The sequence below is a fragment of the Pomacea canaliculata genome, linkage group LG13 (genome assembly GCF_003073045.1).
Source record: "Pomacea canaliculata isolate SZHN2017 linkage group LG13, ASM307304v1, whole genome shotgun sequence".
NCBI classification, from domain to species: domain Eukaryota; kingdom Metazoa; phylum Mollusca; class Gastropoda; order Architaenioglossa; family Ampullariidae; genus Pomacea; species Pomacea canaliculata.
Genome location: NC_037602.1, coordinates 626,742 through 746,771, shown reverse-complemented (window position 1 = coordinate 746,771; position 120,030 = coordinate 626,742). Strand labels below are relative to the sequence as shown.

General features: G+C 43.5%; 8 protein-coding genes, 1 long non-coding RNA gene, 5 other non-coding genes and 1 pseudogene across 16 annotated transcripts; 8 read left to right on the top strand and 7 right to left on the bottom strand.

Annotated features, from left to right (window-relative positions):
• The first annotated feature begins 4,427 nt into the window (after positions 1–4,427).
• On the top strand, positions 4,428–5,510 carry LOC112554330 (FMRFamide receptor-like). The gene has a single exon (XM_025222067.1). The coding sequence runs from the start codon at positions 4,428–4,430 to the stop codon at positions 5,508–5,510; it is 1,083 nt and encodes a 360-aa protein (XP_025077852.1).
• A 19,849-nt stretch (positions 5,511–25,359) lies between these two features.
• On the bottom strand, positions 25,360–27,221 carry LOC112554329 (tachykinin-like peptides receptor 99D). The gene is made up of 3 exons (XM_025222066.1): positions 26,948–27,221; positions 26,412–26,658; positions 25,360–25,914 (listed from the first exon to the last, which is right to left on the bottom strand). Exons 1-3 carry the CDS (start codon positions 27,219–27,221, stop codon positions 25,371–25,373), a joined length of 1,065 nt encoding a protein of 354 aa, XP_025077851.1. The 3' UTR covers positions 25,360–25,370.
• Positions 27,222–32,354: 5,133 nt separating this feature from the next.
• Positions 32,355–36,080, bottom strand: LOC112554327 (G-protein coupled receptor daf-37-like). The gene is made up of 4 exons (XM_025222065.1): positions 34,915–36,080; positions 33,795–34,047; positions 33,267–33,513; positions 32,355–32,901 (listed from the first exon to the last, which is right to left on the bottom strand). The coding sequence occupies exons 1-4, from the start codon at positions 35,026–35,028 to the stop codon at positions 32,355–32,357; spliced, it is 1,161 nt and encodes a 386-aa protein (XP_025077850.1). The 5' UTR covers positions 35,029–36,080.
• Positions 36,081–39,451: 3,371 nt separating this feature from the next.
• Positions 39,452–42,878, bottom strand: LOC112554710 (G-protein coupled receptor daf-37-like). Its single transcript, XM_025222682.1, has 4 exons — positions 42,034–42,878; positions 41,026–41,278; positions 40,275–40,521; positions 39,452–40,110 (listed from the first exon to the last, which is right to left on the bottom strand). The coding sequence occupies exons 1-4, from the start codon at positions 42,163–42,165 to the stop codon at positions 39,564–39,566; spliced, it is 1,179 nt and encodes a 392-aa protein (XP_025078467.1). The 5' UTR covers positions 42,166–42,878; the 3' UTR covers positions 39,452–39,563.
• Positions 42,879–43,625: 747 nt separating this feature from the next.
• On the top strand, positions 43,626–55,905 carry LOC112554326 (beta-1,3-galactosyl-O-glycosyl-glycoprotein beta-1,6-N-acetylglucosaminyltransferase-like). Its single transcript, XM_025222064.1, has 6 exons — positions 43,626–43,710; positions 48,523–48,590; positions 48,969–49,148; positions 50,954–51,111; positions 51,333–51,559; positions 52,776–55,905. The coding sequence occupies exons 1-6, from the start codon at positions 43,626–43,628 to the stop codon at positions 53,111–53,113; spliced, it is 1,056 nt and encodes a 351-aa protein (XP_025077849.1). The 3' UTR covers positions 53,114–55,905.
• A 603-nt stretch (positions 55,906–56,508) lies between these two features.
• On the top strand, positions 56,509–69,633 carry LOC112553679 (annotated as a pseudogene).
• Positions 69,634–76,684: 7,051 nt separating this feature from the next.
• On the top strand, positions 76,685–82,288 carry LOC112553680 (cartilage matrix protein-like). Its single transcript, XM_025221063.1, has 7 exons — positions 76,685–77,589; positions 77,897–77,924; positions 78,379–78,459; positions 78,788–79,053; positions 79,252–79,555; positions 79,795–80,397; positions 80,649–82,288. The coding sequence occupies exons 1-7, from the start codon at positions 77,530–77,532 to the stop codon at positions 80,654–80,656; spliced, it is 1,350 nt and encodes a 449-aa protein (XP_025076848.1). The 5' UTR covers positions 76,685–77,529; the 3' UTR covers positions 80,657–82,288.
• A 1,419-nt stretch (positions 82,289–83,707) lies between these two features.
• Positions 83,708–89,309, bottom strand: LOC112553692. Its single transcript, XR_003097096.1, has 2 exons — positions 86,857–89,309; positions 83,708–86,329 (listed from the first exon to the last, which is right to left on the bottom strand). It is a non-coding gene; the product is annotated as an uncharacterized LOC112553692 (long non-coding RNA).
• On the bottom strand, positions 88,857–89,020 carry LOC112554741. The gene has a single exon (XR_003097306.1). It is a non-coding gene; the product is annotated as a U1 spliceosomal RNA (small nuclear RNA).
• A 169-nt stretch (positions 89,310–89,478) lies between the features above and the next one.
• On the top strand, positions 89,479–105,350 carry LOC112553677 (collagen alpha-5(VI) chain-like). 2 transcript variants are annotated; one of them, XM_025221059.1, is made up of 12 exons: positions 89,479–89,941; positions 92,641–92,690; positions 92,963–93,240; positions 93,696–93,852; positions 94,215–94,307; positions 96,010–96,126; positions 97,396–97,548; positions 101,441–101,512; positions 101,944–102,209; positions 102,434–102,737; positions 102,977–103,567; positions 103,819–105,350. In XM_025221059.1, exons 1-12 carry the CDS (start codon positions 89,868–89,870, stop codon positions 103,824–103,826), a joined length of 2,163 nt encoding a protein of 720 aa, XP_025076844.1. In that variant the 5' UTR covers positions 89,479–89,867; the 3' UTR covers positions 103,827–105,350. The 2 variants fall into 2 exon arrangements, with proteins under 2 accessions (XP_025076844.1, XP_025076845.1); XM_025221060.1 differs by lacking the exon at positions 94,215–94,307.
• A 1,304-nt stretch (positions 105,351–106,654) lies between these two features.
• Positions 106,655–113,548, top strand: LOC112553686. Of its 2 annotated transcripts, none has more exons than XM_025221070.1 (5): positions 106,655–107,879; positions 109,998–110,202; positions 111,397–111,517; positions 111,674–111,749; positions 112,997–113,548. In XM_025221070.1, the coding sequence occupies exons 2-5, from the start codon at positions 110,000–110,002 to the stop codon at positions 113,419–113,421; spliced, it is 825 nt and encodes a 274-aa protein (XP_025076855.1). In that variant the 5' UTR covers positions 106,655–107,879; positions 109,998–109,999; the 3' UTR covers positions 113,422–113,548. The 2 variants fall into 2 exon arrangements, with proteins under 2 accessions (XP_025076855.1, XP_025076854.1); XM_025221069.1 differs by having other exon boundaries at positions 109,982–110,202.
• A 1,251-nt stretch (positions 113,549–114,799) lies between these two features.
• Positions 114,800–114,918, top strand: LOC112554746. Its single transcript, XR_003097310.1, has one exon. It is a non-coding gene; the product is annotated as a 5S ribosomal RNA (ribosomal RNA).
• A 641-nt stretch (positions 114,919–115,559) lies between these two features.
• Positions 115,560–115,752, bottom strand: LOC112554743. Its single transcript, XR_003097308.1, has one exon. It is a non-coding gene; the product is annotated as a U2 spliceosomal RNA (small nuclear RNA).
• Positions 115,753–118,387: 2,635 nt separating this feature from the next.
• Positions 118,388–118,550, bottom strand: LOC112554739. Its single transcript, XR_003097304.1, has one exon. It is a non-coding gene; the product is annotated as a U1 spliceosomal RNA (small nuclear RNA).
• A 903-nt stretch (positions 118,551–119,453) lies between these two features.
• On the top strand, positions 119,454–119,575 carry LOC112554748. The gene has a single exon (XR_003097312.1). It is a non-coding gene; the product is annotated as a 5S ribosomal RNA (ribosomal RNA).
• The last annotated feature ends 455 nt before the right edge of the window (positions 119,576–120,030 follow it).

Here is a 120,030-nt window from a genome sequence, read left to right as displayed (position 1 = left end):
ATGCGGAAGACTCAAGTATTCTTCTTTGATATTTCAATTTTTTCTGGGGATAGGAAGGAAGATAGGGTGAGATTGTTAACAGACGTTTCGCCATATGACATTATGAATTCCTCTTCCATTTTCTTTCTTTCCCTCCGGAGCAGGGCCGTGCTTAGGGGCAGGCGGACGAGGCATCTGCCTAGGGCCCCGCGCTTCAAGGGGCCCCGCTCAACTCAACCTCAACTACGACTGCAGACTGTACGGTTCCCTTCGTTGTAACCTATTGACGAACGTTACAAATAAATTAATCGTAGGCTTATGTTGTAATGTGTATGCAGCGTGCTGTCAATGATAAAAGACGAGATATCCCTGAGGAAAAAAGTGACTTTAGATCCCAACTAAAACCGTGTGATCGTGGCGTGAGGGCCCCGCACATGCCCTTTGCCTCGGGCCCCGCGGGGGCTAAGAACGGGCCTGCTCCGGAGGGTAGCCCTCTTCCTTATTCTCGGTGATCTGATCAAAACCGAGGAAGTAAAAACAAGTACAACTTACTGCTGACACTCTGCCAGATTTCAAATGACTATCCTTAAACTTGTCCCCCAAAGAAGAGGTTTCTTTGTACTTTCACGTCTGTTATTAATGAGATTCGACAAGAAAAACATTTAATCTGAACGTATTTCTGAACTGAAGATGTAAGTTATTATTGAAAGAAGTGTTTTCTGTCGGGTACAGTTTATAGTAGTGAGTCACGTGATTATATTAAGGTGCGATACGTAAGACAGAATCTTAACTAGCCCAGGCAGAGATTAAGAGTCCTAATTATACTTAAATAAAATTCGTCTAATTGTAAATAATCGATTAAAGAAACACGTGCTTTAAACACTTATTTAGAAATAACGTGTGATTCAAATTTAGTTTATAGTTTTGATTTACGGCATGAATATAAATCGTATCGTTTGTTAATTGGTATAATAAATAGAACACAATATAAATTATTATTAAACTTCACTTACTTATAATAGATATAATACGTAGGAAAGCATAAGTTTTATAAGTTTTGCTAGCTATTTGGAATAATAAACAAAGCACTTGAACATATAATTAAATACCCCACCAGTTGTTGATATTTGATTTCTTCTTTGCGATTTCTGTATTTGGTTTTAGTCTTTTACAGCTCATATGTTATTTGTTTGTTTTCCTGTCTCTTATATGTCGTCCATGCTTCGTTCTTGTTCCTAGGAGCTAAGAGCATACTCCTTGGGATGCGCTTTACAAATTTTCATAATTATTATTATTATGTTGCAGCTTCAGACAGTTACCCTGACAACAACGACAGAGAACGCGCTATGGCGTCTATGCAATGCTTCACTCGTTACCGTCAGGTCCGACAACTGCGTGAGGCGGCCACTGCCCGAGTTCATTCCCCGCGTCAGTCCAGGGGACGTAATTACTGAATCTACGAGACAGACGACAAGTGAGTCTACACGGCGCCATCTTGTGGCTTTGGTGTTGTTTCAACTATAATGGTGTTTCTGTTTCAACAATAACATCAACAACATTAGCAACAACAACAACAGCAACAACAACAACAGCGAGTTTGAAGCCTTTCAAGCAAGAAGTCCTGTGAGTGTAGCAGACTGAACTTTACACTCTGACCGTCACACGAGGACGAGATTGTCACTGTGTGTCACTGTGTGTCACTGTGTGTCACTGTGTGTCAGTGAGAGGTCGGGAACTTACCGTCTGCTTCCTGCCTTCTCCAACTGCCATTCCCTCAACATCTGAGACACAGACGTCGTCGTTCTTGTTGTCAGTCGTCATCTGACAGCGACAGGGAGCCCGGTGGACACCTTACACAGATGATGGAAACGAGTGACATCAGTGAGATGTGAGCTTCTGTCACATGATACGATGTCTGAGGAAAATGTTATCTTGTAAAATACCTTCCTTTAGAAAAATGACGATGAAAAATCTAGAATGGAGCTGAAATAACATAATTAATTGGTTGCCGTTGAATGAGCGAAAAGCTTAATCACGAGATTTTAATTACTTAAACTGTTACACTAACTTGTCCACTGTAAAAAAAAAAAATAGAGCTTAAAAAAAAAAAAAAATACCGAGTGAGTTTTAAAAGTAAGATTCCTCTCAAAATTTATTTCTTCTTCGTTTAGCATATACGAAAAATCATTATTCATCAGGACTTTCATTACAGACAAGCCTACTACAAAGGTTCTAACGATATCTGATGTCGCCTTGCACAAATGCAAAGAAAACACAAAAATGAAATTTTAGATACTAAAGCCACATCCATGTACATCTTTCACAAAGGTCGCGGACTTTTTCCGATAATGACGATGACTTACACAAGAGTAATTCTGACAAGTGTGCACAAGTAGTAACGAGTTCAAGTTTACAATACAAGTAGAAAAAAAAAAATTCCGGTACGGCGCATTGAAAGAATTTAAAATTCTTTTACTAACTTTTGTTACAACGACGGATATTTTTAAGTTTCTTTGATTTGATTTCCCTAGTTTTAAAGAAAAGTCTAATATTACTTTTTTCAGGAAAGATTGGAATAATTAATGATAGGATGTAGGTATATAAAGGACTTAAACTTCCATTAGGGTCAATAAATTTTATTTCTCCAGCATAAAGTTTTTTCCTCTTTTCTTTCTTTTACCCTGGAAGAAAGCGATTTTCATTTTCTCGGCGATCTTGTGAAAAAACAAACAACAACAAAAAAAAAAAAACCTCTGCAGGCGAGAAGAGACATGACTTAGTGCTGATGTTACAAGGCCAACAACCTGTCCGACCAAAGAGAGGTATGTTTGAAATTTCACATCTGTTGTCATAGCCTTTGCTATGGAAGTAAAGAACAGGTTCCAGGCACCAGGAGACCAACAAGAGATGACCTTAGACGACTTCAATCGAGTCTTACAGGAAACAGGAGAGAAAATACTGGGCTTCCAACGGAAGAAGAAAGAACAATGGTTCAGAGAAGAGACATGGAAGAAGATAGAAGAGAGAAAGTCAGGCAAACAAAAAATCAACAGCACCAGATCTGAACGCCTGAAGGAACAACTCAGACAAAGATATGCAAAACTGAACAAAGAGGTAAAGAGGATGACAAAACCCGACAAAATAGACTACATAGAGAAACTGGCAGATGAAGCTGAAATAGCAGCAAGAAAAAATAACCTGAAGACACTGTACAAGATAAACAAACAGCTAAACAACGGGTTTAAGAACAGTGATGTGCCAGTGAAAGACGTGAATGGTAATGTCATCGAGGGAGAGGCAGGAAAACTACAGCGCTGGAGGGAGCATTTTGAGTCAGTTCTGAACAGACCAGATCCCCCTCAGCTTGCAGACATCCAGCCAGCAGCTACAGACCTTGACATCTGCACAGACCCGCCAAGCCTGGAAGAAGTGACAGCAGCAGTCAAGACAATGAAGAGCGGCAAAGCACCAGGGGCAGATGGAATAACAGCAGAGATGCTGAAAGCAGATATGAATGTGACAGCTCCCATGTTCTTCAGGCAAGAATAGGAATCAGCATAGCTCCCTGATGCGTGGAAGACAGGGCTCATCTTCAAGTTACCCAAGAATGAGAGTGAACGCCAGAGTCCAAGACAGCATCAAACTAAATGGAGAAGAGATTGAGGCAGTTGACAGGTTCACCTATCTTGGGTCCAAAATGTCAAACACCGGGGATGCGGAGGTGGAGATTCGAGCCCGACTGGCGAAAGCCAACCAGGCCTTCGCCTCACTCAGGAGCACATGGAAGGCAACAAACATCAGCCAGAAGATCAAGCTGAGAATCTTCCAGTCAAATGTGATCAGCACCATCCTTTACGGATCAGAATGATGGAAGATGACCAAAACCATCAGAAACAAGCTTGACGTCTTCCTCAGGCGCATACTTAACATCTTTTGGCCAAACACCATCACCAACGAAGAACTCCAACGAAGAACTGACACCGAGTCCATCACCACGCAGGTTCAACGAAGGCGCTGGCGATGTATTGGACATGTGCTCCGCCAGCAGACAGCAGACCTCTCCACAGTCGCCCTACGATGGACTCCAGACGGCCGAAGAAAACGAGGCCGCCCAAAGGAAACTTGGAGAAGGACAGTGGAAAGGGAGATGAAAGGAAAGGGCTGGACATGGGGTCACCTAGAGACATGGGGTCACCTAGAGCGGGTTTCAGCAGATCGACATCGGTGGCGGACTGTGGTTGAGGCGTTGTGTGCAACCTGATGCACGAAGAGGAATAGATAGATAATTGACTTCTTCAAAGCTTTTTGCTATCTTTTTTAAATGTACTTTGTCAAAAATAATCTACGCGTGGTTTCACATGTAGATTGTACATAATACTTACTCTAAGTATACTCCATTTCAAGAGTAGCAGTAACTGTAACCTTCTATTTCATTGCAGACAGTTACCATGACAGCGACCACACATTACCTGCCCAGCAATACTTCGTTTGTATTCTCCAGGTCCGACAACTGTCTAAGGCTGCCCCTGCCTGAGTCCTTTCCGTGCGCTAGTCCCGAGGACTTAATTACTCAGTCAACGAGAGAGACAGTTGCAAGTATAATATACGTGGTAGTTCTTCCACTGTTGTTTGTTATTGGTATTATCACCAATGTCCTCAACTGCGCTGTCTTTTATAGACAAGGTTTACAGGGTCGAGTCAACACGCTGCTGTTTATGTTGTCTCTGCTCGATCTTCTGTTTATAATAGCGCTTTATGCCCGATACTTTAATTACACACTGGGACAACTGTTTGGGAAAGAAGCTAGAGTGCGCGTAAACATTGTGCTTATTCGCCTCCGCCTTGTGTGCATTCCGGATATCTTAAATGTCATCTCCAACCTTGTCTCCACGCTCATCTCAGTAGACAGATGTGTGCACATCGCCCTCCCTCTACAGGTGCAGAGTCTGGTGTCCAGGCGAGGCTTTTGGGTCATATTTGGGGTCGCGAGTCTCGCTCTGGCCTGCAGCGGTCAGATCATTGTCTTCAGCTACGACACAGCCTGTGCCTATTATTCCGACTCTCAGGTAGAGCCCACGTGGCTCGTCATCCCCTCCACCTTCTACCTGGAGAACAAGGCCTTTCTTGACATCCTGGATTCCGTGGTAATGTTTTCTGTTGTTCCTTTTCTTTCCCTTGCTGTAACGGCCGTAACCACCACGGTCACAGTAGTTAAGTTAAATTACTCCATGAAATGGAGAAATAGATGTTCGAGCTCTTCTAAGCTGAGTGGAGAAGAGATCGGTCTGACTAGAATGCTTGTCGTCATTTCCGGTATCTACATCGCGTGCGTCAGTCCACGTGTCTTGACGTCCTTGACCCGACTCCTAGTACCGGATTATCGCCCCTGGACACGTCTGTGTAATTTAGTGGTTGTCATGGAAACCTTAATGAACGTTCTTGTGGCCATCAACTCTGTCATCAATTTCTTCGTGTACATTAGCCTGGGATCAAAGTTCAAGCAAACGCTGCGAAGTCTTGTGTTGTGTTAGGACACGTGTACAGATGGCGGTGAACTGTAGACAAAGGGTTAGCTGTGGTCTATCAGTTGTAAGGAGAACATGAAACACCATCTGTTTCCATATTAACTTTATTCTTCATTTGTTTTCCTCATTTATGTGTGTGTTTTGGTCACATGTTCTCAATCACTCTCGAACACACGCGCGCGGCAAGCACACACACACAGAACTTTGCTATTTTGCTGAGTTTTCTTCAGCGTTGTCACCAAGTGTACCTTGAAGACCCTATAGAGATGTGGATGCCGTTAAATGTTCTCTTCCAAAGACGTCTCTTTCATCTTCGAAGAAGACAAGCAAATGTTTACTTTCATGTGTCGTGAACTCCGGGGAATGAGCACGCGAAGATGGTCAGAGGTTGCGATTGCCACTGCCTCGACCTGATCACGGTCTCGACACCTCTTCCAACTCACGCCGACATTTACTGTACGCGTACACTGTTGAGCACTCTGTGGTAGAGTGGGTCTTACACACTTCCTGAGTAAGTTGTGCTGGAGCAGTCACGATTCCAAGACAGCTCCCAGCGGAGAGTCTGAACAGCCTTGAACAGACTCTGTTACAACTTTGCTCCTCGAGAACCCAGTGCGAAGACAACGATTACTCCACGGACGCCATGTTAAATTCGCGTCTCTGGCGATCTTCAACTCTCGCGATTGACTGACACAACATACACACACTCTCTGTCATTCCGTGACTAGCTACGGCCCATCACACCCTAGCCAGTACGTGACAGACAGGTGGTCACTGACTTCCTACACACCCAGTCTGTAAACTACAACCAATCGCGCATAAATGCTAGAAAGACAACTATGACCACCCAAGTTCTAAAAGACCTTCTTTACCCTAGATTCACTTACTTGTGGTGCCCACCATTTCTGAAGATTGGTCACGTCGTTAACTTGTCACCCATTTAACTTCTACTGATACATGCGCATTGAGCCGGTTACTGCTCCTCGATTATCTGGCATCAATCACTCTCCTATTTCCACCATCTCTACCTGGGTACCTGAGGCGGGTGACCCGACTGACCTGTCCTATTCGGCAATGTTTTATGACCCGGGCTGACTCGGCCTACAGCCCATCGCCGCTGTCCTTCCATGAGCAGTCCGACACCAGCCGTCCTTGTCTTCCGATGGACCTAAAGATGGGCCGCCAGCTCTCTGACCTACCCTCCGCATGTCCATCCACCTGCGTGTCTGCTCGACTTGCGGGAAAGCAAGTGTGCGACACCAACACTATAGCCCTATACTAGTTATCACGTGACACTAAGGTAGTCCTTTATGTTTACAGGAAACAAAGTTTATTTACCTCACAGGTTTATTATTCCCCTCGTCGTATTACGCGACTTGTTTAAGCGTGAATTCCGTTTGTGCTTCCTGGTGTAACAATCTCGATAGTGTCCATCGTTTTGCTATCCTCTACCCACTTGAGAACAATCTAGTGTCGTCTTGATGTGCAACACCGTTGATAAGAAATGTCACCAGCTAAAGTACATGCCTAAACAAGAGACTGAGGCAAGAACAGGCAGCCGTTCGGCAGGGCAAATCATGCACAGACCAAATCGGTACTCTACGAAATATTATCGAACAGTCCATCGAATGGCAGTCGCCACTATACATAACTTTTGTGGATTTTGAGAAGGCTTTTGACAGGGAAACCATCTTGAAACTGATACAGCACTACGGATTTCCACCGAAGTTCATTGCCATCATCCAGCAGCTGTATGAGGACTTGACATGTCAGGTGATACACAACGGAAAGCTGACTGACCCCTTCGCAGTGAGGACTGGAGTGAGGTAAGGTTGTATGCTCTCACCGACAATCTTCCTGATTGTCATAGACTGGATCATGAGAAGAACAACCTCTAAGAGCAGTACAGGCGTTCCATGGACCTTCGCCAGGCAACTTGAGGATGTCAACTTTGCGGATGACATCAGCCTGTTGTCCCACAAGCAGCAAGATGCACAGACAAAGCTCACTCGGCTCGCAGAAGAAGCAGCAATGACTGGCCTGACCATCAACATCAAGAAGACGGAGGTAATGCGGGTCAACAACAAGCAAGAAGCCCCACTCCAACTACATGGAGAATGTATTACAGAGTCTGACCGCTTCACCTACCTTGGCAGCTTAGTCAGCAGCAAAGACGGAGGTACATTTGAAGATGTCAGAAGCCGAATAAACAAAGCCAGGCTTGCATTCCACACCCTAAGACCTATATGGAACTCCAAGGCTTTATCTTTACACACCAAGATCCGCATCTTTAATACCAATGTAAAGTCAGTCCTCCTATATGCATCTGAGACATGGCGTTTGACAAACACCATCACCAACAAGATTCAGACATTCGTCAACAGAGGTCTGCGCCGCATCCTCAACATCAGATGGCCCGAGAAGATGTCCAATCCAGACCCGTGGGAGAGAGCCAACCAAAAACCTGCAAACCAAGACATCAAGAAGCAGAAGTGGGTCTGGATTGGCCACACTCTACGAAAGCCAGCCGATAATTTAACAAGACAAGCTCTGGTCTGGAACCCACAGGGGAAGCGCAAGGTTGGGAGACCCAGACAGACGTGGAGGAGGTCAGTCTACAGAGAGGAAGCGACAGCTGGCATGACATGGTCCCAACTAGAAAGGGATGCCCAGGACCGGGTCCGATGGCGGGGTGGGGTTGCGGCCCTATGCTCCACTGGGGGCGAATAGGAACGAAGAAGAAGGCAGATGCGCAAGTTACTTGCTAGTGAGAGTCGGACTGAAGCGTGTATTGTACTAGGTCGACCTTGTGTTTTTATCGAGGCTGTTACATTTTTTCTCAGGTTTTACTAAACATTGGCTACGCTATGTCGTTACTGTTGTATACATTTTCAATTCTACGTCCGGTGAAAAAGTTTAGAAACATTTTCGAGGATATGCACGCGGACAATCAAGAACTTTCATTTACTGCAAGTGCTCGCGTCACAATATTAATGGAAACCCGTTAATTATGAATTAAATGTAAAGAGCGGATGTGCAGAAAAGGCGCGTTAACAGGCGAACAACTAATTAATCGGCATGACATGCCAGTCAGTTTGTAAGCTTAAAGACATCCATTTGGATATTAGTGATAACTCTGTTGATGTCGTTAGGTCTACTGTCTTCCATAGAGTGTCAAGCTATTCTGAAAATTGTATTTTGAATCACACGAAGATTAATGCGCCATTATATCGGCCGTTCAGTCTTTCGGAGAAATAAAAGTACTTTCCCGAAATAATGTTTACACGCTTACGTGTCTTATAAATATATGTTTATGTTAAAATAAAAGGGTAAAAAATACCAGTACAATTTTCTAATTAACTATTAAATAAATACAAGATTAACTTTTTTTTAAAAACTGCTTTTCTGTTAGTAAGGGATTCAGAAAGAAAAAGAAAGTAAAAGTGTCTTTGTGGACTATATTGACTAATTTGTGAACAAGACAGGAGAATTATTTTTGCATTACCGCATCTGTCATGGCACTCATAGGCCACCGAGTGGTACTGGTTGACTGATTGACTGATTGCATGTTTATCTCTCTCTCAGGTAATATTTAGAAACACACCTTATTTTTTTTATTTTGATGGACTATATAACAGTTAAAACATAGAATGAGTGCAAAAGCAAATAGGTTTTGTACAATAAAAGGCGTTGTCTTTGCTCGACATATTTGCCAAAACTTATTTACTTAAGAAATATTAACTATTGTTGCAAGTTATTCTATTGTGTAAAAACTACAGTAATCAGGGCTTCTGCTAAGGCTAAATTCTTTGGGGTCCCAGGGACCCCTTCTTCAGATTTTTAAGGGGTCCCTGTTCTTCGTCCAGCTTTGAATGGGACCCCATCGACGAAAATTGAAGGGGTCCTCCGAACTTTTAATGCGTACTGTACGCAATTTTTGCGTAAGCAGAAGCCCTGCAGTAATCATATTGGAGTTTCATTGAACTAGAAGTAGTTTATAACATTTAAGAAATGCAATATAAAAATAAGGCGCATAACCCAAAATGTACACAATGTCACAAAATGTAATGCTGTGTTGATTAGTGTGTGTTAAAGGTGTAGTAAAGGCAAAATAAAATGTTTATAGTCTTATAAAGAGTATGATCTTTTTGAATGTCATCTATTTTTGTGTCTGTTCATGAAGCTTCATGCAAATTGTTGAAGCTTATTATCTCATTACATTTTCTCTCTCAATACAACACTCTACTCTGGCTGAACATGAATACATATATGTATTTACACATACAAGTTTCACTCTCAGCTCCACACTTGTGCTTGTTCTCTCAATGGTCCCCTCCAGGTCCTAGTCCCTGTATCCCGGGCTTTCCCGCCTCCCTTAATACATCCCCACTCAGACAGGGTCAAGGTCTACACTCTCTATAAATAGTAATTTCTCTGAGATAAGACATCCCTCCTTTTCTTTACAAATTTGAGTTACTAACAAACTTAATAGTGACACCAATTTGTACTTATATTATCTGCCTGAAATTGTTTCCATCTGCTGATTCTAGAACAATCTAGCCTACTATCAAACAAGAATTAGGCAAACAATATATGAATATCTCTAGCACTTAAAAGATTAAACTTCACTGGTCTTCTTCCCACTTCTTACTCATAAATCTAAGTGCAACCTATTAGTGTAATAAATTAAGACCTTGTACCTACATAAAGGAAAATATTTAGTCACCCTTCTCCTTGTGAATTACTCACACACACACACATATATGTATACACCAGCGGTTCTCAACCTTTTACTTGTGACGCCCCCCCTGACGAACACCGGTACGTCCGCGACCCCCCTTAGCCAGCTAGGTCGGTGGAAGAGCGGGGGAGCCTTAGCTAACCTCGAACGCCGCGTGAGGAAATCAACAACGGAAGAAACAAAGTTCGTATCTGCAAGAAGTTAACTGTTAATTTTACTAAAGCAAATTCTGTGGTGCTAATAAATATTATTTTATTAGTTTATTAGACACTCACTTTGATTAATGAGAAGGTTGAGCCTGCTTGCTGTTGCATAGAGAAGCGAACCTGTGTGCGATGTTCGTACCCACTGCTATTCGCAGCTCAGCCTCTGCGTCCACACGATTTCTGTATTTCGACTTCAGTGCTGCCAATGCGAAAATCCTTGCTCACACATATACGAAGTTGAAAATGGCAGAAGAACTTCATTGCTGGAAGGGAGAGGGAGTCCGCGATGAGAGATTGGGAGAGAAGGGCAAAAGGCGAGAAGAGGGAGATTGAAGCTTAATGTTGAGAGGGTTGTTTTGAGTTTTGAAGTGAGAAGTCACTGCATTGCAGACAGTGTACTTGAATAGGAGAAGAGATTTGGTGTTTGATCGCCCTCACCACTCGTTACACAATGTAAACTAATTTCACTAATACCGTATAAGAAACTTTAAAAGAGGACCACCTTCGCGACCCCCTTGTAGGCACGTCGCGACCCCCCAGGGGGTCGCGCCCCACAGGTTGAGAACCGCTGGTATACACCCTTCACAACATAATTCACCACAATTTTCTGATTACTTAACACATAGTCATCCAGTCTTTTAGGAATTGTTTTTGTTGTGGTTGATCACCTAGTTCTCTCACCGGATATGTTTGTCAAGTCCTTTGTCTAGCCTGGTGCCGTAACTGGCGTTTCTTGTTCTACACTGCACTCTGTATTCTTCTCTTCTCCTCTTTCGTCTGTGGGATGAAATTTCTTTATAAGCGAAGAGTTTCTTGTGTACGCTGCACCTTGTGGCGATTTCAGTCACTTTACTTCCAGTCTTTGCAATAAGTGAGTACGGTTCTGGAAAGTCGAGAGCATCAAGATTCTTACTCTGTCTCTGTTTAGTAACACTTGATCTCCTGGAATTGTCAGAATATCTGCCTTGTCTTTTCTAGTCTGCATACAGTTTTAATAGTCACTTCTTTTCTGCAACTCCATCATGAGCTTCCTGATCAAATACTTGTGAAGTCAACTGTGGAATGTTTGTACAAATGTTCCTACCAAACAATAGCTCGGCTGGACTACGTCCTGTACACGGATGTATGTTGACAAGAAAAACTGCAACGTATGTCAGAATTTCATGTATTGCCATTTCTTACCTTCAGATGGAACTATTCTGTCTTTCTTTTTAGTAACGATTGATTTTATCTCTCCACTTCTCCGTTGGCTCCCGGCCATCTTGCAGTTGTTTTTCTATGCTTCCTCCTACATTTGTCATACAGTCAGCTAATGTCTCTGAAATGAATTGTTCCGTGTATATCCTTTGAGGTATTCCATGTCTAGCGAAAACCCCTTTGAGAGTCTCTTCAGCTGTAGTTGTCCTCATCATTTCGTGGTACCTTCTGTTATGACAGACCACAATCCTTCAATCACTGAGCTTTGTAAGAAGAAACACAACTTGACTTGATGGCTGCCACTGCTACACAAATACCAACCACACTCACGTCCACACTCGCAAACTCCATTCGCTTTAATATTTATACACCCCAAATTATTTCTTTCTTCACTCCCACACCCACCCCAACACCCACACCCACACACTATTTCTATTTCTTGCTTGCTCTCTCTCCATCTCACTCGCTTTCTTTCACATACACTACACACTACACACTATACACTATTAACACATTTCAGTCACCATAGATACCAAAACACATATATAAGCAGGCACAGATATCCGCACCCAGATCGTCACTGCGACAACGGTGACTGCCAGGCTGGACAAGGTCTGGCGGAGCAGCACCGTCAGCATTTGTTTACAAGTTTACATGTTTACAGGTTTACAAGCTGTACGAGTCCGGCTTAGTTCTCATCGTGCTGCACGAATGCGAGACGTGGGAAACGAATAAAGGCATGAGAGAACAAAGAACGCTACGTCACTCCTACAGGGACTATATACAGTCACAGGTCACAAAGGTCAGGTCAGGCTATGTGACCCACACGACACTAAGACTATACTGTAGGTGTGCTTGGAGCTTGTACACACATCTTTTATCAATGAGATTCGACGAGAAAAAGATTTAATCTGAACGTATTTCTGAACTGAAGATGTAAGTCATTATTGAAAGAAGTGTTTTCTGTCGGGTACAGTTTATAGTAGTGGGTCACGTGATTATATAAAAGTTCGATATGTAAGACGGAAACTTAACTAGCACATTAAACACTTACTTAAAAATAACGTGTGATGCCAATTTAGTTTATAGTTTTCATTTACGGCATGAATATAAATCGCAATCGTTTGTTAATTGATATAATAAATAGGACACAATAAAAAAATTATTATTAAACTTCACTTAGTTAATGAAATAATAAATAGGGAAACGTGAATACATTAAGTTTTGCTAGGGTTTTGGAATAATAAACAAAACACTTAAACACCAGTTTTTGTTTTTAGTTACTTGGTTTATTTTTGCGATTTTGTAATTGATTTTATTCTTTTGTAGCTCGTATGTTATTTGTTTTCCCTTCCTTTGTATGCTGTCCATGTTTTTGTTTTGTTTTTGTTTTTTGTTTTGTTTTTTTTTGTTCTCAGGCGCTTAGAGCATGCTCCTTGGAGATAAGGATGCGCTTTACAAATTTTGCTTATTATTATGTTGCAGCTTTAGACAGTTACCCTGACCAACAACGACAGAGAACTTCAGGTCCGACAACTGCGTGAGGCGGCCACTGCCCGAGTTCATTCCCCGCGTCAGTCCAGGGGACGTAATTACTGAATCTACGAGACAGACGACAAGTGACGTACGCAGAGTCTACACGGCGCCATCTTGTGGCTTTGGTGTTGTTATCTCACGTTACCGTACTGCTGCTTCAACAATAGCGTCAACAACAACAACAACAACAACAACAACATTAGCAACAACGACAACAACAGCAACAGCGAGTTTGAAGCCTTTCAAGCAAGAAGTCTTGTGAGTGTAGCAGACTGTGAACTTTACACTCTGACCGTCACACGAGGACGAGACTGTCACTGTGTGTCACTGTGTGTCACTGTGTGTCAGTGAGAGGTCGGGAACTTACCGTCTGCTCCCTGCCTTCCCCAACTGCCATTCCTCAACATCTGAGACACAGACGACGTCGTCGTTCTTGTTGTCAGTCGTCATCTGACAGCGACAGGGAGCCTGGTGGACACCTTACACAGATGATGGAAACGAGTGACATCAGTGAGATGTGAGCTTCTGTCACACGATACGATGTCTGAGGAAAATGTTATCTTGTCAAATACCTTCCTTTAGAAAAATGAGGATTAAAATCTAGAATGGAGCTGAAATAACATAATTTGTTTCCGGTTGATGGAGCAAAACGTTAAATCACGAGATTTTAATTACTTAAACTGTCACACTAGCTTGTCCACTGTTAAAGAATAGAGCTAAAAAAATACCGAAGAAGCTTTAAAAATAAGATTCCCCTCAAAGTTATTATTTTCTTTTTCTTTATGCGCATTTACCAAAAATTCTTTTTTCGCCAGGACTTCCATTATTGACAAACCTACTGCAGAGGTTCTAAAGACATGTGTCGGCTTGTATAGCTGCGATAAAACACAATTAAATATCAATTTCGCTATAGATACTAAGCCACATCTATGTTCTTCTTTGATAAAGGTCGCGGACGTTTTCCGATAATGGCGATGACTTACACAGGAGTAATTCTGACAAGTGTGCACAAGTACTAACGAGTTCAAGTTTACAATACAAGTAGAGACAAAAATAAAAATAATTCCGATACGGTGCATTGAAGGAATTTAAAATTCCTTTATTAACTTTTGTTACACCGACGAACATTTTTAAGTTCTCTGATTTGATTTCCCTAGTTTTAAAGAAAAGTCTAATATTACTTTTTTCAGGAAAGATTGGAATAATTAATGATAGGATGCAGGTATATAAGGACTTAAACTTCCATTAGGGTCAATAGATTTCATTTCTCCAGCATAAAGTCGTTTCTTCTTTACTTTCTTTTACCCTGGAAGAAAGCGATTTTCATTTTCTCGGCGATCTTGTAAGAAAAAAAAAAAAAAAACCCAGCAGGCGAGAAGAGACATGACTTAGTGCTGATGTCACAAGGCCAACAACCTGTTCGGCGAAAGTAAGGTAAGTTTGAAATTTCACATCTGTTGTCAAGGATAGTGACTGATCAAGATGCGAACTTTAGAACACGAGACAAAATGTCTGAGTAAAACTTGGTCCCTTTGTTAACAAAATTTACGATAAAAAATAAAGTCTCATGAAATTGAAAAGTAAAAAAAGTAGAAAATATAATTACTGAAAGTAAAAGCTATAAGTAATAAAATAAAAAGGTTCCAGTTGATGGAAAAAAAAGTTTAATAGCGAAATTTTGATTTCTTATCTCCTTGCACCACTCAGTGGATCAACAGTAAAAAAAAAAGAGGAGAGTAAAGAAGAAAATAGAACTGATACAAAAAGCTTGATTTTAAGCAGATTTAAAAATAAAAGTAAAATATTCTTGTCTTCATATATTAACGAAAAGTACTTTTTGTTGTCAAGACTTCAATTATTGACAAACCTACTACCTACCTTCTAAAGACATGTGAGGTCTGCTGAATAAAAAGAAATTAAAATTCTTATACACATTGTTAAGACGATGGATTTTTTTCGCGTTTGTCTGATGTTAATTCTCTTTCTCTTAAATAAATCCAACTTTATTATTTGCAGGAAGGACTCGATTAATTAAATCAATGGTAATTAATGCAGGTACATACCACACGTGAAATTTCTATTAGCTTATATAGTTTTTTACCTAAGCATAAATTCTTTCTTTTTCTCTCTTGCACACTAGCGAGAAGCTATTTTCTTTTTATCGACGATCTATTCCTAAGCATTCATGAAATAAGGGATAACTTGGTTCTATATTTCTGTCAGATGTTTCATGACCAACAAATTTGCGCAAAAGGAGAAGTATCTCTGCATTTTCACAGCTGTTGTCAAGGAGATTCAATGAGGATGACACCGCTTGTCGACTCTAGTTTCAAACTGTCAGTGTTTGACCGAGTTAAATTAAACATTAAATAGATATGTAAATGCAGTTTAGAGAAGGAGGTCAAGTAATTCCATAAAACAACCTTTTGAAATACCTCGTCACACGGGCTAGTATGTAACACAGGCGACTCTTGAATTTTAATAATAATCGCCCAAGAGATTAGAATTAGAGATTAAGGAATCAAGTACTTACAAAATACAGGAAAATAGCGATTTAGTTCATCAGCAAAAACACAAATATATTTTAAGTTATCCTTAGGTATCCTTACATATAGACGCGTAGTGCAGTGAAAAGCTGTTTCCTATTGTAAGTATTGTTAGTCAATAGATAAACAACCCCCTGCAAACATTGCATGCTATAGGCAAACTTTCCTGTTGATCATACGTGACTTTTTATTTTTTTTAAAGCGTTTTGTTATCTTTTTTCAAATGTATGTTGTAAAAAATAATCTACTCCAATAATATACTTCATTTCAATAGAAGCAGTAACTGTAACCTTCTAACTCTTTCATTGCAGTTACCATGACAGCGACCACACATTACCTGCCCAGCAATACTTCGCTTGTATTCTCCAGGTCCGACAACTGTTTAAGGTTGCCCCTGCCTGAGTCCTTTCCGTGCGCTAGTCCCGAGGACTTAATTACTCAATCATCGAGAGAGACAGTTGCAAGTATAATATACGTGGTAGTTCTTCCACTGTTGTTTGTTGTTGGTATTATCACCAATGTCCTCAACTGCGCTGTCTTTTATAGACAAGGTTTACAGGGTCGAGTCAACACACTGCTGTTTATGTTGTCTCTGCTCGACCTTCTGTTTATAATAGCGCTTTATGCCCGATACTTTAATTACACACTGGGACAACTGTTTGGAAAAGGAGTTAGAGTACGCGTAAACATTGTGCTTATTCGCCTTCGCCTTGTGTCCATCCCGATATCATCGCCATCATCGCCAACCTTGTGTCCACGCTCATCTCAGTAGACAGATGTGTGCACATCGCCCTCCCTCTACAGGTGCAGAGTCTGGTGTCCAGGCGAGGGTTTTGGGTCATATTTGGGGTCGCGAGTCTCGCTCTGGCCTGCAGCGGTCAGATCATTGTCTTCAGCTACGACACAGCCTGTGCCTATTATTCCGACTCTCAGGTAGAGCCCACGTGGCTCGTCATCCCCTCCACGTTCTACCTGGACAACAAGGCCTTTCTTGACATCCTGGACACCGTGGTAATGAATTCTGTTGTTCCTATTCTTTCCCTTGCTGTAACGGCCGTAACCACCACGATCACAGTAGTTAAATTAAACCATGCCATGAAATGGAGAAATAGATGTTCGAGCTCTTCTAAGCTGAGTAGGGAAGAGATCGGTCTGACTAGAATGCTTGTCGTCATTTCCGGTATCTACATCGCGTGCGTCAGTCCACGTGTCTTGACGTCCTTGACCCGACTCCTAGTACCGGATTATCGCCCCTGGACACGTCTGTGTAATTTAGTGGTTGTCATGGAAACCTTTGTGAACGCACTTGTGGCCATCAACTCTGTCATCAATTTCTTTGTGTACATTAGCCTGGGATCAAAGTTCAAGCAAACGCTGCGAAGTCTTGTGTTGTGTTAGGACACGTGTACAGATGGCGGTGAACTGTAGACAAAGGGTTAGCTGTGGTCTATCATTTGTTCACCTCGTTGATATGTATGTTATGGCCACATGCACTCACTCTCACGCGCACGCGCGTGCATACACACACCTCTGATTTTGTGATGAGTGTTTTTCAGCGTTGTCACCAAGTGTAACTGGAAGACGGCGATAGAGATGCGGATGTCATTTACATCTTCGAAGGAGACAAGAAAATGTTTACTTCTAAGCTGGTCCTTTATTTATGTTTACAGGAAACAAAGTCATTTACCTCATAGGTTTATTATTCCACTCGTCGTATTACTCGATTTGTCCAACCGTGAATGCCGTTAGTGCTTCCTGGTGTAACAATCTCGATGGTGTCTGTCGTTTGCTATCCTCTACCCGCTTGAGAACAATCTAGTGTTGTCACCTTATTTATGGAAAGCTTTTGTTTCTTATGAATTAAACTTAAAGGACGGATGTACAGAAAAGGATTGTTTACAGGCGAACAAACTAATCAATCAGCATGGCCTTCCAGTCAGTTTGTAAACTGAGAAACATACATCTGGGTTACAACTCTGTTCATATCTTTAGGTCTGTTGTCTTTTATAGATTGTCAAGCTATTCTAAAAATTTTATTTTGAATCACACGAAGAATAATGTGCCATTATATTGGCCGTTCAGTCTTTCGGCGAACTAAAAGTACTTTCCCGAAAACTGCTTTTCCTTTAGGAATGGATTCAGGAATTCAGGAAGAAAAAGAAAGTAAAAGTGTCTTTGTGGACTATATTGACAAATGTGTGAATAAGACAGGGTAACTATTTTTTACATCCGTCATGGCGCTCATAGGCCACCGAGTGGTACTGATTGACTGATTGACTGATTGACCCATGCGTGTTCGTCTCTCTCTCCCTCTTCCCGGTAATATTTAGACATACACCTTATTTTTTATCTTGATCGACTATATAACAGTTAAAACATAGAATGAGTGCAAAAGCAAAGACTTTTTGTACGATAAAGGGCGTTGTCTATGGTCGTTCTATTTGCCAAAACGTATTTACCTAAGAAATAATCAGTTTATTGAAATAGAAGTAGTTTAAACACCGTTTTATAAAATGCAATAAAATAAGTTTCGAACCAAAACACGTATACAAAGTCTGTGGATTGTTGTCTGTTAAAGCTATAGTGAAGGAAAATAAAACTAGTTAGAATCTCATAAAGAGTGTGATCATTTTGAATGTCATCAACGTTGATGTCTGTTCATATTCAAAAAGTTGAAGTTAATTATATTTATTGTTATATTTTTGTATAAATTTTCCCACTAAACAAAGTTCTGCTGGACTACGTCCTGTACACAGATGTCTGTTGGCCCAATATGCTACAATGTTAAAGCTTCATCTTGCCAGTCTTTGCCTTAAGCTTGAGCTATTCTCATTCCTTTCAGGAACGATTGATTTTGTCTCTTCACTTTTCCGTTTTCTTGGTGCCATCTTGCAGTTGTTATTATCTGCTTGGCTCCTACATTTGTCACACACTCAGCAAATGTCTCTGAAATGAACTGAGGACCGTTGTAGGTGTGTGTTCTTTGAGGTATTCGTGTCTTGCGGAAATCACTTGAAGCACTTTGATGGTCTCTTCAGCTGTAGTTGTCCTCATCACCTGTTTCGTGGTACCTTCTGTAGTAGTCAATGACAACAAGTACTGATTGTCCTGAAGGAAGGGGACCCAGAAAATATCCTCCCACGCTCCTTGGGGTAGCTGTGTATTGTACACGGGCTATGGACGGTTTGCTGGGCTCACTCTTTAACAACCTTGGCATGTTTGCAGTATTTCTCTGCCTCTTTCTCCATGTGCGGCTATCATACTTTATACGTAGATTCTGTTTTGTCCCCACCACACCTTAATGTCCTTTGTGTGCTAGTGTCCCACACGATGTCTCAGCTTCCTCGTGATGACAGTCGAAACCTCTCAGCATCTACTTGCCTACAGCACGTATCTCAGGGTGTATGGCAGCATATCGCTTGTCAACGGTTTGCCAGTTTCCGGAATGTAGACACTGGCGTATTTCTTGTTGTTCCTCACCCTTTTCTGCTGCTTCTTCACTGTAAATAAAAGTAAGAATGTGAAGACTCAGCTACTCGACTACAAAGCTTTGGGAGCCGAGAGACTGGGACACCTTGTGCTCCAAGTAAACTGTTCGTACTTCTGTACGAGCGAACTGCGGCTTGTGTTTTATGTCTCAGTCTCTCTGGAATACAGTTCTTACACTTTTTCGGCATCATGAAGTTTTCTAAAAAGGAAAGGATGCCTCTGATATGACAGACGATATCTAATCTAACGATTGCAGCATTAACAGGTCAGTGACACAGTGCTACTGCTGCTACTTAATATTGTCAACAGTCTGTACCACATGTAAAACCAACTTTTTTTCAGAAAGTCAGATGACACCCACAGGAAAAAGATTGGAAAAACTCAACACTTAAAGAAGACAGGTAAATAGACTGGTACTAAGGTGTATTGTTCTTCAAGTACCTGCTTTCCCCTGTGTATTAGTGTCATGTTTGAGTAATGAGGCAGTGTGTCTATTGTCTCATTATTAACTATTGATAAATACAGAAACACATGCATCTCAAAGTGTTCACTTCTTGGGCGTTTATTGTAATCCATGGAGGTGAAAAGAATTATGAAATTATGGGAAAATGTTAGTGTCCGTTAAATACATGTTGTCGTCCTATCTTTGTCTTTCGACTGCTTTTTGGGTTCCAAAGATTTCGATGTCCCAATGTCAACTGGTGAGTAAGGTACGAATTGATAAGGCTGGATGTAGTTTATAGATATCTTATTTATTGACATCACCGACGTTCAAAGGTGGACTGTTGCCTGTCTGCCGAGACCAAGGTTGGTTCTGCGCTGCTAGTCTCGGCGAGTAAAACAATGAATGTGACTAAACCGGAAGCTTTGTACACACCTGACACGTTTTAGTAGTTAACTTGAAAAAGTCGTCTGCCAGCAGTGCAGTCATACAAGTTCATGTTGTGTTGAAATGTTGGCAGTGACCAACCACTTCCTGTCCCTGGACTACGTCATACACAAGTTCGTGTGCAAACCGTCCCGGGAGGATATCGCGGTAACTTGGCGGATGGACACAACGGACGATTTTACCGGAATTCTTCGATTTTTATTCACATCGGTAACCGACGTAGTGCTATTAAGTGGTAATACAATCAGAAAAGAATCATTTATTTCTTCTGTATTGCTCTCGCGCGCTGCAGTCGTAGCTAAATATAATTTTGATAAGTCGCCACAACACACAACCGATGAAAACTGTCAAGTTCCCCCATCCAGGTGAAGGATATAAAGCAGCCACAAGAATTCCTCTTTTCTTTCTTAGCACTAATGTTCACATCGTTTGTTAAAACGAGATAAGAAATAGTCGGCTAATCTAACTAAAATATACCTCATTGGGCACAATAAAATCTGATATACTCACATTTTAAAATCAGAGAATGTGTTTGATATTGCAAATAATATATAGATATTTCCTGTAAGCATTTTATCTGCATTGGTCATTTTATATATTGTTTTCAGAGAAAGTGACAGCAAATAAAGTATATTACTTGCTACGATCGTGAAGGTGTGTGAATGAAGTGTCTTATTTACTCCTGTCCGTCTTGAGTGGCAGTTAATTGTTTCCTGTGTTCTATGATCCTGCATGTGTTACTTCTTTGGAAAAGTGATTCACAGGATGAACGGGGCACAACGGCTGTCACTGGACACGTGAGCAGGTTGCACTACACATCACAAAGATCACGTGAGCAGGTTGCACTACATACCACAGTGAACACGTGAGCAGGTTGCACTACACATCACAAAGATCACGTGAGCAGGTTGCTCTACACATCACAAAGATCACGTGATTAGGTTGCTCTACACATCACAAAGATCACGTGAGCAGACTACACAACTTGTCGGGAGGTCACCTGACACTGTCAGCAGGTACATGTCATTGTAAATGGGGGACAGAAAGCACGACAGTGTTGGAGGTGTCCCTGGCCACGGTCGGGCTACTGGTCAGTGCAGTGGTTAGTCTCATCAGAGGGTCTACATGCTGTTGATTCTATTTCTGTAAAACGTGCATCATCATCTTACAACAACAACAACAACAACAACAACAACAACAACAACAACAACAAGGGAAATCACTCGGACAACACTTGCTACCCTTGCTGGTATATATATAGATGTAAAGTAATGCCTTGATATGATTTTGTAATTTGTTCACGCAAATAACATTGTTTTGGGCTCACACAAGCCCTACATCTCGCCATGTAATGCTGAGAGGAATACGTTAAGAAAGTAAGTTTTATTTTCTGCTGACCTCATACAGATGTGAGGGACCATTAGTACAGTGACCTCATACAGATGTCAGGAACTATTAGTACATTGACCTAACACAGATGTAAGGGACCATTAGCACATTGACCTCATACAGATGTAAGGGACCATTAGTACAGTGACCTCATACAAAGAGGCTGGACTGTTTTGGCAAGTAAAGAAGTGAAATGAAATGTACTTTATGGACAAAACATTAAGTGCCAAGAAACGTCCATATTACAAACAGCAGTAGCAATACACACTTTGTTGTCAAACCAATAAAGGACCCTTGACACGATGACTAGTATTTGTAGAAGAAATAAATGCCGCTTCACGATGTACCTAGAGTAAGGAAGAGAATGTCTGTCAGCTGTACTTGTTTCCTCCAAACTCCTGCAAACTCTCATGGGAGTACAAGACAGTATATCTGAAGCAAGCAAGCTCTGGGTATGAACTATCAAAGCTGTGTGACCTTTGGTCAGTGTCTACTCACCACTGATCAGATTGGACATCGAATACTGGGACTGTGGCCTCGTGGAACACAGTACAAGGAGCAGTAGTACAGTATGTGAAGTATGTGGCATTATTGACATAGAAAGTCCTGTTGCTTCTGCTGCTTCTATTTATACTTTTAACTGCCATACGTTAAAATTGGAAAATAGTTTTGTCTGTCATAGCAACTGAACAGCAAGGTCTGATCTCAGTTAGTACAAAATGAATGTTAGAAGGAAGATTGTAAACTTCTGTTGTTCTGAACATCATTACAAACGTTCCTCTACTCAAATTTTTGAAAATCACAAGTAGCGTCTCATATAAATATTTTTGTGGTAGCCTTTAAAATATATTTTACATATTCGCATTAATCTTACCTTTCTTTTTTAATTAAGGAAGAACAAATGTCAAATGACATCGTGATTAAGCACAGAGAATGAGAAACCTGAGGTTCTTACAAATGGAAGTTAGCACCACCTAGCCACACCAATTAACAAAATGTAGAGCTAGCAATTGTCGGCCAGATGTCAGAGACACCCTGAACATGCCAGGAATTACTAGGAAAATATCACAGCAAACATTGCTACAGTGTTTGGGGAAGCGCAGGACGGATCATGAAAACTTCTGTTACTGATGACAATGACTGTCAACAAAGAGTGGAGCACCCCGCATTGACATTATTTCAGACAATAAAGTCATTAATACAAACTATTAATGTATTATTATTTATATTATTGCTGTCTGTCTTCATTTTTAAATTAAAAAAAACAAACTATCCATAAGCGAAACCTTGGACTTATAAACACACTCTCTCTCTGTATATATAAATAGATATAAAACAATAATATATAGATATCAAACAATACGGTCTGTTTGTTTACTAAACTGAACCAAGATGCAATGTGACATCTGAGTTTTGGTCCATACAGCATCCATAAAGACGATTGCTTTTTGGACGGTCCTGAAGTACACTTAGTCAAAATAAATACTGGCCTACAGGAAAGGGTCGACAGTTTACAAAGGTGACACAAATACTTACAGAGAGAGAGAGAGAATGTCCATTGGCCGAACTGGCCTGAGGGTCACTGCTCTCCTCCACTGTTCATATTCGTCCGTTGATTTTCGTGACGTGTTGTCTCTAATGTTCATCGATTCATCTGTTACCGTTTTTGCTACTTTCTTGGATGGATTTCTCTGTCCTGCAGCACTTTTCATCTTTTTGTGCCATTTCATCTCTACTGTCACATCTCCGCCATCTTGTCATCACTTTCATTAGGTCTGCGCATGTGCAGTGGCGACTTTAAACTATGATTTCCTTCATACAGCTGCTTCAGAAAGTTTTGATGTAGAGCTGTCACAGCAATACAGGTAAGTCTGACATGATGACATCAGGTAAGTCTGACGTGACTGACATCATGTAAGTCTGACATGACTGACACCAGGCCAGTCTGACATGACTGACATCATGTAAGTCTGACATGACAGACATCAGGTAAGTCTGATATGACCGACACCAGGCCAGTCTGACATGACTGACATCAGGAAAGTCTGACCTCATAAGTTCAGTTTACAATGACCGTTAGTGTGTTGCTGTCACAAGACTTGTGTTGGTGGAAGGATATTTCTATCTGCAGAGTTGAGCCAATGTACCGAAGGCTGCGAGATGAGCCTCCACACAAATGTCATAGTAACTGTCAGATATTTTCCGAGGCAGAACTTGATCGAAGATTCGAAGACTTATCGAAGATTCCGTGTAATGGCAGGACTTCCCACCGCGTGTGTCAGTGCCACTAGTTGTATCCCACCTTCCATTATCTTCCTGTCATCATTTCTGGTCACTACAGAGTGCGACCCACCTGGGCCGTGATGCTGCGCGTTATGTCCACAAATTATTTGCTTTCTGCCTCAGCAAAAACACAAAATGGACAGAAACTGAAGACAGATGGCACGGACACGCAGTCTGCCTAGTGACACCTGCTAGTGGCTCAGTAGACTCGTGTGTTCATTCCTAAACTGTCATCTCCACGCAGGCTCTCTTCTGTGTGCCATCGCTGTCCTAGTCCTAGCTAACATACCCGGCTCTACCCACATGCCTATTGCACACTTAACCATTCATACACTCTCTCACTCCTGTTCTTCCTTGCGTGCGCGCGCACTCCCCCGCCCCCTCACACATGCTGCAAGTACTTATAAACCTAATGTCACGTGATTGTCTTTGGCTTCCTGTAGAGCTTGCAGTCGCTACGCAATAATAATAATAAAAAATCAGAATGAACGCGTATTACTATGGACAACAGCGGGACAACCCTCACGTGGCCAGCGAGCGCTGACGTCATGCTTACCTCCCTTTTCACTCTTCACGAGGTCGATATCAGCGATGATAACAAAAATAACCCTGAGAAAGATGCTCTTCACTTCTTTGTCGGCTGTAATGATACCGCCCACCTGTCTCTTAGTGACGACTGAAGACACCAACATATGTTCACTAATAGTTCAATATTTTTAATCACAGGAATGTAAGGTTGGTTGTTTTTGGGGGGTAGGGTGGGGGAGACTATTATTTTTATGTTCCGACTCTAAATTATTGCTTGTACGAGTGAGTACATCGTGTTGGAATATCTCGGGTTTAAGTGTCAAAGCAAACGACCCCCAACCGATGAGGCTCGAAACTTCAACTGAACAGTTCACATAAGAACAGAGGACTGCTTAGTTCGTGTTCTGACTGAAGATTGGAGTCCGAATGAATGGGGACTCAGACCTCACTTCAAGCAGTCATCGACTAACAACGAAAAGACTTACAAAGAAAATCACGTTCAGATGACTTACCAGCAGTTAAAGCTCCTACTGATAAGTTCTTGTGTTCACCGACATGTTTGGGTGTGGCCAGCATCCAGCATGATGACAGCAACCATAATCACAACCCAACTCGGACAGACTGGTCGCCGCGCATGTAATAATACCTGATGTCTCAAGATAAGTAAACAAGACTATGAAACTGGATGGTAACAACAGAAATTTTAAAAAATAGATAAAAAATCTGAACAAAAACCTGGCAAGTACAGGTAACAGAACAATATTTTACTATTTTGAGTGCGCGTCATCAAGAAGATATTAGACAGTTTTATCATGTGTGTGTTATTATACTCGATATTTTTATTTTTTACGAAATCGTGTATTTTTATTATTACTGAATTCTGTTATTGCTGTTTTGTAAGCATTACACTGAATGAACCATTACAAGTCAATCTCTTATTAATGAATTGGCCTCTAGCGGTCATCTATTTGATGGTTGTTGTTGTTGTTGTTGTTATTATTATTATTATTATTATTGTTATTATTATTATTATTATTATTATTATTATTATTATTATTATTATTAATGTAGCGTGCAAACTGCATTTTTATTCCGAGTTTTTGTTAAAGTTTTGTTAAAGTTCATATCTTTTGGGGTATACCAACACCACATTAAACTAGCCAAGCTCTCTCTGAACTTTGAACTCATGATGCAGTAGATGAGGAAGTTGAATGAGGAGTTGATGGTCCTAAACATGCCAATCAAAGCCCAGGTGAGCTGGTAGAAGGTGTAGTACTTGCCGGTGAGGCTGAGGTCCGGCACAGCAAAGTAGGCGACCTGTCCGGCGCAGCACGGGATGGCGCACACGATGAAGAGAAGCGATGACGCGATCAACATCCGGGTCAGCGCCGCCTCCTTGGACACCATCCGGGCCTTGGAGGTGGCGGCGTCCTGCCTCCCACCTTCTACCGTCGTCAAGGAGCGTCGCCAAGCTAAGGCTGAGCGAAGTTTCATGTCGGTGATGATTGTTGTGACGACAATAATAACGAGAAAGGTTGTCGGCAGGAAGGTGGCGTACACAAAGATGTCAAAGATGTCGATCACTGTTCGATTGTCCAGATAATACCTGCAACAGAAAGTGGGTAACACAGATGGTGGCCGGTGTCCTTGTAGGTCTTGATGAAAACCGAACAACGATAGTGAAAGCGAAACATTATCAGTGACTACAAATTGATAATACTGACAATGAAGGTGACTAGGAACAACAACTCTACTTTAATGACATCAAAATAATGTTAATTACAACAAAGTGACACTTCTGACAGTAAAATAATACTAGTGATAAAAAAATTATTAGAGAAGGCATTTGGAACAGAGTCGCTGATTGTGACAGGGCAGTTGTTGCATCCAGCATTTTTTTCTTTGAATAATTATCGTGCTGTCCAGAGACTGCCATTCTGACATGCATATCTCAGCTTCATAAACGCTGCCCTGTATGCCCTGTAGGTCGACTATGTCCTGTATGTCTGTATGTCGAGCATGTCCCGTATGTCCTGTATGTCCTGTATGTCTGTATATCCAGTATTGTAAGACCGTGGGACTCAAGAAGCATCAAGTTCATACTGTGTGACGTAGAAAAATGTTTTCGTTGTGTTGGTGATGGTGTCATAAGATGTGGCAGTGGTGAATCTTCCACCCACAACGGCACAAAACCCTCCGATGAGTAAAAAGGAGCAGACGACTATGATGGCGGCCATGGTGGACGTCTTGAGCAGCCTCTTGGCGTGGAAGGGACTGACGACACAGAAACACCGCTCACTGGCGATCACAGCCGACAGGAACTGCGAGGCCCACAGGAACCCGATTAAAACTGGAGAGTTGGACAGATAGCTGAAATTATGAGGTTCACATGGCATAGGTCTTAACAATCTATGAGACTGTTATAGCGCAGAGGTTTATCATCGTTCAGAACTTTATGATGAGGCAAGAATTATCACGGGTTTGTGGTTTCTAAAAAAATATGCTGTCTCGTGGACATGGACAGGACATATATAAAGGTGAGTATCTGTTATCTTCTGTGAATGTGAAGGTGTGTATGAGTTGTGAAGGTGAATGCAATGTGAAGTCATGCAAGTACACAGGACAGGCGCGGTACTTACTGACGAAGTTGGTCAAGACGAACCAGGAATCAGGAAGGACCAGTTGCCTGATCTCCTCCTCAGTTGTCAAGAGAAAATAATACAGGGCCACCACCAGGTCCGCCAGGGCGAGAGAGAAGAGACAGAGGTTGATTCTCTCCCTTAGGCCCTGTCGGTAGAAGACAATGGCGCTGAGCACGTTGCCAGGGATACCGAGGACAAGCAGGAGTACGGTCAACAGGAAGTCGATCCCCAGCCGAATCCACCCCACAGTCTGAGTATGTACAAGATACATATTAGTGAGCGCTCGCAGCTGATGAGTAACAAGTTAGTGAGTGATTATAGCTCGTGAGTAGCAAGTTAGTGAGTGATTATAGCTGATGAGTAAAGTGTTTTAGCATGGTGTATTCAATATGACATGACCCAGTTGTGAGTCAGTGAGTACACGTGGGGTCAGGTGGAATCGCAGAGTATGCATACGAATATGCTACATAAGGTACAAAAGTAAATAGGTAGAGATAAACATGGGACACTGGATAGCAGCATGTCACGCTGAAAGACCACAGGACACTGGCACTGGACAGGTCGTGAGACCAGTGGACACTCAATGTGACAAATCTTAAGGCCACACACTGACAGGGGGAGACAAGATCACTTCATGAAGACAACTCTGACCTAGATGACCGAAGTGACCTAGTGTGAGCAGCCGACACTTGGTGTGACCCTGAGGGTGACAAGCGACAGACCACGTGACACACGTGATTTTCACCTCCAAGGAAATGACGTCATCGCCTGTCCATGGAACCGCGACCACGGAGCAGCCCCTGCAGGGTGTGGTGGGGCCAGTCCACCTCTGGTCCCCAGTCAGACTTGCTTCCGTCACCATTGACTGCGTGCTGACCATGGTCATCTGCTGATAACACCGGAAATTACATTTTAGGGGAGGAAACTGAGGATAGTTGAACTACTGACACGAAAGTAGAATGTCGACGTTGCTAGGTGACGCTGCAGGCCACACTCCAGTGACTAAGGGTACAATGAAGGAACTGGTGCTGTGGGCGTCCTTAAACTTCATGCTATGTTCTCTGGCAGACAATAAACTGTCTTGTCTACATATTGTGACAGACAATAAACTGTCTTGTGGCCACCTGTCTATCTAAGTGTGACAGACAATAAACTGTCTTGTATTCTTCTGGCTACATCTTGTGACAGACAACAAAGTCTTGGTATGTCTCCTGTCTATGTCACGTGACAGACAACAAAGTGTTGGTATGCTCCTGTCTATGATGTATTGTTGCTAGTAGAGTAGCTCCACTACAAGTTGATCATTTTACTGCAGTGTGTAGCCCTACCTGTCTGTCATCACCGAGTGGACTACTTCTACAACTACTACCACTGCAAGGTGTGGGTGTAGTGACATCACTAGTCCTCCAATGGTTACTGGTGACGATGCTGATATTTCTTTGTCAATTTATTCTCTTACTCTTCCTCCTCTTACTGATTATCTCCGTCTGTTGGATTCAGTCTACTCCTGTTGAACTGCTGTTAATGCCAATTGCTAACTTACCTTCTGAGATGCTTACTGAACAATCGAACGAGCGGTCGACTGACCCACCGAGCCACTCACCGACTGAGTGAGGTCAAAGTGGACTCAGAGTGGACCCCAACATGTTTGCTCTATTTGTGACACTATAGCAAGGCTGCAAGGAATATTTTTCACACACTGATGTCTGATGGGAGAAGCAGCCACCTTTATTCAGTGGGCTGCAAATCAATTAAAACAATCATGTACTTAAAATTTGGGATTTATTTACTCCGAGAAAACTGAAGTATACTTGTATTTCCAATTTTATCAGGTAATGACACACTACGTTTCTCGACAGTTCATCAAATAAAAATTAAATAAAATTTATGAAACCTTTATGTAGATAGTTTCTTAGACAAAAATCCCTCTCCCCATAGAAAACTTAAAATGTAGCGCAGCAATTTAAATACTACACTTTCAAAGGGCAGAATAATTTAAAAATACAAATTCCCCGCACCCACACATGTAATACAAACTGACAGCCCCTCCACCCTGTATTTAAACGGTTTCTTGAATCTGGATCGTTGAAGCAGTGAGTGCAAAGATTGATTGGCACTACACGGTGTCATTTGAACATTTGTCCTCCACGTGCTCCTCTTGAGGTTTGTTTGTACAGGGTAGCCACAGGGGCAGCGGGGATCCCGTGCACCACCCAAGTGCCAAGTGCTGTTACTTGTGTGCTGGTAGTTACTTGCTGAGCTCTGTGCTCGTTGGCTGCAAGTCCTGTGAAAAACTGAGTAAATAAACTTTTGAATCTCATTGTAGATACCTGCCAGTTGTCGTCTGTTTGTTTGTGACAGTGTTTCACCAGCTCGGGGAGCAGAGTATGGAGCAGACGACGTGCAGTGTCGTTGTGGGACACGAGATGTGGACATCGGGGGTCGTCTGGGCTGTGGTGGACACAGTGGTGGCTTTGTTTGTCGACAAAATGCTGTAGGTGCCTTTGTCAAGCGGACATCAACGCTAATATATGGATGTACTCTCCCCTTGATGGCTTTACCTGTCTTCTTCTGCTTAGAATGTGCACGCGAATGTGTAGGAAGCGCGACCTCGTACGAAAACGAATCCCTATTACTTCACTTTATTATGAAAAATTAATTTGTGATCTGTTTATCTCTTTCTCTCTCTCCCTTCACTCTCTCTTCCTCCCTCTACCCCTTTTTTTCGTCGGAGAGCCTACTTAAATTCTGTTATCGCCGTTCATTGTATGATTGTCGGTCCGCTAACACTCTTGTGACACTCAGCCAGTCTAAGAGGTGTAACTCCAGCAGCTGCAAACACTTTCTATTGAGAGCTTGTTGAATTGCAGCCTTCAGATTTATTTATGTATTTATTTATCTATTTATTTATTTGCTGTCGCAAGACGTATGACATCAAGCTGGTGCTCTAGAATCCGTCTGCCACAACAAAGTGGGCAATAGCCGTGTAGAGGTGGTGTTGTAGCCTTGGTGTTGTAGTGGTGGTGTTGTAGTGGTGGTGTTGTAGCCCTCTCCCCCCATAGTGCGAAATCGCCGCTAGGTGGAAGCACTTTCCTACTAAATAAACCAACCAACCAACCTAGCGGTGGTGTTGTATCAGTAGTGTTGTATCAGTGGTGTTGTATCAGTGGTGTTGTAGCGTGTGGCTGTAAGTATTAGAGTCGTTATTAGTTGACAGGCGCTCACAACGTTTCCGGTTCTAATGATGACCTCGTGACCTATTTTCCCTATCGCCATGGTGACCGAGATACGGCACAGCACGCGCTGAAACGCATTCCCTAGTTGCACTGAACATCAAGGCATAGAGATCCATTTATGGCTGTCTCAACTTCTTGCCATTTACAGCGGCTGAGCAATGTCCTATTCGATGAAACTAATGAAGGTGAGTGATCCCTATTAAGGAATTGATTATAGTCGTCTGCTGTATACTTAATATCTTCTGCCGTTTGAATTAGCGCAATGTTATGAACAAATACACGACTACAAGAAAAAGTTCTCCAAGACACTTTATTGATGTGCATACATAGTGATCACTCAACAGTCACAAGCTCAACCCTAGGAGCGTCACATTGGGATAAGACTGCAATACACCTCACAGCATGTCACACTATGTCACACTATGTCACAACATCTAACATCTCACAGTCTAGGGCGACATGGTTAACGCCTGTCACCAATACAATGAAGGTTGGCTGCCCTGAGTTCATTTCTCGTCTCGAGCACGCTGTTCTTTCTCTGCACGTGACATCTGTTTACAGGGCTGACTGCTTTGCCGTGCTATGCACCAATCCTCCCCCTCCCCCAACACACACACACACATATTATTAACTAAAGTCACTGATCGTACACACCGGTCCATGGTAACATCTTGCTTTACACATTTTGTGTTACATTACTACTCTGTATGTAGACCTTACAACAGCAAACTACACATCTACACAAGAAGAACGCGTTCCTTAATGTATTTAAAGAAATGACAATAATTAGTCCGTCTACCTCATGCTCTCCTGAGTTTTGGTTTATTTAGCATTACTTGTTGTTTACACAATGCATGATTAGTGCGATTATCGCCTTCAAATAAAAATTAGTTTGTACCTTACACCGTAAAGCTATTTGTGCCAACAGTCGTCTTTTGCTGGAATGTTTATTAATGTTTACTTGTGGGACAAGAGTTCCTTAGAAAGTAATGCTGACTGTGCCGCCAGTAGCCAGTAGGACTGACCACTCTACATGGCGAAGCTAATTAGTTTTAGAACAAAATATCTGGGACACAGCTTGTAATTTGTTGGAATATCGAGTAACTGGAAAAGTCGTGAATGTTGTAATGACACTTGTCCTGGCCTCATCAGTAACCAGCACAAGAGTCAAAGCCAACTCAAGTCTACTGTCCGATTCTTGTAATCATTCTGAGGTCTTCAGACAGACCTCTCGCAACATGTCTCGTGTCCACGCACCTCACTGTCAGGTAGTCACGTGATTAGTAACCAGTGTTCACCACATTCTGGTGACAAGGGAATGAACTGACCTCACCAGTCGCAGTCCGGGACAAGGGGTACTGGCTGTCACTGTCATTCTGTAGAAGACTTCCAAAGCCTTTTGTTGTGTAAAGGTGGGCTTGACAAACAGGCATCAAAAAATAAAAACATAAAAGTTTTAACAACGTTGATAGCTGTATAGGCTCCCCACAAGCGGAGGACACAACTTTAAACCACGTAAGGCTCCCACCTATACAGGGCAAAGGTCAATAGCTGCTGACGGTTTGTGGACAAGAGACGGAGGTCCATGGACAGTTTTTGTGCTGCATTTCATACATTGTATATGACAGTGTTGCCATTGTGTAGAAACAGAAGGACACCTTGAGAGACAATGTCTTTTTTTTTTCGTTTTCTTTCCTGTTTCAACAAAAGACTGGCCCATCACACAGAAATTATTGTCAGACTATATTTTCTATCAAATAAGAGATAATGGTTCGGTGAACTGACTTTCAGTGGACTGTAGACAACTTTCGTAATTTAGTTGACAGGTGAAATATTTGTGACTGGAATAAGGTTCCCAATCATCGAATATTAATGTTTGGGGCAAGGTTACTCATCCCTTGCTAATCCGCCAAAAACTTTACCAATGAGTCAAACCATAAAGGTTATATCACAGTTGTTGTGATGATTAGAGGACTGGCTTGTCACTCGCATGTTACGACTAAATAAATTATTGCAGAGACTGAATGAACAGAGAATTAATACATTTCACTTGCAGACGTCACACCGCTAGACAATTATTAATTAACCTTTGCTTTATCTCCGAAATATTTCCATAACGAAACACGAGGGTTAATAAGGCTGCGAGCGCCAGCTTGTATGACAACGCCCTATGCAAGGGACTTGACATTGTGTGAGGACTTACTATCACAGCTAACGTCTGCACGAGACTTGTGACCTTTGCACCAGCAGCCCAGTGACGTGTACAGCGTCTCTCTGAACTTTGAACTCATGACGTAATAGACGACGAAGTTTAGAGACGAGTTTATCGACCGAAATAGCCCTATGACCGCCCACATGAGAGAATGTAGGTTATAATACCGTCCTGTGTAGCTGAGGTCTGGCACTATGAAAGTGGCCAGCTGACCGCCCAGGTTAGGAATGGCGCACGCGATAAAGACGAGTGACGTGCCTATCAACATCCGGGTCACCGCCACTTCTTTACTCGACAGCCTCGCTTTGGATGTGGACACGTCCTTTGAGACCTGCGTTGTCTCCGATGTGGCTACAGAGTTCCTCCACGCCAGAGCGGACTGAAGTTTGACGGCGACGACGACTGTCGTGACGACGATGATGACGAAAAAGATGGACGGCAATGCAGTGGCGTAGACGAAGACGTCGACAGCTTCAATCACTTTCTGGTTATCCAGATAATACCTAGGGAAGTAAGAACGATATCTCTTATTCACCATTTATGTTTTCTTGTGATCGATGGCCTCTTGCCACTTTGTCTACACTCTGATGCATCTGAAAGATGTTTGCTTATTTGTTGTTTGTGTACCTGCTGTGGATTGAAATGTGTGATGTTCTCATGTGACCTACAGGTAACTATTAATACAGAGATTAATAATAAAAGCCTGAAAATGGGGGATCAGTTAGTGTTACAACATCATCATCATCATCATCCGTCAAATCAAACTATGTGATGTCACTAAATATGCCAGTTTTTGTAACATATTTTGCAAATTCGATGGTACTTACGAGGTTCGCATTCAACATTTCGTCTTCATCAACAGTCATACCTCGTGACGTAGAACTTTGTCTTGGTGGTGTTGGTGACAGGGTCCAGGACGCTGGCGGCCGAGAACCTGCCTATCACAATGGAGCAGAATCCGCCAATAAGGAAACCACAGCAGACGACGATGATGGCGGCCATGGTGGACGTCTTGAGCAGCCTCTTGGCGTGGAAGGGACTGACGACACAGAAACACCGCTCACTGGCGATCACAGCCGACAGGAACTGCGAGGCCCACAGGAACCCGACGAAAGCTAGGACATTTGACATTATACTTTTACTTCACTGTAAAAGGTCTGCAAGTATATATATATATTTAAAAAAAAAACTTATCAAGTCGACTACCTTTGTCCTAAACTTTTACGTTCATTGAATATAATCCACAGAACTGACCTTTGTTCTGCACTAGCCTACATTTCATCCCCTTGCCCTGCACTCCTACAAAGTGATCTTCACCTCCTCCCTACTCACTGAGTTAACCCTCCTGTAGTGCACTCGTCTACAAAGCTGACCCTCACCCTTGCTGTCCACTCACCTACAAAATGGATTTTCACCAACCAAGCGTCGAGGAGGAACAGTTCGCGCAGCTGCTCCTCCATGGTGAGGAGGGCGTAGTACAGGCTGACCACGAGGTCAGTGAGTGCCAGGGCAAAGAGACACAGGTTGATCCTCTCTCTCAGACCCTGTCTGTAGAACACCAGGGCGCTGAGCACGTTGCCAGGGATACCCAGCAGCAGCTGCAGAACCGTGATAAGAAAGGCGATGACCAGTCTTATCAAGCGGACCTCCTGGGCACATGGAAACAATAGCTTGGTCACCCATGAAAAAGTCATATTTGCATAGAGTAAGGAGAGGACACAAATGACAGCGGTGCCCAACTTTTTGTCCACCCGAAGGCCGCACTGGACATGATATAAAGTCTTGCGGGCCAGAACATGGCGGCTTTGCCAGGACCATGAGACCAAACATGAAATTATGTTGTGCCTTGTTAAAATGAGCGGGCCGGATGAGGCCCTCGGGCCGTAGGTTGGGCGCCCCTGGACGAGCTGGTCACGATATATTCACTTATCGAGGGACAACCAGTCTCTGTCACCAGCAATTCAATTACACTTTCTCGCAAACACTCTTTGTATGCTATAGAGAAAAATGGCTGAGACTCCCTAGAAATAGCAAAAACTGGGTTAGCTTGAAATCTGTCTTTAATGGCTGTGGATGAACCGACATGACAAAGTGAAAAGTCAAGCGTGAACAGTATAAGGGGACAGAACTCTTGCAGACGCTAACGCCATGCTACAGGTACTGGTTGTCTCCCGTGAACTGCGTGTGAAGCTGGGTCTACACCTCGACATGCTCACGACCTGTGCACACCCTACAAACTAAAGCGATGCAAGTAAGATGAGGCCTCACGTGTCACGGGACAAAGCAGGCAATGTCAGATATCTTTTCGATTTTGGTTTTTTGGTGTGTTTTTGTGAGAGGAACAGTACTAGAGCCGCTGTCATGAGTTTCACTTTTTATGAGCTGTTTTCACCCCATGTGCTTGTTTCTTGCTCGACATTTCTTTACATTTGAATGCCCGCTTAGAAATTGTGCTCATTTCACTGTACGCACGTGTGTGTGCGTTCGTGCGTGCGTGCACATGTGTATTCTCTTACCTCCCACGATATGAGGTCAGAGGGTACCGAAGTCGTTGTCATAACGACAAATTCTCCTTTTTTGCCACTGATCAGCTCCACTTGGGTGAGATGGGTGGTCATCAGGCCTGCCATTACACCGGAAGCCCTGTGTGTCCTGAAGGTCCCGACGTGGTGACATACAAATTGTGATCTCACTAATTAGTCTGATCATGTGATCTGAAGTCTGTCCACACGGCTGTACAGACAAAGTGTTCGACAAGTTACATCCTCAGCAGTTTAAGGCTATCTTATTGGAGAATAATTCTGTATTAAAGACTATATCTGCGGAATGTGAAGTTACATTCTGTAACAGCTTTAGAAAAATATGTAGCTTGGAATTTTTGAAGACCAGATTATCAGATGTGAAACACGATTGTTCTCAGACAGTCGAAAAAATACGCTTCAGGCATTTTACTCTCCTCTCGTTTGTTTCGCAAGATAGAAATAAAATGGAACAAAATATTGTTTTCTTTTGTCTTGCGCATGCACACAACACTTACTTTGTACACAAAAAACGGCCTGACTGAGGTCGTAGAAGTGTCCTAGAAAGTCTGTCTTAGAAATGATGAAGCTTGTGGCTGAGGACCTGTTATATAGACACCTACAACAACCACAGCAGAACTGAAGAGGTTGTCTTGTCTCATCCCCATAATGGTCTTTCCAAATACTTTCGTCAATTTAGCCAAAGGCATCATCACCACTTCTCTTTTTATTTTCCTGCTTTTGAGATTTTCAGAATACAATAGAGAAAAGCATACTTTGAATTAACAGCCGAATAAACAATGTCTACATTAGAACCTAGGCGGCACACCCCTTGACAAATATACTTTCGTATTTTTCAAATATAAAGTTTTTTGCTAATTTCCATTCCTGCTGTTTGCTCTCTGTTTAAATGTTGATTTGATTTAGTGAAAATATTGTTTGGCTTTGAGCACTGCCATCCCCCCTCCTGCCTCTGTTTGATAAGCTTTTAAATCTCTTTCACCTGTGCTGGTCCATCCTGAGGGTGAAGGTCAGCATCGTAAGGTCTGTGTCACCATCTCTTCACCCCGAGCTTCCCTGTCCTTACAGCAGCAACACAAACAGGAACGACAACAGAAGTCCAGCAACAGCCCAACGACCAGCAGTTTTTTTTTTTGTTTTTTTGTTGTGTTTTTTTTTGTTGGTTTTTTTTTTTTTTTCTTGCATTGGAGATTACTTTAATTTGTGGAGGGGGGAGGGAACACACCTCACTGATTCTAACGGTTGCTGTCACCACAGTTTAGTGCTTTGATCATGTGTTGTCCCCTCAGAAAAGTGGAGGAAATGAACGCCTGCAATGCGCAGAGAAGTTTTATTTGGGTGATGCATGTAGTGAACGGACCGCACTGTAGGAGGGGAGTGTGGATGTAGGAGGCTGAAGTGATAGACAACCCAGTTGTAGTGATAGGACAGGGTAGTCCTGTGAAGGTGGAATGATAGGAAGATACAGCGATGGAAGCATGAAGTAAAAGGAAGGGAGATTATTCAATATATTACAGAAGCTGTGCGTAAAACTGAGTAGTCTGATCTTGCTTTTCCTCCTCCACCTCATCAACATCAATATTATCAGAATTGTCTTCTTTTTTCTGCTAGTAACATCCCAGCAGTCTGTGTAGTTTTTGTTCAGGTGTTTTTATCAATTTAATTGTTTTCCAAATTTAACTTTATTTCTCCTTGTTGTCCTCACGGCAGCCATTGTTTTGTGACGTCATTGAGAGTGAGGAGGGTGAGGAGAGTGATGGTAAACAGTTCTTGACAGAGCTCGCTATTGTGCCAGGGGGCGCTGCAGCAGAGGGTAGGTGGCCGACATCCTGTGATATTTGCACAGCCATTCTGCTCACGAGGGTCCAACTTGATGAGGTCCTTTGTTTACAGATGGTCCCATCTCCTCGGCGACCAATAATTTGCTTTGCTCTTCTTGTTTATCCACAAAATCTCATATTCTTGAAATCATGGAGATTACTTCAAAGAACAGACGCTTTTAATTCAAGTTTATTGACCTTTTTTCATTCTGACTAGCAAATTGTTGATGAGCGTTCTTGTTTGCTTTCATGATCAGAAATGAGTAGAAACCTGTATTTGATGGCCTGTTTGGTCGAATTTTATTTTGTAACTTTGCTGGTGTGTTTAGAAGCAGTAAGCATAGAGAGACTGAATTACCCGAAATAAAAATAATTAATTAGATATCTGTCATTTGTTTGTTTCTTGTTCCTCGGTTCATTTTCTCTGTGTTTTTGTGTTTCTCTGTTTCTGTGTTTAAGAAAGAGTAAAGGTGAGTTCTACTGCTTCCATTCTCGTGAAAGTTTGTCAGGTAAAGTTTTTATATAAAGCAAAAGTCTTGGTAACCCGTTTGTCATAAGTTGAAAGCTCATGCCTCCACGTATTACTTCTTGATCTTTTAATTTTTCATTATGATTTCCTAGGATTCATTTTATTAATTTTATTATTGAGGATGTTGATGGCTGCGGACACAAGTCTTTCACTGGCAATGTCGACAACTCAGAGCTCACTGATAACACTTTATTGAACAACACGTCAGCTGTCGTCAAGAAATCCGTATAAAGGCACAATGGAGGAGAACCCTTACCCATCCAACCACACTATGCTTTAGTGTATCATTTCAAACGAAAAGTCAGTGCGACAAACAATAGCCGCGAACATCACAGAAAGTTAAACATAGCTACAGGCATCACAAACACATCAAATAATAACAAACAACCCAGACTTCATCTCTTCAGAACAGTTAAACTTCATCATCGGGCTCCAGAAGGCAAGAAGTCATGAAAAGTGTCAAGGTCTGATAGACAATGATGTTGAAAACCTTCCGAGGACTGAAAATTAGTTGCCACCTTGAATGTGTAGCTGTGTGAGGTCACCGCGATGACTAGCAAGAAATTATCACAATAGGAGACTAGGACTGGAAAGTTGCAGTCGGTTCTGACAGACTGGAGTCTGTTTAATGTCGGTCTGTCAGCCGGGTACTTTATGGTAGCATACACATTATCCGTTTGTTGGTCTGTTTGAGATTTGTGTTGGTGATAACGCGTGCTGATGATAACATGTGTTGGGGTAACATGTGTAGAAATGTCGTTGGTGACAGAGATGTTGGTGGTGATAACACGTGTAGAAATGTTGTTGGTGATAAAATGTGTTGGAAAAACATGAGTGCAGATGTCGTTGGTGATAATATATGTAGAGATATCGTTGCCATCATCATTATTATTGCTTTCATCACATCCACTTGTGCTCCTCTGTAGTCGAAATCTCTGTCTGCTGACGTGTACTAATCCCTACATTTATACAAATTTATCGTGATGCAGTGACTAAATGTTAACATCACTATGCCAGGCATGTAGCCACGGACACATCGGTGACAGTAGGCACAATAACGGGCGATCGCACGAAAGTTTAAGGGACGGAAGTGACGTCACCTGTAAATAGCCCAAACTCTGGCTCCCTGTGGGGCCTGGTTGGTTAGATTGGCTTGTCTTAGCTTTAAATGAAGAAGGAAATTTTGTTTCTAAGAACATTAGACATTGATTGTCTTCTCGCTCAAAGGACATTATCATTTGCTTGTCACCTCAATTGCTGACGTGTCATACCGTGTAAACACCAAAAAATGCTGTTTGGTTTCAATAGTATCTTATTCATCTTAAATTCGTTTCTGTGTATAAATTCTCACTTTATTACTTTACTTTTATTTATTCGCGGTCACGGGGTCACGAAACCCCGAAATACTAGTCAATTGTCATCACAAGATTGGGACCAAAACATTTCTCACTTAGGATGGTGATCCACGCCACCCACACTCCTCTCCAAAGCGGAATGGACTTCATAAATTTATTTATTTCTCTGATTTTGACCTTTTCGTATTTTATAAAATTTCTAGTACAAATAATTACAGAAAAGAGAACAAGCATTGAAGGTAGACATTTGCATGTTTTTTTTAGCCTGTGTCGACCTTTGTATGTCGCGTTCTAATGTTATAGTCGGCAGATCCAATGATTTTATAATGATGATTAATAAAGCTGCATTTGTAATGTATTTATTGTATTCATTGTATTGTATTTATTGTATTGCATAATCCGTGGGAAAAAAAAAACAGGAGCAGCCTCAAGAGCAGTCGTGAATCATTCCGTGACTCAAGACGCGCGATGATGAAACCTTGAAATATTACAGACTTGTAGAGTTAAATATACACAGAAATATATTTTTAAATTTTCGTATTATAAACTAGTGTTCGATCATCTGTTTATTGGCGGGAAAATGCATTGAACGTTGAACTGTGGAGTAAAGATCTTCAAATAAATATTTCTGTACAGTATTTTTGTCCTCATGTGGCAGAAGCAAAGGTAGGACAAAGACCAAGTGGCTGTCGCTTGTAGAAGTGAGACCTGGACACGGCCCTCCCCACACCACACCAACCCTAGCAGCACAAGATGCCGAGGACACATGGGTCACACGGAAAGTATGTGAGACACACACCTTCACCAGGACACACGTAAGGAAGACAGCTCTGAGGTCATGGCAACTATTAGAAATAATATTTGGTTTTTATTATTAGTGTAGTTACTATTGTCGGTCCACCCGGGGTAGCAGAGTATTCCTTAAGCGAGAGATTTGGTCATGTCTGAGGACACGACATTACAACTAACGTCTGGACGAGACTTGTGACCTTTGCACCAGCAGCCCAGGAGCGTGTACAGGGTCACCCTGAACTTTGAACTCATGACGTAATAGACGACGAAGTTAAGAGACGAGTTGATGGACCGAAATAGCCCTATGACCGCCCACATGAGAGAATAAAGATTGTAAAACTTGCCCGTGTAGCTGAGGTCTGGCACTATGAAGCTGGCCAGCTGACCGCACAGGTTAGGAATGGCGCAGACGATAAAGACGAGTGACGTGCCTATCAACATCCGGGTCACCGCCACTTCTTTACTCGACAGCCTCGCTTTGGATGTGGACACGTCTTTTGAGACCTGCGTTGTCTCCGATGTGGCTACAGAGTTCCTCCACGCCAGAGCGGACTGAAGTTTGACGGCGACGACGGCTGTCGTGACGACGATGATGATGAAAAAGATGGACGGCAATGCAGTGGCGTAGACGAAGACGTCGAGGATATCCATCACTTTCTGGTTATCTAAATAATACCTGGGAGAGAACAGAAAACGACTTTTCGTAATAAGATGCTGGAAGGATGTGCGCAGAAATTAATCGTATTCGTACTTCTAACATTGTGGTGTCGAGGCTGTCTGTACTAACTGTGACACACGCTCCTATGGCTTTCGGTGCTTTCCCGTCTTTAACAGCCATACCTGGTGACAGAGAACTTTGTCTTTGATGTGTTGGTGACAGGGTCCACAATGCTGGTGGCCGAGAACCTGCCAGGCACAGCCGCACAGAATCCACAGAGGATGAGAGAGGAGCAGACGACGATGATGGCGGCCATGGTGGACGTCTTGAGCAGCCTCTTGGCGTGGAAGGGACTGACGACACAGAAACAACGCTCACTGGCGATCACCGCCGACAGGAACTGAGAGGCCCACAGGAAGCCCACGCACGCTACGAAAGGCATTAAATATTATTGTTTATTATAGAGGAACATGTTTTAATCAAGATTTGTTTTTCTTATCTGTCTGTCTGGACGTTTGTTGTTCTGACCTGCTGTCAACTTACTGTTGACTTTAGCTCTGATTAAATAAATACGTAAAAACCAAACTGCATCTTTAAGGATTTCGTATACCTGTGGTGACTAGTCCTGGTGATTATAACTATATGATCATGTTTACTATGCAATACCTCCACCACCTTCATCAAGCTGTTCATCCACAGATGTAGTAGTTTAACATGAAAAGTTCTCTTTTGACTAGATTGGAATCAGGTTCTCGTGCAGACTATAAAATTTATGTTAGTAGTTTGTTCACATAATTTTCAGTTAGAAGCTGTTTTTACTTTTGTTCTGCACTCACCCACAAAAGTGACCTTCACCCCTCCCGACTCACTGAGTTAACCCTCCTGTCGTGCACTTGTCTACAAAGCTGACCCTCACCCTTGCTGTCCACTCACCTACAAAATGGATTTTCACCAACCAAGCGTCGAGGAGGAACAGTTCGCGCAGCTGCTCCTCCATGGTGAGGAGGGCGTAGTACAGGCTGACCACGAGGTCAGTGAGTGCCAGGGCAAAGAGACACAGGTTGATCCTCTCTCTCAGACCCTGTCTGTAGAACACCAGGGCGCTGAGCACGTTGCCAGGGATACCCAGCACCAGCTGCAGAACCGTGATAAGAAAGGCGATGACCAGTCTTATCAAGCGGACATCCTGGCAACATGGAAACATCAGTTAGTTTGAGTGGAACAATAGTTTGATTGCATGGAAACAACATCCTCATCACATGCGAACAGCAGCATAAAGCACACGGAAACAACCAGAAGTCACTGGAACCATGGAATCACTGATGACACAGATGTCAGAACCTGGCAACATGGAATCAACAATCTGACCAGACACATGTTTACTATCGCATGGAAACAACGGCCTAACGACAGATGTATGTCATATCACAGAAAGCAACTGTCCAGTGACAGAGATGTATGAAGTATCCAGATGACAAATAAAGGTCGTTGTGAAAGCCTTACATGCATCACATGGAAACAAAATACATTGTCTTCAGACATAAAACAAGAGACAGCTAATACGAGGAATTTTTCTTGTCTATGAAAGCAACTGTAGCTTAGTAAAACAAACAAACAAATAAATAATGACAACAATCTAAAGAAAGGAAGAGTACACTTAATTTTGTCACAAACTTTCGCTCGTTTCCTGTGATATTTCATTCGTCACATGTCGCAAGTGAACTGATGACAGAAACTTGTTGCATTTGTAGTGTCAATGTTTCGCTGCAATATTGCCCCATGTTATTGTTTGTCGGTGTTAAAGAAACAAGTTGTGTATATATATTTATAGAAATATGTCTATAAATATCACGTCTTGTTTGTCGACGTCAAACCAATCATTGTTCTGGACGTTGCTGAAGAGGAAATTAAACTTCAGTAAACATGCATTTTGTCTTCTACCTGCCAGGATATCAGATCAGACGTGCCACCTGCCAATGAAGCAGTTGTCATAGGCACACTGCAGTCTTTACAGACCGAGGTCTGCTCCATCTTGTGCAGATGACTGGAGCTGGCGGTGGATAAGTCCTCCATCAGGCTCGGCACATCGTCCACTGGTGCCTGTAGTCTTCTCCACACACCTACACCTGCCTACAACTTGCCAAAGGTTCCACAATGTGTCCCTCGGTAACTAAACTGTGGCCACAGCTCAGTTCAACTTATCACAGACTCCGGGAGTCAGCACCGGCGCCACGGGCAACGGTAGTCATGGAAACGTGTGTTGTACGTCACTGGCAGAGCAAAGGTCAGGTGGAGCGCCTCACGCCGTCACAGGTAACATTGCTACCTGTCGTAGCCCCGACTTGTAGGAGAGTTTTTTTCCTGACATTACAGAGAGTGAAACAATAATTATATATTTTCTTAGAAGACCAGACTGTTAACAGTATTTCCTTCAAGCGTAAAATAATATTTTTAACAGGTGACATTCAACTCCACTTAGAGGCTGGTGTCTGCAGCAATTTATATTATTGTTTGCTATTTATTTGCTTATTGTTTTACTTATTCTGCTTGTTAATCTTTTTATTTAATCCAACCGTTTTTTTTTCTTATTTTTTGAGTATAACCAAGCAAAACTTAAAGGCTTGTATGAGTATTTTATACTTTTATATTTTTATTGCATATTTTATTTTTTAATTATCTACTACTTAACAGTATGTTATATTTAAATACTTATGTTTTTATCTAGTTATTTAATTGTATATAAATGTTTAGTCGTGTATTGTTTACTTTTGGTATTCTTTGTACTTGCACACAAACTATAAATAGAAATAAAAGCTTTAATTTACATAGTTTAATATAGCTTGTATAATCTTGTAGATAATGAAGCCTCTGCATGATTATGTCTGCATTTTTCATGAATTAGGAAAATCTTGTGTTAACTAAGTGTGCAATATGGCGGCTACAAGATGATGTTGAAGTGCTCATTATCTGCCTCATTATCATTATCCTCTAAAGTACATCAAGCGGTTGATGTCGCCTCTGTACCAAACTCATCCCACCTGACACATTTCTACAGCAAATCACTTTCGGTGCTGACGAGTTGTCGTCGCATCACGAACTTGCAATACTGGACTGCGAGCAGACGATTTTTTTTTTCTAGTTAACTACTAAAACGAGGCACGAGACTACAAAGCTTCCGGTTTAGTCATATTTATTGTTTAGGTTTGCGGAGAACTTCTCCAAGAGGCTAATCTTGGTCTCAGCAGACAGACAGCAGTCACCTGTACACATCCATGGTCGCACTTGACTGCACTGTGTACCTGTAAAGGGTGACGTCACACATACCTCTCCCTGTCTTACCTACCTGTCGCGGACCTAACCTGTCTACGTCTCCTGTCGGTCAGCTGCAGAGGGCAGCTCTTATGACCACGTCAGTCGCCGTAGTCTGGTGACCGATGACGACACCCCGATATCGGGGTACCTGGGAGTGGAGGTGGGGTAGTGGGGGCAGGTGCAACCTACACGAGTGCGTTGGTGTCAAGGTGAGAGAGCACATGTCGTCTGCTTGCTCGCCCTCGCAGCTTCATCGTGAGACCCTCGGCACCTGTACCATCGTTAGTGGCATCAGCTTCCACTTAGGTGAGCGAAAACACTTTCACAGTCACGATCTCCGCACCTGGTCTTCCACGATCACAGTCATGAATTCACACGAGTATCACGTGAACACAACTTGTGTGATTTTAGTTGAGTTACACTTTAACTAAAATGATTATGGACTTTCTAAAAGCCTTCTGCTGATAATAAGCTCGGCTATACTGGCATCTGTCTGCCTGTCTGTCTGTCTGTTTGCCTGTCTGTCTGCCTGTCTGTCTTCTTCCACTCCTAGATGTCTGTTTGCATCCTCTAGTATGTATTACCTATCCGCGTTGTCCGTGGCAGGAATATTTCAGGTGTGATGATAAGAAAGGATTTATAAAGCACACGGGCAGCCTCAAGAAGACTTTTAATGACATTTTAATCTTTCTTGAACAGTTTGCTTTAGTTATGACGAACACAGTAAAGATTTCTGTGCGGTTTGCCAATGGCAACCTGTTTCCTCAATATTTCAAAAATTTGCTGAGGCTTAGAAGGAAAAATTAGAGTAAAACAAACTTCTCTAACGCAGGTAATTGTCTGCTAGCACTGAAGGCACCAACCACACCTTCTGCACAAACAATTCATCTTCAATCCTCTCGTCGTATTATTGAAATGTTTTAGGAGCTCAATTAGGAGTGTTGGCAGGTAGTGAAGGCCGCTTATTTACTTCATCGACACCACGAGTTCGTGAAAAAACAAAGTTTTCTTCTCATTATAAAAATAAAATAAATCACGAAGGATAATTTGCATCTCGTGCCAATTTTTCGTTCTTTAATTCTTTACCTTCCTCTTCCTTTCTCTCTCCTTCATCCTCATTCAAACGACCCTTTCGTCTTAAATAAACACACATTCATGTTGGTGTCCGCAGTCTCTCTCGCCTCTCATTGTATCAGGGTTTTAATGAGCCCCTCCTCCCTGCCACTCACTGCAAGTCTGTCAGTTGACCTGTCCGAGACCTGAACTCCAGCCCCTCAGCCCCAGTGCATGCCGGTCACTTTGTATGGCATCATCGTGTGTCATTTGTTTCCTTGCTGAGATGAGGAGTCTGGAGTTTACCACACGTGTTATTACAACAATTGTATCACACATTACCATGCAGGATTATTAATGTCGGTCACACATGTTTACCAGTCTGTTGACAGCAATGTTTATCATGGCGGCCATCAGTTTATCACACGCCGCTCTCCCAATGCTAATATACGACTATTCCAGCTTGTATCCCACTTTTCCATCGCAAGAATTTCACAAGTTTACACATTTCCATCAAACACTTGTTACACCTGTTATCGCCTTGTGTATCGCATTATCTTCACGTGAATTCAATGTTCAGAGAGCCCTATGCACCGTCCTCAGGAATGTTGTCGCCGACTGCTGTACCTGCGTGTGCTGTGTCCGTCTGTGAACATGTGTGAACACTTTGTTTTTGACTTATTACTTTGCTTTGTGGAGTTCTATTTCCTTTTAACTTTGTGCCCACATTGACAGGTGAGTGATGTACGGAGGGTTCTGGAGGGCAAGTCGGTGGCAGTGTTGTCAGTGCCAATGGCATGTGTCATTTGTATGTGTCAGTGAGCGTGTTCTGACAGTCGACATGCCGGGTACGGGTGTCAGAGAACTGTGGGTGGGAGACACGGGGAAAACAGGAGTTGACAGACCTGCTAGAGTACCGTCTGCACACTAGTCGAGTCACGTGATGGCCCCACAAGCCACTCCCCCTGCTGCTGCTGACCCCTGGTGTCAGACTGACAGGCTCGAGTGCATGCTGTATCTTTATCTTCGTGGAGCCACTCGACCTAGCGGCATGAAAATTCCAGGCTGGTGTGTAACCTTTATCTGAGACCCAGTCCTCTACCTCAAGGTCCAGAGCAAAATCATGGGTTTTCAATAAACATGATCGAGAAAGAAAAGGGTTTAACTTGAGATGCACGTTGTAAACATGTAAACTTGTTAATAGGAATTTTGTACAAGATTTTTCAACGACAATTGACATCAACAACCACTCCCCTTCAGTGATTAAAAGCTGCAAGACCAATAGACGAATTAATTGTGATTCAAGAAAGTTCAAAGACCGCACTTTTGCTTCTGTTTTCGTAAATTCTTCAAACCATCCTTTATACCTTCTCAGGACCATCAGCAGTGTCGGGGATTGGAACCGTCAGGCAAGTGTCATTGCCAGTGACTATACAAGTATTTCTCACCCAGTTCCTTGACCCCACCTGTGTGTAGCTCTTGCCTGGCTGTGTACTAGCCTCAGAATGCTTGTGTAACAGTGTAGCGGGTACATACCATCTATGAGTGACTGTGTAGCGGGTACACAGAGTGGTGACACCACCTAAATCACATCTGATATGTGAATAACAATGCATCACAGTACTTTCCCCGCCAACAACAACAGGCTCAATGCTATTTTTTACAAAACACATTATGAGTACAAAGGTGTCCAAAATGTCTTACACATTCATTCAAATCAGAACTGTTTCGCTCCCTCTCTCACACAAACACTTGGTGTTCTCTGACAACAGCTGTGTTGAGTGGAGGAAGTGCTTAGTTTCTGTACTGAGTGTGTGAGGGGTGGGCGGGTAGCTGTGGTTCTCCCACCCGTCACCTGTGGTGTGAGAGGACAGTCACAGGCTGGATGGTCCATGGGCGTCTAGAGGACATTTAAACTGACATCCAGGAGCTAATTAGTATTTTCTCGTGTAGGAACACGCAGATGTATTGACAGGTAGGTTTTTAAAATTTTTATAATCTTAGTTAAGCTACGAAAAACATGTTCAGAGCGCTGACCACCCGACATCCTCAGACCACCACATCAGGATTTCACAGACTGAACAAAAGACAAGCTACTCAACGCACAGAAGTGAGAGAAATGGAAAACATGTTTGTAGTGAAATGAAAATGGAACCCTGGTGTTAAGGCTGTGGCCTCAAATAATGACTCACTGCTATACACGGGAATGAATGGTTAACAGTAATCAGTGATAATAGATAATGAGAAGTTAACATCATAGACAAGTTAACATCTGTCCTTTCAGTCTGTCATTCACAAACACGAACAGGACTGCTCAGCAAACTGTTACAGCTGGAAAAACTGTTACAGCTGGTGAGCGACTGGGGCTCTGTTGTTAGAGAAAGAACCGAAAGATTTGTCACCGAGATGATGAATTTTTATTGAGAGATTAGCAAGGCATCTATAAACAAGCTTGGTCAGTTTTGTCACAAAATGCCAGTGGCTATATCACTATGATGCCAGTAACTATAATTATCACTATAATTGCAGCGACTATATCACTACACTGGTATCTTTACTCATTTTACTTATCATGCAAGTGATGTTTGGCGAGTTGCTGTTCTCTGATGTGGTTTGTGTTGTTAGTTGACTGTGTGTGGACTAATGACCTGGTATTCAAGTTGTTCGGTCTTCAGCAATAACTCTCCTTCTCTCTGTCACTCTCACTGGCGACTTCATCCACTTCGTCAACTTCGAAAGTTTCTCGTGTTAACAGCTCAAATATAATTAACTTAATTACATTAATGGTGTGGGCTTAGTGACAGACTTCACAACACGTGTGCGCATGTACACAAGCCTTCACACACACACACACACACACGCACGCACGCACACACGCACGCACGCACGCCTCCACACTCATACACACATCTTGCAGCCCCAATAATAAAAAGGGGGAAATAAAAGTGAGAGGAGGAACTGTGGGGAGGAACACACCTGAAAGATCAGGTTTGGGTTCCATTGAAAGGCCTCTAGAGTCTCTTCAGGACAGACAGACAGACAGCAAACTGTACACAATGGTGCCGGGAACATGAATAATCGCCTCACTTGTCAAGTCCCATCAAAAGTATTTTCACTACACACTGACTTGTGGGTCTGCCTTCAGTTGTGGTCACTCCACGGACCTAAAACTTTCTTGACTGTGTGAACAACATGTAGGATGAGTGTTCTTCGCATGAAAGCTGTGTTAAGGCAGTCTGCAAGTTCATCTTTCGTGAGTTGATCAGAATCAGCTGTGTCTTCTCTAGTAAATAATGTGTGTTAACATTTGTCTTGCAATTGTTTAACATCCCTCCCAACACCCACTTCCCTAAACTCAAGAACACAGAGCTGCTCGCATTTTTTCTGTGATGTATCCAGGCATTTCGAAAGTGTCTGCTGATCTGGGATCACTTCACTTTGATATTTTCATTCTGTAAAATTTTCATAGTTTATTGAAATCAGTTGAAAGAGATTGCATTCCAAGATATTCACGAGGAGGTGAAAATATTTTAAACCAATGTTTTTCAGGGCCATGTACTGTGTATGCGGAGGAAAGACTAGCAACCTCAACCAAGAAGTCTTCTCTAGTTTTTCCTTTTATTTCCGACCTGAACATGCATTACTTTAGTGTGATATGGAAATGTAAGAAATATAAAGCCTCAGTGCTGCTCATAATTGTTGGACTGACTTTGTTTCTCCTTAATTGGTCTTCTCTCCTTTCTTTTGATGTTCGCTGTGGCATACACGACACCCAGGATGAAAATGTACATACAGGGGAACAATCTGGAATTTCAATGGGAGAACTTGAAAACGCTTTTGAAATTCAGTCACAGAAGATTCTGGACTTTCTTCAGAGTCAGAACGAGGCCTTGCTCCCTACAGCCCAGCACCTGCAATGTCCCAGCCTGTGGGAGGGGGATATACTAGCAATAAATAACTCCAGGAAAGATGCAGGAGGCCATCGGGAAAAAAGATGAAAGACTATTTAGAAGAAACACTGGACTGCACCAGCTTACCTTCGTAAATCTGGCTTTCGTTTGGCAGCTGTGTCCCAGGAGGAAACTGGTTTTCCTCTGGCATTCAGCCTCCTTGTGTACAGAGATGTCGATCAGGTACGTGCTTGTACATTGTATTATCCATCTTAGTGCACTGGATGCGGGCTCCTCCTGTTTCTCTTTTGTCGGCACAGGATTAGTCAGGGACTGTGAGTGTGGGTGGTTGTTGTGCTTCATGAATGATGATAATATCTCCATACTTTATTATAGCCATAAGCGACTAACATATTTTGTAGACATATCATTAATATCTATAAATTTCATTAAGATTCATGCTGGGTTACGGCTTCATTTGGAAATCTTTGTACACTACAGTATTTACTCCTCCAAAGTGTTTTCAGGATGGTCCTTCGCGAATCTTCCTAGCCTACTTCATGATGGTGTGAAGTTCATTTCCTTTTTTTTTTTTCTCTCACTTTCGGTGAATACCACCAGGTGGTGAGGCTGTTGCGCGCCATCTATCGGCCTCACAACCTGTACTGCGTGCACGTAGACCGGAAGTCCAACGAGGCGCTGCAGGCCAGTCTGCGCATGGTCATCGCCTGTCTTCCCAACGTGCTGCTGGTGCCACGAGCGATCAACGTCACGTGGGGCTCCGTCACCACACTCGAGCCGGTACGAGGATGGTTCAGAGTTCAGTCTTGACCCAGACTTTAAAGTAATGAGAGACACGACAGAGGTAAACATCCTGACACCCAACAACCCAGGTCAGTTTAGAAACTAACTGCTGAGGATTTCAACTAAATATTAACATTTAAAATCATGGACCACCCCAAGACTAGAACCTACCCCCTTAACGTCTTTTGAATTCACAGCATCTTCAGGGTAGATGGAAGGTGGCCTCTTGATTTCTTGGCCAGGAAAAATTACAACCTGCCACCTGTAGACCAATGAGCCTTCCATTCCTCTTACCCAAACATTAGCAACAACTGTTAAAGCAGATTAAACATTTTTGTCAAGCTAACAGTCTCTTCCATTTCGTTCTTACAACAAAGTATATGGAAGGAAAAATAAAAGCCAGTTGTATCATACAATACCTTACAGTAACAAATAATTCAAATATCCACATAGAAACGAGTGTATTTTTGTGGAGTATTTATGGACGAAGACAATGTGTAGGGTACAGTTTAGAACACTGGCATGATAAAAATATCTACAAAGCAGACATTCAAATCAAGATAATTATGATTTAATAAAATCTGTTTTCCCACAGATAAATATCGGTAATGGGGATTGTCGACGATGAAACAGCTAATCCTAAAAGAAATATCCGCAAGGAGTGTTTATCCCACACAACATGAAGAGTGAAATCCTCTTAAATGTATCAAATGTCTTCCAACAATTGAGAGATATTTCCTGCCAGTCCTAGCTCAGCATGAAAGGGTTAACACCAGTAACCCTCTAGAGCCGAAGATTTAGGAATCAGTAACATCCATGGGAAACCTAAATGACAGACCAGCGTGACTGACAAGGACTGGCTTCAAATTCTCTAAAGCTAAGACAATAAAGTTGAACACACCAACCTCGACATAAACTATATTCAATCAACATGATACTAAATGTTGACAAGTACACTGACCAGCTTACAGAGACAGACTGAGTACAAATACCCTTATTGCCCACTGGGTGTGTCGGTCTGTGCTCCAATATTAAAGTGTTTTATGCTCGGGTATCCAAATATTTCGGGTGCGGGATTTGTTTGACACCTGTATGGCTCTCTAGGTGATCCCCCCTATAAGCTGTCCCCAGATAAAAAGAAGTCAGCACAAATGTAACATTATGTGGTACTGAAGCAAGAAATCTTTAGAAAGGTCAGGTCCATTTAAGCGAATAATTGATACTTTTGAATGAGAACTTGCTTTTTCTTTTATTCCTCCCTTCCTCACCCAGCATATGAGCTATCCTGCCCAAGTGTACAGGTCAATGACACTCGCCAATGAATGCCTCTCGCCAAGTCTGCTAAACAGGAACACAACAAATACAAATCCATATCAGTCGAATCAACCCTGCCAAATCCGGGTGGAAATATGTAGAAGATGTTTATAGGCAGAAGCACTTAATTACCAGGGGCTCACAATTTTAGGAAATTCGTTTGTTTGGACGCAGCATGGCTGACACTACAACTTGTGTACCTCCTGGGTTCTCCATCTCTTCAGACTTCATTAGAATTACCATTTAGTTGTCAACAAACAAATAAATCCAAATATTTAGAATGCATACATTTATACTTACCTCAGGAGACCTGCATCACTAAATAATTGTAGTGAAGTTTCAATTTTCATCTTGACTGTCATTAAAGTGATATATTCATTGAAAGATAAAGAAAATATTTCCGTATTTATTGTGATTATATTTGATAGCCATGAAGCTGAGTTATTTCAATCGGGAAATTTTTCAATGAAGTCCTTTATTATCGGCAGGAACTGGAATGCATGCGGTTGCTGTGGAAACAGCGCGTCAAGTGGCGATATTTCATCAACCTGACAGGTCAAGAGTTCCCCCTGAAGACCAACAAGGAGCTTGTCCATATTCTCAAGACTTTCCGAGGCGCTAATGACATCCGGGGTACACACAACCCGTAAGACATAGTGTCCACTGTTACTGTGTCACAGTAGTTAGCACTCTGTCATGTCTTCAATAAACTGTCTCTTGTTACCTCGCGCAGTTAGTACAGTATGTTGAATTAATAACAACTACAGTGTTGTAGTAGTCACGTGTCACCGCGAGACCTCTAGCTACCTGTGGCCTCGTCCTCCTGCTGCCTCATGCTACTTGATGTTTGTTCCTCATCCCCCTCAGCGACTTCCACTACCGCTGGAAGAAACATCTGCCGGCTCCCTACAACCTGACTGTCAGCAAGGGGTCGGTGCACATCGTTGCGTCACGTGGTTTTGTGGACTACGTCATCCATAGCCTCGTATCACGGGAACTACTCAAGTGGGTGACGCCGATCTACATTCCTGACGAGATCTTCTTCAGTACCCTCAACCACAATCCACATCTCGGGGTACCAGGATCTTATCTGGGTAAATGAAATTTAATGTTGTTCTACACTACAAATGTTGTTTCCAAACTTCTTGGTTTACAGCAACAGCGTTGCCTCCCTCTTCCGCCAGGGTTAGTAATAATGTATTCACCGCATGTCTTCCTCGCGTGAGGTCAAGGTTCACCTCAACAGTCGGGAAGCGGCTAGGCCGGGGTAAGAGTAGCATAGCCTTGTATCGGGTTCTGGCCTAGTCTAGTCTCAGCCTGTGAGGCGCGTGCTAGCCTGCTACTGACGTCACTTGTCGAATGTAAGGTGAGAGGTCAGGAACGGTCGTGTGGGAAACAGGCCCAGGGCCTCATAAAATGTGGCGTGGGGATAAGTGTCTATATATCGTCAGACTGCTTGTGAAGGAGAGAGTAAATACCGACCCAACCATCACAACGGGGTACTCGGTGCATGGAAATGGACACCGCGCGGTGTGGGAGGCATGCAGCCCCTTGTCATTCCTGTCCTGCCACCACAGCCTTGTTTACGCCCTTCTGCCCTCTTTCTCTCTGTCCATCGTTCTTTCTATTTGGGTACTGGGGTGGGTACCTAAAGCTTGCATGTCATTTCAACGTACAAGTTGTGTGTGTACATATCATTTCATGTTATACACAACATACAAGTACATAGAAAGCAACTCTCTCGTCTGTGGGTAGTTTGTTTCGGGGAGGGAGGGAGGGAGTGGGTGTAGAAAAGCTTTTCTGACCTGGGTTTCGTTTTTCAGACATTTTGCAATGGCCTTTCTGTTGTTTCATGGTGTCTCGTGCTCTCACTTCAATCACGCACCCAGACTGACATTCGCATGCTCTTTCGCTCTTGACAAAGACTAGTACATCCTTGTCTGCAGGTCATACCTACTTAAATACAAACACATATACATATCTCACTCAACAACCAATGTACTTCACACACAGCATCCTTGAATCATCTGACAAAACAGCCCGTGGCTGGAAAGAAAAGGAAACGTTTTTGCAGGCATTCGCTGACAGAAATGCCCAATTTGCCAGGTGGTCAAAGTACAAGGCCCAGAGAACTGAATATCTGACATTTTGGCGAACGTTGCCTTGTCTCCTCCGCACGTGCTGCCTGACTGGTGAGTGGACCCACGCCCACCCCTGCTCTTGTGAGTCGTGGAGGGAGTCAGTTTTTCATCTGGTTTTATTTTTTATGAAGATTGAAGAGTCTTGCTAAGGAAGTATTCTGTGTTTCAGGGAGCATTGAAGAGCCTTTCAAGGCCACGTTCGTGCGTTACAAGCTGTGGAACACTCCGCGGTTCCCGCACGTGCAGCCATGTGACGGTCGCTGGGTCCGCCATATCTGCCACTTCGCACCCGGCGACCTGCCGCGGATGATCGCGTCCTCCAAGCTCTTTGCCAACAAGTTCTCCTACGACTACATGCCGGCCGCCTATGACTGCCTGGAGGAGTGGTACTGGCACAGAGTCCACCTGGAGAACTCGGGTCGCGCGCTGCCATTGAACCTCTCCGTGTACGCGACCTCCAACCTCGTCACCCACCGCTACACAGGCCCCGTCAGGGTGTGGGACTAGTGGGGTGGACACCCGTCTCGGCCACCTACACGTCACCCAGCTCCAAGGTGTGGGACTAGTGGGGTGGACACCCGTCTCGGCTACCTACACGTCACCCACCGCTACACAGGCCCCATCAAGGTGTGGGACACAACATGTTTCTAAAAATTAAAACTGTTCTAAAGAAACAAATTTAGAAAAATTTTCTAAAATCGTGACTATGCCATGTAGATGTCTTGAGCGAGCTTCATCCTACTGCGCACGAAACGCGTGCTGACAGGAACGAGTCTGCAGTTTTAGTTGTTGTTGTTGTTGTTGTTGTTGTTGTTGTTGTTGTTGTTGTTTTGTTGTTGTTGTTTTGTTTTTTGTTTTTAAAGTTAATTGTATTGTGTACTGTGTTTCTATGAAACTAATTAAATAGGTGTGAAGCCTAAAAGTGTTTAAAATTTGAAGTGTGTAGTGCCCCTGGAGCACTTGGACTAGAACTATGGTCGATTGTTGGCGACTGCTTGTGAGAAAAAGATAAAGTCCCCATAAAGCAACACCTTCACCACAGTATTGCCAGTTAGTAATCATCCTGATGTTTGTAAGCAATAACATGATTGAAGTCAGCCTTCGTAGTATTTGAGGTGGCAACGGCATGTTCAAAGGTCTGAAAGATTGCTGAAAGACGTATTTTTGAAGAATAATTTGCTTCACATATGTTCACATGTATCAAACTAGCAATATTCTATATGTTTTCATCTCACTGCTTTTCGAGAAACAGCCTCAGTTCATTCTCTCACCATCGTCTTAACACCAATGTTAGGCGACATAGCAATGATATGATCCATAACTTTAAAAAAATGTTTAGGGAAAATCCGTTTTCATTACAAAATGTGGCAAGAGTTCCCGAAAAACACACTTTCATCAGACGACTTCAGTCCTCCCTTCTCGGCAATGGACCAGAAGACCAAAATCACGAAGCAGTCGATAATTAAGTCAATGAACACAATGGCAATCAGATGAGGCAGAAACACAAACCTGACAAACACGTGACATCGGTGGAACGCTGAGAAGTTGTGTTAAACTGTTGGTCTACCCGAACACACAATGTAATTTTAACTAAAACACAGGCTTGTTTACCGAGCTTATTGGATATCTTGCTTGATTTTTAGTTTAGAAGTTAAAAATCCTCTTAAATTTCTTTTTTGCAGAATTTAGAATTTGATATTGATGTGATGCCTTCTTCTTGTAATCTTCTTCCTTCGTCTTTTTACGGGCACAGCGGTTAGCATCTGTCACCAATTCAGTGAGGGTTGGCAGCCCTGGGTTCAGATCTCGTCTTGGACACGGTGTTCTTTCTCTGCGTTTTGCGTCTATTTACATGGCTGGCAGCCTTGCCATGATATTGCCTTAGTTGCTGCTAGGGGTAAAGCACCTACATCCCAATATCCTCCCACTTCTTCCTTTTACACACCTGTTTACATCCACGGATAATCATGTTGTATTCGATGTCACGGCCGAGACGCAGGGGCTACTTTTGTGGCGAAAATGTAAGATAAATTCATTTAATTCATCAGTAAGTGTTTCTCGTTTTGCGATCGTGTGTGTGTGTATATATATATATGAGGCTTCAAAAGGTCGTCATGCAAGCTTAGGTCAGTCAAGTGGCTAGTCATCCAGAGAGCGCGCGCGCGTCGTCTGCAAAATTGATCAAACATTACTCCAAGGGAAGTAACTTTTACTGTCGTCCTAAACTCAGTTTATCGGAGTTGTCTCAGCAAAATGGCGACGTCCAATCGTGACAGCATGGCGCCGATGGAGTTTAATTCTGTTATCACTTATCATCAACCCAGGGTCGGTTCTACCATTAGGCAAACTAGGCCTGCTGTTGGTTTTTTCAGATAAATAATGTGAGGGGAAAATATGTTCATAAAATTTATTAATGACATTTGCAGGAAATCTTTCTTCTGCCTAGTGGGTTGACTTCACCACTCTAGTTTCTCAGCTCATGCATTACAGGAAAAGCCCATTATTCGAGGACATGTTTGCAGTGACCAGCGGGGAAGAAGGGGTCGGAGGAGGGTCGGCGTTGGTGGATGGGGAAGGGGCCGGTCGAGAAGAATGTATTTGTGAACTGAACTGTTGTGTAACAATGTATCTGTGAACTGAACTGTTGTATAAGAATATATCTGTGAACTGAACTGTTGTGTAACAATGTATCTGTGAACTGAACTGTTGTGTAAGAATGTATCTGTGAACTGAACTGTTGTGTAACAATGTATCTGTGAACTGAACTGTTGTGTAACAATGTATCTGTGAACTGAACTGTTGTATAAGAATGTATCTGTGAACTGAACTGTTGTATAAGAATGTATCTGTGAACTGAACTGTTGTGTAACAATGTATCTGTGAACTGAACTGTTGTGTAACAATGTATCTGTGAACTGAACTGTTGTGTAACAATGTATCTGTGGACTGCACTTCGCCGCACAGTGCAGACTGTCCTACAGCCACGTGATGAGAGTTTGAACAGATAAGTTTGCATACTTTTATGCGCTGTCATATAGCTGTGTGCATTTTATTAACACGATTTGTATGTCTTTACCTTAATTTTATTTCCTTAATTAAAAAATATATGAGATCAACAACGTTGCAAGACAGACTTATTTGGCTGTCCCCATTATATGTATTGAGTACGCCTTTTGGCATATACGTAACTAAATTTAAAGGCACTGATAACTCTTTGCACCGGCCCTACATAAACATATCTACGTATATATATATTAGAAGGTGTTTATCTCCGGTGTGCCAGCCCCTACTTTCATTTAAAATATTGTCAAGTCTACATGCAGTGTGACAAATGTGGGAATGTGACCATCCATGCCAACGACTTGACAAAAAATATAGGTACCATACGGGCATCTCCCACCCCGCGACACACACACAGTGACTCTACACAGCTCTACTCAGTGTCTATACACAGTGTATTGAAATAAAACACACACACACACACACACACGTGTTAGTGACTCTGCACAGCACAACCCTGTCTATACACAAATAAAACACGTGTGTCAGTGACTCTACACAGTGTCTATACACAGTGTATTTAAACAAATAAAACACACACACACACACACACGTGTTAGTGACTCTGCACAGCACAACACTGTCTATACACAAATAAAACACGTGTGTCAGTGACTCTACACAGTGTCTATACACAGTGTATTTAAACAAATAAAACACACACACACACACACGTGTCAGTGACTCGATCTACACAACTCTACACAGTGTCTCTACACAAATAAAACACACACGTATGTCAGTGTCTCTACACAAACAAACACACGTATGTGACGGTATGTCAGAGTCTCTACACACACACACGTACGCCAGCGACTACCCGGCGTGTGTACCCAAGAAGCTGACGTCACAAGCCACGTGACAACGGCGCGCACTCAAGGCCACAGCATCTCGTCGTCTGGCTGCGCGTCGTTTGGCTTCTTCACTTCACGGCGGAGATTGTAAAGAAAACATGGGCCACCCAGAGCCGATTCGTAACCCCGAAATCAAATACACACAGGTTGGTATCAGATACTTGTTTCACTTTTGAATGCAGATGAGTGTGAACTACTTTTGTATCAACTGACGGTTGGCGCTGAAGGCAGACGACACTTTGGCGGTCTGCACATTTCTGCTGTGACCGCGAAATTTTGTACAATAATTAGTCCTTGAGCCATCCATCCATGTTAGGTGAAGACTTCAAACAATATCTTGACGTGGCAAAAAAAATATCAAGCATTTACCACAAACTTTTAATCATGTCAAACGCCGATTCATTGAAATAAAACGAAAACATTTTCTGGTTCGTAATGATCATCTTTACTCCATTATCAGTTGGCACTGTGAGTTTTGTTTTCATTATAGCAGCCCAGTCTTTACTGCTGCAGGTATTTCATTTCTGCCAGGCTGCCTATCCCACCCTCTATACCCTATAGGAAAGTTGGAAACAGAAAAACATTTTGTCAATTTTATTGAAAAAAACAAAAAACAAATATACTTCTATTGGGCATGCTGTGTCAGCAACATGTACAAGTGTTCAGCAACATGTACAAGTGTTCAGCTACATATACAAGCCTTTCAACTGACTTGAAACAGGATCAGAGGCTACACCCTCAGAAGTGATTGCTTGAGAACTGAATCTTGCATGAAGAAAAAAAATGTATATAGGGCTAAAAAAATCAAATTCATTATAATAGGTAAGAAAATATTACCATCATCTCTAATAAGAAAAAAAATTGTTTTCACTTGCAGGACATTTTTAAATTACATCCACTCCTTCTTGAGCACATTCCTCGTGTAAATTGCAAGTCATCCGTCATCCAAACTTTGGAAATCAGCCACTTGATTTTTAAACTATACATTTATATTCTCTCACACACAGATAGACCAACAAAAGGTTCAAAGTATACAAAAGATAAGTTTTGAACCAGTTCACATGTATGCATTGCATTGTCAAAGCTTTTTTTAATATGGTTGTTAGTGAGTAATCCAAAGATGGAATTAACCTTTACTATCTTACTGTTTTAAGTTGTAATTGCAGATTATACAGTCTACATGCATCTTCTGTCCACAATATTTAAAGTTCCTAGCTCGCAGTTAAGTCACCTGTATCATGCCAAAATGCCAGTGGCATTTCAGAGTTTTAATAACTTTGCTGGCATGCTTTTGCCGGGATATGCCAGGTGTTCAAGGCTGACACAGAGATAGTTAAAAGTACCCTCTGTGAAGTATGATCCCTCACCTCACCTGATTTTGACTGCTTCTGATTTGAGTCAGCACTTGCTGCTTTCTGTTTATCTTTATTTAATGGTACTTTTCCTAGGTCATTCAGGGGCATGATGCAGCATTTCAGTGAGTCTTATCATGAACCAGCTTAACTGGTTAAGTGTATAGAGAACTTATATGTATTGCTTTAGGCTCATTCAAATCCTGTTTAAATAACCACATAGAATTACATCTTTTGAAATGTGTTAGATTATACAAGTATAGCCAAGGATTTTGGTGCCTGCACAAATGAAGCAAATTCATCCAGGTTACTAGCTAAGTTTTTGCAGATGATTTTATAAAAGGGATTTTAGTTTTTTACTTAAAAACTTGCCCTTCAACTGATGTGTACAGCTAAAGCTTCTTATATTCCGGCAAAGTACAGAGGTAGGATGGGGAAGCAACATTGTGATTTAGTAGGTCTGATGAATAAAGTTTGACTGGAGAGAATGAATCAAAAAGCAGACGTAGCCCATGCTTTTAATGTGCATGTTTTGGCTTGATTTCATTAAATTCTCAATGTATTATTAATGATCCTGAAAGTGTGTCAGGGCTGGAGGTGTGCCTGTACTTGTTGTCAGGCTTGTTGAAGGACACTGCCTGTGCCCAAACTGTATGTAGTACATAGATAAGAGGAAGAAAACAAGCTTGAACTTGAGTCAGATAATCTTTATCACATCTGCCGACAAGTTGTTGCACAAAAACTGTTGTAGTGTAGTTGTTAGCTGCTGCATAGAAAGTAGTTGTACAGATACATAGCTATAAGTACAGGTGAAAGAGCATTGTAAAATATGCATTGTAATCTCAGCACAGATTATTTTGGAACTACTGCAACGCACTAAGTTAACAGCAGAATGTGCTGAAAGTTATACATTGTCCTGTGGATTTGTTACAATATCAATGAAGTGTTAACAGGGCACTAAAACACTTATCTTCACTGTTGACAACAAATTAAAAATCCCTTTATGCAAGTGAATCACAAAAATGAGTGAAAGGGAGATAGCATTATTCAAGTGTGTAGATGCTGGCGGTGTGAGGCAATGCTAGACTATATGGTGGAAGTAATATGTGTTGGTGAGTGTATTGAAATAGTGTTATGTGCTCTTGTAATGTTATAATCTAGTTTTAAATTTACAAATTTTTAAAAATTCATCTTATGGTTTGAAATTTTGAAGTAGATTATAAATTTGTGTCAATGTCATTTCATTTGCTGTGTAATTAAGTGAGAGGGCTTTGTGCAACAGGCACAACAGCTTAGGTGTGGCTTGTCATTTAAAGTTTGGCCACAAAACATTTTGTACATAAGGTTCAAAATAAATGTGTATACATATAATAAATCTGTCTTGTACTAGTTATGTAGAATCTATTCTATCTATCTATCTATTCCTCTTCGTGCATCAGGTTGCACATAAGGCCTCAACCAGAGTCTGCCACCGATGTCGATCGGCTGAAACCCGCTCTAGGTGACCCCATGTCCAGCCCTTTCCCTTCATCTCCCTTTCCTCTGTTCTTCTCCAAGTTTCCTTTGGGCGGCCTCATTTTCTTCGGCCGTCTGGAGTCCATCGTAGGGCAACTCTGGAGAGGTCTGCTGTCTGCTGGCGGAGCACATGTCCAATCCATCGCCAACGCCTTCGTTGAACCTGCGTGGTGATGGACTCGGTTTCAGTTCTTCGGTGGAGTTCTTCGTTGGTGATGGTGTTTGGCCAAAAGATGTTAAGTATGCGCCTGAGGCATCTGTTTTGGAAGACGTCAAGCTTGTTACTGATGGTTTTAGTCATCTTCCAAGATTCTGATCCGTAAAGGAGGGTGCTGATCACAGTTGACTTGAAGATTCTCAGCTTGATCTTCTGACTGATGTTTTTTGCCTTCCATGTGCTCCTGAGTGAGGCGAAGGCCTGGCTGGCTTTCGCCAGTCGGGCTCGAATCTCCACCTCCGCATCCCCGGTGTTTGACATTTTGGACCCAGTAGAATCTATTACTCGCCAGAAAACACTCATTTGAAGAAGGAAGATTTTACAATGTTGCTAAGTAAAATTTCTATGGTCAATTTTGGTATAATAAAAACTTTAAATGTTAGCTCAAATCATCATGAATATTATGCTGCAGACACAAATTATTAGGTTTCATGATGCTGATACATTTCTACAGAGAATCTGAGTGTGATTAGTCTGGATGTTTACTTACTGTTCTGTTTCAGTTATTTATCAATAACGAGTTTGTCAACTCTGATAGTGGCAAGACATTTCCAGCCATAAACCCATCTACAGGGGAGAAAATTATTGATGTACAGGAAGCTGACAAGGTGAGGAAAGTGAAATGGTCCTGCTTTATCTGTATTGTTATGCCAGAGATAAGCAGGCAGCCATTTCATCTTAGAGAAAAATTTAAGAAACCATTAGCTGTAGAGCAGATACAATCACTGATCAACTTGGCACAAGAGCTTGGGTACTTTGCTTGTAGGAACACATGAATTATGAAAACCGTGCACTTTCAGGTAACTGAAAACAGTAATATTGTGTAAGATGATAGAACTAGAAACAGCAAATCGCTGTTATGAGCAGTATGTGTAAAAGAAGATAAAACAGAGTGATAGCAACTAGAATTACAGAAACATTACAGCAGTGTGTGCACAAAAAGATACAGAATAGGATAGAGCTATAGTGACTCCTGCATGTAAGAAAGCAGGAGATGATGAGAGAAGTATTGATTGGGAGCTTGGGTCTAAGCCACGTGGGTGGACAGGGGCAGGGAGGCAATCAAAATGCTAATAACTTCCATGCTGTAGACCAGCACTTGCATCAGTTGTTGTTTTTTGTTATTATTATTTGGAAACATGTTGGCAGAAATGCTTAATTCTGATCAGATTGGGAGCAAAGATCGAGTCTGGTTCATGTCGATGACTGCGCAGTACACTGAAAGAGGTCCTTTTTTGGCTTATTAAGGAATAGAATATTTTGTACAAATTTTGCATATACATCCTATGCATTTCATTCCCTCATTTTTTTTCTTGATGGGGGGAAAAAAACTGCAAAGCAAGATCACTCCTAAGCTCAGCTGTAATAGTGTGAACAGTCTGTAAGGCATAATTTTGCTGGTTTCAGCGGCTAGTGTACTCAGTGATCTCAGAGTTGAAGGTGATATCTCCATGTGCAGGCTGATGTTGACAAGGCAGTTGATGCAGCCAGAGAAGCTTTCAAGCTGGGATCACCATGGAGACGTATGGATGCCAGCGTTCGTGGACAGCTTCTGTTTCGGCTTGCAGACCTAATAGAGAAAAACATTGCAATGATTGCTGTAAGATCCTCTTTATGCCTTTGTCATGTTTTTCAAACACATTCCTCCCTTTTACTTCCATGCGAGTATGTGTATGTGTGAACCTTGAAGATTAAAACATATTTGTGCTTATTATACAGTACTCCTTTTTAGGGGCCCATAAAAAAATTCCCATTCTTTAACTTCCTCTGGGCTGCAGCCAAAATACCTTAAATGAAACAGTCGCAGTAGAAGCACGTCAGCTAATTAACGATCTGTGTGTTGCCCTGATGATATATTTCTGCAACCCTGCTTGCTTTTCTTTGCTCACAGATTGTCTTTACAGATCTGTTATTGGGTCCTCCTTTTTCTGTGAGATTTACAGATATACTGTTATTCCACCGAATTACTCTCCTAACTTATTTTTTTTTCATTTGATTCATTGTTCACGAATAAACAGTGCTTGTATTTAAGTGTATGTAATATTTGATAGAGCATTGACACTCTTGACAATGGCAAACCATACCTGTCTGCTCTTGGGGATGTGCACTTCTCCTTACAAGTCTTGCGGTACTATGCTGGGTGGGCTGACAAGATTCACGGCAAGACCATACCTATCAGTGAGTATTGTCATAACTTATGATTGGATCACAATATTTTTTGATGACATCATGATATTTGAATATCTTGCCAAGATGTTTTATTTCATATTCTGAGATGATGCATGGTTGAGTTAAATTATTTCCAGGTGATTTCTTGAGGAAAACCAATGTTATGAGAGAGGTTTATTCTGTATATGTCGTTCTCCCCTTTTGTCTCAGTTTCTCTCTCAGTAAAATCCAAACTTGCTATTCTCAGATGGTGACTTTTTCTGCTACACTCGCCATGAGCCAGTTGGAGTGTGTGGCCAGATCATTCCTGTGAGTTTAATGTTGTGTCTTCTGCACCTTTTGACCATATATGGTCAGCTTTGACTGTAGGTGATCAGATAGTTCTCAGATAGTTTTACATACAAAGGGTGGAAGATGATCGATCTGATACAAATGAGCCATCTTTTGGTTTTTGATAATGAAAGTAATCTACAAAATCATCTTAACTTTGTGCAAACAATGTAATTAGTTTAGTCAGTATCTACTACCTAATCTATAAAATTGAGCTCTTAGCTTATGTGCAGTTGTCAGAGCTTTTTAGACATCTTCTTACCTCTACCATGTATGAACAGTAGGTGTAAGTGCACTTTTATATCAATATATAAATTGTGTGTCTACATCAGTATATAAACTTTGTTTCCCTCAATGCACAAGCACCATGTTTTGTCTGCAGTGGAACTACCCTACACCTATGTTTACCTGGAAGCTGGCACCTGCCCTGGCTGCTGGCAATGTGGTCATCATTAAACCTGCAGAACAAACACCACTGTCCGCCCTTTTCATTGCATCATTGGTCAAGGAGGTGAGACCTGTATATTTTAGCAAATTTTCTCTGTTATTGAAATCAAATATGATTATTTATAATCATGATTTTATTGACAAATAGTCCAGGCACCATATAAAACAGTAAAGATCCTTCAAGATGCGTACTGTTCTTATAGGTGCCTTGGTGCTTATAGGTGCTTGTAGATTTGGGGTGGGCAAAATAAGACATTAAAGTGCTTAATTTTAGTGAATTGATCCTTATAAATTGCAGTAAGGTGCTTGTTGGTCCTTATTTTCTGTAAAGTGTATTTGTTATTCTTCTTCCACTCCACTATTCCAAATCTTGTCATAGTCCTGTCAAAATCTACAAGACATACTTATTGCTTTCAAACTGGAACTCCAAAGCATTATCTCTACACACCAAGATCCGCATCTTCAACGCAAATGTAAAGTCAGTCCTTCTATGTGGATCTGAGACATGGCATGTGACAAACACCATCACCAACAAGATTCAGACATTTGTCAGCAGACGTTTTCGCCACATCCTCAACATCAGATGGCCCAAGAAGATCTCTAATACAGACCTATGGGAAAGAAACAACCTAAAACCTGCCAGCCTAAACATCAAGAAGCGGAAGTGGAGCTGGATCAGTCACACCTTTCAAAAAGCTGGCTGACCTTTCAAAAAGCTGAGCTGGAACTCACAGGGGAGGCGCAGGTTTGAGAGACCCAGACAGACATGGAAGAGATCAGTCTACAACAAGGCCGGGGGCAGCTGGCATGACATGGTCCCAACTGGAAAGGGACGCCCAGAACTGGGTCCGATGGCATGGTTAGTTACGGCTCTATGCTCCAATGGGGATGATTAGGAACAAGAAGAAGAGGATACTTGATAGGCTAGATTGAAGCAATTATCCAAGCATACCTACTATTGTAATAATAACTGCTGATGTAACCAGCATCGTCTGTGCTTTTCACCTCCCTGCCCTGAGTCAAACCATTCTTTCCTGCCATAAGTAAGGGTGTGACATCTCCATCCTGTAAAAAAAAAACAACCTGGGGCAAAAAATAAAATTTTAAATGACTGGAAGGGGGCAAGCAGTCAAAAAGGATGAGATCTGAACTTGGTAAGAATAAGGAGAACTATAGGAAGACAGTTCCAACAATCCTAGTTTTTCATTGTGCAAGTTTTAAATAGATTTGCGACTTTTAACTGTCACTATTCAGAATAGAAATGTCATGAGGTTGGGAGCTATAAAAGGCTTTGAAGTTCTTCATCACAAGCTCACATTCAACACTGGAGGGCTCAGTGGGTTGAAAGGTGAAGGGGAATAGGAAAGTGACAAAAAAAAATTCTGGGCGGTCATAAGAGACAGCTATATAAAAGACAATGGGGTATCTATCCACATACATATGTTTTAAATCATTTATTGTCAGGCTATTTTGATCACTAACAATTCTTCAGATTTTGTGAACTTCAGACATAAAAAATGTGTGATGTTTGGATTGACTTACTTGAGTCCCAAGAAACATTTTAACTCCCACTCATGCATAAGGAATAATTTTTATTTGTGTGATAGGCTTCATTCTGGATACATTTTTTTATGCAAACAGCAGGGCAGCAAACAAAAACATCATCCCTGGAAAGTTGTAATGTGCAGTTTCCAGCATAGTTAAAGGAAAACAATTACAAAAACTGTATATTGTAGGGAAAAAAGACAAAAGCACAGTGAGAAATTTGCAATATATCTTTGAATATTGCTTCCATGACTGAAGCTAATTTAAAAGCAGAAAAATATGGGAAGAATAAAAAACACCTTAGAGCTGAAACATTTTCAGCCCTGATAAGAAAATTGCTAATTAAATTGTGCCCCAAATTGTGTTACATCCTCTTTCTTTAATCTATAAATCTGTGAAAAAATAAAATTAGTGACAGATGACTTATATTTAGTTTTGTTCGCACGTTATGAAAACATCAAATGGTCTTTAAAATAGTTTCCAGAGCCTTAGGTCCTTAGAAGTCCTTATTTTCAGTGTGGTCTGATATGGTGTTGGAGGCTTTTAAAAAGTTGCTTCCCTTGGATTGAAATTAAACACGCGCACACTTGATTTATGTGTATTTAAAGCCTGAATATTTTGAAGTTTTTAGTTACATTATTTTTTATATGGAGTCCTGCAATAGCTGAAATTAATGGAATTCTGCAATCTCGTTTCCATCACACAATAAAATGTTGCAGTTGTATTTTTTACAAGCTATTATTTAGCCTCCTATTGCTGCAGATAGGCTGCATTCTAAACTGAACAAGTGGTGTTTGAGAAATGATATTACTGGGTCATTACATCATAAATGTGCAGGATGTTAGAAAAGTCTTTCTGCAAACTATAAAGAGTGAAAACCATTGAAAATAATAATATAATATAACATTTTTTAATTTCTGCTGATGCTTGATGGACATTGCCTTCTTACATAGTATTGTGACTATAGGCTGGATTTCCCCTGGTGTGGTAGCAGTGTTGCCTGGCTATGGTCCCACTGCTGGGGCTGCAATCACCAACCATACAGGAATTGACAAAGTGGCTTTTACTGGATCGACAGAGGTACATGACCTGAACTGTCTTGTATTGCCCCAGCTATAATGCTTAATGTTTTTTTTTTATGACTTTTGCGATGCTTTAAATTGTTGAACATTGATATCCATATACCTGATTACTTCAGTCTATTAGAGATGCAAAAACTGTTCCATTAATTTGTGCATCAAGGTACAGTGTCACTTTTAACTTACACTTGCTCAGAGGCGTGTTAGGCTGCATATTATAAATCTATAACACAACATGTAATTTATAGCGTAAACAGTTTCTAGTGATATCAGCTTCAGAAAAATACCTGAATACACATACAATATTACTGGATAAAAATCAGTTTGTATACTGTGGTAATTAAACAGAGCGATTACACCAAGGAGAACAATTGCTAAGAGATGATGCTTTGGTTTATTGCATGTTCTAATGTGTGCCAGGAGACAATGCTTAAGTTTGAAAAACAGTAATTGACAGTAATAGTCTCATTCATATGTTGTAGTTTAAAGGGACATAGCTTGCTGCTTTTGACAATATGATGAACTATTATCATGAGATGCTTTGATTCTTTGTCTCAAATATATCTCATTACTGCACAGGTTGGCCAGATTATACTGAGGGCAGCAGGGTCATCAAACCTCAAGAGGACAACCCTTGAACTGGGAGGCAAAGTCCAGCCATCTTTATGCATGATGTCGACGGTGCGTAGTGAAGTAGTAGTTTGTCTCTTCTGTCATTTAATGCTTACACTATGTGTGTGTGTCTCTATCATCCTGTTTTTTAATAATGCTGTGTGTCTCAATCATCCTGTCTTTTCTAATCTGTGACTTTTCTTTCTATCCACCTCATTATTTTGTTCTTGTTATTTGGTTCCTTTTTTGTGTTTTGTGGTAATTGATTTTATTTTCTGTTTAGTACGGTTGTTTATTCTTTTATAGTTCATATGTTATTTGTTTTCCTGTCCCTTGTATGCAGTCCATGTTTTATTCTTGTTCTTAAGCACTGAGAGCATGCTCCTTAGGAGTGTGAGTATGTGTTTTACAAATTTTGCATTTATTATTAATATTAATTATTGTCTGCCAGACAGTGCTAGCAGAACACCAGAAATGAGAAGCTGCACAAGACAAAAGGTTCTTGCCTCTAGTAATCATTTCCTACAAATCTGCAGTATATTGTTTCAGTGGACACAGCTTCTGTCATTCTCACTAATCTGCACTTTTCTATTTCAGTGGATACGGCTGCTGTCTGGGCTCAGAACGCCTGCATGACCAACATGGGCCAGTGCTGTGTCGCAGCCACCCGCACCTTTGTCCATGAAAGCATTTATGATCAGTTTGTAAAGAAAACAGTAGAGCTTGCCAACCAGCGCACTGTTGGGGATCCCTTTGATGAAAAGACAATTAACGGTCCTCAGGTATGTGTGATAGTAAATTTTCTTTCTCATGTTTATTCTTTCTGAAAGTAAACTTTAAGTATAATACCAGGAGTTTCAATCTTAAAGTATAATACCAGAAGTTTGTGATCAAAGGAAGACCTTTTCTAAACTTTGTCTCCAGATCGACGCTGACCAGTTTGAGAAGATCTTGGGTCTGATCAACAAGGGCAAGGAGGAGGGTGCCACGCTGGAGGCTGGGGGAGATCGTCTTGGTAACAAGGGCTACTTCATTCAGCCCACTGTCTTCTCCAATGTCACAGACCAAATGACCATCGCCACAGAAGAAGTAACAAGACTTTTGAATGACTAATGACTGGGAATGTTTGATTTTATTTGTTGATTGTGTTTAATTAATTGCTCTTTATACATTCTGCAAAATGTTTATGCATGGTTTCAGTGATGATTTTGGCAATTTTGTTGAGCATGTTTCAAATTGTTGGAATCAGTTGTACCTACATATTCATATTGTAGACACTTGTATTCTTTTCCACTTGAACAGATATTTGGACCTGTTCAGCAACTTCTGAAGTTTAAGGACCTAGATGAAGCTATTGAGCGAGCTAACAGCACCAAATATGGACTGGGTGCCGCCATCTTCACAAAGGATCTTGACACAGCTCTGACCTTTGCCAGCAGCGTGCGTGCCGGCACTGTTTGGTATGTGTGTTTCATAAAGTTTCCTGTTAGATTTTTTTACATCAGGCAGCTAGACTGTCGACTTTACCAGCACAAGGCTCTTGCATTTTCTCGCTTTGCCGCCGGCCTTGCTTTTACTGTTCTGTTTTGTCCCTTGTCTGCAAATTAAGTATTTGTGGTGGTACTTGCATGCTACAGAGAGAGCATAGTCATAATCACCTTCATCTGCCTTGCATGTTAGTGTCTGGTGTCCTTTGTTCATCTAATGATCGTTGTTACAGCAGAGACACATGTACTCCCACTCTTTCCTTACACCTCTTCTCCCAGAGCATGTTAGAGTGGTACATTAAGTGCTAATCTCACAGAGCATGTTAGGGAGTGATGCGACATCAAGTGCTAATCTCACTGTTCCACTGCAGGGTGAACTGCTATGAAGCTGTGACACCGCAGGCACCATTTGGTGGATTTAAAATGTCTGGCATTGGGCGTGAACTGTGAGTAGCTTCTCTTTGATGTTTGCCTTTCAAAAGTATCTGTTGAAGTATATTTGTATTAATCAGCTGTAGTAATTCACTTTTTATAGTGGATGACAGCATTTTTTTTTTTTCACTGTACAAAACATCAGACAGTAACTAGCATTTATAGTTTTCATTATAGCAAGTTATAAACTAGTTTGGAGAGTTTCCTCTCACTAAATGATTGTGTTTTAAGTGTTTCACTGTTGTCCACTTTCAGGGGCGAGTATGGGCTTCAGCAGTATGTTGAAGTAAAGAACGTAAGTGGTCTGCAGTTACTTTAAGCTGGTGCTTTCTTGTTGGTAGTTCTCAAACTTTAAAGTAGAGCATGCTGATTGAAGCATTTTTTTTAAATATGCATCTACACATGTATTGTGCATATAACTAGTTATTTGGGGGCATTCTAGTGCTTATCACCATGTGAAATTGATAGGTGATAAGTTCTCGAGATTTAATTCCTATCTGGCTCCAGGAGCTATTTTGAAGGCATAGCTAGCTCAGTCTGGAATACCTTAGTTGTTTACTTAGCTTACAGAAACAGTAAGTAAATGTTGAGATTCATCATATATCTATGCTAACGTGTACATGTGTGTAGGCATGCAGACATGGAGGCTCACAGACACACATGCAAGCAGGCACACACATGCATTCACATGCACATAGATGTTTGCAAATTGACAGTAAATTAACAAGTTTTTGAGAAAAGAATTTATCTCAATATTGTGTTAGAAGAACACAAATTCTCAGTGAGGAGATAAAATAAAAATGTGTAATTTAGTCCAGCATGTGAGGAAAATAGTCAGATGTAGATGTTTCTGTTTTGTGGCCTGTGTATATGCAACTATACATGAATTAACATTTTTGTTTGATGATGCCTAAGGGTATTACATATTGTTAAATGTTTAATTCCAGGTTGTGATCAAAATTCCACAAAAAATTCATAAGCAGTTACCTGAACACAGCCATTTAGCCAGCTTTCTCCATGTCTGAGACACATAAGCTGTGGTCATGGACTTGGAGAGGGCTGTGCATATTCCAGAACTGATTGTGCTTTCACTTCAACAACACAAGGGGTTGTTTTTTTTTCCCAGGATTTACAATGTGGTTTAAAGCTTTCTCATCAGTATCGAGTATTATTTAGTAGTTCACGTGATACTGCTGTGTAGTTTAAATTAAAAGTGTTCACAGATTTAAGAAACTGCCCATTTAGAAAAAATGTAAGCAGTGCTTTGAAAATATAGAGCTTAAGTTTGACTGAGGTGGTTGTGATAATACTTTTAAATTTGATTGTTTTTTGTCTACTTTCGAAGTCAGTTAAATGTTATTGGGTCTCTAATTTCCCACCGTCCCTTTCAAGGGTGACTGTCATATATTACAATAAAGCATGCTTTAATGTCCAGTTGCAGTCTTTTGTGAGGTATACTAGAAAGTATTAAAGCAAAACCTTATTCAAATGTATTGCTACAGATAATTATCCTTGGGTCAGACTTTTATAAATGTACCCTTGAAATCTGAATGCTAGTTTCCTGGAAATGTTTGTGACCAAGTTTTTGTTTCTTATTAAGTTTTAAAGACTCTTCTTGTTAAAGTTTGTTATTGATTTGTTTTGCATTGTTGAAATATTCTGTTGTTGCATTAGTCTGTTTTTTATGTTTTAAAACAAATAGTAATGTAGGGAATTTGCTTGCCACAGTGTCCTGTATCTGGATATGTGATGCTTTATTTCTTAATGCTGGCAGATACTGCCCTGCAAAAGTTTTAAATAATATGGCCTCGAAAGATTTGAACTAAAGAAATCCAACAGTTTCTTTGTGAGGAATAGAAATAATTGTTGCTAATCTGTGAAATACAAATGTCATCAGCATCCGAAGATAAAATGTTTCTGAGCAGTAATGAAGTTTGTCATTTCAACAGAGGAATTTGTATGTGTACGTGTGTGGGGGCAGGTGTAGCACGTGACAGGAAACTGTCAAGTCGGATGTGAAGGCAGTTCTGGGCCAGTGCTGATGGGCATGACTTGAGTGAATTGCGGTCAGCGGAAGACCCCGCTTGAGAGGAGCACGACAGCTATTCTTGTCTGTAGGACACGAGGACGCATGCAGATGGTGGCGCCTCACAATGGTCGCTGTTGTGAAGTCAGTAACGGTCAGTGGGTCAGATTTTGTAGCAATGGTTACATAATGGAATGTAGGCTGATTTGTACTGCTCACTCCAAGCCACTAACTGGTGGTGCGTGCTGGGCAAGGGAGGGGGACTGATCTGTGCTCAGCACGCCACAACCTCCACTACACACTTTATCGCGTTGCCCGAGTCTATCGGCGGTGGAAATGAGTGGGGGCTGTGAACTTGCCCCTACCATGACCTACACACGACGTCTCCACTGCCAACTAATGGCGTGCAGGCAGTCACAAAGAAACCTTGTCTTCGGTGCATGTGTGCAGATAAATGTGCGCGCATGCAGTGGCAAAGGCGTGCGGGTGCAGCAGCGAGGGGCGCGTGCATCACCTTGAGCGGAAGAGTTGCACATTGCACCATGGACACGCACGCCTACCGACATCCTTCCCCGAGCGCTTTAACGGTACACAAATCTGTCGGTATCCTCCGTAGGGAATTGGTAATGAGGCGGTTAGCAGCCATCGCAGCCCTGTCCTGCACTTCCTTCTCCCCCAACCTCTTAAAGTCTGTGGTTAGTCGTCAGTTGAGCACCTGCTCATGTGGGGTATGTTCCACAGGGTGTGCCTGGGAGGGACTGCACAGCCATCTCGCGGTCTGACAAAAGGTCACGTGACAAGTACGGTATAAGAAGAATTAGGGAAGGAATACTAATAGGCCAGTAAAGATCGCAGAAATCTAGGAGATACATAGTAACCCACGTGTTACCTGTCGATCTAGTCCACCTTGACGGGACATTTGGTGAGCGTTTTCCTATCGACTCTCAAACCACATCAGGGTGTATGACAACAAGTCGTCTTGAAAAGTGAAAGTAGCCGAGGAGGTAGATTACTTTAAACTACTTCAGTAACTAGAACGATTTTCCATGTAAAAGACCTAATGGCTACCTGCTATCTTCTAGCTGTAACGACTATACTATGGTCAGAAACCAACACCATACTCCGAAACCATTTTCTCGACAATGACCAACAAGTTAAGGTAAAGGTCATCCCATAACCTTTTCGGGTCGTTGGGGTGAGGTGTTACAGACCTCACTTTTCTCAGGATCAGCTTTAGATGAGGGCGCTGCCCATCTGTCCCTCGCTGCCTTACCTCCCCCAACCCTCTATGGAATCAGATACATGTACCTATTTACACTAAATGGGTCGACTGGTGGAAGTTTACTGCGCTGATCGGGCATTGAACCAGCGCCCTCTCAGTTCGGACGCCAGCGCTCTAACCACTCGGTTATCCACTTCCCTCACGGCCATACCCCGTTGAACACACCCGTTCGCGTCTGATCACCGAAGTTAAGCAACGTGGGGCCCAGTTAGTACCAACAAGTTACCTTCAGGCTGTCACGGTAAATAAAATAGGCGCACGCACAGGTAATCGTCTAATTCAACCGTAAAGTAATCCGCTAATCCCATTATAGTTACTCGGTGTAACGATCGCTTGAGACTGACTAGTCACCGTGTAGCGCGGGTGGGTTGAAAGATGTGCGCATCTGACACCAAGCTTCTAGCACATTCCACGGCTGCTACCCATGGTGAGACGGTCAGCACAAGGAGTGTATCAACGTGAGTGTGCATCACCACACCATCTCCTCACAGTGATTAATCTTCAAGCAAGATCATCGACTTATGTACAATCTTGGAGTTTGCTTGTACAAACTGGGCTCAGTCCTGGGTAGAACACTTGTTGGTTGTCCTGGAGGCGGGAAAGGGGAAGTGGCTGTTGTCTGACCGTCACCAGCAGTGCGCAACGACGCAATGTTTGCTTACACTTCACGAGCTGTCTTCTCCCCTTTGACCTGTAATGTCCAGCCTCTGACTGCTCTCAAGTGACTGATGTACTAACCACTCCGAGGATAAACGGAATCTAATGTTTTGGAAATGTTCGGTTCTCATTTGAACCAGCCAACGGGCGTAGGAAGATGCTCGACTTGTTTTTGGGAGAGGAGGGGGAACAAACTTCATGCCGACAGTGAACGACGTTCACATTCTTGTTTCCTTGTTTCCTTAGTATCCTTTTTGAGTGGGCGGCTGCCTTACCGCCCCACCCTTGGTTTCTACGCCAGTGCGAAGGATGGGTGAGGGGTGTAGGAAATCAGTTTATAAAGGCTACGTTCAGTAACAAGTATTCAGAGGTTAGTGTTGGTGTCAGTGCGAATCCTTCAGCGACTGACGCCGCTACACCACAGCAAACCTGACAGGATGCTTTACGGACATTGCATGTAAATTGGTTTAGCAATTACACATTATATCTATTCCATACCATAATGTAGAATTATTTTGAAGTCGAACATTCAGACAAGACCTTAACATTGAAATGGGGGCAACCATCAGACTGAAGACAGTCCTCGCCTCTGTTGTCTATTCAGAGCACGTTCACGTCAACAGGCCAGAAAACATGATCAGCACGTTATTCTCTCAAAACAAAAATAAAAAAGCACGAAGTAATATATAGCAGCTGGTATTACATGCTACCACTGAGGTAAACACCAGGGCTTTGCACAACATAACTGTTTTTACGTCTGTCGTCCAGTATCGCGTCGATGATGTGTGCGGGTTGAAGGATTTCCGGACGTGAAGCAAAGTTTACTTTTCCAACCCTTTGATAAATGCTTATATATTCAATGGTCTTGCTGGATTCAGAACGGGTGAGGGACGGATGATAGAGTCCTGGGTATGGGTGTGCACGACCGTCGCTGGCGTTGTACCCGAGGACAGGCCGACGCACGGTGGTGGCCTGAGAGGCTGCTGGCAGTTGTCTACTCCTGACAGGCTGCTTATGCTCACCGCCAACATGTGGAAGTCATTAACGATGGAGGGCAGGTCTGTGATGACGGTTCACGGAAATACTACCCCGGGGGATTCACTGAGGGGCTTGCGGAGAGCTTTTTATTTCCTCCTTTACTGGTGGGACGGAGCCGCCAACGCAAAATGGCGAGACCTGCTCTTGATTCATGCAACTCAAATCCCTAGCGGAGAGTGTGTGTGTGTGCCTGCCGGTGAGTGTGTGTGGTGAAACTGTTGATCTCAAAGTGTTTGTGTTGCAACCGCAAATCGTGGTTACACACAAGAGTGTGCAGAGAATCGAGTAGTGCAATGAGTGTGAAATACTAATCCCTGCTTCTGACCCTAGGCCTCGTAGAAAAGGAATTATTTTTCCTCGGGCATTGCCTTCAGATTGCGGCTCTTGAGTACTGTTCCTTCCACTGCAATATTATGTTCACGATGTGTGTTTGTATTTTACTGTAAACTGAGGGGGAACAGTAAATGTACGATAAGCATAATGAGTGAACGAACTCGTCTCCCTGGGTGACGGGTCCTTCCTGAGAATTGATGACCTGAGTCGCCGCCATCAGCTGGTGTCTGAGGACGTTTGGAAATACTTATGTCCATTCTTTACACCAGTTACTTCACTAGTTCTCTCGCCTAGCCATCAGGCTGTTTGTTTATAAATATTTTAAATCCTCTGGAAGGTGCCAGATGTTTTTTAGGAGTGCTGTTCCTCGTGTTAATGTGGAACATTCCGCTGTGACCTCACTTCAACCTGTGGGCTGCTGAGCGCAACGTGCAACCCACAAGAGTGCCTGACATTCCAGACATCGGGTCTGAGTCAAACTTCATTCACTTCTGAGTCGGTTACAGCACTCTCTTCCTCTCTCTCTCTCCTTCACATTCTCACTCCTTGTGGCACTCACTAACGTGCACATTCATGCACCCCACAAAGATGTTCGCGCGCGCACACACACACGCACGCGTGTTTAAATGTGTTTCTGTATGTGAGCGCTCGTGCGTAGGTGTGTGTCTTTGTGTGCACACGTGTGTGTATGTGTGCGGGCATGTTTTTACAAATGCTAAAATACAGATACATGTAGATGCACAGACCATAGGGATATCTCACGCAAGCAAGCGTTCTCACAGACACGCACATACATACACACGCATAGTTTTTGAAGCAGAAAAGAAAACACTTTACACACCAGCTGTCGCTGTGTATGGATGTACGAATGTACTGAGGTCAGTATTGTCGACTGTACAATGAGTCACCGGAAATACCACGAATCATCATTTCCTCATCTTACCTCTCATCATGTGTGCATCATCCTCCTGAACTGAAAAACACTGAGCGCCTCTATTGTTTCATCGTTACCTGACTGCTCTGGCAAATACCCAGGAATGTCATCAACTAAAGGACACGAAACTGTAAAGTTGTAAAGTTGTGATGGAGAAAATAAAACAGTTCTCGTCTATGACATCGACATAGCGCAATCTCACATTGGTAATAAACTCTTCTACTGGTGTAAAAGCTCTTTACTGGTAAGACATCAACACATCGCAATCTCATCTGCCATAAGCTCTTTTACTGGTAGGGAACCGGTTCATAGGTAATGAAAGAAAATATTTGCTGTACATGACCACTCATCTGTTAAGACGGGTAAGGTGACACCTATTATACAGGTAGAGCAAACACTTGGGAGGTCTAACAGAAGGGGGAGCATTCATTCTAATACATTTTGTGAGGTCATTCGTGTGCAGATGGCAGACAAGACCAGGAAGGAAATGGAAAATGTACCCTCTTTGCCCAGTCGAGATTCCATCTTTACTGGGAGGAGGAGAGAGTTGCGATGTGCCTGGTGTAACTTGTCTAGAACTGGCTGGTGCAGTTTTATAAATCATTTGTTTATAGTGGTGTCCTCTTAATACATAACCTGTTTATAAATTGCTAGTGTAATTTACTAAATAACTTGTTTATGCTTCGCACGCGCCTGCTTTGTCTACATGTGACACTTGTTTACAGGACCTGTTGCCTTGTGACAAAACACCAGTTGACCCCACACGTGGTGTGCGCCGTGTGAAGTCCAGACAATGGTTTATTCTCGACTGAAATGCGGCAACAGGTTTTACGAGCCTCTGGACACTTGAGCCACCTCAGCCTTTATCTTGCCTTGTGTGGGCACAGCAGGTCACTTGTTACATACAGGTACATGTACATACCTTGTCTGTTCGTAGTCCAGGCTCCAGGTGACACTGAAGGCTGTGGGAAGCCTGGTGGTCCACTGTAAATACACATCAACACGCAGTAATTTATTGCAGCTAAACACATAAACACTCAGTGGATGAAAAAAGTCAACCAACACTGTGACGAAACCCTGTCTGAACAGTGTGAGGCGAATGTATGTGAACAATGTGATGTGAACATGTGTGAAAATGTGACGTGAACAATGTGTGAACAATGCGTGTAACTTTGCAGTCACTTCACTAAAAACTTTCGTGAGAATGCGGAAAATATGGATGGAAGGACTTAAGAATGGCATGTACGATCTTGTAATGATGCGAGCAAATTCCTCAAATTGCCGAGGATTATATCAAATTTATTCGTGGACGGCTGCGCCCTTTATCCGAGACATTTTTTAAATAAAGTCAGGACGAAGATAACACTACGTGAGGTGTGGAAATGCCTGGCATACTATGCGGCACTTCCTACAATTAAAAAAAATTTCGCTTAAGAGTTTTGGTCAATGGAATGTAAAAAAATTGGAAAAAAGACAAAAGGCTTGGCAACATTACCAGAGACAATCAAAATGTTTCCTTTGACCTTTAAGCGAGGGTGCATTAAACGGAACCTTCGTGACAAGGACATGACGAGGTAATTATAATTATTATTTATGTACTCCACTTCTATAATGGTGGAGAGGATAGGAATTCCTGCCAACTGTCATAAATACTGTGTGTGTGTGTGGTTTTTTTATTTATTTAATATGTCTATAAATCTCGCATTCCTGAGTGTCTCGCCATGTGAGGAATCTGGTGAGTGGACGGGAGTGTGTTTCCAGTCTAACGTTGGTGTTCAGGGTTAGACTGTGTCGCTATTCGTCTATGTTCTTCTACTGTGCCTACAATCTCTCTAGTATCCTTGTAACTATACTTAACTATGCCTACAATCTCTCAAGTATCCTTGTTACCATACTTAACTAAACCTACTATTTCTATGTATGAAAGGTAACGGGACCCTGTGAGCACTTTTTACTGCACTTTACTATACGAACTATTAGTTAAAGTCAGAAGGGTAAATGGACCCTTTGGGAACTTAGTATGTGGTAAAGGACACACGAGAGATTTCACTCAGCCTCACTCTCGTTTTAAGATGCAAAGAAGAAAATACAAATCAATGTTAAAGTTACATGTGATCATCAACACCTGTCCATCTTAGCGCAGGAGCTGTCTGTAGCCTTTGTCACGTGATCGCGGAAGTGGCTGTCCACTCTAAGCGTGTGATAACCGGGTAGAAGACAGAATGTCTGGGATAACATGGTAGAAAGAAGAAAGGGTGCGAAAGACATTGTTTAACAGCTCTTCGCACCACCAGGCTGTCAGGAAAAAACATTTTCATATATGGGCGGGCGAGTGAATTTTCTTCAGTTTCTAAACTTTCGACTCAATTCTCCTCGAATTTCTAGTTTCTTTCTTTCAATATATATCATTTTATTAAAGAAGATATTAAATAGTTTTACTTCATATTGTCCATATTGTTTTAAAAAAATTGAAACGAAAAAGACATCGAGACATACAAAAAGCGAACACTAGTTTTTGGGAGTGCATTTACACGCAAAGGCACACATACACACGAACAGGCGTGCATATAAACAAATACACACCCATGCAAATAATGACAATTATTAAAACACTTATACATTATACTGTCATGACAGTGGGTACTGCCCCACGTATTTACATGTACACTCCAGTGGCATGCACACCACTTCTACAGATCACGAATCTCTCCACCGCTAGCCACGATGTTTGTGCCAGGTATGACCCACTTCCGGTGTCGTTTGCACATGCCCAGTGGTTGATGTGTCCTCCTGGTCACCCAAAGACATTTTTGAATCGCGAAATCAAAAGAATCTTCACTGTTAGCATCATAAAGGCAAGACATCTACAGGCTGCTAGTCACCTCTATGACGGGCTTTACCGGAATTTTCTCGAAGCATTTCGCTTTGGAAACTTGGCGCCAAAGTGCCCCTTTCCCCTTCTCCCCGTTGCCCCCTCTGCTAGTGGGGAAAGACTGGGGGTTGATGCTAAATTTAGCCCTGGCCGTATCACGCTGTCGTTTATTTACGTCGTTTGAACGGCGCAGTTCCCACGCTACTACAGCAGCGACCATCCCACTGCTGCAGCCATTGGCTACTTCAACATCACTCAAAGCTCAGCGCGATATCAGGAGGAAACCTTTCTTCCATATTTGGGCATCCCTTACAACGGCGGGCGAGTTGCACATGCAAGTAAATGGCATTCCTCAGAAGCTTGCGAACACCCGTGCACTCCCCTGTGTGGCCCACAACGCCTGCCGAGTGAGTGAGGGATGTATAAAAGGCTTTCACTCGTCAGTGCAGCGGAGATTCTACCAGAACGAAATCCTATCTACACTGCAAGGTTTGAAACCAGTTGACCAACTCAAGCACGGGAAGTGTGTTTTGCATGTTTTCGAGGTGAAAAGAGGAGAATCCATCTTTCTGTGACAACTGTGACGACTCGGCTCCTGACGCTAACGCATCGTTGACACCGACACTGCACGTGAATCCATCCTACAAACTCTTGCATCGCTGGTTCGACTCCACAGTTAGCCATGGAAAAAAGCACAAGCATCTTCTGTCTGCTGACAGTCAGCTTCATCGTCCTTGTCCAGGTAAATATTTAACGACTCGCATTTTTTTCTATTGTTTTCAGTTTCGGTTAACTTTCTGTCAAAAGTATTTAAACAGTTATCCTGAAAAAATAAGTAGCATGATGCTAGATAGCCATTGACTCCCTGTCACTGCAGCAACAGTTTAACAAGTTAGCGTGTAACACCTCTTGTGTCGAGAACACCTGTCTCTAATGTCCAATTCATGTACATGGGTCTTTCTCTACTGTATTGTGAGGATGTTAACACAGGTACCACTGCAGGCAGCAGTCTTCCTTCCTCTAATGTTTTCTCTCTTTCTTATTTTCAGCTCCATGCTAGCTGGGCATTTACACTAAGTAAGTGAACTTAATCATGTCAACGCATGCTGCTGTGAATGAATGATCTGTAAACGACTGTGAACACATTAACGCTGTAGATGACATGGCGTGCATGACTGTGAACATCTTCATGTGTGGAAAGTGAACAGTGCGTTGTGTACATGATTCTGAATGCTATATATTGTTCTTATTTGAGAGATGTGAACACAGACCGCTAATTTGTTACAGCCACTACTGAGGGTTTTAGTGTTGATCGGCACATGTCCATGTGACAGCGTGTCTGTTTTCTTCACTTACGGGTAGTTAGCTGCTAAAAATAAACAAGTCGCTGATTGATTGCTCAGTGGTGTAACTCTATAGCCATCGACAACTGTCTCCTCTTTCTAGAATGTTTATTTTCAATATTGAGGTTTTCTCAGAATGTCAGTGAGGGGTGTCACCACTTTCAACGATCTCGTTCTTTCTCGGACAGGCCGGGAAGGCGAAACTGAGATGCAGTCGGACGCGTGGGCTGATGACATCATGGTGGACACGTGGAATGGCGTGCCTAGAGGTGAGTGCCCGCCTCCCTGTGAGTGGCTGATATGTCGCCCATCACCTGCTGGTGTAGAGTCACTCACGGCTACTGTCATAACAAATCTTCCTCCATCTCCTTCTCCTCATCATCATGTGAACAATGACGGACGTCTAAAGTGATTATGATGACAGCGACTGGCACAAGAAATCTGCACGACTTAAAACTTCTCTCTTCTGTTGCTGGTTATTATTATTCAATTATTACAAAGACATATTCACGAGCAAGCAAACGAGCAAACACAAGATAATGGCGAGAGAGGAAGAGGCCACTAACCCCGCCCCCAACCCACTCTGTCATGTCACAGGATGTCGTGCCAAGCCTGCTGACGTGTACTTCGTGCTGGACACAGCAAGCGGCACGTCCGACGCGGCGGTGCAGCAGCAGCAGCAGTTCCTGGCCTCCCTGGCGGCGCTGTTCCCGCTGTCCAAGACAGCCGTGCGTGTGGGCATCATTTCTGTCGGCCACAGGCCAGAGGTCACCGCTCGCCTGGGCCGCAAGGACAAGATGGCCGACCTGCAGCAGGCCGTGCACAGCACACCACGTGTCGGAGGGCTCCCTGATATCGCGCAGGTAAATTGCCAGCACCTGGCCGTCACACGTGTTGTTACCCGAATGAATGGTGCAGGGATTACGTACACCTGCAGTTACCTGCGAACGCGAGTGCTTCTGTGTGTGTAATTGTAATCTTCTTGGTGGCAGAACTAGAGACCGTTATAGTGCATGCTACATGCACCAAAATTACTTACTAACCTTCTTTCATTTGTGTAGGCGCTAAGGTATCTCCGGCTGAAAGCCTTCGCACCAGACACGGCCAGGAAGGAAGTGGCCCACGCGGTGATCATGATGACAAACGGAAACTCCCTGAACGCCAAAGAGGCTGCGGCGGAAGCGGAGCTGCTGCGGGGTCAGGGAGTGTACCTGTACGCGGTGTCGACCTCGGCTGATCAGAAGGTCGACAAGACAGAACTCATGCGCCTCGCCTCGCAGCCGGCAGACAAATTTGTTTACGACACCAGCGACTACAACATCGTCGAGTCTTTGATAGACCTGCTGCACGTGGAGCTGTGTAATTGTAAGTAATAAACATCGTCTAAAATGAACCCTGACCTTTCGGGAACATTAAATAGAAATCTGTCTTACTTCTAGTTAATAATGTGACTTGCTCTGAGAAGCTTTGTGAATGATTTAGTGTTTTGTTTTCGATAAATGGTGAAGGAGATTGTAAACACTCGACCTCAAGCTGAAATGAAGTTGGTCAAATGCCCTGTTAGCTGATCATTGTTTCACTCGTCTCTCGCGGTGTCTCCACAGACCAAGTCCTGCCCCCTATCAAAACCAAGGATGCCATGTGCGCAAGCCGTCGTCCGACAGATGTCGCCTTTGTGGTGGAGCACCTTGGTCTGGGCAGCCCCAAGACACAACGCCTTCTCGACTTCATCCAGTCCATGCTGTCGGAAATGGATCCCGACTCAGACATCAAGGCCGCCATCTTGACCAGCAAGGACCCCATCCCTCGCAAGGCCCTCAGCAGCAAAGTGGACACAATCCAGCACCTGGAACAGCGCCTGGGCAAAGTTGTCTTCCCCGATCTAGGAACCTTGCTAAAGAGGGCGCGCAAGACGCTGGGTCATCGCGTGCGCGGGGAGGAGGAAGTGGAGGACGAGGAGGTGCAGAAGGTGGTGGTGGTCTTCGTCGATGACTCGGTGGAGATGACATCACACGCGCTGGAGGAAGCGCGAGCCAACAAGCGCCACAAGCTCGACACCTACGTCGTCGTGGTCGGCAACCTCACTAAGCCCACCGCCCCTCTCTTGCACGTGGCCAACGGATCCGACCACGTGATCTACGTGGACAGCTACGACGACCTTGAGTCCCAGTCTGTGCTGAGCCAGGTCCTGACGACTCTTTGCAGAGGTTGGTCTTGTGCACTTACTCGCTGTACTTAACAAGGTTGCTTGGCGTCAAACGCCTTTGATCAATCGGCCATTCTCTGACCATTGACAAGAGCGGCTGTTTTGTGGATTGATGAGGATTTTTTTTACCAATTTCAATGCTTGGTGATGTGGTACTAATATAATTTGCTAATAATACTGATATTCGATAGGTGTCGTCCGGTCTTTTTAATGCACTTTATTTATGTATATATTTTATTTTGACAATTACAGGGTTGTAGCGTGGACAGAATAATATCGACATGAAATGTTGTGATGTACAGCCAGACTGTGATGAAAAGAAGCAGGGGGTGACATGTGATGTGAATGCCAACATAGGATTTTAGACTATTTCCGTCCATCGTACAACGCTCTGCAGGACCAGTGTGGAATGATTCTTTGACGACGACATCACGTGCCGGTCACGTGAGATCATATGAGGTGGAGAGTGACGCCTCCTATCACCTGACAGTGTAAGATCGATTTGGAGGAGATAACCCAGCACACAAGGGCAGCCTAGTCTGTGAACACGTTACTGCATTTATTCCGGCCATGTGTGACTGGTATGTGTGTGTGAGAGAGAGATTGAGAGAGAGACAGCGAGACAGAGACAGAGTTTTGTGTACGAGCTGAGGTTTTAGTATTTATTACTTTTATAATGTGACACAGTTCACACATGATGCTTTATAAACAATGTGTTAATCGTATTAACCGCAGAATTTCCACCTTTGACTCCTTTTGGTCATCAAGCTGGTTGCCACTCTTGCCACTGTCAGTTGCCATAACACTGTCAGTTGAGCTGCTATAGCACTGTCAGTTCAGCTGCCATAACACTGTCAGTTGAGTTGCCATAACACTGTCAGTTGAACTGCCATAACACTGTCAGTTGAACTCAGTTGTGGAAGCTGCTGTCCTGCTACCTGAACCATTCTGGTTTGATGTCTTTAGACTCTCTAGCATCTCTGCTACAAGCTTGTTGTTGCTCTTGAAGCACTGGTAGCGGTAGTCCTCTATCACTTACTCACATTTGTATGTGCGATGTGTGCAGCCCTGTCTGTGTGGTGAGAGAGGGACTAGGAGAGAGAGAGGGACTAGGAGAGAGGGAACGGAAAGCCGAGTCCTTACAGGCACGCCCGTTCGTTACCCGTATAGTGCAAAGAAAATCTCCCCCTCCCACCACGTTGATCTTGCTACCGGGAATGTGTATCTGATTCGATGGAAGTTCGGCAAAAGGTAAAGGAGTGAGAGGAAAAGAAACCCTCACCCTCACAGAAATCATGGCACCGATAACAGAGGGTAGGGTCTCTATCATATCCTCCGCAACGACCGAAACATGTTAGGAGACGACCTTCACCTTGAGAGACAGAGAGAGAGAGACTGCCGTGTCTGTGTGTCGCTGATGTTGAGACTTTTCGACCTTTACGCTGAGTGAGAGAAAGACAGAAAAAAGATAGAGAGTGAAAGAAAGAGATAGAGAGCCTGACGTATTATTATTATGAGTGAGGTGCTTTATTAAGACGTTAACAAGAGAGATTATTACTTATCATGATCTGCTTTTATACTGAGATATTGTTGTACAAACTGGAGTAACATTACTACACACCCGGGACTATGTTCTAGTCAGGTGTAAGCCATGTGTTTGTAATGTGTTGATGAAGACCAAGCAAGCCCTGCAGTGTCCAGTCCTGCACGACCAATGGTCCAGTGAAGTGTAACCGTCAGATAACCGCCACATTCCATTGACAGTATTTGTACTTTCCTACACCCACACGTGCAGCATGACTGGACCGACTGCAGGTTGACGACAGGCCATGTTATTCCTGTTGGCAAATGAACCCGTGATATTGTCTTGTAATAAATACATTTGTGTATAAGGCTAGGGTGTTGTGCTTTGATGTTAACTGAGAGAGGGAGAGCGAGAAAAAGTGTAGATAAACACAGAAAGACACAGGGAAGCACTTCTCTCTCACACTCTCACACACACACTTACAGACACCACGGACAGTAGAGCGGTCCGGTGGCGCAACGGTTAGCGCTGTTAGCGCCTGTCACCAATACAGTGAAGGTTGGCTGCCCTGAGTTCATTTCTCGTCTCGGGCACGCTGATCTTTCTCTGCACGTGGCATCTGTTTACAGGGCTGGCTGCCTGCCGTAATATAGCCTTAGCTGCTGAGACGGCGTAAAAACACCAATTCCCCCCCCCCCCCCCCACCACGGACAGTATCAGTAGACATTTAACGGGACACGTGGGGTGCAAGGTTGGTTTGTTTTTTAAGCGATTTTCTAAAGCTGAGAGCAAAGTATTATTTCCCCCATACCGAGGTGACTGCTCCCTTTCTCTTGACACTAACCTCCAAAGATGACCGTGAGGTCAACACCAATGACATCGGATTGTCCAGAGATACATTCACCTTGTGAAGACCTCAGACAGCAGCGGACATGTTAATCACGTACATCGTGAACTCACCACCTTGACCTCTTGTTGTGCTTTCGCTTTTTACCCCCGACACACGGAGGGTCAAGACTGTTGACAATGTCCTGCCCTGTCCCCTCACCTGTGCTCTTCTCTGCGACATCGACTTTAGCTGTATACCTCCACCACCACATCCATCATCATCGTCAACAACAAGAAGTCGACTTACAGCATTGTACTCTACTTTCTCCTTGTAATAAGCCAGCAAGCGTTGTCTGCCCTTGTCATAGGAGATGCCAGACAGAATGAGAAACAACAGGTGCTGTGGGGGGATACGTCACTCAGCACAACAACTGCGCCATGCATTCCATGTACACACACACATACACACACTCACATATACAGATGTGTGTGGTAAACCTTGTGGCTCTGTGGTGAGACATTGAGGAAGGAAAGAAAACAGAACCACAAGAGTCTGTCAGAAATTCTCGCTGCTCGGTGTTGACTCCTTTCTTTCAAGGTGACGGTTGCAAAAAAACTGTTTTTCTCCACTTTGTCCATTTGCGTACAATGTAGTCAACACACAGGGTGGTTACTTCATGAGTCGTGTTGGTTACTTTACATTCTGAATTTTTCATCGGAAAAAACAAGTCTCCACATAACTGACGTGTTTAGTGATGTGTTAAGTGTGAAGGGTGATGGGCGGCCCGCAAAGCTCTACAGATAGTGTAGACTAACAGCACAGGTATGTGTAGCAATAAAGTAAAGGTACATATATGTGTAGCAATAAGAATAAAGGTACACAACATTTACAACAGGAGAGGAACACGTTTCGTTGTCCTCAGATAATGAATATGCAATAACAACAAAATTATGCAAATATCAATTCATTCACTTCTTCCTTTTTATTTTCATTTTAATTCAGCACGTATTGCACAGTATAACAACTACTTGTGCATCACTACATCAATACATCACTGCAGCCACCACCCTAGTACATAGTCTCAGTTATCTTCCATTCCTCCACCATCACCTCCTCCAACAAATTTTCTTTTTTATCGTCGTTGCGAAACTAGACCGTTGGCAAACAACTTTGTTTTCCTGCCTCGTTTCTACGCCTCCGTAGCACAGCTCACGTGACCAGAATGCCAGTCTTGTGCATCCAGAGCTGACGGTGCCATGGAGACGTCTGTGGGTGCACGCATCAGTCTGTTGTTATGCCTTTATACACGTGTGGACGCTTGCATGTGTGTGTGTGGTCGTGTTTGATGTCTGCTCTTGTGTCTGTGTGTGTGTGAGAGAGATATCAAAGGATAATGATAATGGAGCTCACAAGAGGAAAAGTCGAATACAAGGGAGATAACTGCTGTGTAGGGTAGGAATGGACAATGACATGAGCAGAATCCTACTTTACACCTTTGGTGACCCTCGTGAAGTCTCTTCAGATGTCAAAGATCACAAAAACCAATAAAGAGGTAATTTTACCAACAATATTACAGATTTAGCCATGAGCATTTTTTCCTGACTACCTCAGATATGTGGAGAACAAATAACACCGGAGATGTATTTTGAGGTGTGGTGATTTGCAAGACATTATTAATTCGGGTTGTTTTTTTTAATTGTTTGTTTCAGTGGCTGATCCAAACCTCGCTGTTACATTCAGAAGTTGAATAAGATCTTGTAAGTATTTTTAACCTCTAGTTAAATGCATTGAAAAAATACTGGAACTGTTGAGTCCCATGTTTTTGAACTTTGGAATAGCGCAAACTATTTCTGAAGGAATTTTGTGCAGACGACATCCGTTACCCACCAAGAATGTCGGGATAGCACGTGTGCTGTGAGTTGATGAATGAAACCAGTTTTTTTCTTGTGAAGTTTATGGAATCTTTTATGCATCGAAGTCAGTCGTGGTCGTGACTAAGCACTACCAAAAGTAATTTTGTGAATAAATCTTTAAAATGACAGTGTAGCTGTGTGTGAAATGGCTCATTTGTGAAAAGCAATTATTTTTATAAGTATGTAAGCATTACACAATTCTATTTCTTAACGAATCGAAAATAGTGCAGCGAGCAGCCATTCATGGAAGAAATTTATCCATCCTCCATTCATTCTTTCCCTGAGAAAAACAAAGAAAAACTTGTCACAAGCAAACCTGTGCACTTGCAATAATAACGGTCATGTTTTAATGTTGTTGTCAGCTGTAGTAGCACTGTGTTGACATGTCAACATTGCCATTATGTTGACAAGAATCTTCCGCGCTGATGTGTTGTATTCTCTACAAAGCGTTTGAACAGGACAGACTTGTTCTATCTACGTCACAGCACGTGATGGTAGAACTGTAGATGACGTGTTACACACGCCCAAATGCGTCAGCATAGGGGATGCTAACCCTCACGTGACGACACTTGCACGATGTGGCTGAAGGTGACGTACACAACTTACAGTCAGACGTCACGCCTCAGTCGTCAGACCATCCTCATCCTCGTGTACACAACCACGTTTGTGATGAGACTGTGATCACCCGTGGGAAGGGCACGTAACTCCGTCGCTTCATTAATGTCACGATTCCCTCCCCCACAACACCCATGATGCCATGAAGAGTTTTTGTGTTGTTTTGTGATTTGTTTAGTTTATTGGTATCCTGGAGCATGTGGCCCAGGAAGACAACGTCTGACCCCAAGAGGCAGCGTCTGATACACGAGTGTGGTCGCTCGTCCCCAGAGACAGTGTCATTCAGTGCATAATGTCTGTCCCCAAGTGGAGAATTCAGTTAAGTTGTGTGTATGTAATTGTTGGCGAACTTTACACTTCATTTTTGAAGTTGACCTGCGACAGGTGTGCGTGAAATCTGAGAGGTTTTTGACGGATGGTTGCTGGGATGGGATGGATTATCCTTTTGGGGTCAACTGGGGGATTTAGAAAGAAGAGGACGGGTTGAAGGATACAAAGAAAGGGATAGCGGACTGTGGTGGTGGTGGATGAGAATGAGGTTTGTTGGGAGGTCTCCTTGCTCACTGGTCAGAAATCCATTCTTCTGCAGTCTGTGTAGACTTGGCTTGGCACCACCACTGACCATAAAAGTCTCTTGTGTTTCAGAAAGTCATTCCTGGTCACAAGTGGTGCCCAGCTTTCTCTTTTTAAGCTGCATCTCCATTCCATCCTCCTGCATGTGCTTTTTTCTGTACCAGAAGGTGGAATAGGGCACAGGTGAAGAATCCTGCACAGGTTCTACTTTAGCAAGAGCATTTGGAAGATAGACCTGACCATACGCGCTTGAGACAACAAGGCATCAGGCACTTGCTTCAATCAAGACCTTACTGTAGCAGTGACTGCTGTGTTCTTTTTCAGTTCAGAGTCATGCTGTGGAGCATCTCCCATCGTCAGGGCTTGTGATCTCACAACAACTGGAGGCAAAGACTCTGTAGAAGTTGGATAAGGCAGTGGAGCCCCGACACCATCTTCCAGAACTTGCTGTTCACCTTTCTTTGACCGAGCATTATACCTGGAAGATGTAAGGCGGAAGAAATCATTTGTAAAAATTATGTAACAGAAATCTCATTACAAGAAATCACCACACAGACATGCAACATTTTCTATTATTAGTTTTTTGCTTGATCACTGCTATAATCCTGCTATGTATGTGCTGAAATGTTAAAACTTCCCAAAAGTCGCATGCTGGTATCGTGCATAACCATCAGATTCTCCAGAACGAAGTCTCGTATGTCCCGATCTGCCCGCTGAACGAGGGTCCACCTCCGAACTCTTTTTCCTCCCTCCACAGCATTCGTTGGGCGTAAGCGACAAACTTTCCATACACCTACCTCCATTTAGCGATTGTAACTCGGCCATTCAGCAGGCCCAACATTCTCCCCAACGAAGCATCACATTAGCTAGCAGTTCAAGTAATCTTTATGTTGATCACATATCTGATTTTTCTTCTTTCCGCAAAAGGGTTAGGGGTAAGCTAACTACAGACCTATTCTAATAGTGTCACAAAAAACCTCACACACAGTAAAAAAGTTATTGTACCTTTGTGTAACCTCAACCCCAGGTGTCAAGCAGCTTTTCTTGGCAGCCTTGAATCGCCCTTTTGATGATGCCTGATGTCGTGGCGCAAATGCTCTCAGCCTCTTGTCAAAAACAGTCAGGTCATTCCACAGTGAGAAAAATCAAAACTACTAGCTGGTTCGAAAGAAGCATTACTAATTGCATATGGAGAAAAAGTATACGAAGAGCTTGTGTACCTTGTCATTCCCTTGAATACTGTCTGGACCAAAACATTCCTATGACAATAGTTAAAGCAATGCAAAGGTAATACAACAAGCGATGTAGGCTGGAAGCAGGCATTTTCACTTTTCTACTACAAATCTCCATCCATTTTAAAAAATAACTTACACCAGCATGCTGCTCCAATGTGGATGGTGCTGTGTCTGGGAGAGATAAAGAAGAATGAGGGTCCTCAAGTGGAAGACTGGGAGGGGCAGAGATGGCTGGCTTTGGTCTAGGAACAGGTGGACAGACAGGTATGATCCCTCCTCTGCCGAAGCAATGGTCAGGTCCTCAACATGTCCTTCATCATAGCCCTCATCTCTGATTCTTTCAGCCACTTCCTTCACATCAACATCATCATCATCGGAAGCAGCAGCAGCACGGGCATCTTCCCCCTCTTCCTTCATGTTCTGCAGACCTCGCCCAGTCTGCTGATAGTAGTACTCCATCCAAACGAGTTCTCCTATTTAAAAAAGCTCTTCAAACTTTAACAAGCGAGTCAGACGAACCAACCGAAAATCCCACTGAAATGTACCGACTGTGTAAACACACAACTGCTATTCATACTGCCCCAGCACCTGTAACATTAACAAAACCGTTCAATTTTCCTTGAGTCTTCTCCATGGCTCTCCCTACTCATTATTATAACAATAGAGCTTCAAACACCAAAGTAGCTACAAATTGTAACCAAAACGCCCCAAACCGTAGATGAGATGAACGGATCTGATTATATAGATAGCCGACTAGGAGGAATGTGGACCGCCACTGGCTCGCTCGCTGGTTGGCCATTTCACGAGGGTATTACGAGATCCTGACAATCCGGTTGCCTACCGGCCGCAGGGACAACAAACAGGCATCTCACGGCTGGACGCCCCGCGGCGCCTACCGCCTATTTCTCTCTGTAGCCTTTCTCCTACATGGGGCGTCCTAGGACCTAGGGGACGCACCCGCAAGTGACGCCCAAGGGTGAAATAGGGGGGAGGGGTGGAGCTTCATGCTGTTGTGACCACAACTAAGGTGTAGCAGTAGCTTCCCGCTACTAGACCCCCGCCGACCTAAACTTATCTAACTCCTAACGGACGGTCAGCCGTCCCTTCAGGCTTCAGCCGTCTCTTTCAATTCCTGGTTGTTGCTTGAACCTTCTGTACAAGACTCATTATGTGCGTGAGTGCGAGCGAGTGCCACTACAACGCTGCAGCTCTTCGCTTGCCCATCTCCTCTCACTCGTCCCACGCTAAACCAAGCTTGCTATGTGGCGTCGCTACCAAGTGGTGTAACCATCTTGCCAGATTTCTCCTCTTTCTGCTTAGGCTCGCTCAGGGAACGACAGACAGTCTTCCTTCCACCCTCAAACGGCAAACGGTCCTTTCACCATTTTGTCTGAAATCATCTTCTGCCTGCTGTATTAAAAACTGTGGACAAGGCAACTTTTCCAACTATTATTGCAGTCCGTTTTTATTATAAATGCTGATGATCCGCTCTAGGCTCAGCTCGGCAGACGACTATATACATGTTTACGTGTACTGGTTAGATTGTGGTGTTGCACGAAGAAAGTGAGTGCGGGTACGTGTAGTGAATTGTGAATAGGCCAGCACAGCACAGACGATAAGTTAGGCAAGATTCCAAGAATAAATATCATAGGTTTCAAACTAATGGGTGAAAACGATGATAAGAAATGGAACGTGACACCACTAAGGATCCTCGGTTGAAAGTCTCCAAGAGTTGCTTTAGGGTTTGGGGGTTTTGCTTTGTATTTTTTAACAGGTATAGCGGGAACGTAGTCCCCCTTACGAATAGAGTACGCACTCGAGTCACCTACATTTGCGGTGATCGCAGGGGTCAACCCGCCCCTAGTGCAATGGACAGGCCTCGCCCTGAAAGGACCTCCAAGGTGATCAAGGTACCTCCAGTGCCAGGTAAGTATGACTCACAAATGGCAAGCACCTACCCACCCCAAACTATTTGTGGGCTATTTAGCGGTGATCGGGCCGCCTTCAATCTAAAGCCTTTTTCACTAGTTTTCAATCTCACTTAGTGCAAACTTCTTTTGAAAACAAATTGCAACGATTTCCCTCTGATCGCCACGCCACAGCGAACAAACATTCTGTCAACAAACATTCTGTCAACAAACATTCTGTCAACAAACTTTCTGTCAACAAACATTCTGTCAACAAACATTCTGTCAACAAACATTCTGAGCTGCCGACAAACGTGTTCAAGTCGTGAACTTGCTGCCACACACACACGCCGCCGACACGACTGCTGTGCTGTATGCTATCTCCTCCTTGTCCTCCCCTTCTTCGCCATTTTGGGCGCGTGAGTGTACGTGTGACTGCGCGTGCGCCCAATGTCTGCCGCTATGACGTCAAAGATTGAATGTCGTCACAAATGATGGAATGAATGGCCGACACCAGCGGACATGACAATGCCAATGAGCGGCCTGTAGCTAGCGATGTGACTGCACACTGACACTGACACTGATGGTTAGAGCGATGCCAAGCTCACTTGTGACTGCCATTGTGTGGCGGGGAGTATCACTGACACTGACACTGACACTGATGCTTACAGCGATGCCAACCTCACTTGTGACTGCCACAGCGTGGCGGGCAGTGCCAGTGCACACGGAGACTGTGGGGTGAGGAGGTCCAGCACCAGGGAAGCCTGTGCGCCGCAGGACACTGGGAGGCGAGGCAGGGAGGGGATGCGCGGTGGTGGATGACCACCAGACGACGCCACTGGCTGTGGAGCCGGGTGGATCAGACGGCCGCGCGATGGCTCGAGCTTGCCTGCTCGTCGCAGTCCTCCTTCTTTCTTCGGGTGTTTGTCGCGGACATCTTCTTGAAAGGTCAGTCTCTGACTTCCATCTTCCAGTGTGTGAATGTCCTCAGATGTGTTGGTCCTACTCAACTCTGCCTCACTGATCACGTGCTTCTTGTTCGTATCGTCCACTCACACGTGTAGTATGCACATTGGCTGCCACTTCAACTTACCAACAAAGTTTGTTTATGCCACGCTCACGGGGCCTGTTGACACCTGATCTTTACTCCTGTTGTATTTGTTCCTCTCTTTGTGCTGCTCTCCTTCTGTGTGTGTGTGGGGGGGGTGGGGTGGGGGTGAGGGGTGGGGATGGAGGGACATCATAACTAAGTTCATGCTAATGTTGATCTGTGCGCTGGTGTGTACGGCCAATACTATGGGCTTGTGATTGTGCTTATGTGTGATTTAATGCATGCATGCAATTCTTCTGCCTGCCACTTGTTGTTTTGTTTCTTGTTGTTGTTGTTGTTGTTGCGGTTTTTTGTTTATTTTGCTAAATAGTAGAGAGACAGTGCGTGCATTTGTGTAGTGCTGATGACTTCATCTCTGCCTGCTAGTTCCCCGCCCTCACCCCAGTAACACGCGGCCCCGCCCTGTTATAAAGTCCCGTGAAGGAGAACCTCTCTCAGCAAGTCTCCTCCTCGCACGAGCCTCATCACTGCCTCCATCACTTGCTGTCCCCGCCGCTGTAGGCCGGTGGTCTAAGCGAGACAACTCACAGACAGACGTGTTTACGTGGGGGCCAATCTCAATGGAAGGTGGGGAGGGATGGGTGAGTATGATGAGTAAGATGGGGGGGGGGGGCGATTAGTGTTTTACTCCGAACCAGTAACTAAGACTGTACCACGGCAAGGCAGGCAGCCATGTAAACAGATGCCACATGCAGAGAAAAAACAGTGTGCCCCAGACGAAAGCTGAACCCAGGACAGCCAGACTCCACTGTATTAGTGACAGGCGCTGACCGTCGTGCCACAGAACCGCCCTATGAAGGGGAGTCAGGGAGACAGCAAATGTGTCGTCGACCAGTGATTAGTGCCGTAATCTACAGGTTAGTCTACAGGTTAGTGCTCTCTACTTCCAAACGTACAGGCCGCTGGGTCCAGCCTCTCTCTCGAGCCACTGACAGGAGAACTCGCCCACTTTACTCTTTATATGGGAAATAATATGAAAACTCGCCCTGTGAACTCTTTAGTGAGCAAACAGCAAGACAACTGTGCTGTTCACCAAGCCTGAGGGTACCTTATCTACCCGGGTTGGAGGGATGTAACAGACGGCAAAGAAGTGTGTCAGTAGGGAAACAGGCTTCATGGATGTTTTGCTAAAGACTTTGTCGATGTCACGTGACAGGCATGCACCTCGTGTGGTCAGACTGTATCACATACACATGTCCTTTCTCAATACTAAACACAAAAAAGACCTGCCGCTACATGTCCGGTCTACTTTAATCTTACCAGTGAACTGTGTTATTTCTCACCTCCCACCCACCGAAACAGTGGTTATCTGCCCTGTGTTCAGTTCTCGTCTCGGACACGCTGGGGTTTTTTTTTTCTATATGTAGCATCTGCTTCCAGGGTAGGTCAGTCGTCCCTTGACCCCACTTGCGGTTGGGGGGATGACTGGAGCAGAGTGCACGTCTCACGTCCTAGAGCAGGAGCGGTACTACCAGGGATGTGTACAGCTTGTATTTGGTAATAAACCTTACCTTATGGATATACCAGATCCTATCCAGCTTAGCCATCGCTGTTGTTGCTGTCGCGATCCTGATGAGGATATCTGGCGTGGAGCTGCCGTCCTACGAAAGGGTGGCTACCAAGGACTGGAAGCTGCTGACCTCTTGGAGCCAGTATGACCCCGGTCATAGAGCTCTCTGCTTTGCCGCTGCCAGGGATCATGACTTTGCTCTTTTCAGTGCTGGTCTCCACTCCACATGCATTTGAACTGTCTGTCAGTCTGTTGGTGAGGTCTTGCAGTTCTTTGTTAGTGCCTGCTAACAGGTCTTTGTAGTGAGGGTCTTTAGAAGTTGGGAGCCTTTTTGCTGTCAGCTAGTGTCATTCCATCCTCGATGTCCCGGCATTGGTTCCCGATTCAGTTTTCAGACAAACTGTACATAGAGTATAAACTATTAAGTCTGGAAAGTAAGGAAAAGTTTACAATTTTTTTCATCCAGAAGGAAATGCAGTTGCACAAAACCAGTTGCCATTAAAGCACAAAAAGTTAATATTTGTCTATACCTGGCTTCCTTACAGAACCTTTCAAACTCGCACTCGTCGTCTTCGTTATGTCGCACGTGCGGCTGACGGTGTCCGCTAGGAAAGTCCTGGCGAGCACAGCTCACGCGACTGTCTTACCAGACCTTGGCAGTATAATACAGCATCTCATACTGGTAAAACTGCTGCTGCTGGGTTATTCATACTCACATCTTCCAGAACATAAATGTCACCAAGGTCCAGTCAGGGGCGAGGCGAGAGAATGGGGGACTTCCAGTGTCCACCTGTCGCAGTGTCCGTCACAAGGTGGGACCCAAGCTCCTAATGGGTGCCGATGTCCTCTGCACATTCAGTGTAGACCTACCTCTAGAGACCCTGTAACCCTTGGTGTAGACTTGCCCGACACTTACCACGTAGACCCACGATGCACGTGCATGTCTATTCAGCTCTTTACTCGAGTCACGTTCATATGTTTGAAGGTAGAGCAGTGAACACCACTCACTGTCTTGTGCTTACACAGGGTTCGTCTACGACCAGCGCCCAAACTTCGACTTCCAGGTTTACCGAAAGGTGAGTGCTTGACTGGGTGCACACGTGCGTGCGTGCAATGTGTATAAATAGTGGTGTGTAGTATGGGATGATAGTGTGTGTGTGTGCATCGTGCAGTGTGTGTGTGTGTGCATCGTGCAGTGTGTGTGTGTGTGCTGCTCGTGTGTCGTGGGTACTGCGTGCTGAATGTCCCTCGTATGCTCAGTGTAGAGGACAGACTATACTATTGTGGAGGGACTATAGCAGCTCTCTATGGCTGACAGGCGGATTCGTGTGTGTGTGTGTGCTTGCAGAGAAACCATGCACAGATACACGCGAAGTGGTTCGCAGCATGGAGTTCGACTCGCTGTCCTTTAAGGGCAGGTTGCCGGAGTCGATCGACAAAACTTTGTTCGTGGAGTTCGACTTCGCTATGCCCGTGCTGGTGGTGGGCTGGACGACACGTGGGCGAGCAGGCTTCAGACACGGCTTCTACAAACAAGAGCCTGGCTTCGTGAGCACCTACATGGTCACCTACATCACCAAGACGGGGAAGATGCAGAAGCTAGAACACCCGTTGACTAGTGGCGGGGTCAGCCATTTGACATTTGACCCTAGTTATGTCACACTTGTCTAATGTCTGTGTAATAATTGTTCGCTAGTTGTGTAACAGCTGTGTAATAGTTGTGAGACAGTTGTTAACAGTCAAATGTATAATAGTTGTGTAGTAGTTTTTGCTACTGACGGAGTTAGGGTTAGTTGTGACTTGCTGATGACGTGGCTGTAAAACTGTCTTAGTAGAAGTTGTCGTTCTGTGAACATGTTGGGATCACGCCCTGTGCTCGTGTTTTGTGGTGAGCTCCTGTGCACATGGAAGTGGGGTCAGGTAGTGTGTCAATTGTTGTAGATGAAAGCTTTGTGTCGTGGTTTGGGTGTGTATGTCTGGAGCTTTTAACAGAAACTAGTCTGAGAAGCTGTTGGGGCCTCTTGTACACTGCGCAGGAGTTTAAACCCCATGGTGACCTATCCTTCGCGGATGTTCCGTAGGTGGTCAACCTGTTGAAGCCTGTGGAGATCAGGTCAATACGCTTTACGCCGCTCTACTGGTCAGGTGTGCCCTTCCTTGAGGTCAGGCTCGTCATCTGCTCCCTCTCCATGGCTAAGATGATCATTCGCGATGCCCTCGATGTCTCCAACATAGAGGGTAAGCCAGCACTCAGAGCACCAGTCCACCTGTGTGGTAGGACGAGAGAGTTAGACACAGGTGTACACACTCACACACACATACACACACCCACTCCCCCTGCCCTACCCCCACACTGCCATGTACAATAGTCTTGTGTGACTGTGTGTAGAATGATAGTGACAGACAAGATTGTGTGTGTGTTAGTAGTCATCGTGTGTCTGTTAGTCTAGCAACGTCTGTCAGTAGAATTAGTAGCTGTCGTCACTAGCTATGTCTAGTCTGGTTCCGATCACGTGGATACTTACTAAAACTTGATCAACTGCAATTTGTATTACCATGACTATACTTGAAAATCAGTGAGATTACCTTCATATGATCAGACAAAATCATCGAAGAACAAACAAAGGTGAACAAAGATCTGTTGGTGCTGCAGTCAGACCTGACCGGCCAAAATGTAGGGGCGGAAGATTCTGGTAAGAGTTTCTTGTCTTTGAAGAGAAGACAACTCTCCTCGTCAGTATTTGATGTCTGTCCGTCCCGGTACACGGACTTTTCGCCGACGGACGTTTCGCCGCCGGACGTTTCGGAGCCAGACGTTTTGCCGACCGGAGTTTCGCCGCCGGACGTTTCGGCGCGGGGCACTTCATTTCGGCATTTCACGCGGGACCTTTAGCCGAAGTCAAGTGTGTGACGCCCCTTAGCTCACACATTTCTCTCGCCATTGTATCAATGTATCAGTGAACTCTCTCTCACTATCCCTCCTCATGTGAACCGTTAGCTCACACATTTCTCTCGCCATTGTATCAATGTTTTTTTCTCAAAGCTGTTGCGCATAATCTGTGACAATCAAAGTGAACTGTCTGTGAAGTCTGTGTGTAAAATTTGTTTGAAATAAAGAATTATTGTGTAATCTAGTAGTTACTTTCATTCTTTGAGAGGTAAGTAAGCTCTCTCTCTCTCTGACATAATGCGGCGAAACGTCCGGCGGCGAAACGCCGGTCGGCAAAACGTCCGACTCCGAAACGTCCAGCGGCGAAACGTCCGTCGGCGAAACGTCCGCACACGGTCCGTCCCATCACTTGTCTGTCTACCTGTACGTGTGTTCCTTCCCTGTCAAGCCAGACGAGCCCTACACCAGTTTCAATCCTATGAGTACAGTGTTTGCCATTCCTGAGACAGCTTCTCTCAGAACATTACTGGACCTTGTGTCTTTGGTATGAAGCCTCGTCTTGGGCGACGACTCAAATAATGTAACTCACCTTTGTCTAGGTATTGTGAAATCTTCCCTTACTTTACGGTTTACGTGCACAAATTAACTCAGGGACATAGTCAAACAGCCTTGGTGACATTGTTAAATGGTTGAGTTACCTGTAACCACTGTCGATACCACCTGCCTCACTCACTAACACTGTCACTAACGCTTTTTAGTTCACTCGCTAACACCTGCATCCTTTGCCACCTGTGTCACTGATACCTCCTGTCTCAGTTACGAGCACCTTGTGGATTACTGACTACAACTTGTGTGTGACACATACACCTGTCTGAGTACTGACTACATCTTGTGTGTCACACATACACCTGTCTCAGTACTGACTACAACTTGTGTGTCACACATACACCGGTCTCAGTACTGACTACAACTTGTGTCACACATACACCTGTCTGAGTACTGACTACATCTTGTGTGTCACACATACACCTGTGTGGGTACTGACTACAACTTGTGTGTCACACATACACCTGTGTGGGTACTGACTACAACTTGTGTCACACATACACCTGTCTGAGTACTGACTACAACTTGTGTGTCACACATACACCTGTCTGAGTACTGACTACAACTTGTGTGTCACACATACACCTGTCTCAGTACTGACTACAACTTGTGTGTCACACATACACCTGTCTGAGTACTGACTACAACTTGTGTCACACATACACCTGTCTGAGTACTGACTACAACTTGTGTGTCACACATACACCTGTGTGGGTACTGACTACAACTTGTGTGTCACACATACACCTGTCTGAGTACTGACTACAACTTGTGTCACACATACACCTGTCTGAGTACTGACTACAACTTGTGTCACACACTATCACATTGTGAGACTTAAGGTGGTCTTTTTTGGTGGCTAACAAACCTCTCTGACGACTGTTTACCTTCACGAGCAGATGCGCTCAACGCCAAGCAGATTGAAATGGACGCCATGGCTCTCAAGTCAGACATGAAAGAAAACGTCATAGAGGATGCGCTCATCGAATCAGCTGAAGATTACCTGCTTCTCCCGAGTAAGTTCAAAACGTCTGACTGGCTGGCTGGGTGGCTGGCTGGGTACCTGGCTTCTTGATAACGCCACTCGCTGCTATTCTGATTCAAACGTTCAGGTGATGATCACCTCCGAAATTACCATGAATGGTGTCGTATGCAGGGCATGAGACAAAGCCAAGAGTAGACAAGTGGGTCAAAAGCTCCTCAAGTATTTCCACTCACTACCTTGCACAGTTCCTGTCAGCTGTCAGTCTGTATCTCTCACCTCTCACCTCTCACCTCCCTCTATCTCTCCGCCATTTGTTCTCTACACACCTCTGTAACGATTCGCGATTCGGGCGAATCTAATTAGATTCTTATTTGTTTTAATTCTCCTTGATGTCAGAGGACGGCAGTCGCGCGAGCGCTGACGCGACTCCGCGCCACTCATTCTTTTACGTCATGTATGAAGTGACGTAAGTGAGCTTGACACAGCGTAACTAGGACGACGGTAGGCAATGGAGGGAGAAGCCATGCCGACCATGTAACATTGTACTGATGATTGGTCGGCACAGTCTCCAAGAAAGGCTGTGAAGAGGTCGTCCTAGTTACCTGGTCGCGAAGAACCTGATTGGTCAGGAGAGGAAACAGAACCAAGTACTAACGTTTCTAGGGGGAATCGAGACCGAGCAGTGAGAGAGTACAGAGCTCTGTAGAGAGTAAACATTGCGTTAACTGCCTTCAACGTTATATCCAACGTTCTTCAGTGGGAGGTTATCATTTGTATTCCGAGTTGTGGTGTAACTATTGATTCCATTGGAATATATCAGCTTCGCCGATACAAGTGATGTGGCATTAACCACCTTAGACTCACGAACTTCGTGATATAATTCGTTGGATTTAATCTGCTGGTCCAGTCGGTCATCTCGCCAGCCCGTCAGACTATAGGAGAGGGTTGGCGGTGAGGGAATAGTGTTATTTTATTTTGTTTCATTCACATTTCATCACCATTTAATTTCCTAAACATTAAATGTGTTAATCGTTGGCAGGACCTTTTTGCTGAAAAAGGTGGAAGAGTGCGGCGAGCGTGGTTTACATGTAGATGTTTACACGCGCACGCAGACACATCTAAACACTCTTCTCAAAAACGTTACAAACCTCTGAACGCTCATACTTTATAAACCACTTTCTTAACAAATGATAACACCTGATCTAATATTAAGTTTTGTTTGCACACTTTTCTTTTTGGTTAAATCTACGACAAGTCTTTGAAGTGTGTTACACTTTTGTTACACTTTCCTTATGTTCAGAGGAAGTGGAAGTCGAAATAATCGCCGAGGAAGATACACCAAGGCTGAAAGATCTCGCGCCCTTGAACTCAGAATTAGCCATAGAAGCTGCGAAGGCCATAGAACAAGAAGACTATGATGAAGAGGAAGTCGTGCTTTTGGAGACAAAACCTTGTCAGTACACCATCACTGTCTACAGCATCTGAGTTGTCATCCTCTTCCTCTCTGTCTTCCTTACAACTCTATTCTAGTTAGTGTTCTAAGCTTTAAAACAGACTAAAGAATGGACTTGTGTTTGTAATGGTGGAAGATGTTGTTTTGCACAGTGAACTACGTCATGAACGACTTGAGGGAATAGTGGGATAGCCTCACTCGAAATATCCAATTCCTGCACACTTGTATGTTATCAACACGGAACAGCCTTTTACATATCTTAATGTGTTGATAGTGTTGAAATAAATCCTAATAAGCACATAATCATCATCACTCATCATCCATCCATCCCCTCCCTTATTGGTGCCGGCCGGACTCAAGCAAGCCGACTCGCCCGTGGGCCGACCTGGCAGTACCATAGGCGCACCCTCGAGGCCGATCTTGAGCCCACGGATAGTTTCGGACGTGGACAGGACAGTCTCTGTCTGAGTAGAGAGTGTGTCCACGTGATCATGTTCTGTGCCAGAAAGCGTTCAGCCATATTGTGATGTTTGAAACATCTCTCGTGAGTCACCTTACGTTTAGCACTGATCTCCCTTGTGTACATTCGTTAATTGAATTAAAATTGAATTGAATTAAATAAATGACATGTTGTAGAGTTGACTGTCCATAAACAGATGCTAAATGCACCTTGTTCATTCGGTCAAAACTGCATTCCTTCATGCTCACATCAGTTCTTGTTCGTCGAGTAGGAGCCTGTTTAGGACATGGAGCCACCTGTTGGGCCGCATGGACAGACCTCAGCTGCCCAGTCATTGCACCTGCTTTACTGAATGAGCTTGTCCACAAGATCCTTGACATCCGGGCCAATCTTAACCAACTGCTTGTGCATCATTCAGCTCTTACTAACCACGTCGACGATCTGGCAAAGCCAAAGTGCTCCTTTGCTTCCTTTCAGCCAATCTTGGAGAGTGAGATTGAGATCATCATACTCCAGTCAAAACCCACAAGTTGTGCACTGGACCCACTTCCCAACCCATTACTGCTAGACTGTCTCGACATCCTACTCCCTGCCGTCACAGAAATAGTAAATAATAGCTTGTCCTCTGGCATCTTCCCAACTACCTTCAAAGCAGCCTTAGTGAAACGGCTATTAAAAAAGCCTACCTTCGACATCAGTGAGCCAAACAATCCCCACCCAGTCTCATACTTGCTATTTCTTTCCAAAATCTTCGAGAAAGTAGCTTTCAAACAACTTCTATCCTGTCTTAACTCTGATTTCTCCATTACAGTCTGCGTATCTTCCTTTAGCTTCAGACTTAGACTTGTTGAGACGAGATTAGGATCGCTATTGATATCCGGATATGACCTCGTCTGTGACCTACTGATGCTTAATTCAAAAAAATGAAGTCAATTAGATTGGGAATAGCATCGTCTGGAGAAAGTGAGGTTACCAGACTTTTGTGAGGGGGAAGGGTATTAGCGAGAGTTAACTTGTGGCTTTGAGCATCCTGTAAAAGCCTCAGACCCTTGTCTTACCAAGGTCGAAGCACAAAACCATACCAGGCCATTGCTGATAAGTGTCTGTGATCATGATGAGCGTCTGTGCCTTTAAATCCCTGAACATGGCGGAGATGTTCTGTATGGCTCGTTCTAGCTGTTCGTAGATTTTCACTTTTTTATGATGGCTAGAAGTGGGGGCGTACACTTGTATAAAGGTCATAGTGTGTGGTCTTTGTGTGTTCATATTGGGTGGCCTGGCTGTATGATGGTCAGTCATATTGTGGTGCCTGGCAGCGACAGCTAGCATGAGACGAGTGAGCAGCTGAGCACCGCTCTCACCACCTCTTTGCATCACGAGGAATCTCACGTGATGTCCGTGTTTGAGATCCTCGTCGCTGTACCACAACTTATGACCATAGTCTGTAATTGTCTCCCCGAAACTGAACCACCGTACCTCTGGCAGACCCACGACATCCCACCTGTATTGGTCGAGCTGTTGGGAGATCTGTTGGGTGAGCTCTGGCTCCTTACCAAGTTGTGGAGTGTACAGACATTCCACGTATCGCCATTTCAAAGTGAGCCGAGACCGATCCAAAACACATTTGTGCTGATGCACTTCAGCATGTCCTGTCATTGGGCTTGGTGGCTCCAATCTCTACAGCTACCTACAGCCGTTCCCCATCCACTTTCAGGTCACCTACTGGCGGACACGTGAGCGTTGCTCTCTGATCGGTGCTCCTGCCGTGGGATGTTTTGCCGATACCCGTCCACTTGTCAGGTGGGATGTTCTACCCAACGAGCTAGTGCAATTGCCGATGCCAGAATTGGGGAAAGCTTCGCCCAGATGACTTGTTAACACATCGAATTTCTGTCTGGGTTTACTTCCTAACCCTTTTCCTTTCATAAGATTACCCACAAGGCAGCAGGACCACGAACTTCTGTCCGCGAACAATTACTAATCTCTGGCGGGTGCTTCCGCTGGGGAAAGCTTTCGCCCACAATTTCAGAGGAGTGGTGCAGGTATTTTCATCGGGGAAATTAAACGCCTTCGTGTTGATATGTCGTGTTGATATTGTTTTTTGTCAGGGTTTCCTCCCTTGGTGTAGGTCTTCTCAATGAAGTCCAGAAGGCGGTGGGACCATTTCCCTTGGCCAGCGGAGAACTGTGATGACGTGAATGTGCTACTCATTGCAACCTCACAAGAGGTCACTTACCGTCTTCCTCGTACTTGTGGTTGGTGATGCAGATGTCTCTCGTCTGACTCACTTGGCTCATGGAAAGTAGCTTGGTGGGTGTGTTTCCTGTAAAGAGCGTTAAACGTGCTCCTAAGGTAGCCTGTAGCTCCAACTACACGAGCTTTTTACTGGCAACAGCTTTGGTTTACGTTATGTCATGTGTTTCTTGGTGGGAATGTATTCGAATTTGTACCAGATGTTGATTTAGAACATGTTAGAATATATTTCAACATTCTAAAACTAGTTCAGGCATGGAAAAGGACGTTCCGTGTTGGTAGCAGCAAGGTATTGAGAGTGGAGCGTCTTGGCTTCAAGTGTGCCTGAGACAGATGGAGCTTGGAATGTTTCTGTACATTAACACAACGAACCTAGTCATTGCCTGCAAAACACTTTGTTACACTGACATGCCTGTGAACACATTAACGCTGTAGATGACATGGCGTGCATGACTGTGAACATTTTCATGTGTGGAAAGTGAACAGTGTGTTGTGCATATGATTCTGTTATACACTGTTCCTATATGAGAGATGTGAGCACAGGCCACTACTTCGCGGCTTTTTGAGTGAAGTATCGATCGCTACTTCCGCGCTGGGAATTACCGTTCTACAAAATACCATAGATACTTCAACAGGAAAAAGACGAAAAATTTAGCTATATTAGTATTTCTATTAAAATATCATGGTAATTTTGTAGATAGTCAGACGGAAGAAATAATTGTGTATGAGAAATCCATTGCTATGCACTTTTTGGGTTTCTTTGTGTTGAACTCGGTTAACCATGATTACTATATTACTTTACACTAACATGATATTGTTTTACATGTATATATTATTATTGCATGTATGTCCCTAATTCGCGGAAATTCGTTTATCGCGGCTGGTCTTGGAACCTATCCCCCGCGATAAACGAGGGAACACTGTAATTTGTTACAGCCACTAATGAGAGTTTTAGTGTTGATCGGCACATGTCAATGTGACAGCGTGTCTGTTTTCTTCACTTACGGGTAGTTAGCTGCTAAAAATAAACAAGTCGCTGATTGATTGCTCAGTGGTGTAACTCTATAGCCATCGACAACTGTCTCCTCTTTCTAGAATGTTTATTTTCAATATTGAGGTTTTCTCAGAATGTCAGTGAGGGTGTCACCACTTTCAACGATCTCGTTCTTTCTCGGACAGCCCGGGAAGGCGAAACTGAGATGCAGTCGGCTGATGACATCATGGTGGACACGTGGAATGGCGTGCCCAGAGGTGAGTGCCCGCCTCCCTGTGAGTGGCTGATATGTCGCCCATCACCTGCTGGTGTAGAGTTTTGTGCATGCAATTGTGAATGAATTTTAATTTTAATCGAGTTGTAACAGAATTGCCCTCTGGTACAAATAAAGTCTTATCTTATCTGAAGTCACTCACGGCTACTGTCATAACAAATCTTCCTCCACCTCCTCCTCATCATCATGATCATCCAGTGAACAATGACGGACGTCTACTCTAAAGTGATTATGATGACAGCGACTGGCACAAGAAATCTGCACGACTTAAAACTTCTCTCACCTGTTGCTGGTTATTATTATTCAATTATTACAAAGACATATTCACGAGCAAGCAAACGAGCAAACACAAGATAATGGCGAGAGAGGAAGATGCCACTAACCCCGCCCCCAACCCACTCTGTCATGTCACAGGATGTCGTGCCAAGCCTGCTGACGTGTACTTCGTGCTGGACACAGCAAGCGGCACGTCCGACGCGGCGGTGCAGCAGCAGCAGCAGTTCCTGGCCTCCCTGGCGGCGCTGTTCCCGCTGTCCAAGACAGCCGTGCGTGTGGGCATCATTTCTGTCGGCCACAGGCCAGAGGTCACCGCTCGCCTGGGCCGCAAGGACAAGATGGCCGACCTGCAGCAGGCCGTGCACAGCACACCACGTGTCGGAGGGCTCCCTGATATCGCGCAGGTAAATTGCCAGCACCTGGCCGTCACACGTGTTGTTACCCGAATGAATGGTGCAGGGATTACGTACACCTGCAGTTACCTGCGAACGCGAGTGCTTCTGTGTGTGTATGTGCTTTAGGGAAAGACCGGAGATAGATGTGATCTTCTTGGTGGCAGAACAAAAGATCATTATAGTGCATGCTACATGCACCAAAATTACTTACTAACCTTCTTTCATTTGTGTAGGCGCTAAGGTATCTCCGGCAGAAAGCCTTCGCACCAGACACGGCCAGGAAGGAAGTGGCCCACGCGGTGATCATGATGACAAACGGAAACTCCTTGAACGCCAAAGAGGCTGCGGCGGAAGCGAGGCTGCTGCGGGGTCAGGGAGTGTACCTGTACGCGGTGTCGACCTCGGCTGATCAGAAGGTCGACAAGACAGAACTCATGCGCCTCGCCTCGCAGCCGGCAGACAAATTTGTTTACGACACCAGCGACTACAACATCGTCGAGTCTTTGATAGACCTGCTGCACGTGGAGCTGTGTAATTGTAAGTAATAAACATCGTCTAAAATGAACCCTGACCTTTCGGGAACATTAAATAGAAATCTGTCTTACTTCTAGTTAATAATGTGACTTGCTCTGAGAAGCTTTGTGAATGATTTAGTGTTTTGTTTTCGATAAATGGTGAAGGAGATTGTAAACACTCGACCTCAAGCTGAAATGAAGTTGGTCAAATGCCCTGTTAGCTGATCATTGTTTCACTCGTCTCTCGCGGTGTCTCCACAGACCAAGTCCTGCCCCCTATCAAAACCAAGGATTCCATGTGCGCAAGCCGCCGTCCGACAGATGTCGCCTTTGTGGTGGAGCACCTTGGTCTGGGCAGCCCCAAGACACAACGCCTTCTCGACTTCATCCAGTCCATGCTGTCGGAAATGGATCCCGACTCAGACATCAAGGCCGCCATCGTGACCAGCGAGGACCCCATCCTCAGCAGCAAAGTGGACACAATCCAGCACCTGGAAAAGCGCCTGGACAAAGTTGTCTTCCCCGATCTAGGAACCTTGCTAAAGAGGGCGCGCAAGACGCTGGGTCATCGAGTGCGCGGGAAGGAGAAAGTGAAAGACGAGGAGGTGCAGAAGGTGGTGGTGGTCTTCGTCGATGACTCGGTGGAGATGACGTCACACACGCTGGAGGAAGCGCGAGCCAACAAGCGCCACAAGCTCGACACCTACGTCGTCGTGGTCGGCAACCTCACTAAGCCCACCGCCCCTCTCTTGCACGTGGCCAACGGATCCGACCACGTGATCTACGTGGACAGCTACGACGACCTTGAGTCCCAGTCTGTGCTGAGCCAGGTCCTGACGACTCTTTGCAGAGGTTGGTCTTGTGCACTTACTCGCTGTACTTAACAAGGTTGCTTGGCGTCAAACGCCTTTGATCAATCGGCCATTCTCTGACCATTGACAAGAGCGGCTATTTTGTGGATTGATGAGGATTTTTTTTACCAATTTCAATGCTTGGTGATGTGGTACTAATATAATTTGCTAATAATACTGATATTCGATAGGTGTCGTCCGGTCTTTTTAATGCACTTTATTTATGTATATATTTTATTTTGACAATTACAGGGTTGTAGCGTGGACAGAATAATATCGACATGAAATGTTGTGATGTACAGCCAGACTGTGATGAAAAGAAGCAGGGGGTGACATGTGATGTGAATGCCAACATAGGATTTTAGACTATTTCCGTCCATCGTACAACGCTCTGCAGGACCAGTGTGGAATGATTCTTTGACGACATCACGTGCCGGTCACGTGAGATCATATGAGGTGGAGAGTGACGCCTCCTATCACCTGACAGTTTAAGATCGATTTGGAGGAGATAACCCAGCACACAAGGGCAGCCTAGTCTGTGAACACGTTACTGCATTTATTCCGGCCATGTGTGACTGGTATGTGTGAGTGAGAGAGAGATTGCGAGAGACAGCGAGACAGAGACAGAGTTTTGTGTACGAGCTGAGGTTTTAGTATTTATTACTTTTATAATGTGACACAGTTCACACATGATGCTTTATAAACAATGTGTTAATCGTATTAACCGCAGAATTTCCACCTTTGACTCCTTTTGGTCATCAAGCTGGTTGCCACTCTTGCCACTGTCAGTTGCCATAACACTGTCAGTTGAGCTGCCATAACACTGTCAGTTGCCGTTAAGTCAGTTGATGTGGAAGCTGCTGTCCTGGTAGCCGAGAGATTCTGGTTTGATGTCTTTAGACCTCTACCACGTACTCGCATTTGTATTGCGATATGTGCAGCCTTGCACGCGGACACTAAGCTGTCAGTTTGGTGAGTGAGAGAGGGACTAGGAGAGAGAGGGACTAGGAGAGAGGGAACGGAAAGCCGAGTGCTTACAGGCACGCCGGTTCGTTACCCGTATAGTGCAAAGAAAATCTCCCCCTCCCACCACGTTGATCTTGCTACCGGGAATGTGTATCTGATTCGATGGAAGTTCGGCAAAAGGTAAAGGAGTGAGAGGAAAAGAAACCCTCACCCTCACAGAAATCATGGCACCGAGAACAGAGGGTAGGGTCTCTATCTTATCCTCCGCAACGACCGAAACATGTTAGGAGACGACCTTCACCTTGAGAGACAGAGAGAGAGAGAGACTGCCGTGTCTGTGTGTCGCTTATGTTGAGACTTTTCGACCTTTACGCTGAGTGAGAGAAAGACAGAAAAAGAGAGTGAAAGAAAGAGATAGAGAGCCTGGCGTATTATTATTATTAGTGAGGTGCTTTATTAAGACGTTAACAAGAGAGATTATTACTTATCATGATCTGCTTTTATACTGAGATACTGTTGTACAAACTGGAGTAACATTACTACACACCCGGGACTATGTTCTAGTCAGGTGTAAGCCATGTGTTTGTAATGTGTTGATGAAGACCAAGCAAGCCCTGCAGTGTCCAGTCCTGCACGACCAATGGTCCAGTGAAGTGTAACCGTCAGATAACCGCCACATTCCATTGACAGTATTTGTACTTTCCTACACCCACACGTGCAGCATGACTGGACCGACTGCAGGTTGACGACAGGCCATGTTATTCCTGTTGGCAAATGAACCCGTGATATTGTCTTGTAATAAATACATTTGTGTATAAGGCTAGGGTGTTGTGCTTTGATGTTAACTGAGAGAGGGAGAGCGAGAAAAAGTGTAGATAAACACAGAAAGACACAGGGAAGCACTTCTCTCTCACACTCACACGCACTTACAGACACCACGGACAGTATCAGTAGACATTTAACGGGACACGTGGGGTGCAAGGTTGGTTTGTTTTTTAAGCGATTTTCTAAAGCTGAGAGCAAAGTATTATTTCCCCATACCGAGGTGACTGCTCCCTTTCTCTTGACACTAACCTCCAAAGATGACCGTGAGGTCAACACCAATGACATCGGATTGTCCAGAGATACATTCACCTTGTGAAGACCTCAGACAGCAGCGGACATGTTAATCAGGTACATCGTGAACTCACCACCTTGACCTCTTGTTGTGCTTTCGCTTTATACCCCCGACACACGGAGGGTCAAGACTGTTAACAATGTCCTGCCCTGTCCCCTCACCTGTGCTCTTCTCTGCGACATCGACTTTAGCTGTATACCTCCACCACCACATCCATCATCATCGTCAACAACAAGAAGTCGACTTACAGCATTGTACTCTCCTTTCTCCTTGTAATAAGCCAGCAAGCGTTGTCTGCCCTTGTCATAGGAGATGCCAGGCGCGCCAGACAGAATGAGAAACAACTGCGCCATGCATTCCATGTACACACACACATACACACACTCACATATACAGATGTGTATTGTAAACCTTGTGGCTCTGTGGTGAGACATTGAGGAAGGAAAGAAAACAGAAGCACAAGAGTCTGTCAGAAATTCTCGCTGCTCGGTGTTGACTCCTTTCTTTGAAGGTGACGGTTGCAAAAAAACTTTTTTCTCCACTCTCTCCATTTGAGTACAATGTAGTCAGCACACAGGTTGGTTACTTATACCAGGGCTTCTGCTAAGGCTGAATTCTTTGGGGTCCCAGGGACCCCTTCTTCAGATTTTAAAGGGGTCCCTGTTCTTCGCCCAAATTTGAAGGGGACCCCATTGACGAAAATTGAAGGGGTCCTCCGAACTTTTAATGCGTACTGTACGCAATTTTTTGCGTAAGCAGAAGCCCTGCTTATACATTCTGAATTTTTCATCGGAAAAAACAAGTCTCCACATAACTGACGTGTTTAGTGATGTGTTAAGTGTGAAGAGTGAGGGGCGGCCAGCAAAGATGTACAGATAGAGTAGACTAACAGCACAGATATGTGTAGCAATAAGAATAAAGGTACACAACATTTACAACAGGAGAGGAACACGTTTCGTTGTCCTCAGATAATGAATATGCAATAACAACAAAATTATGCAAATATCAATTCATTCACTTCTTCCTTTTTATTTTCATTTTAATTCAGCACGTATTGCACAGTATAACAACTACTTGTGCATCACTACATCAATACATCACTGCAGCCACCACCCTAGTACATAGTCTCAGTTATCTTCCATTCCTCCACCATCACCTCCTCCAACAAATTTTCTTTTTTATCGTCGTTGCGAAACTAGACCGTTGGCAAACAACTTTGTTTTCCTGCCTCGTTTCTACGCCTCCGTAGCACAGCTCACGTGACCAGAATGCCAGTCTTGTGCATCCAGAGCTGACGGTGCCATGGAGACGTCTGTGGGTGCACGCATCAGTCTGTTGTTATGCCTTTATACACGTGTGGACGCTTGCATGTGTGTGTGTGGTCGTGTTTGATGTCTGCTCTTGTGTCTCTGTGTGTGTGTGTGAGAGAGATATCAAAGGATAATGATAATGGAGCTCACAAGAGGAAAAGTCGAATACGAGGGAAATAACTGCTAAGTGTAGGGTAGGAATGGACAATGACATGAGCAGAATCCTACTTTACACCTTTGGTGACCCTCGTGAAGTCTCTTCAGATGTCAAAGATCACAAAAACCAATAAAGAGGAAATTTTACCAAAAATATTACAGATTTAGCCATGAGCATTTTTTACTGACTACCTCAGATATTCTTTCCAGAAAAATTGGTGAAAATACCCTTTCCTTTTTGAGATAGCCATTAACTGTCACAAACCTGCTTTCTTTCTTAATCGTTCGGATGGAAGGAAATGGGAAAGGTGGACGGGCGGCCAGTTTTTCTTTTGATCTGCAGGTGTCATTGAGACGCTCCACTTGTACCAATGAGATCAGGACCGAGAGATAAAAAAGTGATTTTTGCTACTGCTTGTTGTCCTTGACCTGAGCAGGGAAAACTAACAGTTTGTTGTTGTTGGTGTGTGTGGTCCTGACAGGACCTGTAAACAGTGTAAATTATTCACATGAAAACCTGTCGTGAATTTGTGTCAGGTTTGTTTTGAATCTGTGACGGTTGTGTTCAGGACACATGTTAAAGAGCCGTCTGGTGAAGCCCCTGTAGCCAAGGCCAAGATGAGTGATGTAGCGGAACTGATGGCACCACATACCCTGTCGCCCATTGTTTCCCTTTTTGCCGCCGCAGTTTGAGGTGAGTGCTGCTTTATAAAGGACAGAAAGCTGTCTGGGTGCTGACTTTGACTTGTTGCAGGGAGGAACAGGTAAGACAACAGTATCTTACTAATGTTTGTTTATTGCCATTCGTTTTTTTTTTAAATTGTTTGTTTCAGTGGCTGATCCAAACCTCGCTGTTACATTCAGAAGTTTAATAATATCTTGTAAGTATTTTTAACCTCTAGTTAAATGCATTGAAAAAGTACTGGAACTGTTGAGTCCCAGGTTTTGAACTTTGGAATAGCGCAAACTATTTCTGAAGGAATTTTGCGCAGACGACATCCGTTACACAACAAGAATGTCGGGATAGCACTGTGATGATACGGAGCGCGGCTTGTAGAGGGATGGGCCTCACTCGCCCTTAGGGGAAAGGGGTCACTCTGGCTGGCTCGCTCCACCCGCTTTCACCCTCACCTCTCAACCGCCCGTTCACACGTCCGCACGCGTACACTCTCACTCGCGTGCGCAAACACAACCGACAAGACAGTTGCACAACAAACAAATTATAATTACAAGAAAACTAACAAAGCAAATTAGGTTGACACGTGACGCAATATGAGTCTATGAATACGCAGACTATCATCGAGTTACAAAAATGCAAAGAGTACAAAATGAAACAAACACACTTTCCTTCTAATCTCTGGATCTTCGTATGACGAACGCTCCCCCTGGAGCGTACAGTTCCTCAGTCTCGAATAGTTCTTCACGGCAGCGTCGTTCACGATGGCTGCCTCTAGACAACCAGTAGTGGACAGCCACAGACCTGCCTTGGCACACTACTGTCACTACTGGCTGAGTTGAGCAGTCACACACTGATGCCCCTGGCAATGACGATGGCGACGACGTTGTGAATGAGTTTCCTGACGCACTGTCCCTAGCTCACTGGCATTGCTGCTCCTCTGGTTGCCCCAGGCAACGGATGCAGATGCAGTGACGATTTCAGGCGACAGTAGTCCGGCACCGGCTCCAGACGTCCAAGACCCCAGAGGTACACAGGAACAACAATCACTACTCCCGGCGGTTGCCCCAGGCAACGGGTGGCAGAGTTGCTGTAGCCGGTTCTGACGGTGTACCTCCTTCTTGACGTCTGCGAGGACGGAGACCCCTTTCTCACTCACACGGTTCCAGACTGTAAGTGCCAGCAAGTAGCGCGATACGTTTGGTGGAACGGGCCCCCTACAGACTTGCTGCTTACAGTTGATTCTACGCTCAGAGACGGTCGTCTCTGCTGGTGTTTCTGGGAAAAGCCCCGACTAACCCTCTAACCCTAACTAAATACTACGAGGCCACGTGACTACTCGCCACCCCTCATCCCCGGTCCTAACGCTATCTCTCTAGTACTAAGGCCACTACTGACCACCGCGCTATTCTTTACTACTACACCTTACACCCCCTTACCCTTGGCCTCTATCGCCTCCATCAATCGAGGCGACCTGTCACATCAATGAAAACGAACAGAGAGGCTTCCCTCCACTGTCCGCTTTCACGGACCGCGGCCCACCTGTAATTATCTACACCCGCTTACCCTGGGCCTCGATCGCCTCTATCAACCACGGCGATCTTTCAAGTAGAAACGGACAGAAAGGCTTCCTCTCGCTGTCCGCTTCCATTGACCACGGCCCCCCTGTAATTATGTATACCCGCTTCAGCTGCTGTTCTGGCCTTGAACCAGGCTGGTTCATGACAAGCACGTGTGCTGTGAGTTGACTGAATGTTCAGTTTGGTCATTGAGCCCATGAAACCAGTTTTTTCTTGTGAAGTTTATGGAATCTTTTATGTACTGAAGTCAGTCGTGGTCGTGACTAAGCACGTGACGGTCTTACTGCTCAGTCAAAAAAAAAAAAAAAAAACAAAAGAGAGCCAATGTCAGCCAGCAGACATTTAAAACTATTTTTGCATCAAAAACAGGAAACAGCAAAGTCATCGTCTAGAAGCGAAAACGAAAGTTTAAACGCCAATAAAGTAGAGCGCCTGGTGACATTATTTTGGAGAATGTAACACATTAATATTATCACTACTAAAGTGTGAATTACAGCATGTTGTATTGGCTGTTTTATATATTTAAGTTGACTTATGCAAAACCATCTTTAATATACATGTATATGCTTAGTTGTGAAAGATCCAAAACGCTATCTTTACTTATCAACAGACCTTTGTCCACACAGCCATGGCGGTGCCACGAGGTGTGACTGTGTGTCTGCTGGTGATGATGACACTGTCACTGTCACTGGATGCTGCTGCAAGTCCTGTCAGCTCGCAGGAGTCAGACAATCAGCACAGCAGACGACTTCAGCGTCTGGAGGCGGAGATGGAAATTCTTCGCAAGTTTGTAACAGAAGTCAAACAGGACTGCAGAAGTGGACTTCAGGGGTAACATCTCCAGCATCGTTGATCAAAAGTTACTGTTAGCCATTGTTGTATCGTTTGGTAAAGGCCTATAGTAAGTTCTTGTTGCTACAAAGTCCGAGTCCATGTGTGACATCTTCATAATATAACAAATACAGGGCCCCACAGTATATACAATACATCTTTATTAAGTTGGCCATGTACAAGCTAGAGTCACTTCTGCTCACGCGCTAGCCACGTACAGATGAATGTAAGCAGATGAGCAGAGCTCGGTGAATGGTCCCGTGGGCACAACGGTCAAACGAAGGAAAAGTGGGGAGGGTGTAGCGGGTGGCGACTGCCATGATAGGGACGTCCAATGTCATGTTTGATTATTTTGTTTTTACAACAATTATCTACGCGTATTATTATTATTATTATATTATTATTATAAACATCAATTATTTAGTCATTTAAAATGCAATTTGATTTAATAGATAATGCTTTAACTGATGCCGACCAACTGGCGCCTTTTGTTTCAGTCGGCGCCAAAATCCTTTTTTATTCATTGTGCCGGTATGTGTATAACGCTTGGCATGTGGAGAGGGGAGCCACCTCCCGTCATCTGGTCGCATTTTGCTCTTGTTGCTGAGTGTGCAGAGTGCTTTCCGCAAATTTGTTGCACATGCTATAGGTTCGTTAAAAACTAACTAGTGTCCCCATCTCCCGCCAGGAACAATATACGGTCAGGCTCCGCTTTCTACATCCCATGCAAGACTCCATCAACCCACTGACCTCTCTACATCCCATGCCAGACTCCATCAACCCACTAACCTCTCTACATCCCATGACAGACTCCATCAACCCACTGACCTCTACATCCCATACCAGACTCCATCAACCCACTGACCTCTCTACATCCCATGCCAGACTCCATCAACCCACTTTAAGGAGATTGGCATTTTATGAATATCAAGACTGCTGTTATATATGATCCACTCAAAATTAGGAGACAGATTTATTTTAACAGCGATTCTAAAGAGACTAAACGTAGATGTAAGAATGCCACAAAGGTCAAGGAGAAATCTACTGACAAACTTCCCCCAGCGTGACACGCACGTCTGCTTCACAACTGAGTTGTCTTTCTGAACGAATTAATTAACGTGGGCTTTTAAGACAATGTCAATAAACATGTTGACATTTGTGTATAAATATAATGGTTTTCTTTTCACACAACAGTCCACAGACGTCCATGTTGTGGAGAGTAGCACAGGAAGTCTCGGAGCTGCGCGCGCATCTTCAGGAAGCTGAGATGAGAAAAGAATTATCGAATCTCCGCGAAAGACTCTCCACACTGCAGGTTACTTTCTCTTCTCTTAGCTCCCATCACTTCATCACATTTCTACCTCCATGCAGCTAGTCAGCAGTAAACGAGTAAATTAATTAATTTTCATATTTACATAAACATCTTAACAACGCGAAACGCGTTTGATGTGTCCATTGATTTGATTGACAGACCGGCCTGCACACAGGAATGTCTGAGGTGGAAGGAATGAAGGCGAACCAGACAAAAGAATCCAATTTGCCTCAACGTAAGTATTGTCTCGGACTCACATCTCTCACAAATAATCGAAAAGTAAGAAATAAATATATTGTTTGACTAGAAGCGGGCTGTTGGCAGGTAGACTGCTATTCCATTAATGTGCATAGTGACTACACTCGCTATACCGCCTCAAATTTTAAAGTTAGAACAGAGGACTGAAAATATTCAGGAAATGTAATACTCAGAATAAACTTTACTGACATGTATAATGCGAGAGGACTCTCTGAAAATGAGATATACTAGGATTGGATACCAATACATGACTAATGCCTTGTTAGCTGTGTTGATGCCCGTAGTAAGACAGTTTTAGTAACATATACTGGCGGTTGTATGGGACTCATGCAGTAATCACACAAAAGTAAATCGAGGCAGTAGATTGTTCTCTTTGTTGTCGACGGTTAGAAAGAGTCGTTACAAAAAGATAAAATTATTCTATAAGCGTCAAGTGTTTACATGTATTCTTTCATTTGTAAATCAACTTAAACGTATGTGAATCACTCAATAAAAATGAAAATCTTTTAACACACAGCTTTTTAAACATTATTAATAACGAAAATTCTACAGTGATTAAAAGTCATACTCGTTAACATTTAAAGTTTTCTTTTTAGTGGGTAATTTGCAATGTCAACACTAAGCACGACATGTTGATCGTGAAACTGCGGAATCCACTTTTACCAACTCCCTCCATTTTCACATTTCTGTTTTTAATCGCTTCATGAGCAATAATCCATAAAAGTTTCATACTTCCCAGCTTGTGTACGATTACATAGACATGTAAGGTGACCAGACGTCCCCCTTTTGACCTCTTGTCCCGCCTGCTCATCGGGCGGGACGCCCAATGTCCCGCTTTCTGGCTTTCTGGCAAGTCCATCAAATGTCCCGGTTGTCTTTAAAAATCACTTTTTTCGGCGTTCTTTGACGGTGACGACACCATCAGGCACGTGTCCCGCTTTCGCCCCGAAACGTCTGGTCACCTTATAGACATGTGATCGTGTGTAATATTGTACAGACGTTTGCTCGTGTGTAGCAATGTTACACAGACAGTCGTGAAGTCACAATGAGAGGAATCGTGAGACTCAGAAATGAGAAACAGACATTACATGGAGTAGGTAACATGCTACACTTGCAATTACTCCTAGAAAATATGTACGTACATTTGTCTTCCTCCTTCAGTAATCTTATATAACTGTTCTGTTTGATGTTGTTAAACGAGTGTGTAGATGTTGTTATTTCCAGGACCAAAGGTAGCTTTTCTGGGCAAGTTTCCATACCAAGATGGCGGCATAAGAATTCCAGCATCAGCTCCTCTCAACTTCACTGAAGTCTTTGATATTGGAAATGGATTTGAGGAAGGGGAGGGTGTATACACTGTTCCATACTCTGGTGTTTACTTAATCAACTTCCAGGTGTTCCCATACCAATCTAAGGACAATCTGGTTGACCTCAAGATGAATGGCAATACCTTGGTGAGAAGCCGACCGGGAAGTGGATTGCCAGATACATATAATAATAATAAGCAGTATGCAGTAGCGGCTTCCTCAGGCATTGTAGTGGTGGCGTCTGCTGGTGACCGGATCTGGCTGCAGACCAGACACGAAGGCCTTTTCTGGGCTGAGCATCATACTTTTTTGTCCGTGGTCCTCATCATTCCTGACGACTAACTAAAGTGGAAGTTGGGGCGAGACAGCTTGCTCAGTGTGCTCAGCAAATCGTACAATTCGATCCAAATACACCTTTTGAAGATTTAGTTCAAAAATACATCAATAAAATAGAGTACTTTGAAAAATATCATATGGTATTCTGACTTTCATTGGTGTTTATAGAAGGAGGTGGGAGGTCACTGAGAACTGAATTAAATAACTAAATAAATATATAAAACAAATATCCTATAAACATGAAAAAATTTAAGAAACAAAATGACTTAGTACTTCACAGATATACTGAAATATTTAAAATTCTATCCCCCCCCCCTCTCCCAACAAAACCTTGCAGCTTCTTTCGTTGAAAGGCTTCTTTGAAGCCCCATCAGTCAGTTTTAAAGCTCCAACAGGAAATGAACATTGACATAGCAATCATTCAACAGTTGCTGTCCTTCTCGACATCAGCAAGATCCGGTGTATCGATATACTAAACAACACAAACAAAAAGAAAACAACGGAGAGAAAAGGACATGACCCATCAAAATAAGCCTCATTCCATAATTTAGGTTGAGTGATTTACATCATACAAAGTGAACCATGACCCTATGTACTAACTCACAAAAAGGCTTTAAAAAAGCACAGTCCATCTTTATCCTCCTTGTCCACATGTACCATCCATATTCTCTTTGTCAGCTCATCTCCCGAGAACAACCAAGCATTTCAGCACAAAAGACTTACAACAATGCTCTGCAAGTAGTCTTTTCTCTTTCTGTTGTTCATTAGGCTTTTTTTATTTCTGACCTTGTCACTTTAAATAATTTGTTACTGAAGTGCATGTATCATAGTGTCTTAGTGCTTTTCGTGTTTTATAATAATATTAACTTATCACACGCAGCATCACGACAAGGAGATAGCACTCTGGGCAATAAGGAAAGGCGGAGCTTTTCGCGTTTTCCGAGTGAATTCTTTATTTCCTCTGGGCTATTTGAAGCAATAAACGTAGAGGAAATATTGCAAGTCGATTTCCCATTATTTCAAAGATTTCATCCCTCTCGAGGGACGGTACGTGGACTTTTGAGCCAAAAGCAAACCTATCAATCTGTGCGCGTGCCCGCGTACGTGTGACTAAGTTCGCACCCTAGGTTGGACACGACCGACTGAATGGGTCGTGCGTGCATTGTATAGCACGATGATCTTCCTTTGCTTTCTTCTTCTCTTTTAAATGATCCGCTGTAATGTTGGCCCTTCCGTGCAATTTATGGACGTGATGTTATAGGTAGGTAGGTAGGTAGGTAGGTAGGTAGGTAATGGCACATAACTTGCGTGTGTCACTCGCTGTGTGTCTCTACTCACTATAGTGAAAGTGCACCTTATAAAGCTTTACGAACTAAATGCTGTCGCCTACGGCCATACCACGTTGAACACACCGGTTCTCGTCCGATCACCGAAGTTAAGCAACGTCGGGCCCAGTTAGTACTTGGATGGGTGACCGCCTGGGAACACTGGGTGCTGTAGGCAAAACTTTTTCTTTTCTTTCATTTGATTGATTTTAGTAGTAGTAGTTTTCTGTTTAGACATGGCAACTTTTCTTTCTAGTCCATTCTGTTTTCATTTTTTTTTTCTCTGCTGCTTTAATCCGTGCTAGACTTCATATTTACACTGCCAATGTCACTTTACTTTATCCAGCTCAGTCAACATTTGCGACTAAAAAAAAAAATAAAATAAAATTGTGCTTTGCTGCTCCAGCCCTTGCTTGCCACGCGCTACGCCACCAACCATCGTGCTGCACAACCTGTATCACTCAACGCAATGCCACGCCACGCCACAGATTGAGGCTAATTAAGCTAATGAAGAAGAAAAACAACAGTCAGATGCTAGGGGTTGATTGAGCATACACGCGCTTTGCTAGAAATGGGCAGTTGAATGACAGCCACGTTTTAAAAATAAATCACGCTTCGACGGATAAAGTCAACCCCTACAGGCAGGCCTGCTGATTAGCAACAAGACAAGGATCGTGGCACACCCAACACAGCACCAACCTAAGAAAAAGCAAGTAACGAACGAACTGAAGAGAGGAGGCGCCTAGGTCGCCGCCTTACGTCTTCCTAAGACGAACTTTCCTTCTTCTGACATTCAATTTCATCATTGCTCCTCGGGAAGAGGAGTGGGCCGATCCTGGAGGTACTGCAATACCAGGACAACCCGTGACAGAGGTGGAGCAAGCCCCTAACACTCCGTCATAGTTCAAAAATCAGTTTAATATCGAAGTCCCCCGATGGAGGACGTATCAGATATTAAGCTGATAAGAACAGATACTACACTTTGATCTTAGCCAAAAGGCCGAGAAGCGATACCGGTCTCACGTTGCCTTTGGCGACAGGTAGCGTCTGGATTTCCCTGACATTCGGGTTCGGCAACACGCAATGCCATTCAAGTCATGTCGATGGACAACGTCGGTCTACTTGTAAGGGCTCGCTTTATATTCTGACTGCACTTCTTATGTTCCACGTTCTACCGCATTTTTACAGCTACCTTCTCTCCACCACACAGTCAGAAGAAAAAAAGCGATAAGCATTCCGTCAGCGTCAGCAAGGGAAACAACCCCAGTCCCTCGCTAGCTTTCAAACACACAAACGGGACGGACCCCAAGACGGACGCTTTGGACGGATTTTGCTGCAAAACAGGCTTTCCCTGTCTTACCCTCTAAATCCTACCCACCCCACTCCAACCGGCATTCCACAACCAGTTCACTCGCTGCGTGGCGGCAGTACGTACGCCCAAGTGGTGGTGGTGTACGTGTAACCGCCGTACGTGTTACCACATTCCTGGCTGTTGATGTTCTTTTGCTCACGCTCGCTCACGGAACGCCACTCTTGCTCCACCCTCAACCGGCAGATGCTTCCACGATCCCTTGTGGGTAATCGTGGGAGATGTAAGGGACTAAATAAACCCTATCGTCAACCGTGTAGTGGACGGCCACTGACTCGCTCGCTGAAGTTGGCCATCTCACGAGGGTATTACGAGATCCCGACAATACTGTTGCCTACCCGCCGTGGGAAAACAGACACGCATCCCACGGCTGAACGCCGCGCGGCGCCTACCGCCTATTCTTCTCTGTAGCCTTTCTCCTACATGGGGCTCGCTTTATAGGGGACGCACCCGCGAGTGACGCCCAAGGGTGAAAGGGCTCTGTGGGCAGAGCTTCATGCTGTTGTGACCACAACTAAGGTGTAGCAGTAGCTTCCCGCTACTAGACCCCCGCCGACCTAAACTTATCTAACTCCTAACGGACGGTCAGCCGTCCCTTCAGGCTTCAGCCGTCTCTTTCAATTCCTGGTTGCTGCTTGAACCGCCTGTACAAGACTCATTATGTGCGTGAGTGCGAGCGAGTGCCACTACAACGCTGCAGCTCTTCGCTTGCCTATCTTCTCTCACTCGTCCCACGCTAAACCAAGCTTGCTATGTGGCGTCGCTACCAAGTGGTGTAACCATGGACGTAGATAGGTGGACTGATGTCTGTACGCCGAGACTCACTGTCGGCCTCTTGCGAAGTGATCCGCGGTCAGTCTCGGCGAGCCTCTGGCCGGTCGTACTTCCGGAATAGCAGCGCGAAAATGGAATTTAATGAGACGTTTGATATCAACAATATAATTACCGTAACTGTATTGCTTGCTTGCACTTTTAACCAAACTTGTATCTATTTAGAACACAAAAGTATTTGCTTCACTAGTCGGAAATCTTTCGTATGAAATAATAAATAATATATGAATCGTATTTAAACTTCTAGATCTAGAATCATGAAGTGTTCGCATATATATATATGCTTTACCTCGGTCTCTCGCTTTTATATAAAATCGGGTATTTCGTTGTTCTACGCCTATTCATCTACAGCGAGCTTTTAAAAACAATATGAAGAATATTTAATCAATACACTTCTCAAGTAATTTAATGAATGACGCGATTATTAATAACTAAATTTATTTTTTTTAATGGGCAAATCCTTGGCTCTGTGAAAATTGTCGCCTTGTAGTCGCGAACTATAACATGAACAGGATAAAGAAGAGCAAGAGGTAAATAAGATCAGTGCCTTTTTTAATGCATTCTTCTTCCAAGTGCCTTGAACAAATCTTGGCTCTCAATAGATTGAAACTTGTGTCTGATCACGAACTAATAGACACGTTCGTGGTCTGATGTAGCGGCCTGTAGCATGAATGAGAGCCGCTCGCCACTTGTCTTGATCTGTCGATATTCCTGCCCGCGGAAGCGGAAAAAAATTTACACCGAACGATTTGATACTTGCAGTTACATTCTACCAGCAGCAGTATCAACCGCCTTTTGTGTGTTTCTTTATTGATGTTACTCTTGCAGACTTTGCTGACATAGCCATTGAAGTCCTTCGCTAAACCAATGTAGGATTAACCGGAAGTTCTGAGGTCCCGAGCCTCGTTCTAGCAGTTAAGTGAAAAAAATCGTCTGCCATCGGTCCAGGGGATCTACGTTCATGGTGTAACCATCTTGCCAGATTTCTCCTCTTTCTGCGTAGGCTCGCTCAGGGAACGACAGACAGTCTTTCTTCTACCCTCAAACGGCAAACGGTCCTTTCACCATTTTGTCTGAAATCATCTTCTGCTTGCTGTATTAAAAACTGTGGACAAGGCACCTTTTCCAACTATTATTGCACTCCGTTTTTATTATAAATGCTGATGATCCGCTCTAGGCTCAGCTCGGCAGACGACTATATACGTGTTTACGTGTACTGGTTTGATTGTGGTGTTGCACGAAGAAAGTGAGTGCGGGTACGTGTAGTGAATTGTGAATAGGCCAGCACAGCACAGCACAGCACAGACGATAAGTTAGGCAAGATTCCAAGAATAAATATCATACGTTTCAAACTAATGGGTGAAAACGATGATAAGAAATGGAACGTGACACCACTAAGGATTCTCGGATGAAAGCTTTAGGTTTGGGGTTTGCTTTGTATTTTTTAACAGGAATAGCGCGAACGCAAGTCCCCCTTACGAATAAAATTACGCACTCGAGTCACCCACATTTGGGTGATCGCAGGGGTCAACCCGCCCTTAGTGCAATGGACAGGCCTCGCCCTGGAAGGACCTCAAGGTGATCAAGGTACCTCCCGTGCAGGTAAGTATGACTCACAAATGGCAAGCACCTACCCACCCCAAACTATTTGTGGGCCATTTAGCGGTGATCGGGCCGCCTTCAATCTAAAGCCTTTCTCACTAGTTTTCAATCACACTTAGTGCAAACATCTTCTTTTGTAAACAAATTGCAACGATTTCCCTCATTTCTTTTGAAATTTTTGGCAACAAGCTTCTGATTCAATTTCTCAAATCAAGATAAAACGAAAATACTTGAGATAACTGCCCACTTGGCGCCATTTTTAAATAACGGTTACGTCTCTTGCTTACGGATTCCATCTTGTTTTTTTTTTTTTTTTGGTTTTTTTTCTTCTTTTCTTTTTTTAAATATCCCACCTCTATACACGTCATGCAGCCAGCAGAGGCACCAGACTCGTGGCAGCTGTAGACCAGACTTTCTCAACTCTTATCTGGGCGAGAAGGAAAGGCGGAACTTTTCGCGTTGTCAGAGTGAATTCTTTATTTCCTCTGGGCTATTTGAAGCAATAAACGTAGAGGAAATATTGCAAGTCGATTTCCCATTATTTCAAAGATTTCATCCCTCTCGAGGGACGGTACGTGGACTTTTGAGCCAAAAGCAAACCTATCAATCTGTGCGCGTGCCCGCGTACGTGTGACTAAGTTCGCACCCTAGGTTGGACACGACCGACTGAATGGGTCGTGCGTGCATTGTATATAGCACGATGATCTTCCTCTGCTTTCTTCTTCTCTTTTGAATGATCCGCTGTAATGTTGGCCCTTCCGTGCAATTTATGGACGTGATGTTTATAGGTAGGTTAGTAGGTAGTAGTAGGATAGGTAATGGCACATAACCTTGCGTGTGTCACTCGCTGTGTGTCTCTACTGGCTATAGTGAAAGTGTACTTATAAAAAGCTTTACGAACTAAATCTGTCGCCTACGGCCATACCACGTTGAACACACCGGTTCTCTCGTCCGATCACCGAAGTTAAGCCAACGTCGGGCCTGGTTAGTACTTGGATGGGTGACCGCCTGGGAACACTGGGTGCTGTAGGCAAAACTTTTTTTCTTTTCTTTCATTTGATTGATTTAGTAGTAGTAGTTTTCTGTTAGACATGGCAACTTTCTTTCTAGTCCATTCTGTTTTCATTTTTTTTTCTCTGCTGCTTTAATCCGTGCTAGACTTCATATTTACACTGCCAATGTCACTTTACTTAACTCCAGCTCAGTCATGACATTTGCGACTAAAAAAAAAAATAAAATAAAAATTGTGCTTGCTTGCTCAGCCCTTGCTTGCCACCACACGCGCGCTACGCCACCAACCATCGTGCTGCACAACCTGTATCACTCAACGCAGAAATGCCATGCCACAGATTGAAGGCTATTAAGCTAATGAAGAAGAAAAACAACAGTAGCAGTGAAAGACATGTCAGATGCTAGGGGTTGATTGAGCATACACGCGCTTTGCTAGAAATGGGCGGTTGAATGACAGCCACGTTTGAAAAATAAATC

Bases quoted from the DNA above. Each gene is read 5' to 3' on its own strand.
- LOC112553677 (XM_025221059.1), top strand. From the start codon at position 89,868: ATGGCTCGAGCTTGCCTGCTCGTCGCAGTCCTCCTTCTTTCTTCGGGT. The intron at 93,241-93,695 runs GTCAGCCATTTG...GATGTTCCGTAG, and splicing joins ACCCGTTGACTAGTGGCGGG to GTGGTCAACCTGTTGAAGCC. The intron at 97,549-101,440 runs GTCAGTACACCA...TTTCTCGGACAG, and splicing joins GCTTTTGGAGACAAAACCTT to CCCGGGAAGGCGAAACTGAG.
- LOC112554326 (XM_025222064.1), top strand. From the start codon at position 43,626: ATGTCGTCTGCTTGCTCGCCCTCGCAGCTTCATCGTGAGACCCTCGGC. The intron at 43,711-48,522 runs GTGAGCGAAAAC...TTCGTTTGGCAG, and splicing joins TGGCATCAGCTTCCACTTAG to CTGTGTCCCAGGAGGAAACT. The intron at 51,560-52,775 runs GTAAATGAAATT...TCTGTGTTTCAG, and splicing joins GGTACCAGGATCTTATCTGG to GGAGCATTGAAGAGCCTTTC.
- LOC112553686 (XM_025221070.1), top strand. From the start codon at position 110,000: ATGGCGGTGCCACGAGGTGTGACTGTGTGTCTGCTGGTGATGATGACA. The intron at 110,203-111,396 runs GTAACATCTCCA...TTCACACAACAG, and splicing joins TGCAGAAGTGGACTTCAGGG to TCCACAGACGTCCATGTTGT. The intron at 111,518-111,673 runs GTTACTTTCTCT...TTTGATTGACAG, and splicing joins AAAGACTCTCCACACTGCAG to ACCGGCCTGCACACAGGAAT.
- LOC112554327 (XM_025222065.1), bottom strand. From the start codon at position 35,028: ATGGCAGGCCTGATGACCACCCATCTCACCCAAGTGGAGCTGATCAGT. The intron at 34,048-34,914 runs GTAAGAGAATAC...CCATGTGCCCAG, and splicing joins CTGACCTCATATCGTGGGAG to GAGGTCCGCTTGATAAGACT. The intron at 32,902-33,266 runs GTATGACTGTTG...TTACTTCCCTAG, and splicing joins ACAAAGTTCTACGTCACGAG to GTATTATCTGGATAACCAGA.
- LOC112554329 (XM_025222066.1), bottom strand. From the start codon at position 27,221: ATGTATCTTGTACATACTCAGACTGTGGGGTGGATTCGGCTGGGGATC. The intron at 26,659-26,947 runs GTAAGTACCGCG...CCAACTCTCCAG, and splicing joins CGTCTTGACCAACTTCGTCA to TTTTAATCGGGTTCCTGTGG. The intron at 25,915-26,411 runs GTATGAACTTGA...TTTCTGTTGCAG, and splicing joins ACATTTTTCTACGTCACACA to GTATTATCTGGACAATCGAA.
- LOC112554330 (XM_025222067.1), top strand. From the start codon at position 4,428: ATGACAGCGACCACACATTACCTGCCCAGCAATACTTCGTTTGTATTC.
- LOC112554710 (XM_025222682.1), bottom strand. From the start codon at position 42,165: ATGGAGGACTTATCCACCGCCAGCTCCAGTCATCTGCACAAGATGGAG. The intron at 41,279-42,033 runs GTAGAAGACAAA...CCATGTTGCCAG, and splicing joins CTGATCTGATATCCTGGCAG to GATGTCCGCTTGATAAGACT. The intron at 40,111-40,274 runs GTATGGCTGTTA...GTTCTCTCCCAG, and splicing joins ACAAAGTTCTCTGTCACCAG to GTATTATTTAGATAACCAGA.
- LOC112553680 (XM_025221063.1), top strand. From the start codon at position 77,530: ATGGAAAAAAGCACAAGCATCTTCTGTCTGCTGACAGTCAGCTTCATC. The intron at 77,590-77,896 runs GTAAATATTTAA...TCTTATTTTCAG, and splicing joins GCTTCATCGTCCTTGTCCAG to CTCCATGCTAGCTGGGCATT. The intron at 79,556-79,794 runs GTAAGTAATAAA...GTGTCTCCACAG, and splicing joins GCACGTGGAGCTGTGTAATT to ACCAAGTCCTGCCCCCTATC.